The following is a 139,711-nucleotide window of genomic DNA, read 5'->3' as shown; positions in this document are numbered from 1 at the left end:
ACGCAGGCTTCTCTTCGGGTTTCCGTTCTAATTAACAATTGCTGACAGAGTCCAACTGACTCCATCACCTTCGCTTGGCAGGAGCCTTTAATAAACCTGGGAAGCTGCCAATTTCAGGCCTATTAAACTGACAACATTTGAGTGCTGAGCTACAGGTTATTGCCGGTGCCAGAACTCCCATCCTGTTATCTAGGACTCCAGCAACTCTATCCCGTTGTTAAGTCTCTTCCCTTTGGTCTTTGGGTATCTAGATATATTTTTTGATCTGTCAGCACCAAGTAAATGGGACCACGATGAAAACCCTTTGGACAGGCATCTGCAGTGCAACAACAGGAACCTTAAAGGCTGCCCTGAGAGACAACAAACAAAAAATTGCGGTGAAGCCAAGTAGCTGCAGAGGCTACCACCGGTCTAGTGTCTCGGATTACAAGGTTAACAGTTTCCTTTCTCCTTCCTTCCCCAGTGTCTGCTGCAGACAGAACATCTGGCTCTGATCAAATTGGCTCACTCCTGCACGCTGCATAACTTTCAAGCTAGGCTTCTCATCCATGCCTCAGCCGGTCACGGCCAAGCTCCGTCGGATGGCAGCGATCCAAATGGGAAGTAAAAACTTGCACACTGCAGCAGCAGGCTCTCCCCTCCTTGGCGTAAGTTTTCTAGAGCAGAGGAGAATTAGAGGCACTGATCAGCCCAAGGGTGATAATAAGGTCCCAATTCGCAGAGGTACCCACCACTCACATATCCCACCAGTTTGGCTACGATGCAGAAGACAGCACAGTCCCCAGGAGCACACCTAGGCCTTTCTTTACAGCGGTGCATTGCAGGCAGTGTGGTGGACAGTGGGCATTGCTAATGAAAGCCAGTTACCTCTCCACCACCAGCTGGCGGAGAGGAGGGAGAAATCAATGCTGAGCTGCCCACTGCTGGGCTTAAGGACTGTTGTTTCAGCAAACACATGGTGGGATGTAAGAGTGGTTTCATTTAAGGAGAGGCAGGAGCCCCCCAGACCATACTGAGCGCAAGGAAAATGCAACAGTGGCGCAAGAGGACAGGAAGCAGCAGGCCACACACTGGCCTATATGGTGCTCATGTAGCCCTAGCAGGAGGGAGGACGAGTTGATATCATAGGGTCACGAAGCACTCTCAGAGGGGGTGGCTTGTTCAGAGCATCAGGCTGGACATACCTAGAGAACCCAACCCCCACAAGTTCACATGCCGACATGGCCAATTCAGCCCCTCATCTTTCTGGAGAAAGAAACTGAACCCTATTGGCTTTACAGCATCGAGACTTTTTTGGACCCTGCCTGGTAGAAGTCCTGTCTCCTGTGTATGGACGTTAAGAGTCCAGTTACCATCAGAAGACCCTGTGAAGAAGGGGGACCACTTGCTGGGTGCCACAGCTGCTGACTTTTGCTGGTCAAGTTGTACCCATTTTTTTTTAAATGTTGGTCACCCAGCTACAGGAGAGCTGACTGCATTGACAGCTCATCTCCATTCTGCGCCGTACAACAAGAGAACATTAATTACAGAAACTCTCCTGGCCTGGACTAGGCGTATGCCAGGAAAAACCCAGATTGACTTTGAGATCCCAGACTTGACTTAGCAAAGGGCTGGTGGAGAAGCCATATTGATTGTCGCTTGAGAACTGAGCAGACAGAATACCGACGTCAATGAGAGGCACTAGACTCGGGATCTCATGACACAGGAGCCTGTCGGCGGGTTTTTAGAGCAGTTTGATTCTGGAGAAACTCACTGCAAGTATCCCATGGAAGAGCTAGGAAAAGAAGGGGTTTGTCCCTAAATCACTGCTCAAGATGCCCTTTCTTCCTGACGAAGTGGGCATTCACCCATGAAAGCTTATGCTCCAATACATCTGTTAGTCTTAAAGGTGCCACAGGACCCTCTGTTGCTTTTTACAGATCCAGACTAACACGGCTACCCCTCTGATTCATGATGGAAGGCCCTCTAATTGGGACGTAAGGCCCAGGCTCTTGCTCTCCACAAGACATCCAGTGGCCATGCCACAACGCACAAAGGCCAGGAGCCACATGGCACTGGGAGGGCAAAAGGAGAGACAACACTAGGTTTGCTGAACAGTTCGGCAAATAATTCCAGAACAAACCAACCCACCCGTAGCCTACCTCCACGATGCCAGTCACGAACCACACCGGGTGCCCAGTTAAAGCGACATTGGCGCGTAGGACTTTCTCCGCTCCACAGCCCGGCTACCCTTCCTTTCCTCCCCGCATGCCTGGCGAGGAGCCATTCTCACCAAGCACCAGCTGCCTGTGTTACCTCCTTATTTTAGACCTTTAGCAGAGAGTCGCTCGCTACACATTGACCCCAACCGGTTTAAGGACAGCCTGACCCCACGTTCAGCGTATCCTAGGCTCAGCTCAGGAGGAAAGACAGACACGGACGTTACAAAAAAAGCCGCAAAGCAATTCCGAAGTGCTAATCTAGGGCTCCCTCTCGGGGCCAGGACATGGCTTGGGCTCAAATGCCACAATCAACATGTAAACAGAGACGACAACCCTTTGAAATGTGCCTTTAGATCAGGCCGGACTTCACGTCTATGACAAGTCCCCGGGACGGTCTGTAAATCCCGCTGCTGTCACTGTGCTGGTTTGCTCGCCCCTCGCAGGGAAAGGAGCCCCAGCAAGCCAGAGGCACTGCGGTGAAGGGAAGCTCGCAGCAGGCGGAGAAGCCGGAGTTAGAGACGCCCCCATCCATTACCCCGCAGGGCAGGCCCGGGGTAAAAGCCACGCCGCAGGTACGCGACGGTGTTTGCACGGCGGTAAAGCCAGCGGTTGTGTTTGCAAACACCCCGCCCGGCTCGAGCCCCGCCGGCCCGGCAGAGCGGGGGTGGGAGGAAACCGCTACTGGGGGGGGGGGGGATCCACCCGCGCAAGACAAAGCAACTCCCCTCAGCTCTGCTGTCACCCGCGCCCCGGCCGGAGCCCCCGGAGCCCCGTCCCGCGCGGCAGCGAGCCCGCGTCGCGAACCGGACACGCCGGGGGAAGCGGCTGCTATCCCGACAGCCCAGCCCGCCTCCGCCCGCCGCTCCGCGGCCGCTCCGCTGCAGGGGAGCGGGGCCAGCAGCCCCCCGAGCCGAGCCCCGCATCCCGCATCCCCGCGCGCGGCAGCATCGGCACCTGGCTCCGCTCGGCTCGGCTCCGGGAGCCCCTCGGCGCTGCTGCGGGACCGCTGGGGCCGGGCGGCACGATCGCTCCCGGCCGGCGGCTGCTGCCCTTCTACCCGCCCACCCGCGGCAGCCCCACTTCAGCTCGCAGGGGCCCCCTGCCCGCCGCTGGCAGAGATTTCAGGGGGAGGGGGCGGTCCCATGCGACGCTGGGAGTTGTAGTCCACGCGCGGCCAACAGCCCGCGGCAGACCGCAGCGCTGCTGGGAGAAGGAAACTACAGCTCCCATGATGCGCTGCGCACGGAGCCGCGGCTCCTGCCGGGGCTGGCGGGACTTGTAGTCACCTGGCCCTCCTGGGGCTTTCTTCCTCGGGAAGAGCCGGGCCAGGGGAAACTACCGTTCCCAGCATGCAGCGCGCCCGCCTAGACTAAAAGCCACAGCTACTGCGGGCTGTGATCAGAAATGGGGAAGGAGGAAATCAGGGATGTTGTGAAGGCCAAACAAGACTATAACAGGAGTCAAAAAGGAACTAGATAAATTCATGGAAGACAGGTCCATCAATGGCTATTAGCCAGGATGGGCAGGGGTGCTGTCCCTAGTCTCTGTTTGCCAGAAGCTGGGAATGGGCGACAGGGAAAGGATCACTTGATGATTACCTGTTCTGTTCATTCCCTCTGGGACACCTGGCAATGGCCACTGTCAGAAGACAGGATACTGGGCTAGATGGACCCTTGGTCTGACCCAATATGGCCGTTCTTATGTTTTGGAAACAGGTCAGCTATTCCCAGGGTCTGACACCGACACAGCCCGCACAGTCCGAGAGCGACCAGGGACATGGCTTGTGACAGGCTGTCCCACCCCCACATGCACAGTGCAGCCTAGACTCACTCCCCACTACAGTTCCATGGCCCAGACCCACAAAGGTACATGGGTGCCCAGCCCTAGTCTCAGGTTGAAATGCATAAATTCTGGTTTTGTCTCCATTGCAAATCAATCCACCAAACTCCTACTGAACCCCGTAGGCACCTAAGTTTCTAGGCATCTGGATACCTATCTCCACCTAAGCCCCCAAACAATGCAGTAGAGTGGGGAAGCAGATGTTCATCTTCCTAGGTCACAAGCAGGGCTGGGCCTGGGAGGCATGCTCAGAGGCTGCCTACCAGGTCAGATCCCATTCACAATCTGGCAGGCAGAGGCCATAGCAGCACCCACCCACCTTCTAACTCAGGGATGTGGGAGGCCCATGTTCAACTCCCCATCTGCAAGAGGGAGAGAAAGGAATTGAACAGGGTGGAGGGTGCGCTAACCACAGAGCTATGGGGTATTATGATTTTTGGGGGGGGTGTTAGGGTGACCAGACAGCAAGTGTGAAAAATCGGGACAGGGAGTGGGGGATAATAGGCGTCTGCATAAGACAAAGCCCCAAACATCAGGACTGTACCTATGAAATCAGGACATCTGGTCACCCTAGGGTGGGGTACTCCCTCAATCTCTCCTGTTGATGCTGTTCCACTGCGGACAAATAATGAAAGGGGGATTGAACCTTGGATCTCCTAAATGGTTGTCCTAACCACTGGGTTACAGTCCTTCCCACTTGCTTGTTTTTTCTGTCTCTCTGGCCTAATGACTAGTTAATTAGTTAATCCACAGTGGAACAGCTTCAACAGGAGAGACTGAGGGACCCTCCTATCAGAATATCCATAGGTCAGTGGTTAAAGCACATGCCTGAGAGATATGAGATCCCTGTTCCCATCTTTCTTGACTCTTCCCATGGGCTAGCTTAGGCCTAGCGTGCTGGCTCGTTTGCATTCAAGGCACCTATCTCTCCCCATTCATTGTATAGGGAGCCTGGGAACCTAACTCACGCTTTGTGCATCAGTGTTGTTCCTCAAGTATCAGGGGGTAGCCGTGTTAGTCTGTATCCACAAGAACAACAAGGAGTCCGGTGGCCCCTTAAAGACTAACAGATTTATTTGGGCATAAGCTTTCGTGGGTAAAAAATCTCACTTCTTCAGATGCATGGAGTGAAAATTACAGATGCAGACTTTATATAATGACACGTGAAGAGAAGGGAGTTACCTCACAAATGGAGAACCAGTGTTGACAAGGCCAATTAGATCAGGGTGGATGTAGTCCACTCCCAATAATAGATGAGGAGGTGTCAATTCCAGGAGAGGAAAAGCTGCTTCTGTAATGAGCCAGCCACTCCCAATTCCTATTCAAGCCCAAATGAATGGTGTTAAATTTGCAAATGAATTTTAGTTCTGCTGTTTCTCTTTGAAGTCTGTTTCTGACGTTTTTTTGTTCAAGAATAGTGACTTTTAAATCTGTTCTAGAATGTCCAGGGAGATTGAAGTGTTCTCCTACTGGCTTTTGTATGTTACCATTCCTGATGTCCGATTTGTGTCCATTTATTCTTTTACGTAGGGACTGTCCGGTTTGGCCAATGTACATGGCAGAGGGGCATTGCTGGCACATGATGGCATATATCACATTAGTAGACGTGCAAGTGAATGAGCCCTTGATGGTGTGGCTTATGTGGTTGGGTCCTCTGATGGTGTCACTAGAGTAGATATGGGCTTATGCCACGAAAGCTTATGCCCAAATAAATCTGTTAGTCTTTAAGGTGCCCCTGGACTCCTTGTAGTGTTGTTCCTGTGATTCATTAGGCACTACGATGATGCTCTTGGCAACGCTAAGTCCCTTTGCAGATCCGGGCCCATGTGTTTATCTGTCCTGCCGTACTCTCTCTTCTTGCTTTAAATTAACTGCTCATTTGAAAGTTACACTGCTTTGAGCCTTAGGGCTTGGCTACACTCAGGACTTCACAGCGCTGCCTCTCCGAGGGGAGTAGCTTGCAGCGCTGCGAGCGAGCGTGCAGCGCTGCAGGCACTGATTACACTGGCGCTTTACAGCGCTGCACTCGCTGCGCTCAGGGGGGTGTTTTTTCACACCCTTGAGCGCAGCAAGTTGCAGCGCTGTACCGCGCCAGTGTAGCCAAAGCCTTAGAGAGTTTCCTTAAATACACAGTTCAGCTCATAAACCCGTTATCCCACTTCTCTGAACTTGCTTAACTTCTTGGAATTCAAAATATCATACAATAAACCCACTTTTGTGTATTCTGAATTTTTCTCATGTTAAAAACAATTGCAGATATTCCATAGCATCTTTAGCTAAGGGTCTCAAATCTAACTTGCAAACATTAATTCTCCCAAACACCCCATGAGGTAGGTATTATTCTCTTCCTTTTAGATGGGTACCAAAGAGGCTAGAGAACTTCCCCAAAGTCATCCAATGAATCACTGGAAGTGCTTCACTGGAAACTGGGGTTTAGGAATCCCCTGCTTATTTTACCATTATACAACTCTGATATCTGTGAGCCTGGGGGATCAGTTTAATTACTTAACTCTACCAATTACTTTGAAAGGGACATTGCATTTTAATTGCATTGTAATTAGAGTTGAGAAGCAGCACTATCTAGTAGCAAGGAATCAGGACACTTGGGTTCTGTTCCCTGCTGTGTGACCTTAGACAAGTCATTTCCCCTCCACCCTTTCTCTAATTAGAATTAATATCTTTGAGGCAGAGACCCTCTGCGACTATACACATGTATTGCACCTCGCTCCATGGGGGCTCAACTAATAATCAGGGATTAATTTTCTTAATCAGGACAATAAGACATTCTGATAAAGAGGCAGGTGATTCTCTTCTCTTCACCAAGGCACCCTTTTTGAGATGGCTTCTTTCTCCCGCTCTCTGAACTGAAAACATGTCTATGAAGATTTATTGCGTCTGACGAAGTGGGTATTCACCCACGAAAGCTTATGCTCCAATACGTCTGTTAGTCTATAAGGCCTTGGCTACACTTGCAGATGTGCAGCGCTGTGAGTTAAACCTGTCTTCGTACAGCTGAGTAGGGAAAGCGCTGCAGTCTGTCCACACTGCCAACTGACAGCGCACTGTTGTGGCCACATTTGCGGCACTTGCAGCGGCATTGGGAGCGGTGCATTATGGGCAGCTATCCCACAGAGCACCTCTTCCCATTCTGGCACCGTGGGTTGTGGGAAGGGGGCGTGGGTGCGGGGCATTCTGGGTCCTGTCCCAACGCCCCATGATGCATCGCTTCGCATCCCAGAAATCCTTTTGTTTCCGTCCACCTTTGGCGCCATCTTTCAACGGTTTCTGTGCAGCGTGATCTGTCTGCGGGAAATGGAGTCTGAACTGCTGAGGCGTATGCTGACGAGTCTCACCAGCACGTCACGTTTGGTTGTCGAACTATTCCTTAAGATCCAAAGTGACAGTGAGAGTGAGGGTGAGGAGTCCGACGATGCTATCGAGCCGCGTAATGCGTACGACACGAAATTGCTTGTGGCATTCACGGACATGCTCAGCACCGTGGAACGCCGCTTTTGGGCTCGGGAAACAAGCACCGAGTGGTGGGATCACATCGTCATGGAAGTCTGGGATGACGAGCAGTGGCTGCAGAACTTTCAGATGAGGAAAGCCACTTTCATGGGACTGTGTGAGGAGCTCGCCCCCACCCCGCGGCGCAAGGACACGAGATTGAGAGCTGCCCTGCCAGTGGAGAAGAGGGTGGCTATTGCAATCTGGAAGCTGGCAACTCCAGACAGCTACCGGTCGGTCGCAAACCAGTTTGGAGTGGGAAAGTCGACCGTTGGAATCGTGTTGATGCAAGTTTGCAGGGCCATTAATCGCATCCTACTCAGAAGAACCGTGACTCTGGGTAACGTGCAGGACTTAGTGGATGGCTTTGCACAAATGGGGTTCCCTAACTGTAGAGGGGCGATAGATGGGACGCACATTCCTATTCTGGCACCACCCCACCTAGGATCCGAGTACGTTAATCGGAAGGGGTATTTCTCTATGGTTCTCCAGGCGCTTGTGGATCACCGTGGGCGTTTCATTGACATTAACACAGGCTGGCCCGGAAAGGTGCATGACGCACGCATCTTTCGGAACACTTGGCTGTTCAGGAAGATGCAGGCCGGGACTTTTTTCCCAGAGCGGAAGATCACGGTAGGGGAAGTTGAAATGCCCATTGTGATCCTTGGAGATCCCGCTTACCTGTTAATGCTGTGGCTCATGAAACCCTACACAGGGAGCCTTGACAGCAGCAAGGAACGATTCAACTACAGGCTGAGCCGGTGCCGAATGACTGTGGAGTGTGCCTTGGGCCGTTTAAAGGGCCGCTGGCGATCTCTGTATGGGAAGCTGGACTTGGCCAAAAACAGCATCCCCGCGGTTATATCCGCGTGCTGTGCCCTCCATAATATTTGTGAAGGGAAGGGTGAAAGCGTCACTCAGGCATGGACCTCCGAGGTTCAACACCTGGAGGCTGAATTTGCACAGCCAGAGAGCAGGGCTGTTACAGGGGCCCAGCGCGGGGCTGCAAGGATTAGGGATGCCTTGAGGGAGCAATTTGAGTCTGAAAACCAGCAGTGATATCTGGTGCCCTGCACGGGAGTGAAGTGCAGTAGTTCCAATCTTTAGGAATCAGTGTTTGCTAAGCAGACAAGCAGACTTGCAGTGCCTGTTTATTTCCTGGGCTAAGGAGTCTTTTACTTTATGCAATAATAAAGAATGTTTTCAAAGCCAAAAAATCCATTTATTGAAAAGAAACAAGGGGGTGGAGTGGGGAACGGTACAATCACAGATTCGCGTCTGTCCTGTCTGGTGTGCTGTGCAGTGAGTGCTGCACTTCAGGATAGCTATACTGCATGGTGATGGGGGTTGAGTGCAGAGGGTAAGGGTCGTGGTTTTCAGGGCTGGGTGGTGAAGATACTGGTGTTGGAGGCAGCGGGTGGCGTGAACAACACAGAAGTTGGGGAAAGTGGGTTGGAGGTGACAGTGGGGCACAACGGAAAGAGTTTTGGGACAAGGGCTGTAGGGGGGGGTGGCATTTGCGGTACTGCTCCTCTTTCTGCATGGCTACCAGCTCCTGGATAGCGTCTGCTTGGCGCTCCAGGATGCTTATGAGCCTATCAGTGCTTTGCTGCCGGTGCGCGGTGCTTTGCCGCCGGTGTGCTGCATTTTCCTGGCGGATCCTGCTTTCTCTCTCCCTCCAGTTCTGTGCTTTCTCATTCTCTTTAATAGATTGCCGCATCACTTCTTGCAGCATGTCTTCTTTGCTTTTTCACGGTCTCTTCCTGAGTCTTTGCAGTCTCTGAGCAGGCGATAAGAGGGATGGCTGAGGTCTCAAGGTTGATGCAGCTGTATAGGCAAAATGCAACATTTAACAGAGGCAGCATTGTTTATACCAGACAGAGTAATGATTCCCCCCGCACTTAAGGAGTAGAAAACACACAGGGTCTACACAATAGCATAATTTTCCGGTCCAAAACAGAGCACACATATCCCACGGGAGCCTCAAAATGGTGAGTAAGGGGAACTGATTGTTTCAGGGCTGCACTGTCCTCTGGGTTTCTGTGCCTTGGGGAGAGCCAACAGCTTCAGGGGGCACCTACACTGAACACTGTCCCAACATTTTCCACAGGAGTTCGTCCTGGATGATATCTCGCTGCTGAGGGTGACCTGGGAAGCAAGGGAGGGTCTTCTACTGCAATGCGGCTTCCGCCCTGGCCCATATTCAGCTTGCCTGTGTGCAGCAATGGTCCCCCCGCCCCTCGCGGCACAGTGGCGCGGACATGTTAGCCTGGCTGGGACAAGGACCACGGTGGCTCTCCCGATAAACCTGCGCAAGCGCATTGCACACGTTCTGGATGAGACATTCGAGGAGATTACCGAGGTCGATTACCGTGATGTGATAAACCACATCAATGCACTATTCCGCATCTAGGCATGCATGCCTAACTCTCCTCTCCCAAAGAGCCCGCACCGAAAAAATTCCTTCCCGAAAAAAAAAAAACGCTTACCGGGAACCTGCTCTTCTGTTTGTCCTCCACCAAGTACCGGCCGCTGCGACTGGCTACCTTCCTCCTGGCTTGAGAAGAGCTCCTGGCTGCATGGCTCCAGGGATTCCGGGGTGTCTCCATCCGGCCCACCACCATCACTCCCGTTTTCCTCCTCCTCCTCCTCCCCCCCCACATACTGGCTCTGAAGTGTCCATGGTGGTGCTCGGAGTGGAGGTGGGGTTACCCCCAATATCGCATCCAGTTCTTTGTAGAATCAGCAGGTCGTGGGGGGAGCACCCGAGCGGTCGTTTGCGTCGCGGGCTTTGCGGTAGGCACTCCGCAGCTCCTTCACTTTAATCCTGCACTGCAGGGGGTCCCGGTCATGGCCCCTTTCCATCATGTCCTTTGATACCTTCCCAAAGGTATCGTAATTCCTATGGCTGGAGTGCAGCTGGGACTGGACAGCTTCCTCCCCCCAAACACTGATGAGGTCCAGCACCTCGCCATTGCTCCATGCTGGGGCTCGCTTGGTGCGTGGAGGCATGGTCACCTGGAAAGATTCGCCGATAGCACTCCACGCCACGCCGGGCTGAGCAAACAGGAAGGGGATTTTTAAAATTCCCAGGGAATGTAAAGGGTGGGTCACATGGTTGGTTACCTGAGGCCAGGGCAGTAGAGTTTGAACTGATGACCAGAGTGGCTAGAACAGGCATTGTGGGATACTGCCGAATAATTCTGGAGGCCATTCACAGCGCATTTAGCGGCCACACTGGCACCGCAGCGCTGCAGCGGCAGCGCTGCCCTAACTATTCCTCTCGGGGAGGTGGAGTACATGCAGCGCTGCAACCATGGAGAAACAGCGCTGCAAATGCCTTGCCAGTGTGGACAGGGAGCGAGTTACAGCGCTGGGGGCGGCTTTACAGCGCTGCAACTCGCAAGTGTAGCCAAGGCCTAAGGTGCCACAGGACTCTTTGTTGCTTTTTAAAGATGTATTGTGGATGTCCCGGGCTGCATCCTCTTGGCCCTGCAAGCTTGCTGCTGCCAACCGGATGGCTCTGATGGTTCCTCCTCCTTACCGGCTGTACAGGCCCCCAGCTGGACCAGGTCACAGAGCTGGACCCAGCCTGAAGGTGGCACACACTGAGCCAGAACCAGTGAGCAGGATTCTCTCTGCCCCATGTGAACGGGAAATGGGCCAAAGCCTGCGGGCTGGGGGCGCAATGCACCCTGGGAAGTGTCGTTTAGCCCTGCGTGGCGCGTGCCAACTCTGGAACCCGGGGCGGAGGCAATTAGCCGCGGCGCCTCCTTTAGGCTTGGCCAGGCTAACGAACTACAACTCCCAGCATGCACCAAGGGGCGCGGCCGGCGGGGAAGGGGCAGCTCTGGGAAGCCCCGTCCTGCAGCAGCGGGTAAGTCCAGCCCAGCCTGCAGACAGCGAGCGGCCCTCGCCCTGACCCCGGGCATGTCGGTGCAGCCCGCTCCCTTCCCCCGCTGCCCTGCGGAGGCGCCGCCGGGGCTCGTGGCCGGGAGCAGAGCAATGTTCCCTTCGGCGCTGGGGCAGGGCCGGCTCCTCCCCGGGCCCTCGTTACACCCGGCCGCGGGCCGAATTCACACCCCGCGCTGGAGCCCAGCTCCGCGGGAAGCGAAGTGGCGTTTGCGCCTCTCCTTAGCTGGGGGTGGAACCGCCCCGGGGATGGGACCACGCGCCCAGGGTGGCAGCTGGGGCGCGTGAGAGCAGCTTGGCTGCACCCCTATGCCGGGGGCGGGGTATTGCATAGAGCCAGCTGGGCCGGCCAGGGGGCTCACAGCTGACCTTGGCTCCTTTCAAGGAGCCAGAGGGGCATTGGTGAATCTGGCTCGGAAAGACTAGCTTTAAAGCAACCTGGGCAGGCGCCATGGGGCGGGCCTCTGATCCCCACGAGCAGGCAGGTGCACCCAGAGAGGTGACCCCCTTGAACTGATAGGTTGCTGGCATCCCATGCACGCAAGTGTACAGCAGGTGTTCCTTACACACAGCCTCATGCTGGTGTGTGTGTGTGTGTGTGGAGGGGGAGCAGGAGCTGCTGCTTCCTGCACACATGCAGGCCCATAGGTGCCGCTCCCGTGCACATACATGCTGACATATGACAGATGTTCCTGTCATGTGTGCATAGGGACGTAGAGGCAGCATTCTCAGCACCCCTTACATTGCAGGGCAGGTAACTATGATATGCACAAACACACCCTCCCTTCCATTTCCTGGGAGCAGTAACCTATCGACATTCATCATGTGGTGTTTAGTTAGACTCTGGACACACTTTGCAGCAAGAGTGTCTATTGAGTGGGTTTTTCCCACTGATCATAGAATATCAGGGTTGGAAGGGACCTCAGGAGGTCATCTAGTCCAACCCCCTACTCAAAGCAGGACCAATCCCCAACTAAATCACCCCAGCCAGGGCTTTGTCAAGCCTGACCTTAAAAACCTTTAAGGATGGAGATTCCACCACCTCCCTAGGGAACCCATTCCAGTGCTTCACCACCCTCCTAGTGAAATAGTGTTTCCTAATACCCAACCTAGACCTCCCCCACGGCAACTTGAGACCATTACTCCTCGTTCTGTCATCTGCCACCACTGAGAACAGTCTAGATCCATCCTCTTTGGAACCCCCCTTTCAGGTAGTTGAAAGCAGCTATCAAATCCCCCCTCATTCTTCTCTTCTGCAGACTAAACAATTCCAGTTCCCTCAGCCTCTCCTCATAAGTCATGTGCTCCAGCCCCCTAATTGTTTTTGTTGCCCTCCGCTGGATTCTTTCCAATTTTTCTACATCCTTCTTGTAGTGTGGGGCCAAAACTGGACACAGTACTCCAGATGAGGCCTCACCAATGCCAAATAGAGGGGAATGATCACGTCCCACAATCTGCTGGCAATGCCCCTACTTATACAGCCCAAAATGCCGTTAGCTTCTTGGCAACAAGGACACATTGTTGACTCATATCCAGCTTCTCGTCCACTGTAACTCCTAGGTCCTTTTCTGCAGAACTGCTGCCTAGCCAGTCGGTCCCTAGATTCTCAGGGCTTATTTTGCGATACGTTAAATCCCATTTATTAGGAATGAAAACCCTGTTTGAGGAGCATTTCCAAGCACTTTCCCTTAAATTACAGCAAAACCAAGCCTCCTCCGAAGCCCTGTGCCCTGCAGAGGAATTCGCAGCAGCGATGGGTGGGTCTCTAGGGTCTACCAGCCCTGCTGTCCCCTGCGAGCTATTTTCAGCACGATCTTTCTGTGGCTGTTCTTGTTCAGATCCATTCTGAAATGCAGCGCAGGGTTTGTACCCTGGAAGCAGAAGCCCTGCTCCAAGGGCACCGCTGAAGGCTATTGGAAAGTCCACAGAAATGAGATCAAATGGTTCTGCTTTATCCCCGGGTTTGCTGACGTGCTTGTGGACTCCCGGTAGATCCGAGGACAGACTCACTGGTGGGAATGTGAACTTGGCCTTTGTTCTCTCACCAGCTTCTGGGCAGGGGAGGGTTCCTTTGGGGCATTTCTTTCTGATTGCTAATGGAACGGCTGGAGAAAACTGCATATGGAATCCCAAGCTGACCCCTCCCTCTCCCCAGCTGTTCAGGGCTGGATGTTGTTTATACCCCTCTGTACACCTAGTCAATGGGAACCTTTCCATTGATGTCGAGGGCCCATCAGTTCACCCTCTGTGTTTATGGCGGATGGCACCTGCCTGACGTTGAGGGACTGTTAGTGATACGCTTCTCCTATTGGTTACAATTTTGGAACGTCTCATTCACGCCAGCATCTCACAAGACAGGTCAGTGGTCAGCCAGGGGACATGACAGGAGGTGGAGCCAGGAGAGGCGTGAAATGATAGTAAGTGCCTGCAGGAGAGAGGCAGGGTTTGAAGCAGGCGCTTGTAGCTGGGTGGGAGTAGGGTCTAGTGGGCGGAGAGGAGCATTGAGGAGTCCATGGTTCTGCTCTCAGCTCTGATGCTCCCTCTCTGTGTGTCCTTTGGTGGTCACGCCCCCTCTCTCCGTTTCTCGGTCTGTCAGACGGGGGTGTTGTGGGGCTGAGCACGTTGAGACCCGCTATGGAAACGGAGAATATTAACATTTACCGGGGGGCGTGGCTGTGAAAAAGCAACTTCTGACGGCGGGGGGGCCCAAGACCAGAGACAATGGAGTAGGGGAGTGGCCCCCAACTTTTGAGGGTTGCGCCCCCCCTTACCCCGTCCATGTTTCCTCCCTCCCCTGGATCCGGGGCTGGGAGCAGGGCGTGGCTTGGTGGGGGGGGGGCATGGACAGGGATACGGGCGCCAAGGCCTGGGCCGCAGCTGGGGATGGCTCTGGGGCAGGGAGCAGGGCCAGAGCCACAGCCAGGGGCCAAGGGTGGGGGCGGGAGCGGAGCCACAGCTGGGCCCCCGTCCGGGTGCAGAGCCACGCCGAGGCCAGGCATGGGGCCAGGAGCCCTGGCTTGGGCGGGGCTGGGTGGCGCTCCCTCCTTGCCCCCTGTAGGATCTGGCCTGGGCTCACTGTGCCCCCCTGAACATTCCTCCGCACCCCCATGGGGGGTGCACCCCACAGTTTGGGGACCTCTGCTCTAGAGGAAGCTGCTGCCATCATGTCTGGCTGAGGAGGCGGCTACAGAATGAGTCTTCTGGCTGCCTTGTTCTTGCTCATCTAATGGTGCCTTCATCAGTGCCACTGCCTGCTCTGGTGGGACCGTGAGTGGGAGGAAGCTGTCCCTCCAGATGAGCGAATAAGGGACAGAGACGGTGCCTGGAGACCTGAGCATGAGTTGCTGAGCTTCTCGGGTGGTCTGAAATGTGCTGCTTTCACCCTTGATCTGCCAGCCAATGTGCGTTGGATTTCTCCCAGGCACGTTTCTTCATAGGTTGTTGATTTGCGAGGTATTGCAGTGCCGCGTGCTGGCCAAAACCATCTAGAGGTACACTGGAGGAAGGGGAGGCACTTACGCTTCACTGGTGGTGCACTTGCATGGATTTTGTGCATCGCTCTGTGAGATCCAGTGCTTTGGAGCATTGGGCCAGCATCCGAGGTGCTATCTTATTTATATAGCACCAGTTGGGTCTGGACTTTCTTGGATTACTTTGTTGGGGCAGGTGAAATATTCTGGACTTTGTCCCCTTATAATTCAATGGTTTTCTTCTCTCTTTTAGTCCGTATTTCTTTGCTTCGATTCAGGGAAAGTTGGCAGTGACTATTGCAATGTACTCATATGTGCACGTAGTGTTTGGAGCGCCTCTAGTGGTATTTCTGATTATAATACTTCTTAGAACAAGTAATTTCCCGTTGGGCTAGATGACCCAGATTTTTCACAGGAGGTTTGAGTGTTTCTGTGTCTAGAAAGTGGAGACACAATAAAGCCTGGTGGTTTCTTTGGAGAGGATACATTTGAGGTGTCTATCCTCTTCTGTAGATAAGCTTGTTTCTGGAGGGGATGGTACGATGAGGTTGCTTACAATGGTATGTGGCCTGTCTGTGACTGCTAGTAGCAAATATCTCTAAGGGCTGGTGATGGGGCACTAGACGGGGAGGGCTCTGAGTTGCTACAGATAATTCTTTCCCAGGTGTCTGTCTGGAGGGTCTCACCCACATACTCAGGCTCCAACTGATCACCATATTTGGGGTGAGGAAGGAATTTTCCCCCAGGTCAGATTGGCAGAGACCCTGAAGGTTTTTCACCTTCCTCTGCAGAGTGGGTCACGGGTCACTTGCTGGTTTGAACTAGAGTAAATGGCGGCTTCTCTGTAACTTGAAGTCTTTAAATCAAGATTTGAGGACATCAATAACTCAGCCAGAGGTTAGGGATCTATTACAGGAGTGGGTGGATGAGGCTCTGTGGCCTGCATTGTGCAGGAGGTCAGACTAGATGATCACGACGGCCCCTTCTGGCTATACAGTCTATGAGTCTGTGTAGAAACAAATTAAATCTTGTGCTTGCACAATACACTACAGACACAATGTGCAGTACAAGCATTTCCAAGATAGTATAAGATTAAATTTGATTTCTGAGCCTTCTGAATTCTGCAAACCACCTGGGTTTTCCAAGAAACTCCTTGGCTTTGGAGAGAAATCCTTTTGGACATACACCTAGGGAACTGAGCAGAGTCAACAGATCCTCAGTATGCTTTGTGAATGCCAAACACCAATTGAAAGTTCCTGATCTGTCTCGTATCATGATCTGTATTTGCTAAATATTTACTAGCTAAGAACCTGTCCTCAGAGTTACGAACACCTCTGGAATGGAGGCTGTTCAGAACTCTGAAATGTTCGTAACAAAACATTATGGTTGTTCTTTCAAAAGTTTGCAACTGAACATTGACTTCATACAACTTTGAAACTTTGCTATCTTAACTATCTTAATTTAAATGCAACAAGCACAGAAACAGTTTCCTTTCTTTGTCAAATCTTTTTTTTTTTAAACTTTCCCTTGATTTATTTAGTAGTTTACATTTAACACAGTACAGTACTATATTTGCCTTTTTGTTTTTGTCTCTGCTGCCTGATTGCATTTTCTGGTTCCAAATGAGGCGTGTGGTTGAGTGGTCAGTTCATAACTCTGAGGTTCTACTGTATTACTGTTGCATAATGGGGCATAATCTGCAAATTAGGTGCCAGTTGCAATTATCAAGGCTTTTGTCTTTTATTGGACCAACTTCTGTTGGTGGAAGGTATACATTTTCGAGCTACACAGAGCTCTTCTTCAGGTCGGTGTAGCTCAAAAGCTTGCTCCTTCCACCTTACAGAAGTTGGTCCAAAAAAAGATGTTACCTCACCTACCTCGTCTGACTCAAATCCTCACAGCTACAACAGCACTGTAAGCAAGTCCTATGTCTGCATTTTAGTGGCTAGTGTCTTTGTTGTGCCGTTCGCCGCCGCAGCTCTAATTGAAGAGGTATGATCACGCTGACACTATTTGACCCTGGTCTCCAGCACCTAGATTGTATGGCAGATGGGACTCTGTAAATACGTAGCTAGGTGTCTGTAGCTGACACTGGTCTAACTACATCGCTCAGGGGTATGAAAAAATCCACATCCCAGAGTGACGCAGTTATACCGACCTAGTGTAGACAGCGCTCCGTCGATGGGACGCTTCTCCTGTCGCCACAGCTGCCGCCTCTCGGGGAGGTGGAGCACCTTCGCCCATGGGAGATGCTCTCCCCTCAACATAGGTAGTGTCTTCACTAAGTGCTATGGCGCATCTGCCCTGCTGCAGCTTTTTAACCGTCCTTGGTTATTGCAAGAGAGTCAGATGCCATTTGGTTCCCCAAAAAGGAATCGGCCAAAACTCCTCCCCCACTTTCTGCCATCTATGCTTTGACCAAGGGAACGTGCGCTTATGTACATATTGCAGAGCTTGTTCCTGGCGAGTAAGCCACAGGATAGGTGTGGCATTGGTCACCAGGAAGAAGCAAAACCACTTTTGACCAGCAGCGATTAGGAGCTTTCCATTGGTGTCTGGCATTCATAGGGGCTCTGTAGGAAAGAGGGTTTTTCCTGGAAGCTGCAAGGATAAGACATTATCTGTCCTGCCTTGAGATGGCATTTGCAGGCCAGGCGGATGGACAGATTTCCTAGTTTCACTGCAGCATCTTAGGGTCTCAATAGCCTGTAACACGGGGATAGTAGAAATGCAGGCTGTGCACTGGATGGAATTCTGTGCTGGAGCTTGTGGTTGCCCTTCTCTTCAATCGCAAAGTGGGGTTCGGGGTCACATGCCCACACTTACCCATGCTACATTTTGTGTCAGCCACTGGGGACTAAATATCCCAGGATGCAATTCTACACCTCGTAGCTGGCCCATGGAGACTGCCCGTCCCAGCCTGGAACCAAGCAGCTGGAGCCTGCACATCCCAATAGGCAACGTCCCATCTCGTCCCAAGTGTGACCCATATTCTTGATGAGAGCTGGGGCGGTCTGCTTCATCAGCGGAGTCCCTGGCAAGCTGCCAGTGTGGCCCTGGGCTGGGCAAAAGCTGGGTCCCCCTGTTGTGAGGCTGCAGTCGTCAGGGCCCACTGTGCTAGGTGTGGTACAAACACAGAGAAGCAGTGTGTGCCCCGAAGAGCTCACAGTCTAGACAGACAAGATAAAGAACGGAAAAAAGCCGCTTGCAACACTTTCAGTGCCAGTGGTTTGGGTGATACCCGGTGGAGCAGGCTGCAGCCCTTTAAGGCAGCTCCTCCCAGCTGGCCCCATTAAGTTGCCCTCAGCAGGTTCCCCCACGCTGGCAACAAAGTCTTTCAAACCCGAACAGAACTTGGACCAAAAACCCCTCCTGACAGGAGTCTTTTCCTCTCAAGCATCTCTGCTGGGGCACAGCCTTCATCCCTGGCATGGAGGCCAGGTCACCCCTCGGTCCTTTCCCCTGGGTTGGAGAGGTCAGCAAACCTTGCCCTGCTAACATCTTCCCCATTGCAAGGGAAGAGGCAGCTTATGTACTGAGCACTTTCCCCAAGCTCATCTTGATTGGCTTAGATGGAAGGGAGCCCTGCCCCACCCTACACTCCAAGACTCCTGATTCCAGGCCCTTAAAGAAACAGCAGCCTGGCATTTCCCAGGGATCACTTCCTTTCTCCCAGCACCTGCCTCTGCCATTCCCTAGAAACTTGTCTGTTCCTAAACCCCTGGAATAGGGTAGCGTGGCCTCCCAGATTTCCCCCTCTCGCCTTAAAGGGCCAGTACACCCCATTACACCTGATTTGCACACAGATTCTTATAAATATTCCAGGTTTTTTTAACCGACGTGGCTATACTGTCACTGGCCCAGGTGTGGACACCATTATAATAGCACAAAGGTGCCTTATACCAGCATATCTCATTCCCCTTCCCAAACGGGAATAGCTCTGCTGCCATAAGTGCACGTCCTGGTCTGACTGCGTCCATACTAGGGGTTGCACAGGTTTAACTCTTCCGGCATAGTCAACTTATGTGAGCGTTCAAGCAGGTCTTCGCATGTGACTGCTCAGGGCAAAAGCAGAGCTCATCAAGCAGGTGGGAGCTGCAGTGAGACCAGACTGCAGCGTTTGATTCCTGACGTTAGGTGCCATTGCATGCTCCCTGGGAGTTTTCACTTGCCCCCAGTGGAAGGAGGCACATTAGAGAGCATAGTTAAGGTTGGCGCTTAAAGCCGGGCTTGTTCTGTATGAAGAACACAGCGTCTCCTTCCCGAATGTACAGCAAATTTCTAGAATTTACAAGCAAATCCATTGATAGAGCTAAAATAATTACAGCTTGGAATTGGCAGTTTTCCCCTCCTGCCTGCAGTTTGCTCCTGTTCTCGTCAGCGGGTGAGTTTTCCTGCCTGCCCCAAAGTGATCCTCAGGGTGCGTCTACACTGCATTGTAAACCCAGGTCTGTAGGATCCAGGCTTGTGGACTTGGCGTTGCCAACCCCGCACTTGAGCATCCACACTGCATTGTAAACCTGGGTTTACAGTTCCCAGCCGTGCTAACACGTCCATACAGCGCTACGCAGACCTGACTCGGGTCTGCGGCGTGAGCTGCATCCACATGGCAGCATGAAAGGGCTTGGAGAACTTGGGCTCTGACCCCCCTCCTTAGAAGGTCCTAGGACCTGGGTCCTGTGTGCTTGCTGAGCCGAGTCAGACCGATCGGTGTGTGGACAGGAGGGGAGGCTGGGCTCACATTGGATCTGAGCCTGAGTTGCAGTTTGAACAGACACTTGCAGCCTCAGAACAGGTTTTACCCAGTGTCTTTGGCTGTGCTCGCAGCTAAGCTGCGTCCCGCACCGGTTCAGCTGTATCCGCCGCCAACGATGGGTCACTTTTGCAGCCTAGATAAGAGCATCCATTGTCCAGGCCACTGCGTCCGTTCAGAGAGGAGCTGGTGGATGAGAACTGGGCTGGAGACACAGCTACAGGGCCAGTTTATTTCACAAACCACCATCGGTTGCAAACAGCTTTGGGTCTCTCCTGACCTGGCTTTGAACAGCGCCCAGACATGAAAGACTGGGTTCCCATCACCTGAGCCGTGCCATCCCCGTCTATTTCATCGACTAGCATATTTATTAAATATGGAAAGTGTAGGGGACAATTTCCTGGTGCAAGTGCTGGAGGAACCAACTAGGGGCAGAGCTCTTCTTGACGTGCTTCTCACAAACAGGGAAGAATTAGTAGGGGAAGCAAAAGTAGATGGGAATCTGGGAGGCAGTGGCCATGAGATGGTTCAGGATCCTGACACAAGGAAGAAAGAAGAGCAGCAGAATACGGACCCTGGACTTCAGAAAAGCAGACTTTGACTCCCTCAGGGAACTGATGGGCAGGATCCCCTGGGAGAATAACATGAAGGGCAAAGGGGTCCAGGAGAGCTGGCTGTATTTTAAAGAATCCTTATTGAGGTTGGAGGAACAAACCATCCCGACGTGTAGAAAGAATAGTAAATATGGCAGGCGACCAGCTTGGCTTAACAGTGAAATCCTTGCTGATCTTAAACGCAAAAAAGAAGTTTACAAGAAGTGGAAGATTGGACAAATGACCAGGGAGGAGTATAAAAATATTGCTCAGGCATGCAGGAATGAAATCAGGAAGGCCAAATCACACTTGGAGTTGCAACTAGCAAGGGATGTTAAGAGTAACAAGAAGGGTTTCTTCAGGTATGTTAGCAACAAGAAGAAGGTCAGGGAAAGTGTGGGCCCCTTACTGAATGGGGGAGGCAACCTAGTGACAGAGGATGTGGAAAAAGCTAACGTACTCAATGCTTTTTTTTGCCTCTGTCTTCACGAACAAGGTCAGCTCCCAGATTACTGCACTGGGCAGCACAGTATGGGGAGGAGGTGACCAGCCCTCTGGGGAGAAAGAGGTGGTTCGGGACTATTTAGAAAAGCTGGACAAGCACAAGTCCATGGGGCCAGATGCGCTGCATCTGAGGGTGCTAAAGGAGTTGGCGGATGTGATTGCAGAGCCATTGGCCATTATCTTGAAAACTCATGGCAATCGGGGGAGGTCCCGGATGACTGGAAAAAGGCTAATGTAGCGCCCATCTTTAAAAAAGGGAAGAAGGAGGATCCGGGGAACTACAGGCCAGTCAGCCTCACTTCAGTCCCTGGAAAAATCATGGAGCAGGTCCTCAAGGAATCAATTTTGAAGCACTTAGAGGAGAGGAAAGTGATCAGGAACAGTCAGCATGGATTCACCAAGGACAAGTCATGCCTGACTAACCTAATTGCCTTCTATGAGGAGATAACTGGCTCTGTGGATGAGGGGAAAGCAGTGGACATGTTATTCCTTGATTTTAGCAAAGCTTTTGATACGGTCTCCCACAGTATTCTTGCCAGCAAGTTAAAGAAGTATGGGCTGGATGAATGGACTATAAGGTGGATAGAAAGCTGGCTAGATCGTTGGGCTCAACGGGTAGTGATCAATGGCTCCATGTCTAGTTGGCAGCCGGTATCAAGCGGAGTGCCCCAAGGGTCGGTCCTGGGGCCGGTTTTGTTCAATATCTTCATTAATGATGTGGAGGATGGCGTGAATTGCACCCTCAGCAAGTTTGCAGATAACCCTAAACTGGGAGGAATGGTAGATACGCTGGAGGGTAGGGATAGGATACAGAGGGACCCAGACAAATTAGAGGATTGGGCCAAAATAAATCTGATGAGGTTCAACAAGGACAAGTGCAGAGTCCTGCACTTAGGACGGAAGAATCCCATGCACTGCTATAGACTAGGGACCGAATGGCTAGGCAGCAGTTCTGCAGAAAAGGACCTAGGGGTCACAGTGGACGAGAAGCTGGATATGAGTCTACAGTGTGCTCTTGTTGCCAAGAAGGCTAACGGCATTTTGGGCTGTATAAGTAGGAGCATTGCCAGCAGATTGAGGGATGTGATCATTCCCCTCTATTCGGCATTGGTGAGGCCTCATCTGGAGTACTGTGTCCAGTTTTGGGCCCCACACTACAAGAAGGATGTGGAAAAATTGGAAAGAGTCCAGCGGAGGGCAACAAAAATGATTAGGGGGCTGGAGCACATGACTTATGAGGAGAGGCTGAGGGAACTGGGATTGTTTAGTCTGCAGAAGAGAAGAATGAGGGGGGATTTGATAGCTGCTTTCAACTACCTGAAAGGGGGTGCCAAAGAGGATGGATCTAGACTGTTCTCAGTGGTGGCAGATGACAGAACAAGGAGCAATGGTCTCAAGTTGCAGTGGGGGAGGTTTAGGTTGGATATTAGGAAAAACTTTTTCACTAGGAGGGTGGTGAAGCACTTGCATGGGTTACCTAGGGAAGTGGTGGAATCTCCTTCCTTAGAGGTTTTTAAGGTCAGGCTTGACAAAGGCCTGGCTGGGATGATTTAGTTGGGGTTGGTCCTGCTTTGAGCAGGGGGTGGGACTAGATGACCTCCTGAGGTCCCTTCCAACCCTGAGATTCTGTGATTCTATGATTTAAAGCTCCTGCCCTAGTTTCCGCTCAGATCGTAACCCTCCTGAGCCCCCAGCGGAGCCAGTCACGAAGTGTCCAGCTGGGGGCACCATTCTGTGAGACCAGTTGTGTGTAGAACGGCCTCCCCTGTGCAGCCCTGTTGCATCAAGGCTGCTGCACCAGCCGGGGACTTTGACGTCTCCTCCTCGGATAAGGTTTATCTGGCTAACGCTGTTGGGAACTGAACCTAGCCCTGTGTGGCTGCAACTCGCCAGCCTCACGCAGCCCTCACTCACCAGCCGCACAGCACAGAGGGGTCCCCGATCACAGCCAGGCCCTGAGCCTGTTACACAAGGGCCCCATCCTGGGGGTGCCGGTGCCTCGTGAGGGGTGGGTCGGTGATGGGCAAGTGCTGCAGCCTTTGCGTCCCTTGTACAGAGCCAGCGGCGGGTGCCAGGCAGAGACGTCCAGTGCACCTGGATGGCGCCGAGAGGGGTGGAGTGGACCGTCATCGTCCTGACCTGCCAGCACAAGGACAGCGTGTGTGCCTTCCAGAAAGGCAAGTGGGGCAGAGGCCCGGTGCTGACACGGACGCATCCCGGCTGGGGATGGTTCCCAGCCCTCCGAGCTGTTTGCCAATCTGGGGATGGACTTGGGCTTTGTGCGGGACAAAGCGCTGGCCAACGCCACGCGTAGCCTGGGCCGATTCTCTGCAAGCTTCCCCCTCCCGCAGCTCACTGATCCCACACACAGTTCTGCTGGTGCCCTCAGTCCCCACCTGCAGCCACGTGTATCCCAGCCTTGGGCTCCCGCCCGCCATGGCTGTGTCAGTGTCCCTCCATCCGAGCTGCAGCCCCTGCTATCCCAGCCCCGGGACCCCACACACAGCCCTGATGCACAGAATTCCTGCCCCCCATGCTGTTCTACTCCCGGTATCCCCGCATGCGGCTCTGCCAGGGGAATCCCCCTGCTGGTCCAACCCCGGGAACCCCGCTCGCTCAGCGCTGCCAGTGCAGTCCCGGGCTGCCCTCGAGCCGTGCCAGAGCCTAGCGCGCTCTCAGAGACGCACTGGCTCTCACCCTGCCGAGGTGGCGTGTCATTGGCACCTAACCAAATGCTCGGGCTGGCACCGCTGCTTTAACCCCCGTTCCCATGCCACCGGGGCAGGGCATGGGGGGGCAGAGCCATACCGAGGAGCTGGCATCCCTGGCGATGGGCTCAGGACAAGAGGTGGCAGTGTGTGCTGTGGCCACAAGGCAGGGATGGCCATGCGGGTGAGGTACAGGACTCTGGCTCTGGTTATCAGCACAGGAGAAGGCCGCAGGTCAATGGGCCCATGTGCTGCTCAGACGTCACATTCTCCGTGCCTGGTGGCTCAGCCTTGGGGGGGCCCGTGGCTTTGCCTGGCCCTCCATGGGAGATCCGGCTGCAATGGGTGGGACCTAGGCTGGACTGAGTAGCCTTGTGGCTATTGCCAGGTAGGGACCCATGTCCAGAGCTGTCTGGGCTGGGGGCCTGGTCCCAGTCTGCCCTCGGAGGATTTGAATCCCTGGCTGTCCGGGCCCTGGAGGAGTCCAGGCCCCACTGTGGCTGGGTGACAGGCGAAGGGAGACACGGTCCTCGGTGCCCTGCAGTCCTGCAGCACAGGGAGCGACCCCCCACCCAGGGAGGGGCTGTTCGTCTCGGGAGGGCCCTGCTTCACCCTCAGGGCCGGCGCTTCCATTTAGGCGACCTAGGCGGTCGCCTAGGGCATCAGGATTTGGGGGGGTGAATTCGGCGGCGGGGGGTCCTTCCGTGCTCCGGGTCTTCGGCGGCAATTCTGTGGCGGGTCCTTCACTCGCTCCGGGACCCGCCGCCGAAGTGCCCCGAAGACCGGGAGCGCGGAAGGACCCCCCCGCCGCAGAATTGCCGCCGACAACCGGGAGCACAGAAGGACCCCCGCCTAGGGCGCCAAAAACCCTGGCGCCGCTCCTGTTCACCCTCCACACACTGTGGCCCAGGGATGTAGGGGGCAAGGATGAGCCTCTGCAGCTGGAGATCCCCCCCACCAGCAGACAGCAGGGTTCAGCCACGATCTGACCCATAGAGAGGGGTCCTGCAGCGCCCCCCGTCCCCAGGCCTGGTCACTCAGTGCCCCTCTGCTCCCCTCTCCCCCCCCCCCCGAGCCTGGTCACTCAGCGCCCCCCTGCTCCCCCCCACCTCCCCCGGATCCTGGTCACTCAGCATGCCCCTGTTCCCCCTCCCCTCCCCGCCCCGAGCCTGGTCACTCAGTGCCCCCCTGCTCCCCCCCACCTCCCCCAGATCCTGGTCACTCAGCATGCCCCTGTTCCCCCTCCCCGCCCCGAGCCTGGTCACTCAGTGCCCCCCTGCTCCCCCCACCCGAGCCTGGTCACTCAGTGCCCCCCTGTTCCCCCCCCTCTGAGCCTGGTCACTCAGCGCTCCCCTGCTCCCCCCCCCACCTCCCCCCGAGCCTGGTCACTCAGCACGCCCCTGTTCCCTCCCCATCCTGGTCACCCAGCGCACCCCTGCTTCCCCCCCCCCATCCTGGTCACTCAGCACATCCCTGCTCCCCCCTGGTCACTCAGCGCCACCAAATGCCTCTGCTCTCATTTGCTAGAGCTTGAGATCCGATGGCGGCGGGGTGCGCTGGGCCCACACCCCCTCCTGCTGACTGTCGAGGACCCCGCAGCATGCGTGGGCAGCGGTGGCGCCACCCTCAACGCCCTGCTGGTGGCAGCCGAGCACCTGAGCGCCAGGGCAGGCTGCACGGTGAGTGGCGTGGCACGACGGGCTCCGGGCCGCATCCCGGTGGCACCTGTACTGAGTAGCTGCTGGGTGTGCACCCAGATGAGCTGGCTGGGCAGCTCCAATGCCCCCGTCTCCCTGTCCAAGGCTCTGCTGGCATTGCCCACCCTGGAGGTGCCTCCCTTCCACCCTGCTTGCCCCCAGCCCATGGAGCTGGGAACCCCAAGTCACCCCCTCCCCCGTGCCTGATTCAGCTAGCACAGGCTGGCCGCCCCATGGGCTTGGTACCTCAACACCATCCAGCACCCGTGGGGACCCCCAGGTACAGGGAGCTGTAGCAAAGCAGAGCTATAATACCCTTCACTAATGCACTATAGCTACCCAGGTGGGCTACAGTGACCCCAGCTCCCTGGCTACCCGCTCTTGGGGGCCATATCTGGGGAGCAGGGGCGGCTCCGGACCACGATCCAGAGGAGCCTTGCTCCAGACAAGAGCCCAGGCCAGCCTGCAGCATGTAACTGCTGTGGGGAAGGGCCTGCAGCCGTGTGCCCAGATGGCGATGGCAGGAGGCACTGAGGCCTGGCTGGTAGGGTGCCCTCAGCTCTGTGGCCCCATAAAGCTGGCACAGGCTGTTCTGAGTTATAGCGTTTGCTGGAGAAGGGGACGCTGGTCAGAACTGCCCTTCCTTGGGGCTGGTTCCCCAGCTCGGCTAATGGGTTCTGTCTGCGCTCCTCCAGGTGGTCACCGCTGATGTCCTGCGTGAGGCCCGGATCCTCATCCTGCACATGGTGAGAGCCCGGCGGGGCAGGGCACAGGCCTGCTCTGCAGTGGTGGGCAGCGTTCACCCTGCCCCTCCTCCGGGGCTGCCAGCCTGGGGGCATCATGAACCCCAGCCTGGCTGCCGGTGGCGAGTCCCCACCTGGGGGGGTGGGACGTTGGGCTGTCCCATCCAGCTGCCACCTCCCTCATCCAAAGCTCCTACCTCCAGGGCGCATGTCACGTTACCTCCCACCATCAGCCTCTCTGGCAGCAAACCCAGCCCACCTGGCACTGAGAGGGGAGTAACACCCTGGCTCTGCCCCCCGAACCTCGGAGCACGTTGGTACCAGGGGCCGTGCAAACCATTGCTAAATGCCACTGCATGTGCACGGGCCACTGCAGGTAACGTTAGTCCCAGGTAGGTCTGGGGGGGGGGGTGAACCCCAAAGAGGCTGGGACCAGAGCGGCTGCACCCCTCATTGATAAAATCAAAGCTTCCTGGTGCATAATCAGCTGAACACGAGCTCCCAGTGCGACGCTGTGGCCAAAAGGGCTAACGCGATGCTGGGAATCTCGAGGAGGAGCAGAGCGGTTATTTCACCTCTGTATTCGGCACTGGTGCGACCGCGCCTGGGATCCTGTGTCCAGCTCTGGTGTCCGCAATTCAAGAAGGATGGTGATCAATTGGAGAGGGTCAGAGAAGCGCCACGAGAACGTCTAAAAGTTAGAAAATCTTCCGTATAGTGCCACACCCCAGGAGCTCAGTCTGTTTAGCTTAAGGAAGAGAAGGTTAAGGGGTGACTTGATCACAGTCTGTAATACCTGCATGGGGAACAAAGATTTAATACTGGGTCTTCAGTCTAGCAGGGAAAGGTCTAACATGATCCAAGGGCTGGAAGCTGAAGCTAGACGAATTCCGACTGGGAAGAAGGTGTATATTTTTGACAGTGATGGTAATTCTCCATTGTAGCAATTTACCGAGGGGCGTGGTGGATTCTCCGTCACTGACGAGTTTTAGCTCAAGCTCGGCTGTTTTTCTCAAGGCCCTGCTCTAGGGATTGTCGGGGGGCAGGTGTCTGGCCTGGGCTAGCAGGAGGTCAGACTAGCTGATCACAATGGTCCCTGCTGGCCTTGCAATCTGTGACTCTATCTGAGGAGCTCCTCCCCTGGCACTCCAAGGCACTGCAGTGGGAGAGCGGGTACCCAATCGGTGCCACGGCTCTGCTTCCCTGTGGCAGCTGCAGAGGTCCCAGTGCTGCCATCCCCTGCCTTCCACGGGATGTGGGTGGAGCCATGGGACCCCTGTGCAGACGGGTCACACAATCCACGTGGACCCACTGGCTGCTGGATGACATCCCCCTAAGTTGCGAGGGCCCCAGCTTTATTCCACTCCCACACATTCCACCCCTGGGTCTCCCCTGCCCTCTCAGTGCAGCAGGGCAATAATCTCCTCCTAGGGCTGGCGTCTGCTGTCCTTTACATGGCACCTCTCAAAGCCACCACGCGTTTCAGTGCTGCCCCGATCCCCTGGACTGTCCTATCCGCAGCCTGGCTGCAGACGCAGCTGCCCATGCCTGTCTGACCAGCCCCCGCCCCAGCACTCAGTCCAGGAAGGGGCTCACCTGCTCATGGGGTTCCAGGCAAAGCACCCAGGGGGCATCTGATGGGGGGTGACATTGCTGGGAGCCAAAAGTCCCAGAGGCCACGGCTCCTGGGTCAGAGCGGGGCTTGGGGCCAAGTCTTTTCTCCACAAGGCCTCTCGCAGGACGGAGCCTGTCACCCTCTCTGCCCTGTCTCCCGCTGACCAGTGCTCCGGCTCTTTCTCCTATCAGGGCCGCGACTTCCCCTTCGATGACTGCAGCCGGGCCTTCGCCTGCCTCCCCGTGGAGGACCCCGACGCCCCGGCCGAAGCGCTGACCTGCAACCTGGACAGCCTGCTGGGGACCATGACGCAGCAGGTCAGTGCCAGGCGGGGGCGGGAGGAAGCGCCAGCCGGGCTCCTTTAGGAGGGCAAGACTGGGCCCCATTCAGCCCAAGACCATCTCATCCTGGTCCCAGCCTGCACTGCTTTCCCTCCATCCCCATCCCCACGGCCAGGTCACATAGCACATGGGGGCCTGGGGTCTCCTAGAGAGGGGCCCCTGAGCCCCTTGCCCAGGGGCAACGATGAGATCCAGCCGGGCAAAGTGTGGGCACTCCCTGCTGGTGAGGTGAGGAAGGCCAGACAGTAAATGGCTGCCCAGCTCCCTTCCGCCTGGCCCTGCGGCGTTCTGGGGTGGGGAGGGCACGTACTCCGTCCCTGTGCTGATCTCCTGGCGCTGTGCGGCCCAGGCTCGGGTCCCAGGGGACCGTCCTCACCTCTTGTGTGTCCCTCTGTAGCTGTGCAGGGGCTCCCCGCCGGGAGTGTGGGTCTGCAGCACCGACATGCTCCTCACCGTTCCCTTGGCAGCAGGTACGGGCTCGCCCTGCGCCGGGGAGGGGATCCGAATCAGAGCGGGGCACAACCCAATAGCCAAACCCAGCCTGGGCAGGGTGCGAGGGAGGGCTCCGTGGGGCGCCAAGGTGGGGTAAATCCTGCCTCTGGCACCCCACAGGGACCCTGGTGGTGGAACCAGTGAGCCAGGGGAGGCTTTGGGGGGCAGTGTAGAGGGGGGTCAGAGAATTCAGTGCTCCATGGGTCCGTCACGTCTCCCTGCTGGGGGCCTCAGCAGTCCCCGGAGGGCTTGCGTTGGGTGGCAGGAGCCGCCGAGAGAAGAGGCTTGGCCGACGGCTGTCCTGCTCTGCGCTGCCCCATGGAGCACGGGGCAGAACCCCTCGGGAGGCTGTGTCTGATGGGCAGCTCTGCCCCTCAGGCCTGTGGCTAAGGGTAGAAGGCAGCTTGAAGCCCTTGTTCCTATGAGCTCTGGGCGTGCCCTGGTGCCGCTCAGCCCCTGGCTGTGCGTGAGGTAGGACCCAGTGCTCTGATCCCCGCGGCCAGGGCTCTCCGCCTTGCAGGGGCAGGTGCTGTCGGCCTGGGGACTGGCCGGAGTGATGGCCCATGTCTGCACACCACGGAGGGCCAGCCAGTCTCCCAGGCGGTGCCCAGGTGAGCGCTGAGCACCTTGTGGGTGCGTCAGGGCAGCCTGATGCGATGGGACCATCGCAGGCAAAGCAGGGTTGTGACGGCCGCCGTGCTCCTGCTGGGGCCCAGCTCCAGTCCTCCCCCTGCCTCTGTCCCAGCAGGCCTGACCCTGGCGCTTCCCACCCACTGACCCACAGCAGGGGCTCTTGGTGGGTGTCTGGCACTGGGAAGGGTGCAACAAGTGCCCCTGAAGCCTGTGTTGTGGGGTCTGGGCTGCAGTCAGCTCCCCCCGGCCGGCAAAGTGTCTTTGGGGCGGGAACTGGAGTCCCCCATCCATCGCTGCAGTGGCCTGGGGCAGGGGTGTTGGTGTTAACAAAGGGGATCCCCCATATGGGGAAGGGCAAGTGACTCTGCCCCCTGGGAGGCTGGGGCTCTCAGCTCAGTGTGGTCTGCGTCCCCAGTGCACCCCCAGGCTGGGCTTGTCCTGCATCCCCTTCTCGTCCAGCAAACTGCCCAGGCTCAGGCCTGCCACGGCTGAGCACCCAGTGCCCATGCAAGCCGGGGGAGCTAGAAGTGCCCAGTGCCTCCAGGGTTGGCCAGGAAGCCCTGGGCAGGGGTGGGCGTTTCTGAGCTGGGTGCCCGGCGGCCCAGCTGCACATGCCTGGGGTGCAGTGGGGCACATGCACTGTGGAGCATCCACTGTGCCCACAGCTAAACAAACGGCGCTCGAACCCTCCAGCTAACACGGGAGCCTTGCTTCGGTGCCGCTCCCTTAGCGACGAGCCCCCAGTCCAGCCCCGCGGTGGGTGGGAGGTGTCCGGGCAAGGCGTGCACTGGTGTCTGCTCCTCTCTCTCAGAGATCCACTGGGAAGGGTTCCAAGGTGCCAAAGTGATCTCCGTGCCGGGGAGCGTCTCGTACGCCAGAAACCACGGCGTCTACCTCGCCGACCAGCAGGTACACCGAGCCCAACACTTAAAGGGGCGCCGGGCCCCAGACAATGCGCTGGCCGAGCTCCCGCTCACCTCTCTTAAAGGGGCGCCGAGCCCAGGCGGTGCTGACCCCTCTCTTAAAGGGGCGCTGAGCCCGGGGCAGCGAACTAGCCAAATTCTGTTTGTCAATGTTCACCTGGAGATCTCTTGCTCTGTGATTCCTCCTGCGCAGCGCCAGGAGCGTCCGGGTCGAGGGGCCCAGGACAGAGGGCCAGCCTGCCCGTTCCCAGGCCACAAGCAGTGGGGAGAGAGCTGTGATCTGCCTTGCCCTTTGGGAGACTAGGCTGTCGGACAGCACGTGCCAAGGGGTGGCACAGCCTGGGAGGCAGTGCCCACTGAAACATTCTGCCCTGAGTTGCAGGAGGGCCCCTCGAGAAGCCCCATAGTCTCCGTGGCAGCTGGCTCCCTGGCTCTGCACTGTGGTGGTGTCAGGGCCCTGCGTCTAATGCCTTCCCCTGGGGCTGTCCTCCAGCATCCCCCCCACTGGGCCCTGGGCCTCTCCCCCGGGGCTGTCCTCCAGCGTCCCCCCTCTGGGCCCTGGGCCTCTCCCCCGGGGCTGTCCTCCAGCGTCCCCCCTCTGGGCCTGTGTCCCTTGGGCCGGGGGGCCACACTCAGGGTCTGAGGCAGGAGGGGGGCTGGCCTGCCCCAGGACTTTCCCGTGGGGTTATCACTAATGTGGGTACCCTGAGCCTTTCTGAATGGGGCTCTACAGCCGCCGGGAGAGGTGCAGGCACTGGTGAGCCCATGGCTGGGTCCCTGGCTCTGCCCTTCAGCCTGGCCCAGATTGCATCCCCTGTTGCTCGCTAGCGGCCTGTGAGCTGAGCCAGCCACTGCCTGGCCCCCTCCAGCTCTGCCAACCCCACTGCGGCTTCCCATGCAGCCCTTGGGGAACAGCCTCCCGCGCAGGCTTCTCTGCGGCTCCCCGAGGGCGCCCGGCCCAGCATCGCACTCGGGCGCAGGCCTCTGGAACGCGCTCAGCAGTGAGTTCAGGATGTGCCTCGAAGCCTGGGAGGGCCGTGCCGGAGGGGGTGTACCACTGAGCCAGGGGGAAGGCTCCATTCTCCATTGCCGATTCCCCTGGCTCCTGCACATGGGATCTGCTGCGAGGTTCGAGCCGGAGCCCTGGAGCGCTGGGGAGCAGCAGTCGTGGGCACAGAGCCGGGGGCAGAGTGAATGGGCTCCCAGGCACATGGGTGCTGCGGGGAGAGGCAGGGCCAGCCAGATCTCCACTTTGATGCCTCAGCACCACATCCGAGGTGGCACCTTATCCCCAAGCTGGCATATGTGAGGAGTTACCAGGATGCAGGATGGCAGCAGCACTCCAAGAAGGGAAGGACACAGAGCTCCAAGTGAACCAGCTACCCCACAGGGAACTAAGGCAGCTGGGTCCTACCCACGGGGTGCTTTGGGGACTGGCATGCTAGGCCCGCCCATCCCCTTAACAGCCCTGCTGTGTGTGGGGCCCATCTCTGACACACGGTACCCTGCCCCAGAGCTCGGGCTGCTCCCAGTATCAGGAGAGGCTGGGAGGCAGCTGGCCAAGCCTCTAGACTGGTGGCCTCCAAGGTGCAGGATCCATTAACCAGCCCTGGCCAGTCCCTGGCTGCTTTGCTGAATTGTACAAGGCACCTGGGAGCTGCTGCCCGGAGTTAACGGGGCCTTTCCTCTTGCAGGGGTTCGTGCGTGACATCATCTACCAAGGCCCGGAGGCCCGGATCCAGGAGTGCGCTGGGCCGGACGGGAAAGTGCCGCTGGTACGTCTCCTCGTTGGTTAATGAGGAGCTCGCGCCAGGGCTGCAGACTGGGAGGAAGGGCTGTGTAACTCGGCCAGGTGAAGGGGTGTAGCTGGGGTGGAGGTGCTGCATGAAGCAGGAAGTCTCTGGGTTAACAAGCATCGGCAGATCCTGGCTGCCATAGATGCTGCTAGGGGTAATGATTGCACTCGTCCCTAGAGACCTCAACCAAGAACAGGTCCTCGTACAAACACACAGCGAGAGACGGTCCCTGCCCCGAAGCCCTTCCCACCTAACTCGACAAGGCGGACGTGGGGCGAACAGGCCCAGAGAGGGGCGGGGACTTGCCCAGGAGGTCAGTGGCAGAGCGAGGACTAGGACCCAGAGCAGGGCTTGATTCAGTATGTTCCACTGCCGGCCTCCGCAGACAGTGGCTGGTGAGGAGGAAGGAGAACAGCATCTAGCTCCTTTCAGCCGTAGCCCTCACAGCGCAGAGCAATACCATTGTCCTCCTTTTACAGATGGGGAAACTGAGGCATGAGGCAGAGTGAAGTGATTTGCCCCACAGTCAGTAGCAGCTCTGGGACTAGAACCCAGGTCCTTCCAGTCCAGTGCTCTATTCACTAGGCCTGACTGTCCTCCCAGCTAGGGTACCTGCTATAGCAGGCAGGTAAAACCTGGGCAACTCCTAGTTCCCAGGGATCCGATGCGATGTAGGGCTAGTGGGAAAGGCCTGCAATAGGGCGCCAGGGGGCAGTTCCTGTTTACTAATGTGTTGGGACACTGAGTACGAAGGCCAGTCAGAGGAGACGGCTCTGAGCCAGGACTCCTGGGTTCTACTCCAGCCTCTGTCACTGACTGGCTGGATGCCTTTGGATGAGTCACTCCCCTCCTTGCACTGCACTGGAATGGCGCCATCCTCCTGGGGTGGACAGGAGAGGTTAACACGCTGACACATGCGTGTGGACTGCTATCAACACGAGTTGTGGTGTCACGAGAGAGAGAGATGCCAAGCGGGACACACAGCTGCAGAGAGGGGCAGTGGCTTGCCCCTGGAGAGCTGGCACTCAGGCCTGTCGAGAAGTAACGGCCCAGCTGGAGCAGGAGGAATGGCTGGGGAGCTCTGCTGCTGGGTGTATTGGGGAAGTGGTTGGGTTCAGCGCTGCCCTGCTGGCTTTGTTAGGGTCAGACCAGCTGTGAATCTGGCCCTGCCTCGCAGACCTGGGCCTTAGCCACAGGGGTCAGATCCAGCTCTGACCATCCCTAGAGTCTGCTTTGGTCCTGCCCAGCGGAAATGCAGGGCTGTCTCTGGGCGAGCTAATCCTGCTCCTGCTGGGGGGACAGGACAGAGAACCCGATGTTACAGTCTAGGGTACCATGGGGTGCCTGCTGCCTGACCTGACCGAGCCATGCCCAGGGTAGGGTGACCAGACAGCAAGAGTGAAAAATCGGGAGAGGGGTGGGGGGGGGGGGGGGAATAGGCGCCTATATAAGACAAAGCCCCGAATATCGGGACTGTCCCTATAAAATCAGGACATCTGGTCACTCCCGCAGGGAGACATAGCACCAGCCCTTTTAGAGACAGTCTGCAGCCCAGACAGGGGAGCGGCTGCTCCTGGCCTGGGGCAGGATCTACCTCACAGCCTCCTCCCGAGCTGAAGACACCGCGGGCTTGTGCTTCCAAAACTGTCCCATGAGCCAAAGGGGAGTCGCCATCAGCAGGGTCGGATTAAGGCAGGGACTTTAGGGGCTGCATCGGCTCAAGGGGGGTCCCGCAAAACTAAAGCACAGGCAGCGATCTCTGGGGTGCGCAGGCTGCCTGCCCTGGCCCGACGCCGCTTCCAGAATGAGCTGGCTGCTCACATCTCTGTGACCACTGGCGGGGGGAGGCAGCTCCATGCACTGCCCCTGCTCCCACCACTGTCCCCGCAGCTCCCATTGGCCAGGAACCAGGGGTGGCGCTGGCAGCCGCGGGCAGCGCACAGAGACACGCTGTCCCCCTCCCTGCAGGGGCGCGCAGAGACGTGCCAGCAGCCAGCCGCTTCCGGGAGCGGCGTGGGGCCAGGGCAGGCAGGCAGTCTGCCTGAGCCCTGCTGCACCACCGGCTGGGAGCCACCTATGGTAAGCGCCTCCCGGCCAGAGCTTGCACCCCACACCCCCTCCTGCACCCAAACTCCCTCCCAGACCACTCTCACTCTCCTGTACCCCAACACTCTGCACCAGCCCGGAGCTCCTCCTGCACCCAAGCTCCTTCCCAGACCATGCACCCCCTCCTGCACCACAATCCCCTGCCCCAGATCAGAATCCCCCTCCTGCACCAAATTCCCTCCCAGGAAAAAGACTTGTATACAGAGGCCTCACAAAATTTAATAGCCCTGGCCCACAGGAGAGTTAATCCGGCCCTGGCCACCAGCCACCACCAGCAGAAGGGGTTAGCATCGGTAACTCTAGGGGGTGACATAATCACACACCAGCGCGCAGGCCTGAGTCTGCCCACCAGGGCCGGCTCCAGGCACCAGGCAACCAAGCACATGCTTGGGGCGGCACCTGGTAAGGGGCGGCCAATCTTGGGGTGGCGGGGGGCAGCGCGGCGCGGCATTCCGCGGGGTGGCGGGGGCGCCGCGGCGCTCGGCGGGGGGGGGGCGGGCTCCGGTGGTGCGGCGCTCGGCGGGGGGGCGCGGCGCGGCGCTCGGGGGGACGGGCTCCGGCGGTGCGGGGGGCGGGGCGCGGCACTGGGGGGGGTTTTCCGGCGGCGCGGCGTGGCGCTCGGCGGAGGGGGGCGGGCTCCGGCGGCATGGCACTCGGCGGGGGGGGCGGCGCAGGGCGCGGCGCTCGGGGGGGGGTTCCGGCGGCGCGGCGCTCGGCGGGGGGGGCTCGAGGGGCGGCGCTTTTTTTTGCTGCTTGGGGCAGCAAAAAAGTTAGAGCCGGCCCTGCTGCCCACTAGAGGCAGCAGTGAGCAGCAGGAATGCTCTACATGGCCCCCAGGCGTGAATTGCAGTGACACCCCACCCAGCCGGCTCTGTGGTTTCAGGTGTGCGGGGTCGTCTTCTTCTCCTCGGAGACCGCAGAGCAGCTCCTGGCCACGCATGTCATCCCTCCTCTGGATGCCTGCACCTACCTGGGCCTGGATTCGGGGGCCCAGACCATCCAGGTGATGCTCTCAGCCGTTCGCCAGCAGCGGTGCTGAAGGGAGCCCCTCATTGTGCCATCTGGTGCCAGCCACAAGGAGAGCCACCTTCACCTCTCCATAGCTGTCTAAAGCACTGCCAGGGCAATCAGCCCTTCCTTCCCCCCTCCCCCCAGCAGATGGGTCTGTTGGCACAGGGGCAGTGGGAGACCCTGGAACCAAGGGTTAAATCAGCCCACGCTGGCGTCAGGTGACCAGCAGGGGGCACTCTGTGCACATGCAGGATCATGGCTGATCATACCTTCCCAACTCCCCGTGGTGGAAACTTCTCTGCACCCCACTCCCCAGCTGAGCAGCAGGGTGTCCCCTGGACAGGGCTCTAACTGTCATCTGCAGTGCAGGGAGCCGGGTCTCCGGGAGTGCTGCGGGGGCAACACACAGCTCTGGGGCCCATTTTATCACTGCCCCCCAGAGCTCAAGGGAACCCCACGTCCTGTTCTCCAGACCCCATGCAGCAGCGCGAGCTCCCCCTGCCACCTCCTCCCCATGGGGCTGCCCCTGGGACAGCCCCTTACCCCTGCCCTCCATCCCGCCATGCCTGGGGCTGAGGACGGAAGTCATCCTACTCGCACTTTGCCCAGGGAGGGGCAGGGCAGAGAGATGCCTGCTGTCTGTGGCAGCCATCTTGCTCCAGTCACACAGCTCCCGAACCAGCCGGTGCCGGCTTCTCTTGCCATTCCAAGGGCCAGGTGCTGCTCCGTCCCAAACCCTGCTCATTGGCACAGCCTCAGGGTCTGTCCTCCCTTGGAATCCCCAACCCCAAGAGCCCCCCCCCCCCCCCGGCAGTGCTGTCACCGCTGTATCCAGTGTGAAGCCCACCCAGTGTAGACACACTGCAGTCACAGTCTCCAGCCTGTGGGTCAGAGCTGGAGGGCACAGCTCGGCAGGGCTGGGGGGATGCACAGACCGGTTCTCTGCCTCCCTCCAGCTGTCCCTGTTCTTCGATATCGTGCTCTGCATGGCCGACGGGGTGACTGAGGAGGACTTTGTGACCGGCAGGACCCGGGAGGTGGGCAGCGGCCATGCCAAGGGGGCGGCGGCCCTGAGGAGCGCCCGCTCCGTGCTGTGGAAGGTCCTCCATGCCATCCCTCTCAGCATGGGTGAGTGCGACTGCCCCTGAGCGCTGCCCCAGCCCCTCATGCCCACCCACTCTGGCTAGAGTTCTCTGGGGCCTTGGTAGCCACCCCGTGTCCCAGCAGATGTTCCTTGGCTGGTATCTTGCCGAGGAATTGGGGATAGTCTCTAAAGACACCAGCGGCCTGTTTCCTCCCCCACCGTTCCTCCGAGGACTGTTACAACTCAGAAGCCGGGCAGGTTTAGTCCTGGTCGGCGTGTGGAGGGGAGGCCTCAAAGGAGCCACCACAGTGGAGCTGGCAACTGTGCTCATTAGAAACAGGACATGGCTGGTCCCAAAGACTCTACGGTTGCTGGGGAGACGCGGGCCGTCAAGGGGTGCTTTGTTAGTGTATTGAGGATTTTGGCACGTTTCCGTCAGTCCCAGCATCGGGCTAGGGGGCGCTGTGCCCTGAGTGCATGTCCCGGCAGCGTGTCGCTGGGGTCGCCGGCCGCCCTCTGTAAGGAAAAGCAGGGCCCCAGTCTGCCAGGAGTCATTAAAAGAGCCTCAGCAGGGTAAGCAAGAACTGGCTGCTTGGCTTGTATAACTTCAGAGCCTCATCATCTAACCCGCTGGGGGGCTTCCGCTGGGGGCGCGAGGGGCTGCGCACGTCCCTGCCGTGCCCCGGCTGGCTGCCGCGCGGAGGTGTTTGGACTGCGCTCGGCATCTCCCCCCGACCTCCTCTCTCAGCTCGTGCGTGACGCCGAGTTTGCTCCTCGGGATCTCGTTGGTGGGCGTCAGCTGCCAATCACAGCCAGGTGCCAGGGCCGACCCCTTCGGTCTCCCACTGGGCGAGGCCCTCCCTGCGCTCTGGCCTGGGTTCAGTCCAGCACCCACCCTGCTGGGTGGTGCCCGGATCATGGCGCCCAGAGGGGAGGGGATGGCCCTCTGCCGGAGACAGAATGCTCCTACCCCCACCCTGATGGACCCCTGGCGCCAGCCAGGCCCCCATCCCTCGCAGCCTGGCTGTCACCCCAGAGATCTGCTGGCAGTGCATTAACGGTGTTGCCTCTCTCCTGTTTCCTGGCAGCGTGTATACCTGACGGTTGCTATGACTACATGACTATGGCCGCTAGCGACCACATCCACAACCTGACGCTTCGCACCACCTCCGCCAACGCCCTTCCCTTCCGCAAAGTAGCGCATTCCCACATAGCTGTAGGTGCCTCCCGTCCCAGCCCCCAACGTGCCCCTCCCCCTGGCATCTCCTTTCCTGCCCCCACTGCCCTGGGGCACCAGTGGCATCTGGGCCTGCTCTGAGACAGCATAGTGGGAAAGACACCAGCACCGTCTACACTACTACCCCATCCCTGTGGGAGAGGCAGTGTGGCCTGCGGGTCGGGAGACCTGGGCTGTGTTCCCAGCCTGGTCTTGGACCTGCTGGGTAACCTTGGGCAAGTCATTGCTCTTCGCTGGGCCTCAGTTCCCCCCCCCCCCCCCCCCCCCGTGTCTGTGTTGGCTGCTGTCAGCTGTTTGGCGCAGGGCTGGGAGCCTAGGACAACGGGGCCTCTGGTGCTCCCCTAACCCTCCATCAGTGCCACCTCCGTGCGGGACCTTCAGAGAGTGCTCAGTACTCCTCCCCAGCTCCCTTTCTGCCCTTCCCCCTCTGCCCCGCCGGGCTCCTCTCCCCCACTGCTGAGCGCTGGTTCCTTCTGTTCCCGCAGCAGCCCCAGCTCCTGGAGGACGGCTGCTCCGTCACCAACAGCCTGCTGGAAGGAGCCGTGCGGGTGGAGCCCGGAAGCGTTCTCCAGCACTGCCACCTGCAGGTAAAGCTCCCTCCCCATCCCGCTCACTCGGCTGGGTCCCTGGGGGTCATGCGCTTCCCAGGCACGGGGCTGGATCACCCTATGGCTTTGGACTCTTGCTCTAACCCAGCCTGGGGCCTGGCTGCTGGGGCCCCCTCTCTCTGCATGTTCAGGCCCAGGTAGATCCTGTGTCTCTTCCCCCAGGCTCTTTGGCACACCCGTCCCAGCTCCAGTCTCTGCTCCTCCCGATTCGTGACCTTGTGTCCAGGAGCTCTAGGGAGTGAATGCAGGACTCCCACAATATCCCCTATTGCTAGATTTTACCAGTGACCATCTCTGCCCCCCCACCCCCCCGGCCTTGCCACTATTCAAAGCACGGCTGTATATGGTACATGGAATTGAAAGTCTTTCTGAGCCTTCAGCTCCCTCTGGGGGTCCCCAGTGCTGAAGGGCGACCAGAGACCACCATGACGGGCTGGTTGTGACTAGATTAGAGGGAGGGGCTTCCCAGAGCTCTGATGGGGGTGGGGATCTCCGGCACCGCCCCGCGTTTCTGGAGCGGCCCATTTTGTCGCCCTCCCAGGGACCCTTGCAGATAGGCTCCGGCTGCCTCCTCACGGGGCTGGACGTCTCCTCCTCGCCTGCCCTGCAGCGCTGCCGGCTGCGCGACGTGGTCCTGCAGGGGCACGCCATCCAGCTGCGGGACGTGCTGCGCCAGGTGTTCACCCTGACCGGGCGCCACGACGACTGGCAGGTGCTGTCTGAGACCGGGCTGGGGGGAGAACCCGGGGATAGAGCTCCGAGGGTCATGTGACCTCCTAGGTGACCAGTCACACCTACGGGCTGCCCGCCGTCTGTGTTTCCCCCGCTGCGGGGCCCTGATGGGGCTGCCTGGGGGGAGGAACGTTCCCCTATGGGGGTGCAGAGGGGACCATCTGCCAAGGAAACTGGGCACAGGGGGCCACCTGTGGGGACTGAGTGCTCTGGGGGAGGAGCGAAGGCCAGGGACGCTGCCCTGCCTCCCTGAGAGCCAGGGCTGGGTTAACATAGGACCTGCCACCAGGAGAGGGCAGAGATCACCCCACAGCGGTGGTGCGAGTCCTGTCTCCTTCTAGCCCCACTTCTCACTGTCTCCTCTCTCCCCCCTCACAGAGCCCTGCCGGGGAGGCCGGCACCTACCTGAACATGCCCTGGGCTGAGTTCTTCCACAGGACGGGGATACGGTATGTGCCAAACAAGCTGGGCAGAGAAGGGTCCCGGATAGGGCACAGAGTCAGCCAAGAGCAACTGCTTTCCTCCCCTGCATTGCGCCTGGACTCTGCTGGGCTGAGACCTGGGAAACTCGCTCTGTAATGCTGCCTGGAAATGTCTCGGTGCAAATGGAAAGGGGCAGAGAGGAGCTGCCTGATGCCCTGGCCTCCAGAGTGCTGTGCCAACTCCTGGGGGCCCAGTGGGTTAGAGCGAGGCCTACAAGAAGCCAGCACCCTAAAGCAACCTGTGCTGCAAGAGGCTGGGACGAGATCACTGGGAGCTTCCCCGCATAACCAGCACGTGTATCTGCAGCGCCTCCTGCTGGGAGAGGCTGGCAGGGCAGTAGCTGTGCGCCCCTCACTGTCCTTCTAGGGGTGCACATGGTGCCTTCTGGTGGGAGAGGCTGGCAGGGCAGTAGCTGTGCGCCCCTCACTGTCCTTCTAGGGGTGCACATGGTGCCTTCTGGTGGGAGAGGCTGGCAGGGCAGTAGCTGTGCGCCCCTCACTGTCCTTCTAGGGGTGCACATGGTGCCTTCTGGTGGGAGAGGCTGGCAGGGCAGTAGCTGTGAGCCCCTCACAGCTTGTCTCCTTAGCGCTTTTCCCTCCAGCTGGCCGAGGAAGAAACTACAGTGGTTCTGCTGACTCCTGCTTTCAGTCTGGGTGGAGGAGGCTCCATCCCAGCTGTGCAGAATGGGGGCAGGGCGGTGCAGCGGCTATCCTCCGAAACTTGCGGCCAGTTAGCCTGGGCACGGGGCTGTCCAGCTGGTGAGGAGGCAGCAGAGAGCTGGCAGGAGCTTCAGCTCCATGCTCCCTTCTCCCCGTGCCTTAGGGAGGTGCAGGCCTCTCAGGATCTGCTTTCCCTGGGGCAGAAATGAGGCTCTCTTTGTAGGTGGGGAGGCCAGAGGTGCAGGTGCCCACTGCCTAGGCCTCCTGCCCCCATTGCACGTGGCCGCGTGGTGCCCGCTCTCTGAGGCTGCTTCTCACTCCGGCAGGGAGGGGGATATCTGGGGCTCCGAGGTCCCCCGGAGGAGCCGCTGCCTGCTGAACGCCCGCCTCTTCCCCGTTCTGCACGCTGCCGAGCCCCTGGGGGTCCAGGATGTGCTGTGGTTCCTGGGCTCCCAGGAGGGCGAGGGGCTGGGGCGGTGGCGAGCCTCGTGGCGCATGTCCTGGGAGCAGCTGCTGATGTGCCTAGACCAGGAGGCGGAGCTGGCGTCCCGCCGGGCGCTCTTCTTCCGCCAGGCCCAGGGCAAGCTACGCAGGGTGCTGCTGGAGCACAGGGACTGCAGCCTCCTGCCACTGATCCGCACCGCCGTCAGCGAGGGCTACCAGGAGGCCGTGCTGAGCACTCTGGACCAGGGTGAGAGCTGGGCGGGGCGGCTGCCTGTGACCTTCGGGTCAGCCACACATGCTGCTTGGGGGCGTCCGGATGCAGACTCCAGCCCCCGTGCAGGCCACGAGTGCGGGTGGGGCCCTTGAACACGCCCAGTCCCTCTCCCTTGCTAAGCAGGCTGTGCAGTCCGTACAGCGGCCAGGGGACTATCACTGGGATGTCAGCCCAGAGGCCCGCCGGATTCCATCTTTGCGGATCACATTGTGCGTCTCGGAGTCCCTCTTGCTGTCTTTGCTGTTGGCTACAGGGCGTTCTTCGGCCCCTGTGTAACGCCGGGTCCCAAACAACTGTACGGACTATGCCACAGTCCTCCCCCGCCCCACCATGCACTCACCTCTGGAGAGGAACGTGGCCGCTTTGAACATCCCTCAGGCACGTGGCTTACGGAGGCTGCCGGAGGGCAGTTTCCTCCCGTTCTCGCTAGCGAAGCCATGTGGAAGCCAAAGCCTGAGCACACTTTCCGTTGTGGCAGACAGCAGGTTTCCAGCTACCCTGAGCGGGTGGAGCATGCTGGGTAACAACATGCAAATAAGTAGCGCCAAGCAACTCTCTTCTGCTCCTGGAATTGCCAGGCCTTGCAGGCTTTGGAAAGTGGAGCTGGGCTTGCCCCGGCTAGGTGGGCTACCAGAGCCTAGGTTCATTCTCAGTGTGCTGCAGGAAGGTGCCGGCTTGAGCGCCTCTATCTCCAGAACAGGCACTGCACTGGCATTGGCAGTGCCAGCTTCTGTCGGCTGCCCCAGCTCAGTGCCCCACCCCCGGTTAGCACGAGGGAGGAGTTCACTCCAGGCCTCATTCAGCCTTTGGATCCACCCAAGATAGTCAACGAGGGAGTTGATGATGGGTCATGGGCTGTGGGCACTGGGCTGAGACCCAGCAAACCCATTCCACTCAGGGACCACAGGGGCATGCTCTGGTTCAGGACAACTGTAGATAAGTGGCTGGAGGGGCTTAGGGGGCAGAGGAAGAAGGTAACCGTCATGCTAGATGAGGAGGGATGAAATCCTGCCGTGGACAGCGGCCCTCTAAGGCTCCAGCCTGCTGGGCCGTGACTGGCTGCCGCTCGGATGGCTTCCCTTTGCTTCCCAGTGGCATCTGTTGCTGCTGACCCTGGGGTGGCAGCCCGGGCTCTCGCCTGCATCGCCGATGTGCTGGGCTGCATGGCCAAAGGGGACGGGGGCTTACGGAGCGGGCCGGCCGCCAACCGGGAGTGGGCCCCGGCCTTCCAGCAGCTGGAGAGAGGCGACATTGCTGAGGGAGTGAAGGCGCTCGCCATAGAGAGGAGGAAATGGCTGGGCAGGTATGGCTGGACGCACTGGACTGCTGGGCCCTTGGTGCCCGGGGGCCAGCCGGGGTGGCAAAGATGTTGTGTTGGGGGCCGTGGCGCTGGGCTCGCCCCCCTCAATGGACCGGGGTTCCCCACAGGATCTGCAGGGATGTCATTTCCATTTTGCCGCATTTCCAGCTCTGTCTCATGGCCTTTCTGCAGTGAGCAGTGGGGTTTGCTGTGAGGTCCCAGGGCTGTCAGCCATCCACTGACAGACTGGCCTGATTTTCCACCCCCCCTCTAGGTGGTGGACTGATTGCCCCTCCCCACCAGCAGCTTGGGTCCCAGGTAGGGTGACCAGACGGCAAATGTTAAAAATCGGGACGGGGTGGGGGGTAATAGGAGCCTATATAAGAAAAAGACCCCAAAATCGGGAGTGTCCCTATAAAATCGGGACATCTGGTCACCCTAGTCCCAGGTCCTGCTGGAAACCCATAAACTCTCCAGCTGATGCTAAGGACGCTGCTGGGCCCGAGCCCCGTGTCTCTGCAGGGGGCTTTGCGCTGGGCTGGCTGATCCCAGCATCTCCGTCTCTGCAGCCCTGGACTGTGGCTGGGAGATTGGCTAAGGACCCGGCCACACACCAGGTGGTCAGTAACCATGACAACCTGTGCCAAAGGCCGACATGGGCACCACTGCCGTCCTGTGGCCAGTCGAGCGTGTTTCTGCTCAGTGTTGCCAGAGCTGCTAACTGGCCGTGCCGCTGGCATCCCAGGAGAAAGACCGCTCCGATGGTGCCCTCTGCCAGCTGGTGAGCGGTGCCTGTCTCCCCCTGCCGTTTCAGGCCGGCGCTGCTGGTGAGGGCCGCCCGGCACTACGAGGGGGCCGAGCAGATCCTGATCCGCCAGGCTGTGATGTCGGCGTGCCGGTTCATCGGCGTCGGGCGGGAGGAGCCCCCTCCTGTCGGTCACTGGGTGCTGGTGGAGTGCCCTGCCCGGATAGACGTCTCTGGTGAGCACCTCTGGGTGGGAGCAGCTTCCACAGGCCCCAGTTCAAAGGGCTTTCTCTTCTGGCCTGGCCATCACTGGGGCTGGCCCTAGGCTCTGTCCCAGTGCTGGGGTGGATGAGGCAGTGCAGGGCCGGGGCCGCGGGGAGCTCTGGTGCGAAGGGAGCAGCGCCCAGGGGGTGGACAGCACTGGCTGTAAAGGGGCACAGTTTGGCAGCATGGAGAGGACAGGAGATGAGGGCTGGTCTGTGGGCGGGCGTCCTGCATGAGGCTCCATTGAGTGCGCACCCCTCTGCCTTGCAGGTGGCTGGAGCGACACTCCTCCAATCACTTACGAGCACGGGGGAGCCGTGGTGGACATTGCCATCCTGGTGGACGGGCGCCGACCAATCGGGGCCCGGGCCCGGCGCATCGCCGAGCCGGAGCTCCGGCTGGCCAGTGCTAGCGGTGCGCTGGAGGGCGAGGTGGTGCTGGAGCTGGTGTGCCAGGACCTGGAGGACCTGCAGGATTACTGCCAGCCCCACGCGCCAGGTAAGACCCACCCCGCTGCTCAGGATCAGGGCTCACCAGCTGCTCCGCAGCCCAGGAGAGGGGCTGGGGGTCACTTGCAGTGCCCCATGGGTGGCAGAGAGCGGGGTCGCTGGTGCTTATGAATTCTCCAGGCTTATTCTCGGATTGGCCCCTGGGGGGCGCCGAGTAGTGACCTGTGCTGCATCCCTGTCACTGCACCCCCCCAGCACCGAGACGGGCCATCCCCCCAGCTGGCTCGCATGCCTGCATCCACTGCAGGTCTCCGAAGCAGTGTCCGTTCCCTATCAGGCCGGCAGGAACGACATCCACCTGGCTGGGCAGGGGTGAATCCGTGCAGAGTGAAACGCAGGAGGCGGAGTGTCCCGGGGGATCAGGAATGGGCCAGAGAGCTGTCTGGGGAACCACTTCCCGAGCCCCGCCACCGAGCCCTCCCCAGCGGGTGACCGTAGTGCGGCCAGTAGAGGAGTTGGGGGCTCATTCCTAGCAGACAGCAGCCTGCAGCACAAACCCACCGCCAGGGCGGCTGGCCAAGGACAGCCCAGTGAGTTTGGTGCTGGTCGGGGACTGGGCTTAGTCCCTGTTTTGCTAGACTTCCTGTGGGACCAGGGGCAAGTCCCCTAGCCTGTCTGGGCCTCGACTCCCCCCTGTGCAAAGGGTGACAGCCCTGCCCTGCCCCCCGGGGGTGGGGCGGTGATAAGAGAGGCCCAGGCTGGAGGCCTGCGTAGCGGGGGATGGAGACGCTCGTCCTGTTGCTGCTTGTTCTGGACAGTGAGGCCGTTGGCACCTTTCCCCTGCCAGCAGCCCCCCCACAATGAGCCAGCCCCGGGGGGACCCTTGGCTCAGTGAGTCCCCCCTCCCCCTCCTCCAGCACCTGCTGTTCCGTGCCGCGGGGAGAGCAGGCCTCCGAGCCTGGACAGCTGGGGCTGCGGCTCTGCCCTCGCCCTGCTGGCCTGGGTGGGGTCGCTATGAGCACCCGCCTGTCAGGAGCTTGGGCTAATGGCTGATCCAACAGCCGTGACCCGGCCGGGGCACCATGTTAGTCTGCTGGCAGTGAAGGGGTTAAACCAGCAGGGCTTGGTGGCTTGGTGGCCAGGGCATGGCTGCGCTGACCAGCCTTTCAGGGCTTCCCCTCTCCTTTCCAGGCGCCTTGCTGAAAGCAGCTTTCATCTGCACCCAGATTGTCACCCTCGCTTCCCAGAAGCCCTTGCAGGCCCAGCTGCTGGAGTGCTCTGGCGGAGGGTTTGAAGTGCACAGCTGGTCCAGCCTGCCCCACGGATCCGGCCTGGGTATGTTCGTGGCCCCTGTTTGCACAGGGCACGGTCTGGGCAGCGAGCGTAGGTAACCCTAGCCCAGGAGAGCTCTGGGCCTTGGCTTCAGCTCCGTAGGAGGCTACAGGAAAGTCGTTCTCAGCCATAAGCAGCCAGGCCCTCCCTGGTCACGTTCTCGGGCCTGGCGGGTCTCTCCTAACAGAGTGAGGGACATTGAACAGCAGCGTGGCTGGGGCTGGGGCTCCCCCAGCCGGGCCCTCAGGCACTCAGGAGAAACTCGCTCTCCCACAGCACTGCAAGGTCTGCACTGAGAACAGGCTGGCTCCCGGCCTCCTGCTTGGGCACAGCCCGCTGGACGCCCTGCGGGAGGGGCCAGGGGCTCTGCCGCTGGGGAGGGATCCAAGCTTCTTTCTGTGGCTTCCTTGCTGGGCTCTGCAGGCCAGTCCCCTCCGGCCGGGCAATGCAGAGCATGGGGATTGCAGGGGCACCCAGCACAGAGAGCTGCTTACGTCCTCTTGCGTCTCTGCAGCTGCTCTGGGAGGTGGGGAGGTAACACAGCTATGGCCCCCACGGCCTTGCCCTGCCCTGCGGGGTGCTGGGTCGTTTCATGGGCCATGGCTGAGACGTGGTCCCCATGCACCCTCTGCCTCACCTCCCTGACCCATCTTTGGCTCCTCCAGGCACCAGCAGCATCCTGGCTGGGGCGGTGATGGCGGCGCTGTACCGGGCAGCTGGGAAATCCGCCAACGCAGAGTCCCTCATCCACGCCGTGCTGCACCTGGAGCAGGTGCTCACCACAGGTAACGGCACAGAGACCAGTGGCGGGGGGCCTGCCATGGTCTGGCCCGGCCGCCTGAATGGACCCCCTGACCAGGTGTGCGGCATGAGTCTGTGGCAGCTGGGGTACACCATCCCAGGCTGCCTCTGCGCTACACAGTCCTGGCCCCTGTCAGACTCACTGCCTCTCTGCCATTCCCGCTGCCCTGCCTAGGGGCCCGGCCTCACCACACAGCTGGAGGTTTGAACTGCCCCGACAGCCCCATGGCCTCGGCTGCTCGGGCCCATTATTCTGCCCTGCTGGTTCAGGCTGTCTCTGCAACAGGCAGTGTTAACCCTCGTGGTGCACGCTGCCTGCCCCCCTGCTAGCCCCCACAGGGGCTGTTTGATCAGTTCCCTGTCCCCAACCAAGCAGCCCACCTTCCTCTCCCCCACAGCCGGCCCCTCAGCACCATGCTGCCAGGGCCTCCCCCAATATCCTGACTGTTGGACTCCTGGGGGACTTCTGCACCTGCACATTCAAAATTCTGCACCCAATATTTTAAAATTCTGAAAATGTTATTTGTCAAAATAACACAATATAATCACGCTAGTTTCAATTTATTTCAAAATACCTGTCAGCAAGTCTGTCGGTAACAATCCAGACAACAAAAAAGATTCAGGAAATGTTTTTTGACAAATAGATTCCTCACTAGGCTTATTAATTCAGAACTTCGAGTAATAATTCATTTAAACTGCAATACAGAAACGTATTTCGTGCTCTGTTCAAAAGCAGCGCAAGGGCTCGTGGGAGTCAGGGGTAGCAGAGGAGCTGAGGGAGAGGGAAGGAGCCTGGGAGTGAACCTGGAGGGTTGCTGGGTGTGGGTGGGAGAAGTATGGAATAGATTTGTGGGGGAGGGATTGTTTGGGAGTTGGAGAGCCTCCCTCATGCAGACCCTGGCTGACCTGTAGCCTCTCCCATTCAGTCAGGCACATCTGCCCCTGTCCCCAAGTGTCCCTGCACCCCACACTCCTCCCCGTCCCCATGTGGCCCTGCACCCCCTCCCATTCAGCCACTGGCTCAATGCTGCCACCCCACTAGCTCCTGTGCCGCCGCCTCAGTCTGTCCTCCTCACTAGCTCTCCTGAACTCGTGTGACACCCCCCCCCCAGCAGCCCCATGTGCCCCGCTCTGTCCAGTCCCCCATAGCCCACATCTCCTCACCCGGCCACGCCTCTGCCCCCTCCCCCTCCATGGCTGGCTGCTCCAACCCTTGAGCCTGCTGCCCTCTCTTCAGGTGCCACATCAGCCCCTGTGGGGCTGAAGGTGTAATTGCAGCTTCCCTTCACCTCCCCGTCAGAATCAATTATTCTGCGGAGGAAAGAAAAATCTGTGGGGGGCATTAATTCTGCGTTTGCACAACGGTGCAAAATTCCCCTCAGTGCAGGGCTGGGACTGAAAACACTAGCGTCCTTGTGGCCTGCTGCTGTGTAACGGGCCCTGTTGCTGGCAGGAGGAGGATGGCAGGACCAGGTTGGCGGGCTTGTGCCAGGCATCAAGATCGGGAGGTCGAAGGCCCTGCTGCCCCTGAAGGTGGAGGTGGAGCAGATCCCCGTGCCGGAGGGCTTTCCCCAGACCCTGAACCAGCACCTGCTCCTGATTTACACAGGGAAGACTCGGCTGGCCCGCAACCTGCTCCAGGTAAAGCATGTGCCCCTCCATGCCTCAGGGGGCGCTCCCCACCCAGCCCCCAGCAAGGCCACAGCAGGCGTGGGCAGATCTAGCAGCCCCCTCCAACACCAGTTCAGCCATAGCTCTCCCAGTGCTCTACAGAGCAGGGTCACTCCCCTCCCTGGTCCACAGCTGAGGGCCAGAGCTGGGAAACGACCTGCCCCTGTCCCATGCAGCTGAGCTGAGCCTAGTACCCTGCTCCCAGCCCCCTGCTTAGTTCATTGGCCCCAGCTTTATTGGAGACATTACTCTAGGACCCAGGTGCCCAGCCATGGACCCAGCCCCTGCTGCGCTAGGTGCTGTACAGACACAGGACAGCCAGACGGCCCCATGCCGCACAGTTGTTGTGGCTCATTGCAGGGGATTGGCTGCGTCCCTCCCTTGGCTCTGTCCCCGCTGCAGTGAAAGTGAATGCTGGCTCCCAGGAGCAGCTGTCCAATGCTCAGTGGGAAGGTGGCTGGTCAGACATGCCCAGTACAAGGGGACAGTGCCCAGGGCTGGGCGGGGATACTGAGTCACACTGGGATTTTCTTTATTTGTAACTCATAGAAACAACCTGGGCGCCGCATTCCCATGCTCTGGAGACCAGCTCACAGCGCCCGCAGGACGGGGGTTTCCCCTAAACTGCTCCGCATAGAGGCCAGGCTGCAAATCATTCTCACACACCACCTCAGGATCCCGTTCAGCAATTGGGCTCCCCATGGGGCCCCCTGCCCCACACTCTCTGCTAGCGGGGCGCAGCTCCAGCAGCCGGGGAGCTGTAGGCAGGGGAACAGCAGAATCTGGGCCCAGTGCCAGCCTGCAGGACTCTCTGCCCAGCCCACAGGACAGCCAGGTGCACATCAGCAGGAACAGAGCGCAGGGCTGTCGGACAGCAGCTCCCACCTCTAGCGGCAGAGGCCTGCCCGACGATTGGTTACAGTGCTTGGAACGTAGCTGCTGGAAGCGAGAGTTCGGGGTCACCCAGCAGGGGCCTAAAGTACCCAGGCGCCCTGCCTCCCCCGCTCGAGTCACGACGGGTGGCTCTGAGGCAGAGGGAGTCCATGCAGCGTAGTGGAGATGGGCCTTAACCTGAGCTCCTGCCTGTGCTGGGGGAGGGAGGAGGTATTAAAGCTCTCAGAGGAGCATGGGGTTGGCCTTGCCTTGCCCTCCGCAGTAGGGGGTGAGGCTTGATGCCACCCCAGGCCTGGCTGCGTCCCCAGAGAACGTCTGAGCCAGGGGCCCTGCAGAGCCGACTGTGGCACCTCTGCCCATTTCCCTTCAGTTACACGTGCTGCTGCTCCCTGTTCAGTCCTGAGCTGGTTCAGGTGCTGGGGCCGGGTCACAGCTGGATCCAGGGCCAATAGCCCAGCTTCAGGGGTTAAGTCCCGGCTCCAGTTCCTGCCTCCCAGCTCCGAGGAGCCGCCCTCTGGCCATCGCACAACCCCTCCCCCCTTAGGATCCCTGGCCCAGCAAGCTGCCGGGAGCTGCACTGAACAGGTGTGAAACAGGCACGCTCCTGCTTTCCTTGTGCACCCCAAGTGCCGGGGTGTGTGTGTCAGCAGCAGGGCAGGGCCCCTCGGGCTGGGAAGGCCAGGTGAAGGTGATGCAGTTCATGGCTGGCCTCCCCTTGCAGGACGTGCTCAGGAACTGGTATGCCAGGCTGCCAGCTATCGTGCAGAACGCAGACGCCCTGGTGAGCAACGCGGAGCAGTGTGCCCGGGCCTTTCGGCAAGGTAAAGCAGCTGCACACTCAGCTCCAGGGCCTAGGAGCCTTTTCCTGAGCCTGCCCTGAGTGCGTGGCCCCACGGCCTGGAGAGGGGGTGCCACTGCTCTTGTGGCTAAGGGCTTACATGCTAGGCCATCCCAGCAGTGCTGCTGGGGCTAGCAGACAGGAAAGGCACCACGGCTCCTGGGCTGTATAGATCCCTTGGCTGGCCCAGGCCTAGCCGCGATGGGACTTGTCCCCTAGGAGCCCAGCTCCAGCTTAAGCACGGTGGCTGGCCTGCATTGCCTGCTGGGACATTGAAGAGGAAGGCAGCTGCCGTCTGCTCCATTTCATGCCAATTCCATGGACGCCTCCTGCCAAGGCAGCCCTGCTCCAATGCCTTTAGCGCAGTTCCCACTTGTGCTTAGGAAACCGAACAACAGCTCTGTCAAGGTGGGCTGGGAGCCACAGTGCTGGCTAGGATGTGATCAGGGTGCCACAGGGCCATGCCTTCATAGGGAGCCCCAGAACCCCACAGGTGCACCCAAGAGCTGGCTCCAGGGCTGCTCCTGCTGGGGCATTGTGCTTACAGCCTGGTTAAACTACGGTTTTGGTCAGTCATTTCCAGCCGCTGCATGTCGATGCAGCCCCTAACACCGCATCAGCAGAGCAAATTGCTTTCCCAGTCTGTTCCCCCCACCATGTAGCAGACTGTACAGGCCAGCGCCCCCCCAAGGTCGCACAAAGGCGAGCCCTGCTCTTGCTGGGGTGCAACTGCAGCTGGGTTGAAACGTTGGGAAAAAGAGCAGAAACCCTGGCGGCTTGTTACTGGGGAGTCAGCGGCAGGAGCTTGTGTAACCCCCCCAGAGCTCAGGAGCAGCACATGGGTCAGTAGGAACCTGGGGGCGAGTGACCGTACCTCTGGGCTCTTTACATCGAGGCTGGACGCCTTGCTATAAAGCAAGCTCGAGATCTAGGCTTGATGCAGCATTTCCTTGATGAGCTGCTGGTCTGATCGAATGGCCCCTTCTGCCCGTAATCCATGAATAGCCACCAAGCGCCAGTCCCCCGACGGCTGCAGAGTCTTCATCGCTGGCGCTGCTGGAGGAGGCAGAACTCAGCAGCCTTTCCAAGTCAATGGAGATTCTACAGCTCAGCAGCTGCCTCGTCTCACTGCAGCCTGAGCCAAGGGGCAGGTTGGAGAAAGAGGGAGCTGCACCGTATTTGCAGTGTCCCTTTTCTGAATACATCTGTGCTAAGAACAGGGGAAGAGCCAGACTCCACGCCCCTTTCCCCAGTGGAGCGTTACAGAGATGCAGACTTGGCTAGCAAGGGGGGCCATGGCGTTCACCACCAAGCGGGTGCAATGCTGGGGTATCAGGCCGGCCAAGTGGATCATTTAGTTCTGATACCACTGGCAGGGCCGACCCTGCCCACGGCCCCTGCGAGATCAGGGGTGGGGAACCCTTAGGGAACAGCTGTAGCTCTCCTGGGCATAGACCAATTCTTGGCATTCTCTTTGTCTGCTCTAGGTAACCTGCCTCTCCTTGGAGAGTGCCTGACCCGCTACTGGCAGCAGAAGAAGTGCATGGCCCCGGGTTGTGAGCCTCTGGCTGTCAGACGCATGATGGATGCTCTCCAGCCGTATGTCTATGGGCAGAGCTTGGCTGGAGCTGGAGGCGGCGGGTTCCTCTACATCTTAACCAAAGAGCCCAGCCAGAAAGACTTTATACAGCAAATTCTAGCAAACACAGAGGTGAGCCCTGCGCGTTCACTCCCACCCATCTCAGGAGTGATCGGCAGCGGATGGCTCTGCAGGGCCTTGCGTGTCCCAGGCACTGCGAGAGGGGTGCAGACTACAGCAGCCTGTGCCACGTGGCATGTCGGCCAGGCAGTGGGGAAGGGGTTAGAACTAAGCAAACAACCCCCCAGTGCTACACCCACAGCTATTACCACGTAGCAGCAAGGCCCCCACTGATGCTTTACTAACCATAACCTTTTATTGTAGGGCCTGGGGAATTTCAGCATCCACACTGTTGAAGTGGACACAGCTGGCTTCTCTCTGCAGCTAGTGGGGAGCGACCCTAAAGCAAGAGGCGACACAGGGAATGAGAGGGCCCAACCGGTCACGTGAAGGCCAACGGGCCCTGGTCTTTGTGCACTGCCAGTGAATGTTCAGACAGCCGCAGAGCAGCCAACCTCCCACGCTGGCGTGATTTTCCACTCACAGGAGCGGCAGGTGAATCTGTCCTGGTTTGGTTTCAATTCAGAGTGACTTCTGGTTTCAGCAGCAGCAGCTGCACAGGTTGCATGAGCATCGCTGTAGAATACGTGCCTCTACCATTGGGCTGATGGAGCTGGGAAGCCCTCGGCCCTCCAGCAGAACCAGGCCAGGTTCACAGGCAGCCAGAGGGAAGAAAGGCCCCTCGCTGTTTGACAGCATCACTGTGCTGGATAAATAGGCTTGGCAGAATTTGTATTTTTTATCATTTCGACTATTGACGTTTATTTTTAAGCATTTTTTCTGTTCATCAATTAAAATGTTCATAAGTGTGGGAAATTCTGGAGGGGTCAGCCGTGTTATTTAATGACAGACACTGAGTCTGAAAGTTAAAGCTGTAACCATTAAAATACAAATTGTGAACATCACGTCAAACTCTGCAAGTAACCTTACATCACACCTCCAAGGCTTCAAGCAGCAGTTTGTCTTACTTTGCCTTTCTCAGGGGTGGGCAAACGTTTTGACCCAAGGGCCACATCTGGGAACAGAAATTGTATGGCAGGTCATGAATGCTCTCAAAATTGGGATTGGGGTGCAGGAGGGGGTCAGGGCTCTGGTTGGGGGTGCAGGATCTGGGGTGGGGCCAGAAATGAGTTCAGGGTTTAGGAGGGTGCACTGGGCTGGGACCAAGGGGTTTGGAGGGTGGGAAGGGGATCAGGGCTAGGGCAGGGGTTTGGGGCATGGGGGGGTGAGGGCTCCAGCTGGGGATGAGAGGTTTGGGGTGCTGGACGGTGCTCTGGACTGGGATCAAGGGGTTTGGAGGGTGGGAGGGGTATCAAGGCTGGGGCACGGGGGGAGGCTCAGGGGTGCAGGCTCCGGGCGGTGCTTACGTCAAGCAGCTCCCAGAAGCAGCGGCATGTCCCTCTCTGGCTCCTATGCGAAGGCATGGTCAGATGGCTCTACATACTGCCCCATCCGCAGGCACCGCCCCTGCAGCTCCCATTGGCCGTTGTTCCTGGCCAATGGGAGCTGCAGGGGTGGCAAAGCCTCCTGGCTGCTTCTGGGATCTGCATGGAGCAGCCCCTGACCCTGCTCCCTGGCTGGAGCTCCGGAGCAGGGCAAGTCCCAGATCCCTCTCCCCAGCGGGAGCTTGAGGGCCAGATTAAAACAGCTGGTGGGCTGGATCTAGCCCACCGGCCGTAGTCTGCCCACCCCTGGCCTATCCGTACATTTCAATCATTGACTGAAATTGTTTTTCATCTATTTATATGTACAATGAAATCAATGTTTCAACGTTTGCTGATAAACTAATCCTAAGCCTCTGTACAGCGGAGATGACCACCGCAGTTGCTCGGGTTGTGTACCTGTATTTTTATATGGACTTTCTGCAGATGGCATCAGTAATTGGGGCCATGGGAATGGTGACTAAGGCTTGATTTGCAGGTATCTCCTGCACTGAGCCTTCTCCTGAGAACAGGTTAGTGTAGCCGCTTTTCCTATTGCCAGTAGGATCAGACCACAAAGCCCGTTGGATGACTCATGCCCGGTCGAGCAGGACAGTGAATGGTCCCGCATGCTTCGAGACGTGTTCATAGGCGTGCAGGAGCCAAGCCCAGCCTCCACATTCTAGCTGAACATTCCCTGGGGCAGCCCAAATCACTGCCGATTCGGTGCGTGTGGGGATCCTCTGCGACCGGCCAGTGCTGCCTGGGAGGGTGGGCCTGGCCTCCAGCAGCAGTCAAGTCCCTGAACACTACAGAAAGCTTTGAGTTTGTGGTGAGTCATTGCTCCCCCCCCACCCTTTCTCTGACTACCAAGAGCTGAGAGTTTCCTCCGTGGGAGTCCACTGTTCCCATACATGAAAGGCCCCCCCCCCCAGTAGTGTGCTGTCACTCTTCCCTCCCCGCAGAGCCCTGGGCTGGAGGCAGCTCAGCCCACCCAGCTGGAGCCCAAGGCTTTGCAGAGAGGCAGAGCGCGTCTGCACCCGGGGAGGGCTGAGAGCATCTCCCAGCCTAGCTGCACGGTAGGGAGACGAGGCTAGCATGGTACTAGGCTAAGCAGTGCAAATTCAGCATCACTTAGACTAGCCCAGTGCCACCTCTGTGCTCTCAGGGCACCAGGCAGATGGACAAGCGTTCACCACACTGTAGGTAGGGAAGGAGCCTGCAGCAGGTTCCGGCCTTAGCTCCCATTGGCCGTGCGCTCGCCCAGCCCGGAACACACGTCACCGGAGGAACGTTACTCCCCACTCCTCCATCTTTATTCACCGCCTCGCCGCACAGTGTAAACAGGTACAAGAGGAGCCAGAGCCCTGATTCCGGAAGGGACTTGACCATCAGCAGCCCCAGTGTGAAGTTCAGACAATCCCCACTTAGGCCCCAGCCTGAAGAACTAGCCCAGGAGACAGCTCCAGGAGACAGGGCAGGGCCTGCCCCTGGAACTCCAGCAGCTGAGCTGTGAACTATTACCACTGCAGGGGGAAGAACGCCAGGATTACACCCCTGGTGGGCCAGGGCAACCATGGACTCGGAGCCAATGGTTTGTGGAGGGCTGCACAAGGTCACCGGTGCTTGAGTCACCGCATGGGGCAGCACCTGGAACTGCAGCCACGTACTCCACAGAACCTGTCATGAGACAGGAAGGCAAGCAGAGGAAGGCATGAGCAAGCTCTAACCCTCTGTCAGAACAGCCTGATCCTTTAGTGTTAGTGTCATGGGGGAGGACACCTCAGTGAGGAGCCCTGCTGGAGCGCCACTGCTCGAAAACATGGGCGATTGCACAACCGCCGTATCTCTGCTCCCTGAAGGGCAATGGGCTGCACTGGGCCTTCTCGAGTCCAGGTCTCCCATACCAGGAAAGCCGTGTGTGGGGCACTGGGGAGCAGCACTAGAGTCATCACCGCGTTGGTGGCTGACAGAGCCAGCCGGCCACCCCTGGGCCTGTCACAGTCCTGCTGCAGCAAGTGCTGGAAGCACGAGGACGGGCCCCAGGGGTTGCTACGTTCACACTATGAAGCGCATCCAAGGACGGCCAGGCGCTGCAGATAGTGTGACAGCTACAGGCGCAGCCTCTTAATGTCCTCGCTGCGGAAGTCGATTCGGAGGGCCAGCACCTGACGGACCTCTGCTGGGGTGAGGCGCCAGGTCAGGGGGCCTGAGTTGGGGCCCCAATAATCCAGGATCTCTGTCACCTGGAGAAAGAAAGAAAGTCAGGCTGTGGGAAACGACAACACATGAATATGCCATTCTACTCCCCAGCTCCAACTACATGGAAGATCAGACACTCCAGAGCATGGGGTGGGAGCGATGGGTGGGCAGAAGGTCTAAGTTCCTGCAACTACCCCCCTCCCCCCCCCAGCAGCAAGTGCTGCAGGAACAGCAGGCATGGGGGGGAGGGGGGCGCGTTGGGGGCTGCAAAACCGGGCTGAGCCTAGGAGACCTCTGTGGAGGCTGGCTTGGGAAGAAGCTGCTGCTGATCATTCTACCACCCCCAGCACTGAGAGTCAGAGGAGAGCTCACCCTTTCCAGATTGAGGATGGTCGCCATCTGGGAAAGACGAGCAAACTTGTCCCGGATGGTCCATGTGGTCACGGTGGTGAGATAGGCTATCAGCGATCTCAGCTCCTTATCGAACTGCAGGCCGCCAAGCTGAGCGCACCAAGCAAACCGTGTTATTCTTCCACATTCCACGGGCACATGGCTTTGCATCTCACAGATGTCATGACGGGTGAGGAGAGGGAAGAATTCCATGGAACATGGTGCTCTGGGGCTGGAAAGTAGGCAGTGGCTTATAGCCGGACACTTCAGGGGCCAAGGCCTGTTTCGCTGCAAGGTCTCCCTAGCCCCACTGCCAAAGCTTCCCCTGACAGTTCGGTCCAATTGGGACTCTTTTGAGCTGGCTAAGTCTAGACACAAGCACTGGGGTCACTGAGTGGGGAGGAAAACCGAAGCTTTAGCTTCGAAGGCTGGAATTGCAGGGTAGCAGGAAGCTCAGTGGCACTGCTGGCGGGGGAACGGCTGTACGGCGAGTTCTAGCCCAGCCTCCCCACCCCTCTTAGGGTAGGAGAGGGGCGAAGGCAGGACTCTCCCGGGCCTGCCGTGAATCCGGCGGCTGCTGCACAAGGAAGGGAGGACACAGCCGTCTGCTTACCCTGCTGAAGGTAGATTTGAGAACCACCTTCTCGAGCTCAATGGCAATGAGACTGGTGGTCAGGCTGCTGAGGCTGTCGTAGATCACGGGCGAGAGCCCAGCCTGGGGACAGAAAACCACGTCATTGTCCTGCAGCCACTGGGCAGAAGTCAACCGAAACCAGCGCCAGTGAAAGGCCTGGAGTCAGTGAGAACAGCCACATGTACGGTGCTAATGGGCGTGCTTAAAGAGCAGAGCCAAACCCGCCAAACCAAACCACAACAGCTCAGTGGTCAGGCCTGGGGCGCCGGGACTTGGGAACACCCGCAGATGTGAGGCTCACTGACCTCTCGGAGAGGGCTCAGCGCTGGAGAATCAACGCGAAGGGGGTTCTTTGGGTTCTTTTAAACAGCAGGAGCAATGAGGGGAGGACTGTGTCCATCACCCGCCCGAGCAGGGAGTCAGTCAGGCCATGCCGCTGGGCACGACTGGCCCAAAGCCTCAGTTAGGTTATTGGTGCTCAGGACAACTCACCTTGAACTCTGCCATTTGCTGTTCCAGGTTGATGATGAACTGCTGCACCCATGGGTCGTTGGCTTCATAATCATTGAACTCTTCCTAGCATTGGAGCAGAACGCAGGGCTAATTACTGATCCCCAGCACCCCTGGCTTGCGAAGAGCCGCACTCTGGCAGGACTGGGAGAACCTGCTGGAGCTACAGCAGTCCTAATGGGTCTGACGTCCCTGCTGCACTGCATCAAGTCCTCCACAGTTTCTCTGCTTAGCTTTATCTGGCCTGCAAGATTTAGCAGGCCCCACGATGCCCAAGTTATTTGCACTAAAGGAAGAGTCTTTTTGTGCTCATCTGTCCCCCCGCTTGGGAGAGGCCAGGAGAAAGGACAAGGGCATGCCTGACCTGGGCCCAGCACTCGCAGATGGCTAGGTAGATAGTAGCTGTGCACGCTCAAAATGATCTAAGGCCGTGCTTCAGGGATAAACGGATTGCCTGGGATTCCCCCCTCCCTCCACATAGAATCACAGAATCGTAGGACTGGAAGGCACCTCCAGAGGTTGTCTAGCCCAGCCCTGCACTAACGGCAGGACTAACTCTTATCTAAACCATCCGACAGGTGTGTGTCTAACCCACCTCTTAAAAACTTCCAATGATGGAGATTCCACAACCTCCCTGGACAATTTATTCCAGTGCTTAACCACCCTGACAATTAGGAAGTTTTTCCGAATGTCCAGCCTAAACCTCCCTTGCTGCAATTTAAGCCCATTGCTTCTTGTCCTATCCTCAGAGGTTAAAGAGAACAATTCTTCTCCCTCCTCCTTGTAACAACCTTTTATGTACTTGAAAACTGTTATGTCCCCTCTCAGTCTTCTCTTCTCCCGACTAAACAAACCCAATTCTTTCAATCTTTCTTCACAGGTCATGTTTTCTAGACCTTTAATGATTTTTGTTGTTCTTCTCTGGACTTTCTCTAATTTGTCCACATCTTTCCTGAAATGTGGCACTCAGAACTGGACACAATACTCCAGGTGAGGCCTAATCAGCGTGGAGTAGAGCGGAAGAATTGCTTCTCGTGTCTTGTTTACAACACTCCTGCTAATACATCCCAGAAGGATGTTTGCTTTTTTTGCAACAGTGTTACACTGTTGACTCATATTTAGCTTGTGATCCACAATGATCCCCAGATCCCTTTCCGCTGTACTCCTTCCTAGGCAGTCTTTTCCCATTCTGTATGTGTGCAACTGATTGTTCCTTCCTAAGTGGAGGACTTTGCATTTGTCCTTATTGAATTTCATCCTATTTAATTCAGATCATTTCTCCAGATGATCTTGAATTTCAATCCTATCCTCTAAAGCACTTGCAACCCCTCCCAGCTTGGTATTGTCCACAAACTTTATAAGTGTTCTCTCTATGCCATAATCTGCATGTACTCCAATGCACAACTTGACCAGGTGTGTTACCAGCAAGGCATTTCTGCCTTGCTCTGAAGTATCAGATACAAGGCAAGGATGCAGGACTACCTGGACCAATGGTCTAATCCAGTACAGCTACTTAAAGCAACAACCCACAGAGTTAGCCCCTCAGGCACCAGTGTAGAGCATCCTAAGGGACGTTCCAGGGGTGGGGAGCAGATATTCCTTCACGCCAAAATTTATCCGTCCCACACAAACCAGCTAGTATGATGCTTTTCAGAACTATGTCACTGGCATGAGAAGTCTTGAGTTGTGACACTGGGATAGGAAAGGTCCCTGACAGTGCAGCATTCTGCACCCCTCACCACGTTTTCCTGGGGTCCCATATTCTAGGTTTCAGTCCCACGGGAGGTCCTTGGACAGCCAAGGAGTTCATTGCCTGGCCATGCTGAGGTAACAGCAGGGAAGATCTTTGGGAAGTGAGCCAGGCCTGTCCCTCTGACCCCTCCCCGCCGTTACAGGTGCAGAGCCCTACGGAGCTGGACGCTTGGGGAGCAGAGAAAGGTGAGGCTTACCTCCTCGATATTATGGGAGACCGAAAGGAAGAGGTTGATCCAGGGTTTCACCTGTGGTTTGACAGCTGTGCTGTTCAGCTCACTGAGTCCTTCCTGGGGAGGAGAGGAAGAGGACCCGGCAAATGACTGAGCACGCCTTGTTTCCAACGAACATGCACCTGCTCTTCTCACCCTCCCCGGAGTCTGCCCCGTGAGCCAGGGGAGTATGACCTCCAGGAGGGGAACGAAGCCTGGAGAGAGACTTGTGTAGGATCAGGTAGCAAGTCGAGATGGGACTGGAACCCAGGAGTCTGGATGCCAAGCGCCGTGCGCAGGAGCCAGGTGAGGTTCTAGCCCCAAGGTGAGAGGGGGAAGGCCACTGACTGACGCGGCCTTCTGCTTGCTCAGGGCCAGATAGGGCAAGGAGGCAGCCACGGCCAGATTCCAAAGCCCCCGAACAGGAAAAGCTCCGAGAAGAGCTAGCTGTCGTCGCAGTGACTCTGCTTTCCCGGGGAGCAGTAGTTCCACGTCACACCCGCAGCAGCTTGGGAGTGGTGGCCGTTGGTGGCCTAGGTAAGTCCTAGGTAGCTGCAAAGCTAGAGCGCTCGTGAAGGGTCTCCCTGCCTGGCTCAGGGGACACGAGGGGTCGCTCTGCAAGAAGCGTCTCACCAGGCAGTTGGGGGAAGTTTTTAATTACAACTGGCATCTCGGAGTCTGCTGCCGGCAGCTGCCCTTTTCCACTGAAAGGGGATATCTGTGACTCAGGCCGCATGGGAGCTCAATTGCTTCCCACCCAGCTTTCACAAGACTGGGTTAGCAGCAGACGAAAGACGACTTTCCTGCGTGGTTTCAGCATTAGCCATGGGCCTAGGAGCCCGCCTGCAGGAGAGGTTCAACGCGAGCTGGGGATGGTGCATGGCAAAGCAAGAGAAAACGCGTTTGCTCTCCCCGCTCCTCTCACAAGGCGAAAGATGGCCTCAGGGTTTGCTCAAACCAAGTTCTCTGCTGCTTGGCTTCCATACCCCAAACATTAAGCCTCCCTCGTCCTCTCTTTGGCAAACTCGCGGGAGGACATGAGATTGTAGCCTTAGCAGCAGCTACCCACTGAGAGAAGGGGAAGCTGGATATTTCGATAGGGGAAGAGAGATGCTGGTTCTTGGATTACACCTGTGGGATGGCAAGAGCTCCTCAGATGCCATCCTTAGACATACCCGCTGAAGGTCTTGCCAAGGTTCCCCCCAAAGAGGGAGAAGGGAAGATCTGAGAACTCACGGTTCTAATGTTAAAATACTGCACCTTTACCTGGCAAGAGCACCGTCACTCAGCACAAAGCAGCAAGGGGAACCACATTCCTTCTGCTCCGCAGCTCGCCTTTAGAGCTTATCCCTCCCCAGCCAGGAGGCATCACTGTTACTCAGCGTACGATCAATGCTTCCCCCCCCTCCACACCATCTGGGTTGGACTCAGAGCCAGAGCTAGCACAGGCCCTGGGCTGCTGAGCTCCCATTTGTGGGTGGGTCTCAGAGCCAGCCGAGTGGCTGCGTCAGCCGGAGCGCACCACACGCAGCTCACCTGCAGCAGATCTCTGAACTTGTTCGACACGGCAGCCATGTCGGCGAGGCAGCTGTCGATCTTGGCTTCGGCTTGTTCGCCCCCAAAGCCTTGGCTGAGCAGCTTGGCACAGTCGCTCTGTGGGAAAGACACCCCCATACGCAGACTGTAAGTGCTATGGGACACTTGGAGCGCTCTGCACTGGCCTAGCAGACTGTCAGCTCTTTGGGGCAGGGATCAGCTTTTACTCTGTGTTTGTACAGCACACAGCACAACGGGACCCTGCTACGGTCATACAAAGAACACCCCCTCCCCCCCCCCCGATGCTTGCGGAGAACACTTGGTGCCATAACGTAACTAATGCGGCTGTATTACAAAGGACCGGCCAAGAGGCCAGAGAGGCATTGAGTGATTCGAGGAGAGAGGCTGAAGGGGATTGGACATGTTGTACGGGTGTCAAAAGCCATGTTCCCAGACAAGCCCTTGACTGGACTTGGTGGAAAATGGGAAAGGGGAGGACAACAGATGTCACAAGAAAACCATTGAGAACGATGCCGCTGCTGTGGAAACAGACTACAATGGAGCAGGAAACGTGGCACTAGACAGACAGAGTTGGAACCACCTGGCTCCCTCTAATCCAAGACCTAGGGAAATGATCTCCATGTCACAGATGGAGAAACAAGGGCTGGAGGGTCTTTTAGCATTTTCACCAGGTCTAACCGAACGCTGACAAGCTAGCCCTTGGCCTGGCCAGAGGAGAGATTTCAGTCCATTCAACCGTGGTTTCGGAAAAGGACAAGTCCCAGCGTGAAAGTCTCTTTTACAGGGATGAACGTAAACAGCCCAACACTACCAGAAATGGGATGAGCACTAATATTTATTTATTTTGCAGTTGCACCCTGGAACCCATCATGGAGCAGCACCTCACTGTGCTAGGAGCTGTACAGACGTAACAAAGACAGTCCCTGCCCCAAATGGCGTAACAGATGGAGAATTTCGGTCTTCCCCAGCTGGCAGAGTCTCAGCACCCAATCTGCAGCACCAGCCTCTGGATTTGGGCAGGCACAAGTCTGCATGTGCTTTGTTTGCACTGGCAAATCCAGTTACTCAATTGTGTCTGCAAATCAGGTTCTTCGACCACCTTCTTCCCCCCGTCCACCCCCCAGCTTCTACTTCCCCACTCTACACCCTCAATCGCTGCCCTTTTCCACGCACCCCAATAATAAAAATACGGATTAGTATTAACACCTACTGAAAATAAACCCCTGCTAATTTAAGAACCATTAAGATACCTGCTCAACTCTAACCAACCACAAGTTTTTCGTAACTTGTCCCCCTTCCCACGGCCCCACCCACAGTCTTTCTGGCATCAGCTGGTTGGATCACATCTATTTAGACTATAAGCTCTGCAAGGCATGGGCTAGGTCTTCTACATGCTTCGGACAGCAGTCACTCTGGTTTGACACTAGGTATTAATTTAGCAGCTGAGCTGAATCCCCTTTAAAAAAAAAAAAATCAGGTTTTCATGACTGGTGGTTTTTTATTTTTTCCAAGAGTCTGTGTGTGTATGGACAGTATTTTCTTCTGGTTAGTCCACTGGGCTACCACATATAGGTAGTCAGGACAAAATGAGTTTGGAGATAAGTCATTATTAAAAATAACGAGGTAAACTGAACAGAGTTCAAAGGTGATCAGCAGAAATGGTATTGGAGATTTGGGGCTTGTCTACATGTACAGAGCTACAGCGGAAGACAAGGGAAGCGTCTCCCATCAATGTAGTTCAGGGCTTCTCAAACTGTGGGTTGGGACCCCAAAGTAGGTCGTGACCCCATTTTAATGGGGTTGCCAGGGCTGGCTTAGACTTGCTGGGGCACAGTGCTAAAGCCAAAGCCCGAGCCCTTGGCGGCGAGGCTCAGGTTACAGGCCCCCTGCCTGGGGCTGAAGTCTTTGAGCTTCGGCTGTGCCCCCTCTCCCCTGCCAGGGATGGTGGGACTCAGGCTTTGGCCCCCCCTCCTGGGGTCGTGTAGTAATTTTTGTTGTGAGAAGGGGGTCGCGGTGCAATGAAGGTTGAGACCCCCTGGTGTAGTTAAGCCATCTCCCTGAGAGACGGGAGCAGCTCTCAGACACAGCACTGTCTACACAAGAGGTTAGATCGATATAATTATGTCATTCAGGAGTGTGGCGTTCACATCCCTGAGCGACACAGCTGGGTCTGTAGTGTAGACCTGGCCTTGGAAAATGAGAGCGATAAAGAAAGGTTAAAACCAGGTCAGTCAAAAGGAAAGAGGTTCAGACATAAAAGCTGTATGCGAATGAGCATATTCTCATTAGATACAGGTCGAACGTGTAGTAATGGCTCCACAACAGGAAGATTTAGGTATAAAACGAGAACAGGGAACAAATCGCCGTCCCTGTGAACAATGAAGGCTTCAGCCTCACAGAAAATTTGGAAATTCATTAGGGATAATTACATCTATTCTGCCAGGAGGTAGGTGGATGGACTCAAGTAATTGATAGTGGTCCCATCCAGCCCATTTTTTTCTACCAATCTATTTGAACTAGCAGGACAGGTCACCTGAGGTTAAATAAGATCCCTAAAAGTCGAGTAAGGCCAAGACCACAGGAGGCTACGAGCATTCATTCCACAACAGAAACCCCTAAAATGTACCCAGCTGGTCGTCGGGAGTTGATTATAAGGCTGGTTATAGGAAGCCAATAAAGATGCCAGACATTACCTCCAAAGTCTTCTTCAGGGTCATGATGTTTTCGCTGCAGACCTCCACATTGTTTAAGGTTACCTGGAACAAAGAGGAAGGAGCATAATGGAACTGCACAGTAAGTCAACTGCAAATAGGTAAGTGTAGCAGACACAATACGTTTCCAGTGATGTCCGATCTACCCTCCCCCCACTACTGTTTTATATATAAAAGTGTTTGAGTGACAGCTCTCTGCCTCATTCCTGCAGGAAGTCCCACCCTTGTGTTTTGCACTGCTTTTGCGGCAGCATCACAGAGAACACTCTGGGTTGGGAACGCCCAGAGCCAGCTGCTTACCCACAAGTAAAAGTCCAGGAAAGCGGTGGTGAAAAGCAAGTCACTGATGGGCAGGCAGGAGAGCGCAGAAATTCTCCTGCCCTGTGACAATCCTCATTAAAACATCAGCAGTGGTGACATTTTGCTCTTCACCTGTTGAAGTAAATGTCAGTGCGATGCTGAGATTTCCTGGAGACAGGAAAACGAGCCAGGCTGACAGGTGAATGAAGGACTCCGGCAGGAGCGCTGACATTTTAAGTACTTTGCTTCAGGAAATCCAAAGCCCTGTCACCAAGAGCGTAATGAAATAAAGCGATCGGCCCTGCACCCTCCCTTCACTCACGCCTTTGATTTCTCTCCTCCAAGCACAATGAACCACCTGCATAGCCTCCTCATTGCTATGCATTCATAGTGCTGCCGGGGGCAGACAGGGCACACAGGTCCGTGCCAGCCATCACCACTGCTGCCAGTCAAGGGACTTCACTTGAGGTCTGCTTGGCATCAAGGATGTCCCATCAGTGGGAAACCCTTTCAGTGCTGGATCAGGAAACCAGTCAAACAGTGCAGTCTCCCATATGCATGTGTAGGGCATGCGGGGGGGTGCATAGGTGTCCTGAGATCTAGCCAGTGCTTCTCCAGAGGGAGGGAAGCAGCAGAGAGCCGCGGAGGCGACAGAGGTGGGCTCACATTTCTTGCTCTGTAAAGTGGACTTCCAGGCTCTGACCCCTGAAACACGGCCGACTGTAGCACTACGTGAAGAGAAGACAACGGCGCGGCTCTCACACTCCAAGCGCAGTGGCCGCCTGTGATGAAAACCCTTTCGTCGTATCAGCAGAGCTCATTCATCCCATGCAATTCTTCTGTGCAAGAGTTCCCCCCGGGGGAAGTGGCCCCCTCCCAATGCCTCTCTGCGGGGCATCGATGCTAAGCTCAGCACAGAGCAGACCCACTTTCCAAGGGGAACACGCAGCTTGTGGGATGACTGGAGGATCTTGCCTGGCTAAGTATCCAGGGAGGAATGGTTTGGGAGATGCAGCATCAACCTTCTACCAGGAGTCAGAGGTCACCCTGCCCCCATCCTGGCTCTCAGGCCATGGTCATATCACTCAAGCCCAGGAGACAGACTTTCCTGTTCCTGGAACACTAGATATTCAAGCATCTCCCTTTCCTCACATTCTCCAGGCCCTCTGCCCTCGCCGCCTGCCCTCCCCTCCATCCAAGCCTGCCCGTAACCCACCAGAAAGGACTGCTTGGCCTCATCGGTGCTTTCGATGCCTTTGGTGTCGAACTTGCCCTGCTGCAGGCTGCTGTGCATGATGTTCACCGCACTGGTCACCCCCCTCTGGATGTCTTGGAACGTGGTGGCCGGGAAGCCCAGCTTCAGCTTGGTGCACAGAACCTCCCTGGGGGTGGACAGAGCAAGCCCATCAGGCGGACAGAGAAGCATCAGGCCAGGCCCAGTTGCACAAGCCCAGCCCTCTGGCCACGACTCACCCTGGGAACAACATATGAGAATTAACATGGCCCAGTTCTGCTGGGAAATTGTATAGTCTGCTCCTTGACCACGCTTTGGTTCGCTATAAAATGCACTCAACAGACCAATATCAGGACAGGTTAACTGCTAAAAGTCAATGATACTTTAGTACCGGAAAAAAGGTTCAATACGCTACCAATTTCTGGGAAGCCGACTCGTGCAGCGTTGTGGAATTCACTTACACAGAAGGCTTGCTTCCAAAGTTGCACAGTTCAGCTAGGAGTATTTCTAGGATGATTTTACAAGTTACAAAACTCTTTATATGTCACTAAAATCCAGCCCACCAGTTCCTCCCAGTTCCTTAACTTGTAGTTCTGTTCCTTCCTTAGCTTTGTTGTGGATACCAGCATTCCAGGTACTGGTCCAAGAAGGTACCTCCCTAGCTTGTACTGGGCAGAACATTAATGTATTTTGCCTTTGACAACTTTCTTATTTTCTAAAGCCAAAGTGGACTTCAGCGTTGCAAAAGCATTATGGGATACATAGCAGAAGTGAACAGGATTACCGAACACAGACGAAGTCAGGCCATGTAACCACAAGAAAGAGATATATAATGTTATATTGATATTGTGTGCTCAATGCTTATTACCATACCAGGTGTGAATAAAGTGATAGACACAGATATAGAACAATTAGCCTAGCAAATATTGGTCAACAGTTCCCTTCTGCTCTAGTCAGGAGCCGGGATCTAGGCATGGCAAACAGAACCCTGCCAAATCGCTCTGCTCCTCACAAAGTCCACTGCCCAGCATCCAGGGATCCAGCCAAAATGCCTCCTTCCCAAGCTCTCACCCAAATGGGCTGGTTGCAGTAGCTTGTTGAGAGCAGTCACTTCTGTGTTCGCTCTGGCTACTGCCATCTTGGGATGCAAAACAGGCACAGGTTGATTTCTGTACCCACATGCCCCTTGTTCAAAAGCATCAGGCAGCCACTCAAGTCACTGCATTAAAGTGGCCCCAGGGAACCTCACCTGCCATGTGGAGCTCTAAGGTGAATGCCTGCGAGTGGCCCAGCACAGACTGTACAGTCGTGCAGGTAAACAGGTATAAGTACTACACAGATTTCCTCTCAGCCCTTTGGAGGACTTTTGGTCTGAGGCTTTTGCACCCATTCGCCCCACCAAGGCTACCAGGCCCTGGCCAGATCCAAGGGGCCTGTTTTCACATGGCATATCCCAGAGAAGGGATATGCTTGAAGCCAGAAGCATGGGGAATACAGAGGTTCTACATGCAGGAAACACCATCCTATTACAAACGCTGTGTTTGCTAAGTACGCAACAAAACTAGATCCGAATAAGGGGGGAAACCAGTTATGGCCATTTCTGATCAATAGTGTATATTTTCTCTCATCCCCCCCATCCTTCTATGTGCCCTTTGGGGGACTCGGAGACAGCACTCAGCCCCAGAGACGCCTGCAGGCAGCCTGCCCCATTACCTGAAGTCGGACTCCAGCTCGGTGGTGGAGTGATTGATCATGGCACAGAGACAATCTATGCTGGAGCTGGACAGGGCACGCCCGATGCACTTCTTCACTATGTAGAAGACGTCATCCACCATGCTGGAGGTCAGCTGACCCTTCTCACACATGTCCATAGCAACGGCCTGAAGGGAAAGAAAACTCACAGCAATGAGTGCAGCGGGTAAAGGACCAGCAGGTCCGGAAGTGACTGAGATAGGCTCGCTGAGCGGCTCAGGTTCACCTTTAGCTGCACGGCTCAAAGAAACATCCAGCCCCAAGCACACTCCCCCTTCCTGCAGGCTGCCACCCACCCTCCTGGGGCAACGAGCCCTCCCAGCCCCACTCGAGCAGCACATCTCCAAGCCTAAGCAGCAGAGTGTCTGTGGGTACAGCCCCATTTGTTAGTTCTCAATATTCAATGGTGGAACAGGGAAGATCATCAGGACGCCCCTTCTTCCACCCCCACCCCACGGGCTCAGAGAGCTCCACTCCCCAGGCAGCACACTGCCTCCCTACAGCACACCCAGCCAGGGACCTCGGGCCCTGATGTCAATCATCCACACAGCAACACAATACGCTGCTGATAAAACTCAGAGCCAGGCTGGGGGTCTATTAATACAATCTGTCTCATAGGGATCAAACCCAACCTGCTTACATCATCCCCCTCCAGATACATGCTTGTCACCATGTGACGGAAGAGTCTCTTGCACTGCACGGGCCAAGAAAGGAGCTTGGGGTACCTGAAACTCATTGTTATGTCACGTTAGCAAGCATCGTAACGTCCATTCCTGGCTAAGGGTCCTTTGGCGCGGCACGCTCCATGGCGGCGCGTGGGAAGGCAGCCTGAGGAGCAGCGCCGTACACGGCTAGAATGGCTTTCAACACAAGGATCCAGCACGTCACAAGCTCTGCACACAGGAGTCACTTCATCCACCCCCGTGCTGCCTGGAGCTGTTCAACAGCGCACAGCGAGCGCTTAGGACAGGAAGCTAAGGATCCGAGCGTGGCTGACACTGCAGGATATCCAGGTCAGTAGAGTCATCCCCCAAGTTAGAACTTGGCCAGGACAACAAGGTTAACACTCCTACACTAGCAAGAGGTGCCAGGGGATTAACAGCCCCAGGCGGGCAGGACCCTGGTTCTACACCCCATCAGCCCAGCAACGCCTTAAGCCACCCTTGGACTCCTACTGCCTCCAAGGAAAGACTGCCCCCAACAGCACCTCCAGCAGTGCTCTGGGGTTTCCTTCGGCGGCTGTGGCCAGGTGCAACTCTGCGAAGCCTACCGAGTCTGACCAGCCCATGTGCGTGGGGGTGTCCGGTTGCAAGCCTCAGCTAGACAGACCGCCCTTAGGGGACATTGGGCTGGGAAGCACAGAAAGGAGTTTTTCAATTAATTCTGTACATTGTTCATGTGAAATTGTTCCCAGTGAGCGCCCCAGAGGTCGTTTGCTGAAAGGGGGCAGGGGAACGAATGGAATCCCCGTACACGACTTGTGGCAGGGAGCTCAGCAGGACCGTGGAGCAGCATGAACCACAGGCTTCCACCTCCTTAATCCCCTGTGGATTTCAAGGCCCGGTCCCCACCCCAGGCTGCAGTACCGCAGGCCCTACCTTGTTGACAGTCTCCCGCATGAAGTACTCCTCCATGGTGATGTAATAGCCAATCAGCTCTTGCATGGTGCGGCTCAACAGGCAGTTGTTCAGGAGCTTGTCCAAAGACTTTTGATGCGCTACAGAGTGCAAGGCAGAATCACCACCAGTGCCTGAGCATCCGAGAGCACTTCCCATGGCCACCTCAGCTCCTTAGAGGGGCAGCAGCTACCTGCCTGGATGGCACCCGAGAGGCCCACACTGTACAAACCCTGCTGCCGTGAACGAAGCGTGTGTCGGAACTGTGCAGCAAAGAGCAGCTGACAGCCCTGCCAAGCGGCCTCTGGATGGATCCTGTACCAGCACCCGGCAAGGCCCCTTGGCATGCCAACTGCAGTCGCACTGCCCGAGCGGAGAGAAGCTGGGCCAGCTGCAGAAGCAGCATATTTAGTTACTGGGCAAAGGACAACCATGGATCTCATCCGTCGGCTGCTCCTCCTGAGGGAGAGATGAGCTCCAACGGGAGGCCCACCCCAACCGCAGCGGGGAAGATGACAGCTATGGCTGTGGGGCCTCGAAAGCGCAAGGTGTCAATGACGGCTCCTCAGGACTCCAGCAGTGACACTAAGCACCCAGTGGGATAGGAGCAGAAATCAAAGCTAGCCATGACCTTGATTAAGACACCAGACGAGCCTGTCATTTAAATTCCTCACCCCTTCCCAGGCTCCTGCTCCCTTCCCCAGCTCTCCAGCCCATGTGTATCGACGTTCGCTCTGCTCAGAGAGAGATTTCTTTACCTTAAGGATTCTACACTGAAAAGGGGGCTGTTTGCTTTAGTGCCATGGCTCCCAAACTGGGGTTTGCGGCGAGTGAGTGGGTCACGTGCTGCTGGCTCACCTCCGTTTCCAGCTACTACGCAACAGACAGACATGCGAGCGGGAGCTGGCCCATGCAGCCATGAAAGAAAGCGGTGGCGTCCAGGAGACGCTCTCCCCTCTTTCAGCTGCCGTCCATGCTACAAAAATATTTAAGAACCTGGTTTTAGAGAACTAAGGTAGTGCATGCAAAGCATGCCAGGCACCTGCCAGCGAGGGAGAGAGATAGAAGACAAGCCCCCACCAAAGGAGGTCCAGGGCAACACCAGGATGTGATGTCACCTCCAAATTTCAACAACGGCACTATCCGCCTGCATTGGGTGGGCGGGGGAGAGAGTCCATCCTTTGCATTTGTTAAGTCCGACATGCAACCCCGCTAGCGGTGGGAAAGGAGACCAAGTAGCAGAAGGTCAAAGCTCAACTCCAAACCAGCTAGCAGAAGAGGAGGGCCAGGTTGCCTGTGCACACCACTCTTCCGGTCTCCCAACAGTGAAGGAGGAGGACACGCTCCAAGAGATGTGCTACTGAGGGGTCAGACTGTGCAGGAGGTTGGATGCATGGAACGCTGTTGTGAAAATGGGGGTCCCCATGCCGCACAGTCCAGCCCTCCAGAGCGCTATCCCAGAAGCTGCCTTCAATGAGCCGCTGCACAGCGGTGCCTGCTCTCACCCAACCAGCTCCCCACTGAGGAGCTGTAAAGACGGAGCCAGAGAAGCACTGGCATTCGAGGGATTACCTTGCTTTACCTCCTCCGAGGCCATGGAGTCTCCCACCTCAAAGTCCGAGACGATCCGTCTCTTGATAAATCTGAGGTACAGCTCGCTGCGGGCGTTCATCAAGGTGACCTCGGTTAAAATGGGGTCCAGTTCCCTGCAAGGGGCACAGTGAGAAACAATGTAGCAAGCCCAGGAAAGGAAGGGCACTGGTTTCCTAAACCAAAGGCAGCACACGCTATAGAAGTATGAATGCTCATCCCGAGGGAGCCGGGAGAGCCAACGCGCTGCAAGATGGCTGTCTGCAGGAGGCTCAGAACAGCCCGCCATTCCCTTTACTTTCAAATGCATCGCTGAGCTCAGGACTGCGGAGACCTGCTTCTGGCCACTTTATTATGGGTAGTAACACACAGGACCTGCCAGACTGGAGCAGGCCAGGAGTCCAGCCAGTCCAGAGCGCCACCTGAGAGTGGCCAGCACCAGACAGTTCAGAGAAAGGTGCAAGACACCTACAGTGGCCGTGCCCAAGGAGGAAGTTTCTCCTATCCCCAAGCAGTTAGAGACTTCTTGTGTCCCGAAGCAAAAGGGATTATGATCGGTATTAAATTCAGGGTCACAAGACAGTCACTGTCCCAAGCAGTTTACAGTGTAAAATAACCACCCTGACGTATAATGCACAAAAGGAGCAAAGGATGGATTTATCAAAAAGCTCTGCAAAAAAAATTAAAGAACAGCGTTCTTTATGTTGGTGGCTGCGACTAACATTGATAGGCTGGGACAGAAGCCATACTAGACCCAGCTAGCAGTAGGTGTGATCTCTGCCCGGCCAGGGCTGGAATCTCCTGGACACTGCTCCCTCCATGTATGCTCTGGTATACAAACATTCCTTACAAACCCTTGGCAAGCGCTAGTCTGCACCTGCAAATAACAAGGGGTTTGTCTGGATTCAGCAGGTGAGGAAACACACAATGGTACTTGCATGCAAAGAGCAGCACATTGAGTGTGCAAAGAAAAGGTAGCTTCTTGTGTAATTTAAAAGGAAATTGATACTCCTTGAGCCTTTCATCACTAATCCAAAATCTCCGTGCAAACATTACGTTAGCCTTGTCTACGCTGGCAGCAGCACGTAGGGGATGTGTAGCTACATGCTGCAGTGAAAAGCAGGCTGCAGCCATGCTGGTGTGTACTACACATGGCAGTGAAAGGCGCTGGCACGGGGAGCTGCCGGAGTCTTTCCCTGCTGCCCCCTCTGCCAGAGCCTTTCACTGCAGCAGGGATGCTACACTGCTAAAAATCGCAGGGTAGCCATGGGAGGCACTGCTTGGGCATTTGGAGAGCTGTCTAGGGTCCGTGCCCTAAGGGTCTGGCATGTCTTCACTCTCCTAAGCCGTGCCTCACTATCTGCACTGCTATTTTGACCCATGCTGGAGGGAGGTGCAGTATATGTTCTCTATACACCACCGTAAATGTAGACAGTGCCTTACACAAAGCCTCACCACCAACCTGATGGGCGGGAAATATTATCATCCCATTTTACAGATGGGAAAGCTAAAGCCCAGAGAAAATAAGAACATGATGGCCATGCTGGGTCAGACCAGTGGTCCATCTAGCCCAGTATCCTGTCTTCTGACAGTAGCCAATGCCAGATGCTTCAAAGGGAATGGGCAGAATATGGCAATTATCAAGTGATCCATCTTTTGTTGTCTAGTCCCAGCATCTGGCAGTCAGAGGTTTAGGGACACCCAGAGCACGGGGTTGTGTCCCAGACCATCTTGGCTAATAGCCATTGCTGGACCTTATCCCAATGATGAACTTGTCTAATTCTTTTTTGAACCCAGGTATAGTTTTGGCCTTCAACATCCCCTGGCAACGAGTTCCACAGCGACTTGCCGAAGAAGGTTATACACAGCGAGTGTAATAAATCCTCATATACAACCACAAAAAGAAATTGTTTGAAAAACAAAAATGTTTGTATTTTTTTTTACATGCATTTCTAGCCTTCCCCAGGGACTGCACCTTGACATGGTGGGAAGGCTTGTGTTTTCCAGTGCTCCTGAGAACTCTGCCGGTGGGAGCCTAAACTCCTGAGGGCCACCCAAGGGGAGGGACTGGACAAACAGCTGCTCCTCCAGGTTGGGAGCTGAGCCTCAGGCCAATCTAGCCTCGCTGAGACATACGCCAACAAACTATCCTCATAAAGAAGTTAAGTTATAGAAACACACCAAGGTTGGTGTGTTGTTCAGAGATGGCAGAGCTTGGTGTGTGCTCTAAGTGACGTCCGACTGCATGGGAAGGATTCAGCTGTATTTACAGGGCATGCACCAGCGTGGTATCTGGGTACACTGCCAATGGCTTTAATCTGGGGCAACTGACAAGTTTAAGACCACAATGAGCGGGGAAACGAAGTATTTCAGTTCATTAGAGAGAAACTGATGCAATAGAATCTCGCTGTGCAGAGCCCAGAGTTCTGCTTCCAGCTCTGCCACGGACGTGCTGTGTGGGAAGTCACAGCACCCCATGGTGGCTCACTAACCCCAGCTGTAAGAGTCACCAGAGAGGGCCGGCAGAGCGGCAGATCGGGCATCAGCCTCCTGTGCTGTCCTATCCCGAGGCCTTCAGGGAAGTCAAGGTCTGATACTTCAGGTAATGAACAAGCAGAACAAAGAAGCATGGACCCTAAAAGGGCAATAAGGACACACACCAAAGGGGATTTTATGCTTTGGTGGTTGATGGAACGTGCTAGCTACCTGTGAAGCAGCATTAATGCCAGATGAACAATGGGGAGGAAGAGAGCAGCTAGTGTTTTATTTTCTGTACCTTGGTTCAATCTTTTCTGTAGCTGAACTTCTCACCATGCTGTTTTGAACGTGCTGGAACTGCAATTGTGAGAAGAGGAGAGCCATCACCATCTCCGCCCGCCATCGCCCTTAACCCCACGCTAGGTTCCCCATAAGGCCTATCCTGCTGAGGGGCAGCTGGCACAGGGAGGTCCCCGGGAAAACCAACCCACCTGCATGCCCCGTTCCCCAGCAACTGAACTCACTGTGGGGCTCAGTGGGGACTTAGGCCAGGCAGAGCCAGTGCAGATGGCCTCTAAAGGTGTGTGCCTATGAGCGCTAGCAGCAGGGCTGTAGCTGGCAGGAGGATCACTGAAAGAGTCAGAGACACAGTCTAGCTCAGAACGCCCACCGGATTTCTCCTGCTCACCCAGTCAAACCCCAAAGGATCATCTTCACTTCCCCACTCATGTCCCATGGCCGCTGCCCTTCAGGGCAAAGAGCGGATGCCCACTTCCTGACTCTGTCATCCATCAGGGCAGTGATGGAGTAAAGCCAGGTCCCTTCCACCCATTCACAAGTGGGGTTGCCAACTCTGACTGAAGCTCTTCCGGGAGATTTTTTTCCCCCCAACATGACATAACGTCATGTTCTTAAAATATCCCATTGAAATCTCCTGGATTGCTTTCAACAGTCACTGGGAGATCGATGCCAATTCTGGGAGACTCAATCCTGCACCCTCCTCACAAGGCTGAGCGTGCCGCCTCAAACCTGCTGGCCTGGAAAGTGAGGTACCAAGCCCAGGCTTCCCACGTGGCCATGCAGAGCCCAGCAACGAGGCCCGTGGAGCACACTCCATTTGCAAAGGATTACGGGATCTAGAGAATCACTGGGGATGAGGCTCAGAGCTGGCTCTAGGCCGCAGCCCAGTCAGTCTGCACTGCACATCACTCTCACCTGCCTGTGATAGTCCCTCTGCGTCATGAACTTGTCCACCACCTTCTCCACCTGCCGGTCGCACTCCACCTGCAAGTGCTTGATCAGGGTGTACAGCTTCCCTGGCCCATAGTACGTCTCCACTATGGGCTGGTGGGTCTCCACGATGCGAGCGATTCCTGCCAAAAGACAGCAGTGGCAATTTTCCGTGGCTTTAATGGTGGTAGGAAGCCCCAGGCAGGGCAATTGCCCAATCCTGACTAAGACCTGGGCTGTGGCATCCTGATCTAGGGCGTAGGAAGGGGCACACAGCACCTCCCCAAGTGCAGCTCAGAATCCAGGCTGGTGGGATCCTCACATCACCCCCCCTACATCCTGGGGTGCCCTTCTCCCTCCCCAATGTTCAACCCTCCACCTTCTTTCCCTTTGCAATCTAGGTCTGCCCTACGAGCTAGGGGTACGATTCCCCTGCTTGGATATACACATGACGGTAGCTCAGTGAGAGCCAGTAGGAGTATAAACAGCACTGTCACAGCTGGGCATCAGCAGCAGAGGGTACATACCTGGCATGGCTCAGCCGTGCCGCCGCTGTCCAGGCTACGGTGCTATTTCTACTCGCGCTAGCTCTCACCGAGCCACTGCAATACGTGCGCCTGGGGGCTGCAGCGGATACCTTGCAGCCACTCGCAGGCAGCGCTTCCCGGGAGGCAAGCCACCCCCGCCCCAGAGACTGACAGGCCAGCCCCTCAACCATGCTGCCAGCCTCAATGCACTCCCAGCTTCCTCCTCCAGCCCCAGCAGCAGGGCACGTCGCGCTTGCTGCCAGCCAATGCAGCCAGGATGCAAGTGGGCCACCAAGCGCACTCGCCAGGTATAAAGCTTTGCCTGCAGCTCCCTAATCACCAGCTAAGCCAACTGGAGGAGAGACCTCTTCCCACAGCCAGCACCAAAGCAGATCCTGAATGCCAAAGACGGAGTCCAATCACCTACACACCTGTAATGCTACAAGAGAACAGTTCTAGCTCTGGGAAACTCATCTCAAGGCAAACTCTGCTCTTCTTCCCCAGACAGACCCTCTGATAGCCAGCCCTGCGTTCTCCTGCATCTCGCCCCACTGCCAGGCAAGCCTAGAAGATACACGCTGGGCTGTCAGCAGCAGCAAAGACTGCAAACACAGGAGAGTGGCTTGGCAGTAGCGCAGTGTGGGATGACTCTAGTCCTTGCCTCGATGGGATGCCCACAGCACAGCACACATCCCACTCCCTTGCCTTCCACTCTCAAGGAGGGCAAGAGCTGCCTTAGCCCAACCCAAGAGATCAGCCCAGGGAGGGACAGCAGCTCTTTGGCCTTACGGGCTGGATTTGTTCATCTGGCCAGGTGAGGCAGGGGAGCTGTGCGTCTGGAAAACTCTTCAGCGACTAACCAATTTGTTCAGGGGAGCAGGAAGAGAAAAGGGCAGCTTCCACGCCCCGTTCGCCAAGCCCCTTCACATCCAGCTGGCTATCTAAGGCAGAGATCTACAACTCTTCCAGTCCGGCTCTGGTTCAGTCCCTTAGGCTGAGAGAGACTGTGAAGGATAAATTCCAGGAGAAGCCGGGCCTGGGGGGAGGAAGCCAGCTGGTCCTTTGCAAGTCCCTCTCCTGCCAGCCAAAACTGAACAAAGAGCGAGCTCCAGACCCAATGCCCCCTGCTGGCCAGAAACAGACGGCACTCCAACCTAGCTGGGTCACTGGGCTGACAACCCTTGTACTTTATTCCAGCACCACCAAGAGGAAAACGGCACTGTTCTGCCTCCTGCAGCCAGAAACGAGAGCTTTGACATTGTCTGGGCACCTTCCATCGGGGAAGATTTCCAGCCGACAAACAGTGCAGGGAGGAATTACCTTCAAAGAGGAGCGTCAGTGTATCTGCAAAGATGACTGCAGCCCTACGGTCACTCATGTCCGTCTCCATCACCAGTAACAGGTTCTCCTTGGCTTTGTTAGCGACCTAAACTCCAGGGGAAGGAGTGGGTCAATATGGTTCTGGCAGAGCCCCCCCACAAGGGAGACTTTTGCCCTCCTGCCCCATGGAGCCCTTCCCTCTACCCACATCTGCTGCTGCCACCAGCAGGACAGGACACATGGACCTTACAGAGCAGGTGTCAATGCTTTGGGTCAGATGGCAGAGGGGACCCCAGGGCTAAGGCAGTCTACATCTCTAGCAGAGACAGGTGTATTTGGCTGTGCCATGCAAACAGGAACCACTGTTAAAACAGCAGACAAATCCTAGCTTCTCACCTCTAGAAAACTCAGCTACAGGCAGCCTAGCAAATACCCCCAACGCCATTCACTAGGGCTCTTACGCCCCGTGCAGAGAGCTGCAGGACATGAAATGAATGTTGTACAGCCTGGCTTCCTTCAGCACCTGGGTACCTGACTGTAATTCCCCTTTACACCACTGGGGGGCACCCCAAGTGCTTTCTGTGAAGAGAAAGTAGCAGCAAGGCCCTTCCTGTCTCTCGCCCCCAAGACTAGAAGGTCAAAAAGAAGGGCCATGGGAATCTCTAATGCACCTAACTCAGTGGTTCCCAAACTTTAACAACCTGTGAACCCCTTTCACCAAAATGTCAAGTCTCATGAACCCTCTCCTAAAAAAGAATATTTCCAGGGATTTTCTCCTTTACCTGAGTATAAATTATAAAAGCAGTGATCTTGGAAATATAAAATTTGTTTTTATGACATGCTTATTACACACTGTTTATTATTAATTATTTATCATTACAGTATTTTTATTACATTATGAAAATGGCAACACTCTTCCAAGATCTCACTTTCGTAGCTTGTATCACTTTGAATAAGCCTGTTCTAAGACAAGGCTCCTATGTTTCATCAAGGAGTATCAGATGTGAAACAGCATGAAGGTATCTAAGAAGCCAATTCAAAGAGTTCCTCTTATACAAGCATTCAGGTCTTGAGCAGTCCAGGCAAACAACGCACGTTACAACAAAGCTTAAACTTGTTCTTCATAATAATTTTAAAAACAATACTAGCTGCCTATTTAATTTTAAAAACAGCAAAAAATATCCACCTCCCTTTCCATTTCTTATAAGGAGTCTTGAAGTTTAAATCTCCTCAGTGTGATAGACACGCTTGCTTTGATCTGCTTAGCTCTTGGAAGATCAGGGGCCCGTGCTGCTGGTCCCGTGCTGCCAAGGTCCCTAAGGACAGCTCTGTCCGCCATTAGGGAATTTTTCCCCAAGAACCCCCTGTAACATTTCGCGAACCCCAGTTTGGGAACCACTGACCTAACTGTACCTCTGACCTTGTTCTATGCCAGGGGTTCTCAAACTGGGGGTCGGGACCCCTGAGGGGGTCGCAAGGTTATTACTTGGGGGGTCACGAGCTGTCAGCCTCCACCCCAAACCTGCTTTGCCTCCAGCATTTATAATGGTGTTAAACATATAAAAAAGTGTTTTTAATTTATAAGGGGGGGTCGCACTCAGAGGCCTGCTATGTGAAAGGGGTCACCAGGACAAAAGTTTGAGAACTACTGTTCTATGCACTGTGGCCTCCTTCCAGACACTCTTCACCCTTCCCTCCCCATTCTGCCCCATCCCAGTTCTCCCTCTCCTTCCAATTCTCCCCACAGGCCTTCCCAGGTCTTCCCCTGTTGGGGCTCTTTCCACTTCCTCACGGTTTCCATAATCGCCCACCACCCATCCAGTCTGGTTCCTTTTCCCTAGAACCACCACAGGCAACAGCACTAGGCACAGCCCCACGCACCAGCACCTAGAACCGGGGAGCAGGAGATGGAGGCCCCTCATGCTAAGTTCTCATTTTCTGGGAGAAATCTGCCTAACCACGAGGGCTCATTTAATCAGATCGCGGCATATAATGGCACCGGAGAAACTAACTGACGGGCAGTGCAGTAGGGCTGGGTGCAGAGGGGCCACGCTGGCCATAGGCTGAGCGCAAGCAGCACGGTGCTGTCTCTAAGTGAGATAAGGAGGGGGAAAGAAAGGCCACAGAGTGAGGGCCTGGGATCTGTGACTGGTCACCCAAAAGCCCTACCTGGTAGCAGGGCCGGCTCCAGGGTTTTGGCCGCCCCAAGCAGCCAAAAATAAAAAAAAAAAAAGCCGCGATAGCGATCGCAGGAGGTCCTTTGCTCCAAGCCGGAGTGAGGGACTGTCCGCCGAATTGCCGCCGAAGAGCTCGATGTGCCACCCCTCTCCGGAGTGGCCGCCCCAAGCACCTGCTTGGCAAGCTGGTGCCTGGAGCCGGCCCTGCCTGGTAGCACAAAGAGCAGGGAAAGTGCTGACCAGGCCCAATCTTGTCTCAGAGATTCAACCATTATTAGATGCACAGGAGCCAAGATCTCAATCCTCAACACCCATGTTGGCAGAGGCCCGATTTTACTCTCCTCTGAGGTGCTCTGGCCAGCCCAGGGGCCACGGCGGGTCCTGCAGTGCCCATTACCTGTTTGCAGAGATACTCTGAGAACTTGCTCAGCCCCTCCTCGTGTAAGCCCAACAGGGGGAAGATCTTGAAGAAACGTTCCACCTGAGGCAGGTCTCCCTGCTTCGTAGCCACGTCAAATTTCTCAGTCACTATGATCTTCAGGCGCTGCTCTGCCTCCTGCAGGAGCTTCAGGTTGGCATCAATTATGCTGCCTGTTCAGAGGGCACAGCACTGCATTAGCACCAGGTTCAGGACCATGCCCATGTAGCTACAGCTCCAAGCTGGCAGTCAGGAGCCATCAAAGCCTGAAAGGAGACAGGTCCCTGGCTCATATTCATTTCTTCCCCCAAACCACCCAGGACCTTTAACCTAGAGGTAAAAAGGAGGGCGAGAAGGGTATGTGTATACACAGACTCTTCCAGCTCTGGGGGCTCACACTGAGATCATCAAATCCCTATGCCCTAAGGCCTGGAGAGAAAACCTAATTAGGATTAAAACACGTTAGCAACTCTGATGAACATCATTAATCCCTCCCTCTCTTGCTATTGGCCCACACCCCCGTATCCGCTGTGCATGGCCAATCAGATGCTCCATTGATATCCCAATGAAATACCATGACATGCCTAATCCTGGGTCAGCAGAGGTGCTGTTAACTGGAACAGCCACTACATGGTCCATTGCTGGCCATGTTTATCCTGGTTCTTTAGGAAGTTCCCCCCCCCCCCCAATGAGCACCCCACATGTTTAGCAAGAGGGCAGAATGCCACCAATGCCCAGGCATAGCAGATGGGAGCAGAGGACGGTGGAGAGGGTTAGGACCAGCTAATTACAGAGAAATGGAATGGTGTCTGCCAATCAGAGCTCTGGCAGGATGCGGTACAGAAAGGGCTTTACAAATTCACTCTCCAGCCAGGAAGAAATTTCTCTCGGTGAGACTGGATGGGGCAGAGCACTAACGCATCAACTGCTGCACAACTGAAACTTCCATTTAAAAAACAAAAGGCGACCCGAGGATTTACAAGCCATTCGGATCATCCGCGGCACACCCGGAAAGCTTTCATTGCCAAGGGCTGCCTGAGACTGCAGCATCCCCACAGCTCAGAGCATCCCCAGCTAGCAGCAGCAGGAGATTGGCAAGACTCGGCTAGATTTTGCTGCTGCTATTCACCACCTTGTGGGCAGCCGGGAAACTGAAAAGAATCAGTCTTATTCTGCTGCCGCTTGGGGAAAAACTCTGAGCTGCAGCCCAGGCAGATACTGGAGCTAGTCACAAGGACCCCAGAAATGCAAGATAGGGGAGCAGAAGAGACATGGCCCTCTTCAAAAGCAGCACATAGGAAAGTCTGAATAATAGAGGGCAGGGAGAGGAGAAAGAGCGTCCCCCCCCTTCCAGAAGCCAGAGGGCGGTGGGCACGTGTAGTCACCCTGAGCTTGGCACTACCACCTGCTGCATCTGTGGTGCAACAGCACAGAATGCTGTCCTGGAGAGAGACAGCCAATGAGAGGGCAGCTTGAGCCGGGGAGGGGGCTTGGAATCTGCCCAACGGGGCAGTTGGAAAAAGCGGTTAGATAAGGAGGGAAGGAGAAGAAGCTAGATGCTGGGCAAGCAGATGAACTGGCGCTGGGGTAGGACGTGAGGGGGCAAAAGAAAGGAACAGGAGAATAAAAACAGGGGACTGGGAAGTGAGAAGGAGAAAAGAAAGAAAAATAGGAAAGATTTCAGGATTAAAAGAAGCAGGAAAAAAACCAGATCTGGGAAAAACCTGAAAGGAAATATAATTGGTGAAAAAGGGAACTGATCAAATTTATTAGGTGTATGTTGTCCGGTCAAGCCAAGCCACATTTTGCAGTCCTCAACAATGTGTGTCATGGTTTGTGGCTGCCCACACTGACATAGTGGACTGTCTCTAAAATGCCACTGAAATTCAGCTGCAGCACAAATTCCATGTCTGGTACGTTGTCTTCATGGTAAATCAAACCTGGGTTGACATTGAGTGGGTTCTGAGACAAGATAATTGATCAAAAAGCTGTATTAGATGAAAACAGATCCTGAAAACAGTAAGTGAGAAGCCCACCCACAAGGGCCCTAAAGGACATGAACAGAGAGAGGGACTGTTTGAACATCTGTTGAAGGATACAGTTCAAAGGGGCCTAATGGACAAGTGAGGGCCCACAAGGTAAAGAAACTCAATTTGTGCATAAACTCAGTGGAAAGAGGTACACCCTCAAGAACATTGAATCTACAGAGCACTAAAAGTCGAAGAGAAGCAAAGAACAGGACAGCAAGAGTGGAGCTGAACTTACAGCCAAGGAGAAGAAAAGTTGATTCTTCCCTGAAGTGACACAGTCTATTGTTGAGTGATTCTTTTGTTCTTGTTAATAACAATGCATTTAATATTAACTGCAGAGTAAGGAAGAGTAGCATATACAAGCTCACAAAGGTTAACATGCTGATAACCTATAAGTTATTACTATATGTAGTAAGTACTTGGGACAATTTTGGGGGTTTTCCTTTATTAAGTTCTAAAAATTTTAAATGATCCCTTTTGTCTTGGTTTGCATCTGCCTTGCCTCACAGTTAGCATAGCCTAGCCGGGTCACCGCACACGATTCAACTTTATCAGACACCTACAAGCCAGTGATTTAATATAAGAAATTAAACTATAGAGCAGAATTCAGGGACAAGCTCCGAACAGGTATTCCAGCAGCCCCAGGGCATCACACCATGATGCTGCACCGGGCCCCCACTGATGAGCATCCTTCCTCCCCTCTTTTCTCTCATGCACCACTGATTAGTGCCTTTAGCCCGCTGGCTAGTAAGTGGCTGCCAAGCTCTTCAAGCCCCAAGTCAGTAACTCTACATGTGTGGCAGTTCGCATAGATTTAGGGCCAGAAGGGGCCATTATGATCATCTAGTCTGACTTCAGTGGCCTTTTCAGTAACTAGCCGCCTCAGCACGTCAGCTTTCCCCCCGGTAATATTTTAACCTAACTATATCTTAGAAGTATTCAGACATTTCCATGTAAACAGCTACCTGCAGGAGCTGCCAACTAATTCCATAATCACTCTCTTTGTTAACACACCCGTTGGCTTCAGTTTCTTTAGCGCTGGACAAAGTTAGAGCCTCAGAAAGCAAGAGTGCTCAGGTTATTTTACTAAACAGCTACACCTGGACAGCACCTACCTTCCTGGCCCTGCCGGCTCAGCTCAATGACCGATTTGTCCAGAGACAAGTAGCGGTGGATATGAGCAGCTGCTTGTTCATAATCTTCATTTCTCAATGCTGTTTGAACCCCATCCATGCAGAACTTCAAGTCCAAGATGTCATCAGCTCTCTGGATGGCCTGATAGAGGCGGTTCTGCAAGACAAACAGCAGTTAAGACTCCCCCTCCGTGGCTGGGCCAGAGAAACAGAACTCGAGAGAGGAGAGAGTACAGCAGGAGGGGAAGGAGAGATGGCTGCCAGAGATGGAGGGGCTACTTCGCTATAAGGTCAGCAACTAGCTGGATGAGAAGCTTGAGCTGCTTGGAGAGTTGTGATGGATGACCTTAAAGGAAGAAGGGCCCCAAGTCTGTCCACCCAAAATCTGGATTGTACTCAAGAGCCACCCCTAATTTGCACAGAACAGAGCAGATTACAGCTCACATACCTTTAGCCGAGAGGCTGGTCTGCACAGATTACAGGTGTCAGCATGCAATCTTTAAATCTACCTCTGTACAAAGAATATGGCAGGTCCAGACTACAGCATGGACCTCTGAGGTCCATGTCTACCTCCATTGTCTCAACCTATTACACCAGGAGTGAGAAAGGGAGGAACAATATCTGACCAGCTCTGATAAACAGTTTTCCTATTATATTATTTGTACATTGGTACTGCCTAGGAGCCCAAAGGAGGTACCAGGACCCTACAATGCTAGGTGCAGTACAAACCCAGAACAAATCAGGGCTCAGCTTCAGATCCTCTCTTCCCACATGCAGGTGAAGAGCTCACGCTCTGTCACGGAGTGTGGGGGACACAAGGCCCTGCACCCCCGGCTTCCTGCGATTCACCATGACTCTCAGCCAGCCAGTAAAGCAGCAGGTTTATTTAGATGACAGGAACACAGTCCAAGACAGGTCTTGCAGGCACAGACAACAGGATCCCCCCCAATTAGGTCCATCTTGGGGTCCCAGGGGCACCACAGCCCCATTGGGGGGTCAGAGCCCCGTCTGGTCTCCCCTCCATTACACCAGCCAGCTCCTGAAACTCCAACTCCCTCCAGCGTCTCTCACCCAGCCACCCCCCGGCTCCTTCTCCAGCCTTTGTCCAGTTTCCCGGGCAAAGGTGTCACCTCGCCTCCAACCCCCTTCCTGGGTTCTCACGTTACATGCTTAGGTATCTTCCTTCAAGGCCAGTCTCCCATCCCCCAATGCAGACCGTCCCAGCCAAACCCCCCTGCCTTCCCAGGCCAACACTCCCCACTCAGCATTCAAAGACCACATTAAGAACAGTCCCAGTTCGTCACATGCTCCGCTATCTGTTAAATGCAGTACTTGCTCATCTGCTCACCCACACACAGCAGAAAGAGAGCTCAGCACAGAGCTCCCACATTGTCTCGTTACCTTGGCAAGATCAAGCTGCCGAACTTTACTGCTGACGTTCTCAGCCAGGTTACAAGTGAAGGTGATCATCCCAGATAACTGTCTGGCATCCCCCTCAATCAGCTGCAGGTTAGGACTGGAAACAGATGCAGGGAACATTGGTCATACATATGAAAAGCGGATATGAAGTAGCAGTACATTCTGCAATGTATTTCCCCACACAGGCACTTGCATCTGCCAGCACCACGGGGTCTCATGAACTGCTGCGTACTTTCACTGAGGCAAGAGGCCAAATCCAAGAGTGAGATGTAGAAGACAGCAGCACATCCAGGCCTGACCAATGGCCATCTCCTTTGCAGTAAAAGGGTGTGTGGAGTCGAATTGATGTGCTGGCCTTGTGTTTTGTGGAACTGCCATCTCGTATTCTAGAATCCAAGCTTTTATTAAATATATTTGAGAATCTAGCTCTTATGGTCATAAAAATAACTTACAAAATGAACTAGAGGTAAGTAGATGCAGTGAAGTCTGCACATGTCTACAGACAGCCTGAAACAATAGAGCTGAAGAGGCATGCTATTTCCATTCAGATAAATTGATTGTTAACTCTTAAGCCTACTGTTAACAATTTGAATGTAATCTTTGTTTACCATTTCACTACTGATCAAAGCATGAGTGGGATGATTATGAAGAACTTCACAATCTACTGTGAATGGCAGCTCATTTTGTGGTCACATCACAAGAGAGTACCACTATTTTTTCTCACCCCAAACTAATGCTGTATAATTCTTTTTCGTGTACCTTTCATTTCAAAGTGCTTTCCAGACAGAAATTGCTTCCCCACACTAAAAAACAACAGAGAGTCCTGTGGCACCTTTAAGACTAACAGATGTATTGGAGCATAAGCTTTCATGGGTGAATACCCACTTCGTCAGACGCATGTAATGGAAATTTCCAGAGGCAGGTATAAATATGCAGGCAAGAATCAGTCTGGAGATAACGAGGTTAGTTCAATCAGGGAGGGTGAGGTCCTCTGCTAGCAGCTGAGGTGTGAACACCAAGGGAGGAGAAACCCCTCTGATACTTCCCCACACTGACATGCAGCTTCATCTATGGTAGAACGAAGCAGCTGCTGAACAGTGTAAGGTAACACTACAAGGAAGAATTTGATATCCAGTTGAAACTACAGCTGGATTACTTTCTTTTTCTTTTTAAATCAAAGCATCAGATCACATGGTACTAGCTTCACTCAAGCAGGATTAAACTGGTGAACTACTAACCCCAGGCGATGAAGAGCGACCATCTTGCTCTCTACGGTACTCTGTTGTTCCAGGAGTGCCTCCAGCTCTTCCTCCACCCCTTTCTGAAAAAGAAAGCAGCCCCATGTCACTTCATGCCCCTTTCAGACCGATCATCAACGCCACTAGCTAAGAACCAAACTCTCAAACCAGGAGCATGAGCCGAGCAGGGCACTAAAGCTTCTGAGAGTTCAACTCACAGTGCAATCCTTCAAAAGCCCAGCAATCCATCCTAATCTGACTACGCTTACACCCCAGTCTCTTTTCAAAGGCCAGTTCTGGGGCAGGCGGGGAGGTCTCTATCACACAACTTTTAAAAAAAGATCACCTCTGCCCAAGGTACAGGTGACCAAGCTGCCTACATGAGTGAATCAGAGTTCAGCAATGTGCTCCCGGGCTTAGAAGATGCGGTTGCTGCAGAGGCAATAGAATCAGCCTGTCAGGGCTGTAACAGGTGGTCAAAGAAGCATTTAACATTGTCTGTAGCAATCTTTCCTGGCCATCTAATGAAGTTCTGGCAAAGAGTCATCCAGTCTTTCTGGTCAGAGGCTACATCACCTACATCGGGGGCAGAGGGAGTGGGAGTACTTGAATAACATGACGACAGCGGCACTAAAGTAACCTAAATAGAAACGGCTATATGTTAATTTTGGAAAGTCGCCTCCCCCCACTCAGATAAGCCAGAGATATTGATGTTCTCCCTCCAAACGAGATGCAGGTGATTCCCTGCAGCGCTTTAGCAATGCGTCTCAGCAGATCTCAAAGCACCGTCAGAGGAGGTCAGTGACAGTGCGAGGCAGCCAGGACACCGCTCTGCACTTCTCGCGAGCGTTTCAAAGAACACCTCGCGGTTCTCCCGCAAAGGAAAAGGAATCAGATCGGGTCCTTTTCTCCTGTCCCAGGGACCCGACTCCCGGAGGGGGGCGTGGGGCAGACCCAGGACCCGGCGCTGGGCGGAGCTGCCCCACCTCCTCCCCGCACAGGCGGCTGTAGGCGGCCTCCAGCTCTGGCAGGTCGGTGAGCGAGCGGATCCGCTCCATAGACAGTGACGAGGCGCCGCCGCCGCCTCCTTCCCCCACTGGCAGCCTCAGGCCCGAGCCAGCCGCCGCCATCTTTGGTTCCGGGTGACACCGTCACTTCCGGAAGAGCCGCCGAGGCCCCGGCGGTGCGGTCTGCGCGGCGGTTAGGGCTGTCCCAATTGGTGCCTGAGTGGCGCATGCTCGCGAGGCCTCTCGGTTTGGGTTGGCGACGCGGAGCGAAGGTCTCCGGGGAGCCGAAAGCGGCGGGATAGGAGCCCGGCTGGAATTGCTTCGTCCTTGTGTTGGGTTCGTTCAGGCGTTGAGCGGACAGCCTCGCGTCGCGCGCGCCGGGCCCTCGGAAGCCCCTGGGGGCGGGCCACGGCAGGGCGCGCGCTGGATCGATGGCGGAGCGGGTTGGCAGGCTGGCGGCCTAGGGGGAGCGAGCGAATCCGCCGCCATCCCGCGCGGTGAGAGCCACCGCAGCCTGCGCCGTAGCGCCGGGTAGGGGAGCGCGACGTGCCGTGACTGTGGGGCGGGGTATCGGCCGCGCTGTGCTCCCCGAGCGCGCACAGTAACCGTCCTGGTTCTGCGGCCCCTCCCGCTCCGGGCGGGGGTGGGGAGCGCGCGGGGAGCCCTCGCGGGAGGGGAGGTCGTGCAGATGGAGGTGAGCGTAGGCTGTACCGGCGGGAGCCGCACGTGGGATGGGGAGGGGGCAAGTGGGGGGAGTGCGCGGGGAACAATGGGGAAGAGGGGAGCCGAGCATTGAACACCGGTGGGGAAAGGAAGCAAGACGGGGCTGGGGTGGGGAAGCGGGGAGCCTTAAATATATGGAGATATAGATCTATCTCATAGAGTTGGAAGGGACCCCGAAAGGTCATGGAGTCCAGCCCCCTGCCTTCACTAGCAGGCCAAGTACTGATTTTTGCCCCAGATCCGTAAGTGGCCCCCTCAAGGATTGAACTCAAAACTCTGGGTTTAGCAGGCCAATGCACAAACCACTGCGCTATCCCTCCCCCCTTCCTTCCTTCCCTCCCTCCCTCCCTCTTTGAATGGCCTTTGGGTGCTTTGATTGCACGTGTCTGCCTGGTGCTGTTCCTGTGTGTGCTGCCTCACAGTGAAGAGGTGACCAATCTTGCCTGACTTTTGTGTTCCCCGGGAGAAGCCAGGCCTCCTCCATAAACAGGGTGACTCCGTGGAGGTGCCCGAAGACAAATAATTCTGTGGGAGGATGCCCTTGTTCCTCCAGGGCTTTATTAAAGGGGCCCAGTAGCTTGAAAATCGAGTCCACTTTTAAGAATAGCTGCAGGTGCTGAGTCACTGCTGTGTTTTGTGGTTTTATTATCGCTGGGAACTATTTTTTTTTGTTCTAAACGTTTTTCTTTCCTCTGTTGCTGTGTGAAAGACCCACACACAGTGGAATCTTGGTCTCCCCTGGGGAAGTGGAACTGACCGCACAAAGGGTGCTGAAATGCACAACTGGAAAGTAATTTTTAAAAATCTCTGTGTTTTCAGTTGTAATGTCTTAGGTGCTGCTTGTAACCATCATAGGTTACAGACTTCCAGACAAGATTGTAATCATAGAATCATAGAATATTAGGATTGGACGAGACCTCAGGAGGTCATCTAGTCCCACCCCCTGCTCAAAGTAGAACCAACACCAACTAAATCATCCCAGCCAGGGATTTGTCAAGCCGGGCCTTAAAAACCTCTAAGGAAGGAGATTCCACCATCTCCCTAGGTAACCCATTCCAATAGTCACTCGGTCCCTAGTCTGTAGCAGTGCATGGGATTCTTCCTTCTTAAGTGCAGGACTCTGCACTTGTCCTTGTTGAACTTCATCCGATTTCTTTTGGCCCAATCCTCCAATTTGTCTAGGTCACTCTGGACCCTGTCCCTACCCTCCAGCGTATATACTTCTCCCCCCAGTTTAGTGTCATCTGCGAACTTGCTGAGAGTGCAATTAATCCCATCCAGATCATTGATAAAGATGTTGAACAAAACCCGCCCCAGGACTGAGCCCTGGGGCACTCTGCTTGATACCGGCTGCCAACTAGACATCGAGCCGTTGATCACTACCCGTTGAGCCTGACAATCTAGCCAGCTTTCTATCCACCTTATAGTCCATTCATCCAATCCATACTTTAACTTGCTGGCAAGAATACTGTGGGAGACAGTATCAAAAGCTTTGCTCAAGTCAAGATATATCACATCCACCACTTTCCCCATATCCACAGAGCCATCCACAATCTTTATGTTGTCCCTTTAATTTAGGTGGAAGCTGCTGCCCCTTTTCCCGTATCTACCGGTAGAAATAAGAATTTCAGGCTGGGTTTCTACAGTACAGGGCAGCCAGGGTAAACTGCTCTAAGCCACAATTTTCACTGGTACAGCTTACCCCAGTTTCAAGCAAAGGGTGAACTCCACTGATGAAAATAGTAGCTTTGCTTGCCTATGCTAGGAGTTTGTGTTGTATTGCCAGCTGGCCACTGATGGCTGTGATCTGTAACCAGTGTCTCATTTAAAATGATGCCATCGAGGTTGATGAGCCTAACATTAAACCTAACCTATTTTTAATTTTTTTTTAAACGAAGCCCGGATTTAGTCTTTCCTTCCTGTCAGCACTTCCAAACAAGAGCTGCAGTATTCTCGTCCATTACCTATAAACCCAGGGACCTAGAGAATGGAGCACTGAACTGAAAGTCAAGAGACCTGGGTTCTTTCCCTATCTCTGCCACTTGTAGAGGTGATCTTGGACAAGTCACTTCACCTCTCCGCGTCTTAGTTTCTCCATGTGTAACATGAGAATAACACTTGCTTCCTCTGTAAAGTGCTTGGCTTGCTACTGATGTGGCATTATTAGTGGTATTATTAAATCCCCAGAAGCAGGAATGGAGTAAAAATACACAGGGAACCAGGACTGAAGTCAGTTTTGACAGCTTGTCCTTGCAAGAGCGTAGCCAAGGGCCTGTGCAATTTCTGCTTGTCACTCAAGTCAGGTGCCTGCAGAACCAAACAAAGCTAGTATGTCAGTTTTTATGCAGCTCCGAGTCTGTCCTAAACTTAGATTGTAAATTACATTAAAAAATCACTTTAGGCTAATAATTTCTGCAACAAATTACCAGGTTTATCCTTCGTTCCTTCTAAATGAGTGTGACATGGATGGAAACGTCAGAGTCAGCCTAAAGGACCAAAAAAAAAAAAAAAGCTGACCTGCTATCTTTGTTTAAAAAGGAACTAAATGTCTTTTAAAATGAAATCCCTAAATAACTAGAGTAGGAAGCGAGGGCTCTCAGTGAATAGCTGACTTGATCTAGTGGACTGAGCCATGGAATGGAGAACCAGGAACACCCAAGTTCTAATCTTGGCTCTGACTTGGAAGTCTGTGGCTTTGAGCAAGTTTTCCTATTGTTAAAATAGGGATAATCTCATGAGTACAGAGAAGGCTGGGGGGGAGTCCTGATTCATCAGTGTTTGTAAGGTCCGTGAATGTTGGCCAGTTAGAATAAGATGATACATGTAATCTCAAAATTGTGTCTGGGGCACAGAAACACAGGCTGTTAATGCTGTTCCTTTGGGCTGACACAACGTACTTTTTAAATGTAGATCCTGTTTTGCATAAGGCATATTCTTAATTTTTGTTGCTGTTTTGTTCACAGCCGACTAAATAAGTGAGACGCATGAGTGAAGTGGATCTATCGCCACCATGTTCCTTTACAATTTAACGTTGCAGCGAGCCACTGGCATCAGCTATGCCATCCATGGCAATTTCTCAGGTAATCTCTGCTCTCCTGACTAGGACACTTTCAGGCTGAAGCAAAGCAAGATCTTTTCAGTTATAAGCTACTTAGCTACAGCATTAGCTTTTCATCGAGATTCTGCTCCTATTGGTGCTGCTACCTGGGGTGACTAAGAAGCTGCAATTTGAAGGAAAGATCTGGTCTTGAGAAAGAACTTGGATCCAGGAACTTATAAGTTCTCACTGAGTTTGTGGGGCCTTAGTTAAATCATTTAAAAAAATAACCCCAACTATATATACAATATGATGGGGGCTAATTTAGCTACAACGAATCAGGAAAAAGATCTTGGAGTCATCGTGGATAGTTCTCTGAAGACGTCCACGCAGTGTGCAGAGGCAGTCAAAAAAGCAAACAGGATGTTAGGAATCATTAAAAAGGGGATAGAGAATAAGATGGCGAATATATTATTGCCCTTATATAAATCGATGGTACGCCCACATCTTGAATACTGCGTACAGTTGTGGTCTCCTCATCTGGCACTAGAAAAGCTTCAGAGAAGGGCAACTAAAATGATTAGGGGGTTGGAACGGGTCCTATATGAGGAGAGAGTAAAGAGGCTAGGACTTTTCAGCTTGGAAAAGAGGAGACTAAGGGGAGATATGATAGAGGTATATAAAATCATGAGTGATGTGGAGAAAGTAGATAAGGAAAAGTTATTTACTTATTCCCATAATACAAGAACTAGGGGCCACCAAATGAAATTAATGGGCAGGAGGTTTAAAACAAATACAAGGAAGTTCTTCACACAGCGCACAGTCAACTTGTGGAACTCCTTGCCTGAGGAGGTTGTGAAGGCTAGGACTATAACAGGGTTTAAAAGAGAACTGTATAAATTCATGGAGGTTAAGTCCATTAATGTCTATTAGCCAGGATGGGTAAGGAATGGTGTCCCTAGCCTCTGTTTGTCAGAGGGTGAAGATGGATGGCAGGAGAGAGATCACTTGATCATTGCCTGTTAGGTTCACACCCTCTGGGGCACCTGGCATTGGCCACTGTCGGTAGACAGGATACTGGGCTAGATGGACCCAGTACGGCCGTTCTTATGTTCTCTGTGCCTCAGTTTTCTGATCTATAAATTGGATACTTGGAATACTCTGGAGGTTGTGAGACTTGCTTTGGTGATTAATGTTTGAAAGGCACTTTGAATTTCCTGGTTTTTACATCTCCTAACTTATAGTTGGTGATAAGTTTCTCCTGACTTTGGCTTCTTAGGAACCAAACAACAGGAAATTGTTGTTTCCCGGGGGAAGATCCTGGAGTTGCTCCGCCCTGATCCCAACACAGGGAAAGTACACACCTTGCTGACAGTGGAAGTGTTTGGAGTCATTCGTTCCCTCATGGCCTTCAGACTGACAGGTGGAACCAAAGATTATATCGTGGTGGGTAGTGATTCGGGTCGCATTGTTATCCTGGAGTACCAGCCTTCCAAGAACATGTTTGAGAAGATTCACCAGGAAACCTTTGGCAAGAGTGGCTGTCGCAGAATCGTTCCTGGCCAGTTCTTGGCTGTGGACCCAAAGGGCCGTGCTGTCATGATCAGTAAGTCAGTGGGGATCTGTACTGGCTCCTTAGTTGTAGCATTTAAAGAAATGAGTGGGGGAAGCTGATTCTCCTTGGAATTGTTGCTTTGCCTTTTCCTTACTTCAAGGATGACAGTTTTTGCAGCCTGCTTCTCAGCTGTAGTCTCAAGTGCTTTTCATGCAGGCATTTCATTAAATTCCAGCCTTTGGAATGAAACGTCCAGATGTTTGGAATTGTTCCTACCTATTGTCATGATTGCACAAATGAGTACCAAAAATTGGGCCAAAACAGTGTTGGAAAGAAACCTGCTCAGGTAGTGGTAAGCAAAGAACCCATTTGAGGATGATGATTGGAAAAAGGGAAGTTGGGATGCAGACAGCCCAGTCATGGTGCAGACAGCGTCCTCTGCCTGAAATGATGATATGAATTCATGTCTCTTCTCTGAGATTGACTATGGAGACAACTGTGCATTTCTGATCAGGCCCTACAGGTATAAACTCTTAGATTATTCCAACCTTCAGGGTTTGCATTACCAAGCAGCTTAACAACTCTATTCTAGTGAACATAATGACACGACTGGCTTGGACGGAAGCTGCTTGCTTCCTTTTAACCTGGAGGTAGCATAGTGCAATTCACCTGTTATTCAGGATGACAGCTGAGAGCAGGACTTGCTCAGTAAATGACTGTGTGCACTGTGTATCAGCAAAGCAACGCATACCTCAATTACAGTGCAATTTGAGAGGGTTTCCATGGGACTGTTTCCCTTTCGTTGCATAGCTGCTACTCTTTCCTCATCTGTTAGCTACTGTGGCTGCATGTTTTGCCAAGGCGTTGGGCTCCTCAGGCAGGTGCTGCTGCAGATTTTCTGCCTGCGAACTGAACATACCTTGAGTTGTGGCTTGCGTGAGTGGAGCTTAAAAAGGTCATCTGCACGGTTAACCTGTGCCCGAGTCACTGATTCATTTGGAAAGATTTTAAATACTGCAGTTAGGAAGTTGACATAAACTTAAGTATGATAGGGAAATTATGGGACAAGCTGTTACGTTTCTGTTTCCCTGCAAGGCTGTCAGTTGGCAGTTTTTGTGCAAAGGCTGGTGCCGGTGCAGTTGTCTTCAGCTTTGCGTCCCCAATCTAGGTATTTTATGCACTGTTGTTCCCTGCAGGTGCCATTGAGAAACAGAAGCTGGTATACATCCTGAACAGAGATGCAGCTGCCCGGCTCACCATTTCTTCCCCGCTGGAAGCCCACAAGGCCAACACCTTGGTCTACCATGTGGTGGGAGTAGATGTGGGGTTTGAAAACCCAATGTTTGCTTGTCTGGAAATGGACTATGAGGTAACCAGGGACGAGGTCCTTGTCTCTTACCCTACTCCCTCTGCTCAGCTAGCTCAGTCTCCTTCCTCTCTGTCCCTTCACCTAGTGTGTCCACTTATGCCAAGCCTTCTGTGCCGCGCTAGCTGTCTGGGACAACCTCCCTGGGTCTCTGCTCATTGACTGTCAATCTCATTTCCAATCTTAGCTGAAATCCTCTTAATTGCTTGGTCCTTCTGTTACTAAACTGTGAACTACAGCCCTCCCTGCTCAATGCTCTTCTTGTATTTTCGTCTCACTCTGGCCTTTGCACTTCATTCCAGTGCTACTGTTCATGTTTAGAACTGCCTCCCTCTGCTGCAGCAGTACCCCACCCCCCCTTCACTCTCATTTCTCCTCCAAATACACTTCCCCTCTCAAGCTTTCAGTTCGTGATCCGCCAGAATTACCGCCCCAGGTATAGAGGCATTGTCTGTAAACTCATTGAATTGGGAGTCGTCTCTCCTTAAGTTGTTACAGCACTGAGCATATTTCTGGTGTTCAGGAAATTAATAATGGTGGTGCATTTTGAGAGAGAATGTGCATGAATGATTTTATGCAAAATAAAATTGCGTGTCATAGTGTAACAACTATGCATTGTGGTTTAAAATGTGCCCTAGAATCTCTTCCGTCCCGCCATGGGGCTGGTGATACCATAGCTGGCAGCTAGGGGAACATTGAAAATCAATGTAAGGTGTTTCTCAGCATATCTAGCTGCAAAGACAGCTGTTTTTACAGTTACGTGTTGCAACTGACTAATGCTGCCTATGTGTCTGCCTCTGACAATAATTCTACCCAGTTACTTCCCATTTGCTGCCTGTGGTCTTGATCCTTTGATGTCAAGTATCAGGGGGTAACCGTGTTAGTCTGTATCTACAAAAACAACAAGGAGTCTGGTGGCACCTTAAAGACTAACAGATTTATTTGGGCATAAGCTTTCGTGATGCATCCGAAGAAGTGAGGTTTTTACTCATGAAAGCTTATGCCCAAATGAATCTATTAGTCTTTAAGGTGCCACCAGACTCCTTGTTTTTGATCCTTTGAGGTGCTGTGCCTTCAGCTTCCATTGACTTCAGTGGCAGTGGTGGATGCTGAACACTTTTCAAGATCAAGTCCTGTGTTGTCTTTGAATTGCTGTTGTGGTTGTTAATAAGTATAACACCATTCCAGAGACTTCATAAGATTTCTTTTCCTTTAAATGTACAGATAATGTTACTGGCTGTAGACAAAATATTTGTGTGCTATTTTTCCAGGAAGCTGACAACGATCCAACAGGAGAAGCAGCAGCTAACACCCAACAGACCCTGACATTTTATGAGTTAGACCTGGGTTTGAACCACGTAGTTAGGAAATACAGTGAACCTTTGGAGGAGCATGGCAACTTCCTTATAACAGGTACTACCTTCCCCATTGCCAAGTCACTGCCCATTCTCCCAGCAAAAAGACGGGGGAACATATTGCACATTTGAAAGAGAAGCATTGGGGAGGGGTAGGGGGCTGTCATAACCTGAGCTGCTTTCCTGCTCTTAGTTGGGCCTGGAAGTCAGGTGAAAACTAAAAATTCTCATGTGATACATGGAATTTTGAAGAGTTTGATTTTCTTGCAGCCTGAAGTGATGAGTTTTTCATGTCTCTTCTCTGAGATGTATCCTGGAGATAGCATTTCACTCTGATTGGGCTCTGAGATGGAAGTATTTGAAGGCTTCCATTGGAAAAGGGTGTGGTTTAAAAAAAAAAAGAAGAAGCTGGAGAATGAGTTTGCCAGCTGACAAAATAAACAAATGGAAATACAAACGGAGTGGTAGCTCCATGTGATCACAACTTGATTTCAAGAGCAGTTATGGGCTAACCTTAAGATTTGATTTTGGGGGTGGGACTTTGGCCTGCTCTGCTTATTGCAGAAGTTAGTTTGGAGTTTTAGAATCCAGATTCATTTGAAGAGCGTGATTTATGGTACAGGTACCCAAAGGGTGTCCCAAAGGCTTAATGCTGACTGGGCTACTCTGCAGTTCACTGTATCTTATATGTGCCCTGTGGATACTGTAGGCTAGTGGGCTCCAGGGCTCTGAACATTCAGTTTGTGGTTTTCATTGCTGGTAATTTCAGTTTCTGAGAGGGAAGTACCGGGAGATCATGTGGGAACCTGCTTCTTGTGATTTGCAATAGCAGATAAATGCATGTCAGATACATGGGGTGACTGGCACGTTGCCAGTATGGTGCCTGAGCATCTCAAAGGTTTGGGTTCATTTATGGGACTGGGTGAGAGGTGTAAAAACGAAATATTAGGCAGTTGTTTCTGACCCCCAAAGTTTCATTCTCCATCCCAAACTCTGCCTTATGCAGATACAGAAGCCTATGCTTGCAACCCGGTGTCTTCTCCACCATAAACTGAAGCAGGTGTAGATACATCTGAGAATATGGAGTGAAGATTATCCAGATTTCTTTTGAGCAACAGGGCTTTTTCTCTTCTCTTAATGAAGTTTCCATCTCATCCCTTAGTTCCTGGTGGCTCCGATGGTCCCAGCGGGGTGCTGATCTGTTCTGAAAACTACATCACCTACAAAAACTTCGGTGACCAGCCTGATATCAGATGTCCTATTCCCAGGAGAAGGGTGAGAATTTCATCTCTTATGCCCTGCTTTAGAGGCCTTTTCTTTAAACGTTCCACATGGACACTTAATAGCAGCTTATTTGCAGGGAGGCTTTTGAGGAAGGCGGTGCGTAGTGATTGAAAGGCTGTGGAGGGAAAGCCTGCCTTGCCAGCCAGTCATGTCATCTGTACGGGAAGGTTTTGGAGTTTGCCTGTAGTCTGACGTGATGGGTTGAGTTCATCTTGTCTCTGAGGTTTACCCTTGAGATAGTCCTTTCTCTCTTACCAGGCTCTGAGATGGCAGCACTGGTAGTATGAACCATGATTTATATGGCATGGTTGGAAATATTCACCCTTGTACATGAAGATGAATTCCACAGCTGCTCTGTTTCCTTTTAGAGGAGTGCATAAAAATAGCCATACTGGGTCAGACCAAAGGTCCATCTAGCCCAGTGTCCTGTCTTCTGACAGTGGCCAGTGCCAGGTGCTTGAGAGGGAATGAACAGAACAGGGCAATTATAAAGTGATCCATCCCTTGTTATCCAGTCCCAGATTCTCACAGTTGGAGGTTTTGGGACATCCAGAGAATGGGGTTCCATCCCTCACCATCTCGGCTAATAGCCATTGATGGACCTATCCTCCATGAACTTACTAATTCTTTTTTTGAACCCAGTTATTCTTTTGGCCTTCACAATATCCCTGGCAACGAGATCCACAGTTTAACTGTGCGTTGTATGAAGAAGTACTTCCTTTTGTTTGTTTTAAACCAGGGGTTCTCAAACTGGGGGTTGGGACCCCTCAGGGGGTCGTGAGGTTATTACCTGGGGGGTCGCGTGCTGTCAGCCTCCACCCCAAACCCCGCTTGTTCTCCAGCATTTATAATGGTGTTAAATATATAAAAAAGTGTTTTTAATTTATTAGGGGGGGTTGCACTCAGAGGCTTGCTATGTGAAAGGGGTCACCAGGACAAAAGTTTGAGAACCACTGTTTTAAACAAAGTAGGCTGTAGCTAGCTGCCACTGTGTCGCATTAGGCAAATATGACCAAAGCCACACGCACACAGCAGATGCCACAGGTCAGTTTTATATGGCTAGTGACCCTTGTGTACCACAATTGGTTTTGCAATGTGTGAGATTGTCCATCTGTGGAAAAAAGGGGTAGGAGGGAGAATACCTCACAGTTTTGGCTCTTCTGAAAAACGTCTGTCAGGAAGAATCAGCTTTCCTGAGAGCATTACGGATGAGTCAGGAGAACATTGGGAAGGGGTATGCTATGCACAAAACCCTTTCCACATGCTATAGTCCCTCAAGCTTTCCCTTTTGCTAGGACCATTGATCAAGGGGAGTATATCCTGCCTTGCAGGGGAACGGCTTTGCTGAAAGGTGATCTTTCCACCTCCAACATTTATAAACCTCTGATTTATCTTCCCTGTGACAGAATGACTTGGATGACCCAGAGAGGGGTATGATTTTTGTCTGCTCTGCTACACACAAGACCAAATCCATGTTCTTCTTCCTGGCCCAGACGGAGCAGGGAGATATCTTCAAAATCACCCTAGAGACGGATGAAGACATGGTAGGTAGATTGAGGAGGAAGCTACTTTTACTTCTTGAAATAGGTCCTTGAGAAGCTTTCCCATCATGCTGCATTTTCCCACTGTGATGATACTTAGTTTAAAGCATTTTCCCCTAATTCAAATGATTTTTAAGTTAGTCTCTAGCTGTGTGTAGAGACGAATGACTCTGCATCTACCCTATTAGCTGACAGCTGCCATAACTTGCTAGTCACCACTCGCACAACACACAGACAGAAGGTGACAAGCCTTAGGTTGCTAAGTCACATGGGCACTTTTAAAAATGTTACCCATGGTCCCTGCTCCAAATCGCTTATTCCAAAACATGGCCCAGGAGATTCTACCACACAGTTCCCTAGGACAACAGATTCCAGAGTGCAATGTCCGCCTCGATCTGAGCAGCCATACTTGGCTGCACCTGTGGATTGAATATGGGGGTGCCTGCAATCTGTTCAGTTTTATGCAAACAAGGTGCAGCCAGTTGGGCAGAGTTTGGCCATCCCATGTCACACAGCTTTTTCAGCTGGGATAACAAACTCTCCTTCTGAAACTAATAGGAAAAAATGGGAATTGCTTTGTGCTGCCAGTCACTGCTCCCCTGGCCATCCCGCCGCATCTCCCAACAGGAGATCGGTGCTGCAGTGATCCCATTTGTGGTCTCGGGGGGAAAAAACGTCTGAAATGCCACTAACCCCCATTGCCTTTAACATGACAAACCCTTCCCAAAAGTGTCATGATAGAAGACTGTGTTGGTTCAGCAGTTTAAGACTGGCCTCAGGCCTTTCATAGGAACCATCACGGCAACTTCAGGTCTGTCCAAACTGTAAGTAGCCATTCTAAGAGACATCTCCCCAATCCTCTTGAGTGAATGACGTGGATGCCAGGTGGGGGTTATCTCTTTCTCGGTAGGACTGCTGAACTTTTTCATGTCTCTTGTAAGCCTTGAACTCAGATTCCCATGCAAAATAGCCTCAAGAGTAAAGCAGAAAGCCTGGGTTGTGTTTACACTCAGAATGCCATCCAGTCTGAACTTGGGGAATGAAGGCAGCTGCCCCAAACTATCGATAAGGCGAGTGCTCTTGGCTGTGCTCAGTCACTGCTCATTTCCTTCCTCTGAAGGTAACTCCAAGGCAGTCTTGTAATAAACTACATTCCCAAATGCATCAGTTCCTGTATCTCTGAATGGGAAAGTGGGCTGCGCTCTTGTGTGTGAGGGAACATAGCCCATCTCCAGAGAGGGACTGAACTGAGCTGTCTCACTCACTGTTACTCCTTCCTCTCCGGTGCTTTCAGGTGACAGAGATCCGACTGAAGTATTTTGATACTGTTCCTGGGGCTGCTGCCATGTGTGTGCTGAAAACAGGCTTCCTCTTTGTGGCATCTGAGTTTGGAAACCAGTGAGTAAATCATTTCATTTCCTTCGTGTGCCCTGCTGAATGTTACTGGTACTCTCATTAGCATGACAGAGTGCTGTGGCCGTTGGTAGACTGTGTAAAAAGACAGGGGCTCTCCCTTAACGAGTTGATGGTCTAACTTGTCCAAGTGCATTGACCACAGTTTTTAAGCCCATTCATGTATCCTGGAGAACCTCCTCGGTATTGATCGGCTTTGTGGAAGTGCTCTTAGATTGTCAGATCTTTGGGGCAGTGTGGTGGTGCTACCCTGGGATACCCAGGAGTGTGAGGCCTCTCTCTACCACCTGTCTTTAGCACCAGGGAGCCTTGTCTGTGCCTGCCAGGGGTCAGCTCCCTGACTCCACCTTCCACAGGCAACATAATCACTCTCCTCTCAGCCTGCACAGACTCCACTGTCTCTCGGCAGATTAGCAATAGGCAAACTCCAACCCCGAGCCCTCTGCGCGTCTCCCTAGAGTGTCCAGCCACTGGACACTCATGCAATTACCAGATCCACTGTTCCCAAAGGAACAGTACACCCCAACTTCACTTTAGACTGCTCTGCATAATTCACAGCACTTAGATTTTGTTATAGCGAAAAGAAGGATAAGTTTATTTAAGAAAGAACAGAGGTTAAGGGGGTAGAAGTATTGGAAACAATTGGTTACACATCAAATAAAATCAACACGTATTCTGGAACCTAGAGTTAGTTAATAAGGTACTTTCCTGTCTAATAAAGTTTAGCTCACCCCATGTCTTTGTCACAGCGCTTCATAGCCCTGGTTGGCTATGATCCTCCATTCATAAGACATGCACGTTGGTGAAGGATCCAAGGCATACCTTAGTACCCCCAGTTAGACCCCTAAAATCCATTGTCTTCACTCATAGACAGGAGACACACACACACACACACACACCCTCATATTGTTCTTGTTTTCCTGCAGCTTTTCCTCTCTTGAGATTTTGCAATCTTGATTAGCCTGGAGGCTCAGTATGCAAATAGATTTACATTGTGAGGCATACAATACACAGCGCCAGACAGAGAGAGAAGTATCTCTTTCCTCTTGCTTGAAAGGAACCTCTTTATCCTAACTCTCAGATCTTAAGAACACAATTTCCAGCATCTATACAAAACTCCTTAAATATTATCCCTGCAGGCATTTCACAGTGATGATGACTACTGAGCGATTGGCTTTTGGTAGACACCGTACGTGCCACCCTTTGGTGAATTAATTTGCACATACCAGACCGGGGGGGTGGGGGTCCTGTACCCCCTATGCATCCCCTCTATACCCTCAGCCAGTTGACACCAAGAGATCACAGGCAGGGACTGTCTGTAGAGCACCCAGCACCATGGGTTCCTGGACCAAGAGGGGATTTTGAAGGATGGATGTTGGTGCATAGGAAGTGAGAAGCTGTTCCACATGTATTGCCAAGATCAAATGCCTGGGCAGATAGTGAAGGGAATTGGAAGCTTGTTTAAGCAGGTGACTGATCAGTTTAGATTTGGCTGCTACCATCAGACACGTGTCCATCAATTAACTATTTTTGTCATTGCTCATGGTAGTGAATTTTTACCTTAACTCTCTTTCATTTGTGTTTAGGTTTGTCAACTTTCTAATCGCACAAAACTGAACACCCTTTCCCCGCCCCTTCTCCGAGGCCCAGTCCCCGCTCGCCCCACCCCCCTTCCCTCTGTCGCTCGCTCTCCCCCAGCCTCACTCATTTTCACTGGGCTGGAGCAGAGGGTTGGGGTGTGGTCTCTGGGGTGGGCCCAGGGATGAGGGGTTTGGAATGCAGGAGGGGGCTCTGAGCTGGGGGGTGGAGCCGATGGGTTCGAAGTGTGGGAGGGGGCTCCAGGCTGAGGCAGGGGGTTCAGGTGTGGGAGGGAGTGTGGGCTCTGGACTGGGGGTGTGGGTTCCAAGGTGGGGCTAGTAATGATGGGTTCAAGGTGTGGGAGGAGGCTCTGGGCTGGGGCAGGGAGTTGGGGTGTGGAGGGGTGTGGTGTGCGGGCTCCGGGAGGGAGTTTGGGGCAGGAGGGGGCTGGGAGTGCAGGCTCTGGGATGGGGCAGGGGGTTGGGATGCAGGAGGGGGTGCAGGCAGCCGGCTCCAGACGGCGCTTACCTTGGGGGGCTCCCTGGAAGCAGCGACATCTCCCTCGGCTCCTAGGCATGGGGGCGGCCAGGCAGCTCTGCGCAGTGCGCGCACTGCCCCTGCAGCTCCCATTGACCGCGGTTCCCATCCAATGGGAGCTGCAGAACCAGCACTCAGGGCGGGGCCAGCACGCGGAGCCCCTTGGCCGTCCCTCTGACTCAGAGCCACTTCCGGCAGCCACACTGAGCCAGGTATGGAGCCTGCCAGCCCCGCCAACCGGACTTTTAATGGCCCGGTCAGTGGTGCTTACCGGAGTCGCCAGGGTCCCTTTTCGTCCGGGCTTTCCATCGAAAATCAGACACCCGGCAATCCTATTTGTTAGACCCATGTACTCCTGTCAAAGGACCAAACCATGTGAGCTTGGAACTAGTCTCTAGTATCTTTGCGGCCCACTCTCAGAAGCAAATGCAACCTTTTACCGTGACTGGTTTTCTTTTTCAATAACGACACTAGTTATTCTTGCATAGTAGAAGTGCTGTCAAGCAATTTTGTTTCATGTTTTGATCAGCCTTTACAGATGTTATAACATGTAGGGGCATGTTCTTTGATGTCTTGAGTATTTAGGTTTTGTTTCAAAGTTTCGTTTGCTGTAACCTCTCTTGGTCCAGAGTTTTACAAGTGATCCTAAGTTGCACACACAAAATTCTGTGTGTTTCCACACAGTTACCAGAGTTGTATATGCAAATTTGGGGTTCGCATGCATGTAGTTTAGTACCTGAGTTTCCAAACATGTCTTGCAAGTTTATGGTCAGCTCCTGTAGAGCCAGCCAGCAGGTGGAGCTCTAGCCAACTAACAAAAGTCTAGCCATTAGCTCTGATGAACAGAGCAAACCAGAGTAAAAAGAACACAAGAAACAATTCAATCTTTCTTTATGGATCTGTTTTCCTTTTGTGTGTAAAACTTGCTTATTTTAATATTCTAGCTTATAAGACAGGGTAGCAGGTGATTTTTGAACACCTAGAAAATAGCACTTGTTCCTCCCTAAAACATTCAGACTCAGGTGTTAGCCCGCGGTCTTGGTCTTCAAAGATTTCATCATTTAGCTCTTCCTGCTTTGAGACAGGAAAATCTAGGAGCCAGGAGTGGGGTGAGCACTGAGCTGTCCAGAGTCTTCTGCCAAAAACAATGATAAAGAAGGAAGTCAGAACCGGGCAAGAGCTTTGAAAATAGCCCCGAACTCTTTGCCCCTCCTTCCTCTCCCCAAGAAAACAATCTCTCCAGGTGAGAGTTGAAATAGCTAAGTGTTCTGTGGAAACAGTACTAGTTGTCACTCACCCTTCACCCACACTGAATGCATGGCTGAACTGTAGCTGTAGTCTGCTCTGACTATGCTGTTGTTCTTGCTTTGTGTCTGAAGTTACCTGTACCAGATAGCCCATCTGGGAGACGATGACGAGGAGCCCGAGTTCTCCTCCGCCATGCCCCTGGAGGAAGGAGACACTTTCTTTTTCCAGCCACGACCACTCAAGAACCTGGTGTTGGTGGATGAGCTGGACAGTCTGTCTCCTATCTTGTTTTGTCAGGTATGTCATCATCTGTGAACACATGGTCCTCCCCTTTCCCACCAACCTGCCCTCTGGAGATGTAGGGCCATTACAATTGTGTAATCACAGAAGCAGATCAGTGTATCATCCATTGTGCTGCTAAGTCAGCAGCACAAAGGTCTTTGAGGTGCCTTATGGAAGTGGAAACTCTTTTCAGGGAATCCGCTTAAAATGGAGAAAGAAAAGCACAAGTAATGATCTCATTTCAGTCTTGCTCTGGTTATTTGCCTGGGTTTTGCCGGAGTGTGACAGTGCTACAAGCACTGACAGAAAGGTGGGTTTGCTAAATCCTGAACCCTGGGGAAAAAATGACAAGGTGTAAAGCTAAACCTCAGGATACGGATGTTTGCTGAAAGGGTTATTACCATTCATCAGCTCCATCAGGGGTACATATATACACCTCTACCCTGATAGAACACGAGTTCGGATAGAACGCGGTAAAGCAGCGCTTCGGGGGGGGGCGGGGCTGCGCACTCCGTCGGATCAAAGCAAGTTCGATATAACGCGGTTTCACCTATAACGCGGTAAGATTTTTTGGCTCCCAAGGACAGTGTTATATCGGGGTAGAGGTGTACCTGGTGTTTGGAAATGGAGTGCAATGCACCAGCCCAGTGCTCGCCCTCTAGCATGACTGTTAGACAAGGCCTTGTGTATTCTGCAGCAAACTTGACCTAAATTTTGTGGTTCTCCAGTGCAGCAGACGGGATGTTCTGTGGCAGCGTCAGTTACGTTAAACTACTGAAACTTTGTTCAGAAAGCAGATTACAGGGCAAACGTTTGGGGGTTTTAGTTCGTCTCCTTGTACATGTTGTGTGACCCACTGTTCCTCTGTGCAGATAGCGGATCTGGCGAATGAAGATACACCCCAGTTATATGTGGCCTGTGGACGGGGACCTCGGTCATCTCTGAGGGTCCTAAGGCACGGACTTGAGGTAAGATCCCCACAGGCAGCTCCAGAAATCCACAACAGGCATGTGGAGTTGCCCTTCTTGAATTTATGGCGGGGTGCTCATGATGGCGCTGTAATTAAACAATCTGTCCTTGGTGCAACTCTTGAAGGGCTTTGTTCTTTTTCCCTTTTCTGCCAAAGTCCCTGTGTAAATGTAATTTCTTCTTCAGACTCTACAATCAGTCCCTGTTGTCCAGACATGAGGGTTGTGGTGCTGGAGTGTACAGGAGTGATACCCATAGATTTTTCCATTGACCTACTACCCTGTAATTCCTGAATGTGATCATTTTAGGCATGTGAACAAATGGAATTAAGAGAGACAAGCTAGGTGGGGGACCAACTTCTGCTGGTGAGAGAGATAAGCTTTCGAGCTTTGCAGCGTTCTTTAGGTCTGAGAGAGGTGCTCAGAGTGCCACAGCTATATACAAAGTGGGACAGACTGTTAAGCATAAGGGGTTAACGCTTTTTGCAGGCAACTATTTAAAATGAAGTAGGCAATTAACATCTCTGCAGACATAGGACAAAGGAGAGTAAGTGGGTTACAGAGTGTTGTAAGGCGCAACATGCCTTAACTCCCACCTCGTGTGTAGCTGTGACGCTCTGAGCACCTTTCTCAGAGTTGAAGAAGAGCTCTGTGTAGCTCGAAAGCCTCTCTCACCAACACACCCACCTTGTGTCTCCCGTATCTTGGGACCAACACAGCTACCCTAGCATGCAAACAATGTATGGAATTGATATTCTTCCCCAGAGATTCTCTGGGTCCTTCTCTGATCCCTAACTCCCCATCTGGTGGAACCCAGGTCACAGCCACTGTCCTTTTGGCCAAGAATGGATGGACAAAGCTGCTCAGCCTGAGGTATCACTTCATGAGATGACATGAGTCACTTTTCTGTCTGTGTCTGGTGTGCTGAATACTTTACCTCAACAACATTTCTAGTCCAGGGAGTGAGACTGGGAACTGAGAACTGCCCCAGCTGCCCTGTGTAGCTGTGCAGACCATTAACTGCTAGTCACTGTAATGCCTCAGTGTTTGACTGGGGTAAACATCTGTTCATCTGAACCTGTTTTCAAAGGAACCCTGCTCTTATTTCCTATTAGGTGTCTGAAATGGCCGTCTCAGAGCTGCCTGGTAACCCCAATGCTGTTTGGACTGTGAGGAGACACATTGAAGGTACATCATCCTTCCCTCAAGCACAGACTAAAACGATCTGTATTGTCCAAGGGCACGGAAAGGGTGCTAAGTAATGCTGCAGTGTGCTCTCCATAACAGCTAGCTGTTCTGATCCAGCTGCCCTGTCTGCACGGTGCAAGGTGTGTGCAAAGACCCAGACATGCTCCGTGTCTAGAAACTACCTTTGCTTCCCCAAAATCGTTACTCTTCCCATTTCATTGGAAAGGAAGCATCCAATATGTGTGGTAGGCAGCAGCATCCATCTCCAGCGTGCTGCTCCTGGTATGCATTCCCAGTAGGAAGCAGCTGGACTCAGTGCCAGGTGCAAATGAAGCCAATCTGAGTTCCAGGGGTTCTGGCTTTAATTAGTGTCAATGGCAGCACACCTGCCTCGTGGTGGCGAGAGGGGTGTGGTGCACAGTTGTGTTTTACACACACTCAGTGGTAACTGCAGTAGGTTTGTCTCTGTAGGCCAGTAGGAGGCATATCTAGAAAAAGGCAGATAAGAATACACCTGCCTAAGGCTTTGATTTGTAGAACTTGTGCACCTGCTAATCTGCAAAAGGTGGATAATGCTCTGGGGTAGGCAGCATTTCCCAGCCAGACACCCAGCAGTGTGTGCAGGGTGACCAGTGCCAAGGGAGGGCTATATGCAAACAGCAGCACAAAGCATAGTGTATCATTCAGCTGAAACAATGGACTCATTAAAACAGAGGAATACAACCCCCTCTTTGGGGTGAGATTAGAGCTCTTCAGAAATATCTAGGTTGCTAGCACTACCCCCTTGAAGGCCTGAAGTGAAGCTATTGCAAGTGCTGATAGACTCCCTTCTAGGTTATTTGTAGAGGATTTCACTAGCGCTGCTTACATGAGTTCTGTGTTGCAGTGCATCGCAGAGCCAGCATGCTGGAATGGAGGCTTCACTCTGCTGCTGTGACACAGCCTCTCATGTAAGCAGCCTTAGTGAGTGGCATGTCTCTTGCATTGGGCTCAGCGTTCTTTAGGAACTTCTGCCCTTGCTATGGAATTCACTTCTTGTTGGAATTGGTTCCAGTTTATTTCCCCGACTTTTCAGGACTTTGGAATACAGCTTAAGTTGAGCAACATGAAAAGAACTAAACAGGAAATGCCTGCAAGCTCCCCAGTGATAATCAGGTCAAGGATAGAGCATTTCAGGTCTCCAGAGTGCTGTTGATACCGGTCTTGCTCATCCTCAGAAATTGGAAGCCAAGAAAGATTCCAGTTTGGCTACCACAAACCCAAGCTACTGGATGCTCTAGCAAATGAGGTGTCTCTAGAATGCACGAACAGTCCACAGAGTAATGGATATCTGTTGCCTCATCCTACCACATTGACTGCTCTTTAATGCATCTTCCATGTCTGGGGCATCCAGAGGATCACATTAGCTACTTGTCAGGAGACTATGGGTCATGGCTACGTTTACATACAATGGACCAGAATACCACCCACCCCACCCCGCTCTTACTCCAGAACTGTAGCCCAGAGATACTGCAGGTTCCACTTTACAATCATTCCTCTTGATCCATGCAAACAAGGCTGGACTCTGTGGGCTCCATGAGCAGCATTTCTCTTTTAAAGATGAGGGCAGCCACATTTGGGCACAATTGTTCGTTCAACAGTCTATAAAACTGATCCCCAAATTGTAGCAATTTGTCTTTTCAGCTAGTTTTACTGGGTTTAACCAAAGAGAACGCAGCACCCTTTAAAATGTGCATCTCCTCTTGAAACTGTACAGAAGTGTCGCTGTCTGAGGGCTTTCGGTTTGTCTGTAATGCCTGTTATCTGGCTCTGACCAGGTACCAAATTGAATCTCTCTGCCACAACATGCACATGCTGGGAGGTTTCTGCAAGCACATACTGGTTTGCAGCCTTCAAGGCAAATACTAACCCTGGCTGGTACGTGGTGATACACACTACCAATACCAAGCCTCTTTTTCTCTTCCACAGGTGGCTGGTGGTGGAGGTGCTGATCACCACAGGTGTGTACCTACTGCTAGGGGCTACTGTGCTGTCTCGCAGGTTACCCAGAGAGAAATGCAGTCTTGAGGCTACTTTTATGCTGAGCTTTACAGTAAATGAATTCCAGAAGTATTTGTGCAGTTGGAAATCTTTATATTTGTACTGTCTGCCCCAAACCTTCATTGTACGGCTGGGGATCAGAAAGCAGCTCTTTGAATCCCCGACCCCTCCCATGATCCTTTGGGAACAATAGTGACTGTAACTTTAAAATCTTTGTCAGCTTTCACTAAATCTAAACCAGGATCTTGCTAGCTAAGCATTCCTATAATTGCATTAGGTGGGCTTTCCCCTTGCATTTGCTTCCAAACTGACCATGCAAAACCCCAAGAGGAGGCCAGTGAAAGATGAGCACGTTGAGTGTGTATATTTAGAGACTGCTTTGACACAGGAGTTGCCATGTAAATAAGGGAGTGTATCTATGTATTTGAATGGCGAGGTAGACCTGAGGCAAACTGGACACTCCTTTTTAACTTAATCAATATGAAGGTCCAGGGATTCAGAGAACAAGGTAGCCTATAATTCCTACCACAGAAATATCCCTGAGCTCTAACCTGTGAGTGGGGCTTCCCAGGGAAATGTGGTGTGTTGGGACTTGATCCCAGAGTCTTCATGAAATTGCATGTTCTCTGGGGCTTCCTTTTTACTACGGTTCCATCTGCACCTCCTAAAAATTGGCGTACTGCTGTGCTGTGTTGTTGTGCTCATCCATTCACACGCTCACTGATCTTCCCACTTCCTTCTAGCATTTATACTGAGCTTTGTGGCAGTGTATAGACGTTAGATCAAAGGCACAGATTGGTTTGGTAGGAAGGAATTTTAATAGACAAACTCAAATAGAATGTTTTATTAATAACGTATAAGATTGTAGTATAAAGTACTGTGCCTAAAGTCTGCCATTTTTTATAAGTCAGATTCATGAAGCTACAGAAAATATGCTGTGTGGAAACTGGAGATGGAATCCAGCTGTGACTCTTCTGAAATATCAAAATATTTTTCTCTGTTTACTAGTCCTCTTCCTTGAAAGGAGGCAACTGACATAATTATAGCAGTAGTAAGCATCTCTGACCTTTTATGTATGCATGCAGAATAATACATCTCCAGTTAGAACTCCAGCCAGTAGGATTTTCTCTACACTGGATTGTACTGTGTTAAATAGAAATTTTTCTTATGGGGAAAAAAACAGTCCTCTATTCTAATACTGTATTTTTCAGTGTGCCTCAGAAACCTAGTTCCAGTTAACTTCTGTACAGTCTAAAGCAAAATTGATGAGCAGGAATCCTGATGAATGCATTTTATTCATTTATTTCATGCTGCTAAATCATGCCCTTTATTTCAAAGGTTCCAATGGAGGGACAATAAACAGCCATACAAAAGTTCAGGCAAAAACATTTTGGCTGTAATGGAACATGAATTCATTGAACACTCCAGTATAATGTGAGATTCTAGTAACTTCATCAAATTATAGAGTAAATCAGTACACAGAAAAATCTATAAGTAAGTAATAATGATCAAACAGGAATTTGATTTCGAGCAGGACTCTCTTTCAGCTGTTGCTTTCAAATGGGAGCAGAGTTCTTTCTGTCTTGCTCCTAATCACACGGCTGCTGGGAGATAGTCATATGTCTCACTGGTAGCCCCCTTGCAAAAGGCAACAGCCCTGGAGATGGCTAAAAAGTGACAGGGATTTTCAAAATTTGCTCTTGAAAATGCATGTTTCAGTTTATCCTTTGACAGTGTTTGTATAGATCAGTAACTATTCAGCAGTCTGAATGATGGCTGGCTACTGGAACTTCCTTTGAAGGAAGTTGGTCTAGGTTTCCAGTGATTAAGAATGAATAAGGCTTTCAGGTGATGGTGTCCACTCTAGTGGAAGTAACCAGCGTATACTAACGAGGGTTCTGAAAAACCAGTAACATCTACTTTTAAAGATCACAAGACAAACACAATAACAGTGCTATTATTAGACCATTGCATACCTGAAAAGGATTTTAATCTTTTAATTGCTATTCACTGTCAAAGAATTCCATCCTTAGGGTCTGACCTGCGATGTGATCTATCCCAGTGGGGACTTACACACACACACACACGGAGTCTCCCTGAAGGCAGTGGAGATCTGCAGGGGTCTACCTCCATGAGTCACATTGCAGGATCAGAGCCAGAGTCACCTAATAGACTAGTAATTGATGTTAGTAATCTTGCAGCCCAAGATGGGATGGCTTTAGTTCTATTAAGACCTTCAGTATGGTGATGACAAAGCTGTGGTCTCTGTGCCGGGTATTGGTCAGTAAAATGTGCATATTTTAAGCTGTATGTAAGAGACTTTTCTCCCCCAAGTGCGATACAACAGGTTTTGCAACACCTGTCTGTCCGAACAGATGGGGGAGAGGAGTGACCACTTGCTGAACCATTTCAACTAACCAGTTGGGCCTTCAAAAATAACATGTGGCCTAGCTGTAGATTGACAGCATGTTCGGGACTGGCCCCTGTAAGCCACTGCCCAGCATTTGCTGTCATCCTGAATTAAATCTAAGAATGGCAGAGTGTCCTGTATTTTATTGCATGTTTAAGAATTGACCTGCTACTTATCCATCTCCTGTTCACATGCTAATCATGGGAAATACTGATCAGTGGATAAAGATCAGAACAGAGAGAAAACTCTTGGCCCTCTCGAAGTGTTCTTGTGTCATACTGTGATAAATAGGTCTGTAAACACTTCGCAGTGTGCTGAGCGAAACGGATTGTTCGTATGTAAGAAATGGCACTTTCTGCCAGCAGTGTCAGCACTCTAGAGGAGTTGAGTTGTTTATCTGGGACAGTCTGGTTTCTACATCAAAGCTCCTGGCTCCATTTCCCAGTGGGATTGATGAGTTTTATATTTATCCAGCTGTATTTCATTGTAGGAAGATTTCTTGTTTTATTTAATACATTTGTTTAAAAACTTCCTGTTAGTTTCCTACCATGACAAGTGCTGGGAAAGCATGGGACTGGAGAAGATGTGAGCTTCCTCTTCTCCCCATCCAAACCTCCTGCCTACACTCCCTTGCTTTTTCTTCTGAGTCCTACTAGCAGAAGCTGGGAATGGTGTAGCTCCTCCACCTCCAAAGCACTGTGCCTGCAGCTGCACCCAGTGGGAGAGGCTGGCAATGAAGGCTAAATGCAACATTCCTTCCGTGTTCTAGTGAGAGCAGAGGCAGGTGTTTATCGAGAGCCCCTAACAGCCACCACTCATTCACCCATAGAGCCCATAAAGATGGCTACATAAATGTAAGGTTGTTTAGCAACTCCTGGACAAGGCTGGAGCTAAGGGTAGTGATAAGGGCCTCCAAGACAATGCTCTTCTGACATTGTCTATATTCTAACTTCCTTTTGCATTAATACTAAATAACTCCATCCGCCCAAGTTCATTAGAAGCCCTTATTGATGTGAGTAATCCTAGTGAAGTCAACAGAATTGCTTGGGTGCGTAAAGGTCTCTAGGATGGGGCCACTGAAGCTGAGTCTTTCCAGTGCCTTCAGTGGGAGTTGCATTGGGCCCTTAAATTTCCAGAGTTGAGTGGAGCAAGCATAGACTTCAAGGTTTCTGCCTCTCTTCTTATCAGTTAAAGGGCAGCTGTAGGTGGTACGGTCTTCTAGAACCCAGCATATCACAAGTTGACTTTGTGTTCTGAGCCATCACCTGAATCACTGGCTAGATCTTGAACCTTAGAGGGTCTGAGGTACAGTGCTGGCTAATTCTCTTCTGTGGTGTTTCCTGAAACGAACTTCTGCGTAGTGCTGCTAGTGGATGAAGGAACTACTGTTGGAATATTTTTGAGGAATAACTGTTAGTCATTTGACAGTCTCCTCCCTTTTGTTTAGAGACCTTGTATCTAATCAGCAGCCCTTTTCCCTCTCTGTCTTCCTGACCAGATGAATTTGATGCCTATATTATCGTGTCCTTCGTAAATGCCACGCTGGTGCTGTCTATCGGAGAGACTGTCGAGGAAGTGACTGACTCTGGATTCCTGGGTACCACCCCCACTTTGTCCTGTTCCTTGTTGGGGGATGATGCTTTGGTACAGGTAAGGTTACCCTCAGACATCCTGTCCGCCTGGATCTGCCATTCTCTGCTTGGTGCAGGGCCATGGCTGCTTCGCTGCTCCTGATGTCCATGCTGAAAAGGCTCTTCCAGAAGTTCCACAAGCTTGGCCAGTGTGGACTTCTGGGAACATGACCCTGTTCCCAGGCTTCTCTCCTTGTTCGCCTTATCAGTAAGGTTGGACCTACTGGAATCTGTTGTCCCAAGTTCCTCCAGAGCTGGTTAAAACTCAGGGGTGACAGGCTCCCAGTCCTGTGCCCACAGAGGTTTTCAGAGGGTCCCTGCCATGAGCCCACTGGAGAGTAGTCTCCAGCTTGTAGGTTGCTTTGTTGTACAAGTCTATGTATTGTATAGTCAATAGGTCGAGAATTGCCTAGAATGACCTCTGGTACTGGTCACTGTCTGGAGCCACTGGAGCTCCTGCGTCAGAAAAACAAGGGAGCTGGGTCCCGTAATGGGTGGATAAGTTGTATTTTATTTCTGTTTTATTTTTCTGCTTTAGGTTTATCCAGATGGCATACGGCACATCCGAGCAGACAAAAGGGTTAATGAATGGAAGACACCAGGAAAGAAAACCATCGTAAAGTGTGCTGTGAACCAGAGACAAGTGGTGATAGCACTGACTGGAGGAGAATTAGTCTACTTTGAGATGGACCCAGTACGTGGATTTAAAACTGCAGAGAGCTTTGACGTAGGGACCAGAGGCTGGGTTACAGCCTCAGTGAGGATTGAACCTCTGACGTGTCCTCAGAGTAGGATTCAGTAGGGAAGTGGCCTTTTAGAATGGGGCCTGGGCGGGACCCCATAAAGCCCGTAGAATGTCATTGGATGAGATAATACAAATGGACAAATCTTCAAAGGCTTGTTTTGGATGGAGCAACGCAACCCCCCAAGTCCGGAGCTCAGGCTGGAAATTATGTGCTTTCTCTTAGTTCTGTCGTGTGTTCTGGTGCTTCCAATGTTATGTGAACTAAATTTGAAATCCAGAGCCTTGGCTTGAGCAATGGTTGAAGGTTGAGGTGGGTGGTTGTGTCTGACCCAGTTTTCCCATTGCCTAGTTGAAAATCCCTTTGTGCCTTTCTTCTCAGTCAGGACAGCTGAATGAATACACGGAGAGGAAGGAGATGTCGGCCGATGTGGTGTGCATGAGCTTGGCCAACGTTCCTCCCGGGGAGCAGCGTTCCCGCTTCCTTGCCGTCGGGTTGGTGGACAACACTGTCAGAATTATTTCCCTTGACCCTTCGGTGAGCACATCCTGAGATCTGCTTTTTTCATTGTGCTTGTTCTTTGCTCCTTGCAACTGGTCTGAAGTCTTCAGACACTTTGGCTTTAGAGCTTTTGTAGAGTCTTAAGTCCAGAAAGGACCATTGTGATCATCTAGTCTGGCCTCATGTAGTACACAGGCCAGAGAACTTTCCCAAAATAATTCCTAGAGCAGATGTTTTAGAAGAACATCCAGCTTTGTTTGCTTCCTGTGCTGCCATGTCCTTATTACATGAATGCTTCAGTTGGGATTGTGTCGTGTTATCGAACCAATACCAGGATACCTTCCATATAGTCATCCGTTGCAGACAGTACAATAGTGTTGCCATATTTTCTTCTGCCTCAGATTGGGATGTACCAATGGCCCTAGATTTATCCAGGCATTCTGTGAAATTAAGATTAGGGTGTGTCTGCACAGCAGCTGGGTGGTGTAATCCCCCTGCACAGGTAGACGTGCACACGCTTGCTCCGCTTGAGTTAGCGCCTAAAAATAACAGTATGGCCATGGCAGCTCGGGCTAGCCACCTGAGGACAATCCCACCAGGCTCTCTGGGTACATATTTGGACAGCTAGCCCGAGCCACCGCCCGTGCCGCTGCAGCCACACTGCTGTATTTTGACGCTAGCTTGAGCCGAGCTAACACGTGTCTGTTAACCGATGCTGGGACGTACACCTCCCAGCTGTACTGCTGTCGCCCACTCTAGCTCTGAGAGTAAAACTTGTGGTGTGCCTTTAGGGAAGACTCCTTACTCTGTTTACTTTGGGCCTGATTCTCAAGCCACTCCACCCAGAGAGCTGCTGTTGAATCTAGTGGGAGCAGCTACAGAATGGAACTCAGGATTGGATGTTTGGGGAGTTTGCTTCTGCTTTGGGGTTCTTTGGGAAAGTTGCCCATCAGTGGTACGGCACCTACACGCTGCAGACATAGAAGTCTGTAAAATTAAAGCTTGTCATTCTTTGCTACTGCACCCTTGTAATTAGAACAGTCTGTTTCTTCAGCTAAACATAGTGCAGCCTGTGAACGCTCTTCCTGTGAGTTCCAGAATTTCCTTTACAAGGAAAGTTTGATGGTTCAATCCAAACCAGTTTTTAGCCAGTGGTGGGGAATGAGTAAAATTGAGTGTGTTTTGTCCCCCTGCTGAATCAGGACTGAGTGCAGTCTTTGATTTTGAACCCTTGGCAGACTCCCCCATCACAGCTACCCCTCGATGTCCACAATCAGTAGGGTCTAAAGCAGGGGTGGCCAACCTGTGGCTCCGGAGCCACATGCGGCTCTTCAGAAGTTAATATGCGGTTCCTTGTATAGACACCGACTCCAGGGCTGGAGCTACCGCCAACTTTCCAATGCGCGGGGGGGGCTCATTGCTCAACCCCTGGCTCTGCCACAGGCCCTGCCCCCACTCCACCCCTTCCCACCCCCTCCTCTGAGCCTACCCATGCCCTCCCCCCTTCCCCCCCCCAAGCCTCCTGCACGCCACAAAACAGCTGATCGGGAGGTGTGGGGAGGGAGGAGGAGGGGGAGGCGCTGATGGGTGGGGCTGCCAGTGGGTGGGAGGCGCTGGGAGCGGGGGTGGAGCTGATGGGGGGCTGCTGACGTATTACTGTGGCTCTTTGGCAATGTACATTGGTAAATTCTGGCTCCTTTTCAGGCTTAGGTTGGCCACCCCTGGTCTAAAGGCATAGGAGGCTACACCCTGCCTCCATCATAAACTCTCTCCGTTTCCAATAGGCACAGACTTTGGTTTCTCAAGCATGGTTGCTGATGGTCCCCTTGCAGACTTCTACTCATCCATTTACCTGAGGCAAAGAGAGCCTTTTTTTAATGGATAGTTAAAATAGGCTTGGTTTTGCGTCACCTTTTCATGGTAAATATTAGGGCTGTCAATCGCAGTTAACTCATGAGATTAACTCAAAAAGTTTAATAGCGATTAATCGCAGTTTTAATTGCACTGCTAAACAGTAGAATACCCACTGAAATTTATTAAATGTTGTTGGGTGTTTTTTTATATTTTCAAATATATTGATTTCAATTACAACACAGAATACAAAGTGTATTTTATATTGTTATTTTTTATTACGAATATTTGCACTGTGAAAGTGAAAAACAAAAGAAATAGTATTTTTCAGTTCATCTCATACAAATACAGTAGTCCGATCTCTTTATCATGAAAGTGCAACTTACCAATGTAGAATTTTTTTTGTTACATAACTGCACTCAAAAACAAAACAATGTAAAACTTTAGAGCCTACAAGTCCACTCAGTCCTACTTCTTGTTCAGCCAATCGCTCAGACAAACAAGTTTGTTTACATTTGCAGTAGATAATGCTGCCTGCTTCTTATTTACAATGTCACCTGAACGTGAGAACAGGCGTTCACGTGGCACTTTTGAAGCAGGCATTACAAGGTATTTACATGCCAGATATGCTAAAGATTCGTATGCCCCTTCATGCTTCAACCATCATTCCAGAGGACATGCTTCCACGCTGATGATGCTCGTTGAAAAAAATCAAGCATTAATGAAATTTGTGAATGAACTCCTTGGGGGAGAATTGTATGTCTCCAGTTCTGTTACCCACATTCTGCCATATATTTAATTTTATGACTGTCTCAGATGATGGCCCAGCACATGTTCTTTTCAAGAACACTTTTACTGCAGATTTGACAAAACGCAAAGAAGGTACCAATGTGAGATTTTTCACGATAGCTACAACACTCAACTCAAGGTTTAAGAATCTTAAGTGCCTTCCAAAATCTGAGAGGGACGAGGTGTTGAGAATGCTTTCAGATGTCTTAAAAGAGCAACACTCCAATGCAGAAACTACAGAACCCGAACCACCACCACCACCAAAAAAAAATCAACGTTCTGCTGGTGGCATCTGACTCAGATGATGAAAATGAACGTGCATTGCTCCACACTGCATTGGATCGTTGTCGAACAGAACCCATCATCAGCATGGAAGCATGTCCTTTGGCATGGTGGTTGACCCATGAAGGGACATAAGAATATTTAGTGCATCTGGCACGTAAATATCTTGCGACACGAGCTACAACAATGCCATGTGAACGCCTGTCCTCACTTTCAGGTGACATTGTAAACAAGAAGGGGGCAGCATTATCTCCTGTAAATGTAAACAAACTCGTCTGTCTTAGCGATTGGCTGAACAAGAAGCAGGACTGAGTGGACTTGTAGGCGCTAAAGTTTTACATTGTTTTGTTTTTGAGTGCAGCTATTTTTGTACATAATTCTACGTGTGTAAGTTCAACTTTAATGACAGAGATTTCACTACAGTACCTGTATGAGGTAAATTGAAAAATACTATTTCTTTTGTTTTTTTACAATGCAAATATTTGTAATCAAAACTAAATATGAAGTGAGCACTGTGCACTTTGTATTCTGTGTGGTAATTTAAATCAATATATTTGAAAATGTAGACAACATCCAAAAATATTTAAATAAATGATATTCTATTATTGTTTAGCAGCGCTATTAATCGCGATACATTTTTTTTTTAATCGCTTGACAGCCCCAGTAAATATGAGACCCATAGGTTTTGTGCCTGAACTGGCTGCTAACTTTTTCTGACACTTCTGACTGCTTACATTAGGCCACCAGCCTCTCGCAAGAGTGCTCAGCAGTTAAGTTCAGGACCACTAGCCATTGTGCCAGACTGCTCAAGTGCAAATGCAACATCATTTGGGGAAAGCCAGGAGGTGAGGCAGATGGATCCAGAACTCTTGTGCACTAGGAAACCATAAATAATTCTCTTAGGGTTTCCTATGTGAATTGAACACTGTTCTTTACAAATTTTGAAAGGTGATCTTTAGGCTCCTTAGATAGAAAGCTGGATCTCTTGTGGTAATTGCATGTTCGTGTCCCTTTCTGTCTCTTACAGGATTGCTTACAGCCCTTGAGTATGCAGGCCCTCCCTGCACAGCCAGAATCACTGTGTATCGTGGAGATGGGTGGGGCAGAAAAACAGGATGAGCTGGGCGAGAGGGGCTCCATTGGCTTCCTGTACCTGAACATTGGATTACAGGTGAGGCGTACTTGCCTGGTTCCTACAAGCCCTTCCGAGAGACATTCAGCCTGAAAGACTTTATTAAATGCTCATTATATTGTCCACTGCAGCAACCTGAGACTTTCCATGTGGACATAATAATTATTACTGGAGATATCCCATTTCCTAGAACTGGAAGGGACCTTGAAAGGTCATCGAGTCCAGCCCCCTGCCTTCACTAGCAGGACCAAGTACTGATTTTGCCCCAGATCCCCAAATGGCCCCCTCAAGGATTGAACTCACAACCCTGGGTTTAGCAGGCCAATGCTCATCCCCTGTCAGGATATAACGTCTGAGTCATGCAGTTAATTCCCCTTTGTATATGGGCCTGTCTGGAATACCCCAGTTGCTCCAGCTGTTAAGCAAGTCCCCATATGTAATTAGATTTTAAGTGAATACCCCCACTGATCAAAAGAAAGCAAATTCTTTGAGACGTTGCCTCGCACTAATCATGCATTTTTATGCTTTGGCTCCCTTTTGAGAAGAGGATGATTATAAAGAAACTATTCTCTCCAAGAAATGTTCTTGGGCAGCTGTGAAGAGAGCCCCTTGAGGGCAGAGCCCAGGTGCAGCATGCATGTCACCCCAGGATCTGCTCCAGTAATCTCCCCGTTGTCCAGTCTTTTGCACGAGCAGAGCTAGGTGATGGTGTGATAGAAATGTTGTTTTGATAAGTCCTATGTGGGGTAAAAATTACCAGGCTCTTCCAAATAGTCTAGCCCAGGATCTTTACTTGGGCATCTTGTTTGTTGCCAGACTGTAAACTCTTTGATCATTAGGGAAGAGGGTTTGGGTGAGAGGAACTGGAAGGCGCTGCACTTGGAATCTGGGGTCAATGACCAGTTCTACCATAGACTTCCCTTGTGACTTCGGGAAAGTCGCTTTGTGCCTCAGTTCTTAAAAAAAGAAAGAGGGGGAAAAAAGACTAATTTGTTAAAAACTGCATCTTCTCTCATTAAGTATAATTGCCTTGGCCAGTATTGTCTCTGTGATCATGAACTAAGTGAGTTTTCTCTCTCGCCTAAATAAAAGAACGGTGTGCTGCTGCGAACTGTCCTGGATCCAGTCACTGGAGATCTTTCTGATACCAGAACCAGGTACCTTGGCTCACGCCCCGTGAAACTCTTCCGAGTCCGAATGCAAGGCCAAGAGGCGGTGAGTAAAGCAAGATGTCGCGGTGTCGTGTCAATATTGGCCACCTCGTTGGTGGGAAGGGTGGAGAACAAGCCTCTGCTGCACAACAGGACCAGCTTGCTGTACAGGAGGAAGAGCCGGGTGGCTTCATTCTGGAGCTGCTTGGGACATGGCTCGTACTTGACATAACCACCCTGGTTTGTGTCAGCCTTGCCTTGGTTCTTAAGAGATGATGCACTGCAATGCTTGTCTGACTCCTCTTCCATCTACTGCCCTCTTTGGGCTGGGACTGTGCTGACTTGCAGGCCACTCCTCTGCTGTATTTGTAAAAGCGCTAAGCAGATTCTGTTAGACACGTTCAGTGCCTCTTAGCTGACCTCTCCTGCACGGATATGAAGCCTGAAAGCTCTGCATGAGCATCCACACAGTCTCCGGCTGCCTGATGTGTAGTGGCATTTATTTTGCTTTGCCCCAAAGCAAGTTATGGTCTCCTCCCGTCTGTGTTAAGAGGGCTGGAGGTGTTTAGCCAGGGACTAGTGAGCTGCCTTCATCTGCGGCTGAAGCAAAATATTTGCTGGATTTGGAGTTGAGGATCCAGTCCTTTAGAATCGTATTTGCAGCCCTTCTGTTGTGGCACTGGGGAAAGCAGCCACCCCTGGGTTCACCCCTTTTTGGATCACACCTCATGGGTTGAGAAGTGCTGGGTTAGTGATGGCCAGTGCAGGGGACGGGGTGAGGGGGGTCTGGATTCTGCTCTAGGTTGTGGTACATTGGATAAGTCTCATCTTGCTGTACACAGTCCCTTCATCTGTAAAATGGGGCTAACGTGTATTATGGAGGATTTGAGGCTTAATTCATTAATACCTGTAAAGCTCTTTTAGATCCTTGAAAGAGAAGTGTTAAAATAGAGCAATACATTTTCTATTTAGAGGCCAAACTCTTGCATTCCCCTCTGTACTGAGATCAAGTGACACCCCCTGAGTCTAATGTACATTATTTAGTATAACTCTGTCTGGCTGCCCAGCCAAGAACATGGTCATCTCCAAATCATTTTAACTAATAATTGAGATATAAATAATCCTTTAGGTTAAAGCTGAAGAAGTTTTAAGTCTAATTTACTTTGCACTGTTTATGCCATTTGTTTGCTTTCTGCACTCCTCTTAGGTTGACTGCAAATACACTAGTTAGCTCCATTTATGTTTCTAATCAGTGTCACTTTTCATGCACTAGCACAATACTGCAATATTCAGGTTGCAACATGACAGGGAATGTTTGTTTAAAGAAACCTACTTCCTTTGAAAAACAAAGTTGTTTAAAAAGAAAAGCCATGTAAGCATTTCTGTTGATATTGGCTTTTGTAGAGAAAATTGGATTTTCCAAAACTCAGTTTGGGACCAGGTTGCCATGACACCATTCTTGTAATCAGTGATGTCTGAACCGTGAGGTTGCTCCCTTGGAAGTTGCTCCTTAGAGGGGGAGTGGTTTTGAAGTCGGTCTCTGGGCAGAGTGAAATTATGCCCACAGTGATTGATTGGATTTTCCAGTGACTAAGAGTGTAATTGCTGGAATGTGCACTCTCTGTTTAATGCTGCAGGGAATTAACTTGCCCCTCATGTCCAGATTGGTGAATTTGCTCTCTCTCTTCCTTCCCCAGGTGCTGGCCATGTCCAGTCGCTCATGGCTGAGTTATTCTTATCAGTCCCGCTTTCATCTAACCCCCCTGTCCTATGAGACTCTAGAGTTTGCATCTGGCTTCGCTTCTGAGCAGTGTCCAGAGGGCATTGTTGCTATTTCCACAAACACATTGAGGTAAGGTTGATGGAAATGCTCATGCTTCTGAACCAGGGCGCTGGTAGCTCTCAGGAGGGAGGAGAGGGCTGTAGAGTCTTTTCAGTTTGTTGGGATCTCCTGGTATGATGCCTGGATAAAGAGAGTTTTTAACATCACCTGCCTCTCCCTAAAACCACTCTTTCACTGCAGACACATTTGTTCATATTCAACATCTGGCAGTTTTGCACCAAGCTAATTTATAGTGTTTGGGAGAATTTGCAGTAAAAGTCCCACCTCATTGGGATCAAAAGATCTTTGAGCTTTGTCCCCCACTGGGAGATGGTCAGGCACCTTTGAGCACAAGCCAGTTGGATGCACAGTTGGTTCAAATATTTCACCACCCCATCATTTTTAATCTGTTTCTACCAGTGGATCTGCCGCTGTGCCTACAAAGGGCATTCTGCAGTATACTCAGCAGCCCCATTTAGGCTTTCAAGCCATGACTAGAAGCCAGTTTTGCTCCAGATGTTCTGTTTTATTAAATTGTCCAAATGTTGTTAATTCTTTTCCTACCAAGTTTAGTAATCCAGGGCGTTCCCGTGGGGCAGGGTTACTCCATGTTTGTAATAATTGGGATAGTTTTCAACTTTGGAACTAGCTTACCAATTCATATTCTTATTAATATATTTTAAAATCCATCGCAACAGTGTCTGTCAGCTGATAGCAAGATGCAGACCCCAGCACTAGGCTCATAAAATGCAACTTGTAGTTAATTTGTAAAAGGAAACATTTTTATGGTGATTGGTGCTTCTGACCTTGAGTTTTTAGGTCATTGAATAAAATGGGTGTAGTTTTAGGTGTATTTTGTTCAGTAACAGTCTGACCTTATTTAAGCTAATAGCCACACTCCCAATGGAGAAGTTTTGGGGGCAGGAGTGTGGAGGAATAGAAAAAGGAGATAACAGCTTCCTTTTGTTCTAGAAGAATCAAGTAGAGCTACCAAGTAACATTGTCTATAATCCTGTTCCTTTCTCCGTACCTACCGTATTCAGTTATGGTTTCTCTGTTCTGATTAGATTGTAAGCTCATCAGGGCAGGACATAAGAATACTTAAGCCTGAAAGCACCTTTTATGCTTTTAGTGGCACTATATTAAGGTGAGGTGGAAGATAATCCCAGATCAGTTTTATTGACAGAGCAGTACTTCTCTAGCAAGGCTGAGGTCTTGTGCATGTTTCAAAACATTGGTTCTTAGTGTCCAGCTTGGTCACCTCAAGATTTGAGAATTGTAGAAGGTTCTCAGGGTCGGTAGCTGTGTTAAACCAATAGGAACACGGACAGACTGAGCAATTGGTTTATTTGGAGATGCACAAGAATGCACAGCGGAAATGTTTATTACAGGAACTTGTCCCCTGCATACTGTGCTTGTATTTCAGCAAGTTGCAGCTGAGAGGCATTATTTGCAATGGTTCTGATTCTCATGCCTCTAAATGAGAGGCGATTACAACACCACTGAGAAATAGGATACACAGTCGTTGGGTGGGAAAGTACACAATAAACTGGGAATACGGGAATTTAAATGCATCTGGCCAAGCTGCAGGAGGAGTGACTGAAGGGCATGTTGAGTAGCTCTCTTGGATTTCATCACTGGAAAGTGCAGCGTGGGATAGCGACATTGTGAAAAGGGCCATGATGGGGACAGCTCCCCATTCTGTGGAATAGCCAGGCTGCCCTTTTTAGCAGGGCTGCCAGAGTTTGTTTAGCAGCTTTCAGAGCACTAGGTAGGACGGCTTTAATGTTTGGTTGGGGTTTTGCTCATGGTGTGGCTCATTTGTGGATTACGAAAAGGCAATGAACTCCTAAATGTGAAGGCTGGTCTACCCAGCAAGAGCTGTGCATGGGCTGGCCTCCCTGACCTAGCTTAAATCCAGCTAGCGTGGGTAACAATAGCAGTGAAGGCAGCATGGGCTTTGGAGCAGACTCACGAGCTGAATGCGTACTCAGGCTCTGTGCTAACTTTGTACTACCTGCTTTGAAGCCCATGCTGTGCTGTCTTCATTGCTGTTGTTACCTGGATTCAAGCTAGCTCAGGTAGGCTGGCCCCAGCAATGGGGCCCTGGAGAAATGAGTAAATCTATGGTGGTTTCAGCATTTGGAGTATTTCAGGTCTGGGATCAGGCATTGTAGGAGTATCGTATACGTTCCCCTTATAGCTAGGAGATGACATTTCTAATATGTGCCCAAAAAAAAGTCCAACCAGGTGGTCGAAAACATAACTACTGATCCACAACGATAGTGCAAAGCTGTTTTATAGGCCTCTGTTTAGAAAATGCAACTCCACTTCTAGCTCACCACTGTGATTTTGTTCTGAGCCATTGTTTGCCCTGGCCAACGCCAAACATTTTCTCATGGAATGTCTTTCCTCAGTCCCCCATTGCTTGGTTCCCAAAATACCTCATCCTATAGGCCACCAGAAAGGTCCATTAGTGGTCCATGAATTGCTGTACAGTTGGATTTATTTTATAACAAAAGAAAAGTAATTCAACTACAAACAGATTTTAAAATGACTCTGGCTCTTACCAGAACATAAGAACATAAGAAAGGCTGTACCGGGACAGACCAAAGGTCCATCTAGCCCAGTATCCTGTCTACCAACAGTGGCCAATGCCAGGTGCCCCAGAGGGAGTGAACCTAACAGGCAATGATCAAGTGATCTCTCTCCTGCCATCCATCTCCACCCTCTGACAGACAGAGGCTAGGGACACCATTCCTTACCCGTCCTGGCTAATAGCCATTAATGGATTTAACCACCATGAATTTATCCAGTTCTCTTTTAAACTCTGTTATAGTCCTAGCCTTCACAACCTCCTCAGGTAAGGAGTTCCACAAGTTGACTGTGCGCTGCGTGAAGAAGAACTTCCTTTTATTTGTTTTAAACCTGCTGCCCATTAATTTCATTTGATGACCCCTAGTTCTTGTATTATGGGAATAAGTAAATAACTTTTCCTTATCCACTTTCTCCACATCACTCATGATTTTATATACCTCTATCATATCCCCCCTTAGTCTCCTCTTTTCCAAGCTGAAGAGTCCTAGCCTCTTTAATCTCTCCTCATATGGGACCCGTTCCAAACCCTTAATCATTTTAGTTGCCCTTTTCTGAACCTTTTCTAGCGCCAGTATAACTTTTTTGAGATGAGGAGACCACATCTGTACGGAGTATTCGAGATGAGGACGTACCATCGATTTATATAAGGGCAATAATATATTCTCAGTCTTATTCTCTATCCCCTTTTTAATGATTTCTAACATCCTGTTTGCTTTTTTGACCGCCTCTGCACACTGCGTGGACATTTTCAGAGAACTATCCACGATGACTCCAAGATCTTTTTCCTGACTTGCTGTAGCTAAATTAGCCCCCATCATATTGTATGTATAGTTGGGGTTATTTTTTCCAATGTGCATTACTTTACATTTATCCACATTAAATTTCATTTGCCATTTTGTTGCCCAATCACTTAGTTTTGTGAGATCTTTTTGAAGTTCTTCAGGAGAGAGAAGGAATTAAGTTTTTCTCTGTATGGGGAGTTCTGTGGCTGGCCTATTGTAATTTGTCTGTATGCTGTAAAATAACAGAAAAAGGAAAGTGCTTCATGAACTGAAAAGGCTGTTCTGTAGGAAATGGAGTAAGTTGTTGGTTTGAAAATCAAAGGAATGACCATGTTTTTTGTGTTGCCTGTTCATATCTCAGCCCGGGGCGGTGGGGGGATAATTAGGAAGATAAGTGAAAATAAAGGGGAAGCTTAAATTCAGCAGTCCTGCTTTATGTGACTACAAACAGGCACTTTCTTCTTGTCTGTCCTTTTTGGCATATTAAAGCATTTGATGGTTTTTTAAAGGAAACTTTCTGAAGGGACTCATGGTTATTCTGACTCCAGATGAGCTGGCATTTGAGCAGGCGAGCTACAGAAAGACCAGTCATTCAGACACTGATATTTTTCTTGTCTTGTGACTGGCCTGATTTTCATCGGAGAAACTTTTGGGGCCAGCTGTAGCCTCTAAACCACATTTGGATTCAGATGCCGTATTCACAAGATTCCCCAATTCCATTTGTCGACCTTTTCCCCCCTCATAAAATATGATTTCTTTTGCATAACTGCACCATTTGCAAAAGGCTGTTGATCACCCACCACTCATTCTGTCATCTCTGGCATAGATATAGCATGGTCTCATATATAAAACAGGGAAGTGGGAGTCATAGGAAACTTGAATTCCATGCTCAGTTCACCCACTGATGAGCCAGTCTCATCCCTTCCCTGTAGTTCAGTTTCCAGCCTGCAGAGTGGGGTCATCAAACCGAATGCATGAGATTAGTATGATCACCTATAAGGGATTACAAAGAAAGTTCCCTTCTTCCCCCTCGCACACAACACTGCACAGTTGGCCGGGTGTCTTGGAGGCAGGAGCATTCACTTTCCTCTGAGGCATCAGATATTGGGCTCTGCCAGGAAACTACTACCCAGTCCATTGCTGATCTCTCACGTAGCTCCAATATAGAATCCACTCCAAAAAGCTACAGCGCTATTGAGAACTCCTTGGGTTTGTGCTCTGAAGAAAGGACATTGCTCTGAGGGTTGGGAAAGAGCGATTAGCGCTCTCGCATCTGGCCTGGGCTGCTGAGAGAACATTGATTCATGAGATGATAGCTGAAGACTGAGCTCCATCCTCGCTGTCTCTGGGGAGTGGCTTGTGTTGGGAGTTGCTAAATGTGGCCTTTCTCTGTCCATGTAGGATTTTGGCGTTGGAAAAGCTGGGGGCAGTCTTCAACCAGGTTGCCTTCCCGCTGCAGTACACCCCCAGGAGGTTCGTCATTCACCCTGAGAGCAGCAACCTGATCATCATCGAGACAGACCACAATGCTTACACCGAGGCCACGAAGGCCCAGAGGAAGCAGCAGATGGCTGAGGTAATCAGGACAGCTCATACATGCACATGTGTCCTGAGCACGAAGGGCGGGATGGATGGAGTGCAGTGCAGGCCTGTGGGGATGGCAGGAGAGGTTGCTCAGAGTCCTGCATTGAGAACTGCATTCCACGTACAGTTTGGGCTTGGGCTAGTCACTTCACCTCTTCCTCAGTCTCCACGTGTAAAACTGAATGCTCAGCAGGTGGCCCTGTGACATTGAATGTTTGAAAATCCACTTGAGCTCCTCTGAAAGAGCCTGTATAAGGACAAATTGTTCTTTACTGTTTGCTGCTGTTGATTTCTTAATAGCGGCCTCAGACTCCACATTGCCAAATGACTAGTGGTTGGTTTTCTAGTTCCGTCGAGGTGCTTCCACATAATCATCATTTCAGCAGATAAATCGCAGTCCAAGTGCTGCCGTTCACAGCATGCAGTACCCTGGTGCCTTGACAGACATTGCAGATCATTCCGCTGAGCAATGATCCTGCTTGTGTATCACACGTTCTCTAGAATTTGTTGTTGTTATTGCTGAGGTTACTTGGAGTTGAATAGATTGTTTTCCTCAAAGATTTCTCTGTGGCATCAGCTGGTGTTTTGGAGGCTGTCTCCCCAAAGCAATGGCCCCATGGGCAGAGAGGAATCAACGGTGCCATGCTTTTGAGCTCCATAGCAACAGGCTGTATTGTAGCAAGGCGAGCGACATCATGGCCTTGTAGGTTTCTTGTAGGTGTTGAGCTCTTGGCTCTCTGACTTTGTAAAACAGAGGCTTTAACATTCACTTGGCTTTCATATTAGTAGCACTTTGCCTTGGGGATCTCTCTCCATTGAAGCTCATCTTCTAAATCACCACCACGCCAAGCAGCTTGGGTATCAGCCTGTCTTGAAACGAATCCCCTCTTGTGCTGAGTTCTTTCTCTTCCTGCTGTAATGTGTGCTGCAGGAAATGGTGGAGGCTGCAGGTGAGGATGAGAGGGAACTGGCTGCAGAGATGGCAGCCGCCTTTCTGAATGAGAACCTTCCCGAGTCCATCTTCGGTGCTCCCAAGGCAGGCAATGGCCAGTGGGCCTCTGTTGTCCGAGTGATGAACCCCATCCAGGGCAATACTTTAGATCTGGTCCAACTAGAGCAGAACGAAGCTGCCTTCAGGTAAGGAGCAGTGCCAGACACAGTTTCTGGCTGTCTTGTGCTTAATACATTGCTGCTTATTTTGCCCAGACGTCGATTGAGTTGAAAGGCCACATTGTTGGGAGGCTGGTACTAAACCCCAGTAGACACCTCCCTGCACGCCGAAGCTCTTATCTTCCCATCGCCCAGCCCAGTCATGCAAGGTGGGCATAGGCACTAGCTCTTAATGCCAACATGTTCACTGGACCTTTAAACAAGCAGTTGAAGGATAGTATTCTAAAAAGGCCCTATGGGGTGCAGATGATAGGAGCAGTTGTCCTTGTGTTCCCCTCCCTTCTTTCCCCCTCCCTTCCTTAGCATCCTCTCTGCATAGATTAAACTGCCAAGCAATGTTGTGGGTGCATTTAAAAGGGCAGTTACTGTGTATAAGAGAGAAATCAGGTGGGACTGCAGCAAGGAAGATGAGTCCAGCCAACTGACACGCAGACTGTCCATTTTGCTTTGTGTAATCAGTCCTCGAGACGCCTGACCCTTGTGCTGATGGGCTAAGCATCAGTCGGGGGAGGAGAAAGATGAAAGGAGGGAGAAGAAGTTGCTTATAAATGTCCAAAACGTAAATTCCCTCTCAAAAGAAAAAGCAGCAGCCCAGATTCCCACTTCCTGCCTGGGCACTGACTATTCCGTACCTATATTGCTGTCTAAAAATGACTACTTAGGATGTGTTTTGGGGGGGAAAGCTGAGTGGAGGGGATAGATGAATGAAATCAGCAATGTGAAGTCAGGCTTCCAAAGCTCTCACCCAGCTTTACCATCCATGTGTGACATGCAGAGCCTATCCCGAGGCAGCTCTGGCTTTGGTTTCTGTACTTTGCTCACACTAACCTCTGGGCGCCTGTCTGTGTTGTCCCCAGTGTGGCAGTGTGCCGATTCGCCAACGCCAGTGACGACTGGCATGTGCTGGTGGGAGTGGCCAAGGACCTGATTCTGAACCCCCGGTCGGTGGCTGGTGGGTTTATCTACACATACAAGCTGGTGAATAATGGCGAGAAGCTGGAGTTCCTACACAAGGTGAGCGTGCCCTGCATGGAGTGGGCTGACCTCTCTTGTGCTAACGTTGGGGGAGGTACAGACCAAGAGAAGAGGAAGGGAGCCAGGCAAATCCACATTGAAGCTCACTGAGTGCATGAGAGGCCCAGACAATCTTCAGATGGGTTTGGAAAACTGACCACACTAAACTACACTTTGAGTCCCCTTGAGATAATCTTGTTCCAAAGCATATACCAGATAGACTGTGTCAGCTGCCAGCCCCACATTCCTTCGTGTGGCTGCTGCCAGTATAGGTAAATGGGCAAGCCCTGAGCTGTGCCAGGCAGGAGATAGTCAATGCAGATGCAGGAACTTTGCACAGCTGGCAGTAGCTGCAAATCTCACTACTAATTTTCCAGGGCACCTCACTGGCACTAGTTGGGCTCTGGCAAAGTGACTAGAGATTTGGGGAGACTGTAGACTAACCATAATTTTTCTCCTGCTCTGGAAACTTTGAAGGAGGGAGAAGTCTGTCTGCTTTCCAGGAGGAACTGGCAGGAAAATTCTGCATCCAGAGTTACTGTCTGTCTAGCTGCTTGTTTGGTCCCAACCCCATAGTATCAGCCCCTCACAAACATGAGCATGTTTATTCTCGCAACCCCCGTGGGCGATAGGGAAGGATTATCCCCTGTTACCGGTGGGGAGCTGAGACCCAGAGAAATTGACTTGCCCAAGGTCACCTGGGAAGTCAGTGATAGAGCTGGAAATTGACCCTGGGTCTCCTGAGGCCAGGCCAGTGCCATGTCTGCATTGCCATGCGCCGGATTGACAGGTAAGGACTCTATTCCCACTCCCAGAGAACAGTTAGTGAGGTTAGAGGGGGGAAATGCTACCATTTTAAAATGCAATATTTCCACGCTTGAGCTTTCATGGTGGCTATTTCTTTACAAAGCTGACCTGCACTCAGGTCACTTGTCTTGATGATGAAGGTTCCCTGATACCCAGGTTTAGTAGTATGGCCCTGTGCACCTTCCTTTGGTTACATGCATAAGTGATTTGACTGCTCATAGTAGCATAGATCACTTGATAGACCTCCAGGGTTTCAGCAGCACCAAGTATAGTTGAGAAATGGGGATGTGCTAAAGAATGTAGTGGCTTTCTTCTTTCTTCCCACATTTCCAAGTTCATCAAGAGGGTTCTGTCCTGGGCGAGGGCCGCTATGATGCGTTTTAACGCCCACCATGTAGCTTACAGAGCTAGCTGGGTGGACTGGCTCTTGTTAGCCAGTGTGACCAAACCTGGAAAAATGTGCTGATGACTGTCCGCACCAAAAACGCCAGTGGAATTAATTTTTTCCATTGTGATCGCTGACGGGTCCTTTTGGATTAACAAGAACATGGCATTATCCTTAGGAAAATTTGCCTGCCTTAGAGCTGCCAAGGACATCTTGAGCTCTTTCAGATTTAACGTCTTCTCCACTGGCTGATCCAGAACTCCTACTGCAAGCACTGAATCAGATCGAGATTTCTGAGACTGAAGGATTGCTGATTGTAATCTGAACTGGATTTAGCAAAAAGTAAAATCTTGTTCATGCCGGGGAAACACTAAAGCCCCTGATTGGGGTGACAGTGCCTTTTCTGCCTTGCTGCATATTCTGCTCAATTGCTCGTAGAATGATCTCCACACTCCACTCCAACTCTCATTTAAGTGCTATGTCTGATATTCAGTGGCGTGGGAGTATCCTATCCAGGATTGCATAAGCACCAATAAAACATGGTGTTCCAGCATATAGTGTACGGCTGGCACGGGGGTTAGGAATTCTGCAGGACACATCAAGGACTCTGATTAACCTTGGCATTGAGAACTCCATTGCCAGTATCAAGGCTTTAAAGCTTCAACAGAACCACTGGATAAAGTCCATTCTCCAGCTCTGCTTTATTTTTCAGTCAAGGTGCAAGTACAGTCAGTTGTCTTGGGGGGGTTTTGTCTGTCTCACTGGACTTCCTAATGTGCGTTCCTTTCACCTCCCTGCGTAGACCCCTGTGGAGGACGTGCCTGCAGCCATTGCCCCATTCCAAGGCCGAGTCTTAATTGGAGTTGGAAAACTTTTACGTGTCTACGACCTGGGCAAGAAGAAGCTGCTTCGGAAGTGTGAGAACAAGGTATTGGCTTTGGTTCTTGATGGGTGCCATTTCTTGGGGTGAGGGGTACGAGTAAAGAGTAACGCTTGGGGTTTAGGTGTGGTACGTTCAGTGTGTGTGTGTGTGTGTGTGTGTGTCCTATATAAACTCCACACCAGAGGGCCCCATCCAAAATTCTGGGTGCCCTGTACATACACCCCAAAACAGAATAACATAGGAAATACCAAGTAAAAATCAACCACAGCAGCAACTGCTTCTCTCCCATGCCACGTCTATCATTTGATCACCAGTCATGTGAGCAATACACTTTAAAACTCTGCCACGCTTCGCTTCTAGACAGAAATGTCAGTGGGTTTTTCACACACTTGTTCTAATGAAATGCACAGTCCCTCCAGTACTGCTGTATGATGTGTGGGTCACCTCTCCTCTAAATACAAATTGAGGGTCTGGTAACATTTCCCATTTGACTATATGGGAGACACTTTCACCCCTTACACTAGGGGACAGTAGATTCTTCCAACAGCCCAGCAGAGCATAGGCAGAAACAACGGAGTGATGAGGCTCTGGAGTGCCATTTGATTTGGACACACTGGAGAGCTAAAGTGGGCAGCTGTTAAACTCGTCACTCTTTTACGGCCACAGAAGGTGCTGTGTGCCAGGACAGAAGTCAAAGGCTGTGTCTACACTGCACACTAAGCCTGGGTCTGTGGGACCTGGGCTTGTGGACTCGGTGTTTCCAAGTCTGCGCTTGAGCATCCACACTGCATTGTAAACCTGGGTTTACAATTGCTGGGCCTGGGTGTCTCAGCCATGCTGATGGGTCCGTATTGCACTACGCAGATCTTCTGACTCAGGCCTGCAGCTTGAGCTGCATCCACACTGCAAAATGAGAGGCCTTGGACCCGAGTCTCAGTGGGACTTGGGCTCTGAGCCACCCCCGTAGTAGTGTCCTAGGACCTGGGTCCTGAGTGCTTGCTGACCCGAGTCAGACTGACTTGTGTGTGGACCTTAGAAAGAGTTGGGCTCAGACCTGAGTCAGAGCCCAGCCTTAGTGTGCAGTGTACACATACCTAGAGAGGCTCATTAGGTTCCATTAGGACTGCCAAGGAAACTGCATTCCTTTAAGCTCTAGGCATATGGTGGGGGGTGTTTTGCTCTGCATGGCTGATACATTATACAGCACGAAAGCAGTTAAAGAAACTGCAAAGCACTTTTTCTAGTGCTTTAGCTGGCTGCTTCTGTTCCCATTTCCTTCCCCTGCAAGCTGCAGGTCTTAGGCCAACCTCTGGTTGTCCACTGCACATAGACACACCAGAAATCCACAGGGTAAAAAGGGAACATGGAGAGGACAGATTTTGCCTAGGTTTTGGCTCCCATCACAACTTGCAAAGTTTTCTTCTCGGATGCTTTGTGATCGGAGCTGTGAAGGGGCATTGCCTGGCCTGGAGGTCAGGGGGCATAGTCCGCACATCTGTAGATGTAGAGCTGGCATCTGTGCTCCTACACACACCCCGGTCAGGCTACTTCTGCTCCAGACAGGGTTATTTATGGGGTCAAGAACTGTGCACAGTGGCCACTGTAGTTCAGGTATGCACTAACACCACTTCCACTGTCCGTGTTCTGGAGCCATGGTGGGTCAGAATTGCAGCTGTGGTGTCGGAGCCAGGGTGTAAAATTGGGGACTAGTCGATGGAGCAAGGAAGAAAAGGCATTTAAAATGAATTGAGTTGGGTGGATTTTCTGAGTTGGAATGAAGCCCATTTGAGTTCTTTATCAGGGCAACTTACTGTTGTAATTCCCTTTCTAAAAGCACATTGCCAACTACATCTCCGGCATCCAAACCATCGGGCACAGAGTGATCGTGTCGGACGTCCAGGAGAGCTTCATTTGGGTGCGCTACAAGAGGAATGAGAACCAGCTGATCATCTTTGCCGATGACACCTACCCCCGGTGGGTCACCACCGCCACCCTCCTTGACTATGACACTGTGGCCGGAGCAGACAAGTTTGGCAACATCTGTGTGGTGAGTACGCGTGTCTGAACCATCAGGACACCCCAGAGACCGCAAGTATTCACTGGGAACAGCCACGTGTGTCTACAGAAATGAGAAAATGTATGTATGTTAGAGCCAACGCCCTATCGCTAGCCTTCACTTGTTACAAGTGCCCCGTGGGACACTTATTCGTCAGTGAGATGGCTGGCTGTTGTAGTTTCTCAGCATATTATTCAAAGCAAACAAGTTAAAGCATTGGCATCAGAAACCACCATACTCAAAAGTTCACTGAACTTACTTAAAAATAAAAACTTTCAGGGCAGATGTGCTCTTGACCTTTGGTAGCCACTGAGCATTCCCTGATGCTTTTGTCAAGAGCAAGGGTGTTTACCCTTTGTATTGGCCAAATCCCAGCTCTGGTGTTTAGCTCTGCCTCCAGAAATTCCCTGCGCAGTTTGGGTTGGTTACAGAATTCCATGCTGCTTCCTGACCTGTTCTTCCCCCCACTGGGGGCTGAATTTCAGTGGCACGTGGACTGTGTCTCCTGGTGGTAGTCCGATCAGTTTCTAAAGTGCACAAGGTGCGGGTTTCAAAGCCTGAGTTCTAGACGTGTCTAATGTTACTCAGCTAGCATTTGGCTGAGGCACAAGCCCGTCCTTGTCTGTCGTGCCCCAGCCTCCGTCAGGCTGGTCTGGCACAACTTAGCTTCACCTCTGTGAACACACTCTGTGAATGCCGGTGCTAAGGCAGCCAGAGACCTGTGCCATGTGACCAGTTCCGCCCTGGTGACTTAGCTCTTAATTATCATGAGTTTTACCTTATTTCCCCATATGTTCAGAGGAAAGGTTCAGAGAAGGGCAACTAAAATGATTAGGGGTTTGGAACGGGTCCCATATGAGGAGAGATTAAAGAGGCTAGGACTTTTCAGCTTGGAAAAGAGGAGACTAAGGGGGGATATGATAGAGGTATATAAAATCATGAGTGATGTGGAGAAAGTAAATAAGGAAAAGTTATTTACTTATTCCGATAATACAAGAACTAGGGGCCACGAAATGAAATTAATGGGCAGCAGGTTTAAAACAAATAAAAGGAAGTTCTTCTTCACACAGCGCACAGTCAACTTGTGGAACTCCTTGCCTGGGGGTATGTCTACACTACGAAATTAGGTTGAATTTATAGAAGCCGGTTTTATAGATATCGGTTTTATACAGTCGATTGTGTGTGTCCCCACATAAAATGCTCTTAAGTGCATTAAGTCAGCGGACCGCGTCCACAGTACCAAGGCTAGCGTCGACTTCCAGAGCGTTGCACTGTGGGTAGCTTTCCCACAGTCTCCGCCGCCCATTGGAATTCTGGGTTGAGATCCCAATGCCTGATGATGCAAAAACAGTGTCGCGGGGGGTTCTGGGTACATGTCATCAGGCCCCTCCCCCTCCGTCAGAGCAACGGCAGACAATCGATTCGCGCCTTTTTACCTGGGTTACCTGTGCAGACAACATACCACGGCAAGCATGGAGCCCACTCAGCTCAGCTCACCGTCACCATATGTCATCTGGGTGCCGGCAGACGTGGTACTGCATTGCTACACAGCAGCAGCTAATTGCCTTTTGGCAATAGACGGTGCAGTATGACTGGTAGCCGTCATCGTCATATTCCTCAGTGAGTTCAATCAGAGGCACCCGGGAAACTTCTTCAGCAGATTCCTCTAAGAAATACTGAACCAAACTTTCCACTCTGGGCATCTGATTCTTCATTTTGTCTCATGGAGACCCAGCAGTCCTATTGAACCGTCTTGACGATGATTGCTAGCAGTCGTAATACAGCATTTTCTGCCAAGCACCCAGAAGATGCCGATGGCTATCAGTCATGCTGCACCGTCTGCTGCCAGCTTAAGATGTAAAAATAGATGGACAAGATTTGTTCTGTATTCATTTGCTTCCCCCTCCTTCTGTGAAATCAACGGCCTGCTAAACCCAGGGTTTTGAGTTCAATCTTTGGGGGGGCCATTCTGTGTGACAGTTGTTTGTGTTTCTCCCTGATGCACAGCCACCTTTGTTGATTTTAATTCCCTGTACCTGTACGCCATGTCATCACTCGCCCCACCCTCCCGCCCTCCGTCAGACACTAGTTTCGCGCCTTTTTTCAGCCCAGACGCCATAGCACTGGGATCATGGAGCCCGCTCATATCACCGCGGCAATTATGAGCACTATAAACACCACACGCATTGTCCTGGAGTATATGCAGAGCCAGAACATGCCAAAGCAAAACCAGGACCAGGCGAGGAGGCGATTGCAGCGCGGCGATGAGAGTGATGAGGAAATTGACATGGACATAGACCTCTCATAAAGTACGGGCCCCAGCAATGTGCAAATCATGGTGTTACTGGGGCAGGTTCATGCCGTGGAATGCCGATTCTGGGCCCAGGAAACAAGCACAGACTGGTGGGACCGCATCGTGTTGCAGGTGTGGGACGATTCCCAGTGGCTGCGAAACTTTCGCATGCGTAAGGGCACTTTCATGGAACTTTGTGACTTGCTTTCCCCTGCCCTGAAGCGCCAGAATACCAGGATGGGAGCAGCCATCACAGTTGAGAAGCGAGTGGCGATAGCCCTGTGGAAGCTTGCAAGGCCAGACAGCTACCGGTCAGTCGGGAATCAATTTGGAGTGGGCAAATCTACTGTGGGGGCTGCTGTGATCCAAGTTGCCAGGGCAATCAAAGACCTGCTGATATCAAGGGTAGTGACTCTGGGAAACGTGCAGGTCATAGTGGATGGCTTTGCTGCAATGGGATTCCCAAACTGTGGTGGGGCGATAGACGAAACCCATATCCCTATCTTGTCACCGGAGCACCAAGCCACCGAGTACATAAACCGCAAGGGGTACTTTTCAATGCTGCTGCAAGCCCTGGTGGATCACAAGGGACGTTTCACCAACATCAACGTGGGATGGCCGGGAAAGGTACATGATGCTCGCGTCTTCAGGCACTCTGGTCTGTTTCGAAAGCTGGAGGAAGGGACTTTCTTCCCGGACCAGAAAATAACCATTGGGGATGTTGAAATGCCTATCGTTATCCTTGGGGACCCAGCCTACCCCTTAATGCCATGGCTCATGAAGCCGTACACAGGCAGCCTGGACAGTAGTCAGGACCTGTTCAACTATAGGCTGAGCAAGTGCCGAATGGTGGTGGAATGTGCATTTGGACGTTTAAAAGCGCGCTGGCGCAGCTTACTGACTCAGATAGACCTCAGCGAAACCAATATCCCCATTGTTATTGCTGCGCGCTCCACAATATCTGTGAGAGTAAGGGGGAGACATTTATGGCGGGGTGGGAGGTTGAGGCAAATCGCCTGGCCGCTGATTACGCGCAGCCAGACACCAGGGCGGTTAGAAGAGTACAGCAGGGAGCGGTGCGCATCAGAGAAGCTTTGAAAACTAGTTTTGTGACTGGCCAGGCTACGGTGTGAAACTTCTGTTTGTTTCTCCTTGATGAACCCTCCGCACCCCCCCCCCCCCCCGTTCACTCTACTTCCCTGTAAACTAACCACCCCACCCTCCCCTCCCCCCTTCGAGCACCGCTTGCAAAGGCAATAAAGTCATTGTTACTTCACATTCATGCATTTTTTATTAATTCATCACACAACTAGGGGGATAATTGCCATGGTAGCCCGGGATGGGTGGGGGAGGAGGGAAGGAAAAGGACACACTGCAGTTTAAAACTTTAACACTTATTGAAGGCCAGCCTTCCGATGCTCGGGCAATCATCTGGGGTGGAGTGATTGGGTGGCCGGAGGCCCCCCCACCGTGTTCTTGGGTGTCTGGGTGAGGAGGCAATGGGACTTGGGGAGGAGGGCTGTTGGTTACACAGGGGCTGTAGCGGCGGTCTCTGCTCCTGCTCCCTTTCCTGCAGCTCAACCATACGCTGGAGCATATCAGTTTGATGCTCCAGCAGCCGGAGCATCGACTCTTGCCTTCTGTCAGCAAGCTGACGCCACCTATCCTCTTCAGCCCGCCACTTGCTCTCTTCATCCCGCGATTCAGCCCGCCACCTCTCCTCTCGTTCATATTGTGCTTTTTTGCACTCTGACATTGACTGCCTCCACGCATTCTGCTGTGCTCTGTCAGCGGGGGAGGACATCTGGAGCTCCGAGAACATATCATCCCGAGTCCGCCGTTTTCTCCTTCTAATCTTCACTAGCCTCTGTGAAGGAGAAACACTTGCAGCTGGTGGAGGAGAAGGGAGAGGTGGTTAAAAAAGACACATTTTAGAGAACAATGGGTACACTCTTTCACGTTAAATTTTGCTGTTCACATTACACAGCACATGTGCTTTCGTTACAAGGTCGCATTTTTCCTCATATATTGAGGGCCTGCCGGTTTGGTGTGAGAGATCACTCACGCAGTGCCAGGCAACAGATTTCGGCTTGCAGGCAGCCATGGTAAGCCACAGTCTTTTGGCTTTTTTAACCTTCTTAACGTGGGAATGGTTTCAAACAGTAGCGCCCTCATTTCCCATACCAAGCAACCATTGGGTTGGCCATTTAAAATGGGTTTGCAATGTAAAAGGAGGGGCTGCGATTTCCGGGTTAACATGCAGCACAAACCCAACCCCCCCCCCAAACACACACACACACACCCCCAATTCTCTGGGACGATCACTTCACCCCTCCCCCCCACCGCGTGGCTAACAGCGGGGAACATTTCTGTTCAGCCGAGCAGGAACGGGCACCTCTGAATGTCCCCTTAATAAAATCACCCCATTTCAACCAGGTAACGAAGAGAGATAAAGAATGGATGTTGTCTGCATGCCAGCAAACACCGGGACCATACGCTGCCATGCTTTGTTATGCAATGATTCCAGACTACGTGCTACTGGCCTGGTGTGGTAAAGTCTCCTACCATGGCGGACGGGATAAGGCAGCCCTTCCCAGAAACCTTTTGCAAAGGCTTTGGGAGTACATGAAGGAGAGCTTTCTGGAGATGTCCCTGGAGGATTTCCGCTCCATCCCCATACACGTTAACAGACTTTTCCAGTAGCTGTACTGGCCACGATTGCCAGGGCAAATTAATCATTCAACACGCTTTTAAACCATGTGTAATATTTACAAAGGTACACTCACCAGAGGTCCCTTGTGTGCCCTCAGGGTCTGGGAGCACGCCTTGGGTGAGTTCAGGGGTTACTGGTTCCAGGTCCAGGGTGATAAACATATCCTGGCTGTTGGGGAAACCGGTTTCTCCGCTTCCTTGCTGTGAGCTATCTTCATTGTCTTCATCATCATCTTCCTCGTATCCCGAACCCGCTTCCCTGTTGCGTGTTTCTCCATTGATGGAGTCAAAGCACACGGTTGGGGTAGTGGTGGCTGCACCCCCTAGCATGGCATGCAGCTCCGCGTAGAAGCGGCATGTTTGTGGCTCTGCCCCGGACCTGCCGTTTGCCTTTCTGGCTTTGTGGTAGGCTTGCCTTAGCTCCTTAATTTTCACGCGGCACTGCTGTGCGTCCCTGTTATGGCCTCTGTCCTTCATGGCCTTTGAGACCTTTTCTAATATTTTGCCATTTCGTTTACTGCTACGGAGTTCAGCTAGCACTGATTCATCTCCCCATATGGTGAGCAGATCCCATACCTCCCGTTCGGTCCATGATGGAGCTCTTTTGCGATCCTGGGACTCCATCACGGTTACCTGTGCTGATGAGCTCTGCGTGGTCACCTGTGCTCTCCACGCTGGGCAAACAGGAAATGAAATTCAAAAGTTCGCGGGGCTTTTCCTGTCTATCTGGTCAGTGCATCTGAGTTGAGAGTGCTGTCCAGAGCGGTCACAATGAAGCACTGTGGGATAGCTCCCGGAGGCCAATAACGTCGAATTCCATCCACATTACCCTAAATCCGACCCACAAAGGCCGATTTTAGCGCTAATCCCCTCGTCGGAGGCGGAGTAAAGAAACCGGTTTAAAGGGCCCTTTAAGTCGAAAAAAAGAGCTTCGTCATGTGGACGTGTCCAGGCTTAATTCGATTTAACGCTGCTGAAGTCGACCTAAACTCGTAGTGTAGACCAGGCCTGAGGAAGTTGTGAAGGCTAGGTCTATAACAGGGTTTAAAAGAGAACTAGCTAAATTCATGGAGGTTAAGTCCATTAATGGCTATTAGCCAGGATGGGTAAGGAATGGTGTCCCTAGCCTCTGTTTGTCAGAGGGTGGAGATGGATGGCAGAAGAGAGATCACTTGATCATTACCTGTCAGGTTCACTCCCTCTGGGGCACCTGGCATTGGCCACTGTCGGCAGACAGGATACTGGGCTAGATGGACCTTTGGTCTGACCCAGTGTGGCCGTTCTTATGTTGTGGGTGCTGTATCCCGTGTTCTTACTCTCTGCACTGATGCATACATTTTCCCCTTTATATCCTGACACTGGCCACTTTCTGGACTTGACAGTATAAAATGATGCACGCTGTTATTTAGTCTTTAATTACACTGGTGCCAAGAGATGCATTTAGTTTAGGGTGAGGATAAACCTCCAGGATGGCCTCTTTGGCGAAGGAGCTGCATTATTAGTCACCTTTCTATCTTCCTGTTCCTGTCCAGCCCGTTAACACTGGGCTGGTCTACTCTAGGAAGTTAGGCTGGCTTAACTACGTCACTCAGGGCTGTGAAAAATGTCTTGCCCTGTGCGACGTAACAAAGCCAACCTAAACCCCAGTGTCGACACCGCCAGGTCAACAGAAGTATTCGTCCCTCACCCTGGCTACTGCCTCTGAGAGGTGGATTCACTGCAGTGGTGGAAAACCCTCTTCTGTCGCTGTAATAAGTGCCCATGCTACAGGGCCACAGCTGCAGCAGCGTTTCTGGTGCAGCCAGACCCACTGCTGTGAATGACAAGAGATGGGTCATTCCAGGGGCCTAAGGATTTCCCCAAACACTCACGCATCCAGCCTTCCTAGTGCCCCACACGCATGCCAGCGAGGGTCTGTGTTGCATTCCCACCAGACCAGAGCACTTGATGTAATGCAAACTCAATGCCCCAGTGCTGGCAGTGTCCTTCTCTTGTCCGTGCGGTGCTGGCAACAGACCAGCACGCTGACTGTGTCCTGCTTTGTCAATACAGGTGAGGCTGCCTCCCAACACAAACGATGAGGTAGACGAGGATCCGACAGGCAACAAGGCTTTGTGGGACAGAGGGCTTCTCAATGGAGCGTCGCAGAAGGTAACCTTTGGGGGGGAGGCAATCAGCTCCTCTGTGGAGCTGTGCAGAGTGAATGCGAGTGCATCTTTGGGGATCCATCCTGGGGGGAGATGAATCCTGCCGGGTAAGGGTCTGTAACCAGAATGGCCACAACCAAGCACCTTCCAGTTCTGAGAGCGCTGGCGAACACCTACAGAGAAGTGAGTCTCTGGGAGGGGGGCAAGGGCCCTCAGGTTACATTTCTCCTTCACTCCCCTGCCCTCTTATCAGCCACATCCATGTGTGTGAAGAGCTCTAAGCCATTGGGTAAAGTGCTGGATTTTGCCGCATGCTCTCCGGTGGAAGAGCTTGTTCCGTTCCCCACTCCTGCTCCTGCCGGTAGAGCCATGCAAATCCGCGGGTATCCGCTTGATATGTGTGGACCATTGACGCGGATACAAATTTTGGATCTGCACAGAGCTCTGCCGGTAAGAGCGGGCAGGCAGCTGTGAGGAACTGCGGCACGGATCCTCCACCTGCCCTGGGCAGAGAGCCTGGGGGTAGGGACAGGGGCCGGGGGCTGCTCGGTCCCCATGCCCAGGGCAGGTGGAGGGTCCGCCACTGCTCCACACAGCTGCCCGCCCAGCTCTTACTGTGGCCAGGCTGCGGCTCTGAGCTGCCCCCCTCCCCAGCCAGAGCTGGGTCGGGGAGAGCCGTGCTGGCAGCTGTGGGGAGCCTGGGTCCCTCCAGCTGCCCTGGGTGTGGGGCTGGGACACTGGGAGAGGGGCTGCTCGGGCCCCCCGCCCAGGGCAGGTGGAAGGTCTGCCGCGGCTCCCCACAGCTGCCAGCACGTCTCTCCCCGACCAGGCTCCAGAGTGAGGACGGGGGTGCCGCCTCGGAGTCTCAGTCCAGCCCCTGGTGTAGAGCCCTGCAGATCCGCGGGGTTTGCGGCTCAGATGCGGATACACATTTGTGTATCCACGCAGGGCGCTACCTGCCGGCCCCTTTTATGAGTACGTCTGTTGTGGATGAACTCCAAAGGAAAATACTGACCCGTGACTTGTTTGCAGGCTGAGGTGATTATGAATTACCACGTGGGAGAGACGGTGCTGTCGTTACAGAAGACCACGCTGATTCCTGGAGGGTCTGAGTCTCTCGTGTACACCACCTTGTCAGGGGGCATTGGTATCCTGGTCCCCTTCACGTCCCACGAGGTAAGAGCCATCCTGCTGCAGAAGCACTGCGTGACTGCCCAGCCACACCCAGCTCCTGTGTCAGCCTCCTCTATTGGCTTGTGTGTGTTGGTCGTAGACTGTAGGTGATTGCAGTATGTGAAAGTCAAGTGTGCAACAAAGCTCCTGCGAAAGGGAGCTGGTGAGATCAGGGCATATGGAAGGAGGGTGGGAAGAGACAGAGCCCACTAACTGGTCTTCCCTGTGACTGCTTCCTTAGGAATGAATCACAGGTGCTTTGCTGTCTGGGATGGATTTAAATAGTGGTGCACATGTTAAAGGGTTAGCTAAAGTGTGGCCCACTGAGTTATATGGCTTGGGACAACCTGAAGCCCTATATGGTAATAGGAACGTGCAGCTTGTAGCAGCTAGCTCCAGTGCTTGATGCTCCATCTTGATTCAAGCAGAGGCTGCTGGAGCATTGCATGCTGGGAGCTGTACTACTTTGGCCACACTTCCATCCTACACGTGAGAGCAGCTGCCACTTGTTTGGATTTACGCAAGTTTGGGGAGCCCGTTGTGTTTGTGGCAGGCTGGCAGCATGGCCCTGGGTGGGCCGGTTTTGGATGCTCCTGTCCCAGTGAAAAAGAAAATCAGTGCCTGGAAGTGGTGGGGGGGGCCTTTGTGGCCAGGAATTAACTGCGCTGTGCAGGGCACAGGCTGCTAATGGAGTGTGACCATGTCCTGATGTTACTCCAGCGTCACATGGGTGGGAGGAGCAAATTGTTCTACCTCTCAACTACTTCTGTCCCTTCAGGATCATGACTTCTTCCAGCACGTGGAGATGCATCTGAGGTCGGAGCATCCCCCACTCTGTGGACGGGACCACTTGAGCTTCCGCTCCTACTACTTCCCAGTTAAGGTAGGTCAGGAGTCTAGATCCGCCCTGGCAGCGGTAGCCAAGGTTGGTAGGTCTGACACCGGACACGTTAACTGTTCCAATATATCATGTGAGCGTGTCATGGAATAACAGGCCCACAACTCCCTCCAGGGAGCTTGTGACAGCATAAACTACGAGAGTGAAGCTGATGTCAGCAGAGCCACTGTTGAATGGCATAATACAGAATACTCCCAGTTATACGAGTAGTGGGGGGACATGGATTTTATTCAACTAATGGAGAGTTCAGATAATCAAGAGGGCAGGCAGCATTCACCAGTGGGGTGGCCTGCCCGTGGCTGGGGGCTCCTCATAGTCCGGTCCCAGGGTCTCGCTTCGCCTCATTCACTCCCTCCCAAGACTGCGGGGCTGCAGAGGGTTCCCTGCACTGGCGCAGGGCCGGGGACACCCCATCCCTGCAGGCTCAAGGTGTGGACGGGGAGGCTGCGGTCCTGGCAGAGCAGAGACACCCCCCACACACCCTCCCCCAGCCAGGACTGCAGCCTTCCCTGCACCTTGTGCCTGTAGGGATCACGTGTCCCCAGTCCTACAGCAGCACAGCGAGCCTGCTGTCATGGCCCCGCTCACTCACTCCCATGACAGCGGGGCTGCAAAGGGCTCCCTGCGCGGCCGTAGGAGCCATTCAGCAGCAGCGGGGCATCCCCCATAGCCAGGGGCTCGTCCTTCTCGTAGTTCTGGCCGTGAGTCTGTGCTCCGTTAGCCGAACCAAACCCTGGTCCCCCGGCATGAGCCATGTATCTCCTGCTGTGGGACAAAGAAGGGATTTGGGTAATGCAGAGGTTTGGATAACAGGGTTTCAGAGAAATGGGACTGTCCTGTAATACCTGGCTTCTGTCTAGTACTTTTCATCCTCCGCTTTGCAGAGGAGATCAGTATCATTACAGCTGGGGAAGCTGAGGCACCGAGTGGTGCAGTGATTTGCCCAAGGTCACCCAGCAGGCCAGTGGTGGAGTCGGGAACAGAACCCAGGTTTCCTGAGTTCCAGCCCAATGCTCTCTCCACTAGGTGACACTGCTGTCTCCCCAGAGCCTCATATTAACAATCAGGAAGATCTAAAACTAGGCCGTGGCGCAGAGTGTTGGATCTGCACCCTGCACAGGCGCCTGCCTGTTGCACCCTCCCCCGGTCCTGCTTTGTCCACCACCCTTTGGTGCCTGCATGGCTTTGCCTTGCTGTTCTGGCCGTCGTGTTAGCTGTGAGCAGTCACTGTGCCACATACCCAGGTCTTCCACAAAGCATTTTTACAGCTTGCAAGATGTTTATCGCTGCAGCTCTTGTTGTATCCCTGGAGCTGTTAAGCGGGCATATAAGCAGATACATGTTCCAGCTACTGAGGAATTGCCCAGAGATAAGTCAGACCTATTATTGATGGCCTTGGGGCTGAGTCCCAAGACCTCAGAGACCTTTGAAACCTGACTGGAGACTTTCCCCTTCTCCAATTCCTCACTCAGAATCTTCTCCTTCAACCCCTTCCAGCACACACCATCTAGAGACCCCGTGCCAGCCAGGACTTGTCGGCTGAAGCGAGATCAGCCTTGTCCTTCCCTCAAGTGGTCTGGGTTTGCTTGTTGTTAATTACTTTGACTCCAGCTGCTGTTCTCCAGCAGATGAGGTTACTGAGCGTGGGCCTGTTTCCAAAGCGGGATTAAGAAACTCCTAGCAAAGAGCTATTTGCCGTGCTGCCCTTTTGTCCTTTTCATCTGTTCTAACTAAGTGGCGTTGGGGCCGAGCCCGTTTGATGCCCAGATTCTAACGTGTTCCCGTGTCCTCTCGCTAGAACGTGATTGACGGGGACCTGTGTGAACAGTTCAACTCCATGGAACCCAACAAACAGAAGAACGTCTCGGAAGAGCTGGACAGGACCCCCCCCGAGGTGTCCAAGAAGCTGGAGGATATCCGCACGCGCTACGCCTTCTAAGCAGCAGAGCCCCTCCTGGGACATGCCAAGGACGCTGCTCCCAGCCGGGTTGGAAGGAAGAATGTGTGCTTTTTTTCCCCCTTTTTTACTTCAGTTTGCTCGTCTTGCTCTGCCCCCTGGGGCTGGGTTTGTAAACTTAAAATCCAAAGTCACGAGCATTTCCCATAAACTCGGTACCAGCAGTTGGGCATTCCAACATGGCAAGGTGCTGCTGGAGGCCTGGACACCCTGTAAACCCATCTAGTGATCGTAACTGCCTGCGAGAAGAGCAGGGAAGCTCTCCAGGCCTGCCCTCCATCCCTGGGGTCAGGGGCACATGGCTGTCAGTTGTCCCTGCCTTGCTGCCCCTCTCTTTGTCTAAGACCAGAGCCCAGACCCATTTTCTGAGGCCCGTTGGGGCTAGACCCCGAATGGCCTCATGAAGCGAGCTGGGCAAGGCCGTGCTTGGCAGAGCCCTCTCCCCACTGATGGCAGCAGGGTCAGGAGCGCTCAGATGGGGGTCTGGCGCTGCCCAGCCCTTTGCTGGGCTGTGACTCTGAGATGCTGCAGGGGTAATTGAAATAGCCCTGCCCCCACATACACACACCCCGTGCTAGGGGTTGGGGTTCCAGGAGCCCCATGGCCAGTGTGTGGAAGTCCCAGCACATGAAGCTCTGCAAAGGGGACATGGTCTGAACCCCCACTGGAAAGGCTGGGGCCAGCCTGGATTCCTGCACTCTTCGTTTTTAACTGGTTTCCCTGTAAATAGAGTTTTGTACAATGTTGACTCTGGTGGGGTGCGGGCAGAGGTTGAGCTGGGGCTATATTTGGTTTGTAACAGCTTTGGCACGAGCGGTGCCCTGTCTCTGAGCTGTGATTGGGAGCAGCACAGAAAGAATAAAAACCTGGTTTTTAAATTGATTTGAGTGCTGACCACCTCTGGTCTTTACTCCCAAACAGTGTCTCCCAGCGGGGGGGCCAGGCCCCAAGGCAGGGGACAGGGTCATTGAGCATGGGGAATGCTGCATGTCCTAGATCCACCTCCCCTACACTTGAAAGCCAGCCACCCTCCCTGCTTCTCCTTTGGCCCTGATATAGCTGGCAACAGGGGCCACTTGCATCCACAGGGCTGCAGATTCAGGCAGTTGGCCACCAGCCTATGCTTCTCCTACGGTGCCGCGATCCCCAGCCTTCTGGCGAGGGGGCGTGGGAGTTACCAACAAGGAGCTGGGGCGGATGTCAGCAAAAGCTTGTGAAATAGCAGAAATGAGTAGGGGAAAGGTGAGAGAACAGACTGGAGAAATGAGACTGGCTGCCTCCCATCTGCTTGCTGATTGGCTGTGCTGGTTTGTCAGTAGAGCTAAACACCTCCCGGGCTCCTTTACGCGCTTTATTTTGTAAGCTGCCTTCCTCTGCAGCCAGCTGCCGGGTGTGGAGTTAGATGCTGCCCAGGATTTACAAATAGTTCTTGCCTGTTTTGCCAAAGCACAACTTCTGCTCCCTGGCTTCCACTCCAGCTTTGGAGGGCTAAAGCAGAGGCCAGCGGTGCAGCAGAGCCCTAGTCAGCCATCGGCATGGATCCGATTTTGTCACAGTAAAACTGGGCAGACTTCACGGAACCGTCACATTAAAAATGTACAAAATCGGG

The 139,711-nt window shown here is 52.8% G+C and overlaps 4 protein-coding genes and 2 non-coding genes across 6 annotated transcripts; 4 read left to right on the top strand and 2 right to left on the bottom strand.

Annotated features, from left to right (window-relative positions):
* Window positions 1–22,877: 22,877 nt before the first annotated feature.
* Window positions 22,878–51,174, top strand: FCSK (fucose kinase). The gene is made up of 23 exons (XM_065416581.1): window positions 22,878–22,956; window positions 25,015–25,166; window positions 25,880–25,930; window positions 27,734–27,859; window positions 28,281–28,353; window positions 29,820–29,917; window positions 31,626–31,706; window positions 34,717–34,836; window positions 35,801–35,972; window positions 37,017–37,144; window positions 37,651–37,752; window positions 38,315–38,485; window positions 38,884–38,954; window positions 39,974–40,338; window positions 41,458–41,668; window positions 42,480–42,646; window positions 42,945–43,172; window positions 44,315–44,458; window positions 45,121–45,240; window positions 46,710–46,897; window positions 48,543–48,642; window positions 50,147–50,370; window positions 50,623–51,174. Exons 1-23 carry the CDS (start codon window positions 22,878–22,880, stop codon window positions 50,746–50,748), a joined length of 3,297 nt encoding a protein of 1,098 aa, XP_065272653.1. The 3' UTR covers window positions 50,749–51,174.
* A 1,908-nt stretch (window positions 51,175–53,082) lies between these two features.
* On the bottom strand, window positions 53,083–81,068 carry COG4 (component of oligomeric golgi complex 4). The gene is made up of 17 exons (XM_065416389.1): window positions 80,954–81,068; window positions 79,535–79,709; window positions 76,369–76,562; window positions 73,795–73,900; window positions 71,933–72,090; window positions 71,016–71,074; window positions 68,222–68,355; window positions 66,632–66,750; window positions 64,995–65,161; window positions 63,264–63,429; window positions 61,730–61,792; window positions 59,016–59,132; window positions 57,465–57,557; window positions 55,498–55,581; window positions 54,985–55,086; window positions 54,354–54,482; window positions 53,083–54,025 (listed from the first exon to the last, which is right to left on the bottom strand). Exons 1-17 carry the CDS (start codon window positions 81,020–81,022, stop codon window positions 53,891–53,893), a joined length of 2,070 nt encoding a protein of 689 aa, XP_065272461.1. The 5' UTR covers window positions 81,023–81,068; the 3' UTR covers window positions 53,083–53,890.
* A 1,090-nt stretch (window positions 81,069–82,158) lies between these two features.
* On the bottom strand, window positions 82,159–83,350 carry LOC135888657 (conserved oligomeric Golgi complex subunit 4-like). The gene is made up of 2 exons (XM_065416390.1): window positions 83,196–83,350; window positions 82,159–82,292 (listed from the first exon to the last, which is right to left on the bottom strand). The coding sequence occupies exons 1-2, from the start codon at window positions 83,337–83,339 to the stop codon at window positions 82,179–82,181; spliced, it is 258 nt and encodes an 85-aa protein (XP_065272462.1). The 5' UTR covers window positions 83,340–83,350; the 3' UTR covers window positions 82,159–82,178.
* A 323-nt stretch (window positions 83,351–83,673) lies between these two features.
* Window positions 83,674–138,984, top strand: SF3B3 (splicing factor 3b subunit 3). Its single transcript, XM_065416348.1, has 26 exons — window positions 83,674–83,747; window positions 86,903–87,019; window positions 88,256–88,582; window positions 89,728–89,900; window positions 91,169–91,310; window positions 92,415–92,527; window positions 93,943–94,080; window positions 95,372–95,475; window positions 98,985–99,150; window positions 100,008–100,103; window positions 101,219–101,291; window positions 107,240–107,391; window positions 107,911–108,066; window positions 108,497–108,652; window positions 112,566–112,709; window positions 113,763–113,885; window positions 115,519–115,673; window positions 120,425–120,599; window positions 121,539–121,744; window positions 122,635–122,791; window positions 124,786–124,911; window positions 126,701–126,913; window positions 133,980–134,078; window positions 135,107–135,250; window positions 136,026–136,130; window positions 137,944–138,984. The coding sequence occupies exons 2-26, from the start codon at window positions 86,950–86,952 to the stop codon at window positions 138,082–138,084; spliced, it is 3,654 nt and encodes a 1,217-aa protein (XP_065272420.1). The 5' UTR covers window positions 83,674–83,747; window positions 86,903–86,949; the 3' UTR covers window positions 138,085–138,984.
* Window positions 88,970–89,049, top strand: LOC135889076 (small nucleolar RNA SNORD111). The gene has a single exon (XR_010561917.1). It is a non-coding gene; the product is annotated as a small nucleolar RNA SNORD111 (small nucleolar RNA).
* Window positions 91,520–91,596, top strand: LOC135889077 (small nucleolar RNA SNORD111). The gene has a single exon (XR_010561918.1). It is a non-coding gene; the product is annotated as a small nucleolar RNA SNORD111 (small nucleolar RNA).
* Window positions 138,985–139,711: the final 727 nt, after the last annotated feature.

Source organism: Emys orbicularis, chromosome 14 (genome assembly GCF_028017835.1).
Source record: "Emys orbicularis isolate rEmyOrb1 chromosome 14, rEmyOrb1.hap1, whole genome shotgun sequence".
Lineage (NCBI taxonomy): Eukaryota > Metazoa > Chordata > Testudines > Emydidae > Emys > Emys orbicularis.
Note: the sequence above shows the minus strand (reverse complement) of the source record. Positions and strands in the feature narration are given on the sequence as shown.

Excerpts from the sequence above, each read along its gene's own strand:
- FCSK (XM_065416581.1), top strand. The coding sequence starts at position 22,878 with ATGGCGCCGAGAGGGGTGGAGTGGACCGTCATCGTCCTGACCTGCCAG. Across the intron at positions 31,707-34,716 it reads CGGACGGGAAAGTGCCGCTG|GTGTGCGGGGTCGTCTTCTT; the intron begins GTACGTCTCCTC and ends CTGTGGTTTCAG. Across the intron at positions 38,955-39,973 it reads TTCCACAGGACGGGGATACG|GGAGGGGGATATCTGGGGCT; the intron begins GTATGTGCCAAA and ends TCACTCCGGCAG.
- COG4 (XM_065416389.1), bottom strand. The coding sequence starts at position 81,022 with ATGATCACCTTCACTTGTAACCTGGCTGAGAACGTCAGCAGTAAAGTT. Across the intron at positions 66,751-68,221 it reads CTCGGAGGAGGTAAAGCAAG|CGCATCAAAAGTCTTTGGAC; the intron begins GTAATCCCTCGA and ends TGCACTCTGTAG. Across the intron at positions 55,582-57,464 it reads TCTCCCATAATATCGAGGAG|GAAGAGTTCAATGATTATGA; the intron begins GTAAGCCTCACC and ends CTCCAATGCTAG.
- LOC135888657 (XM_065416390.1), bottom strand. The coding sequence starts at position 83,339 with ATGGCGGCGGCTGGCTCGGGCCTGAGGCTGCCAGTGGGGGAAGGAGGC. Across the intron at positions 82,293-83,195 it reads GCCGCCTGTGCGGGGAGGAG|AAAGGGGTGGAGGAAGAGCT; the intron begins GTGGGGCAGCTC and ends TTTCTTTTTCAG.
- SF3B3 (XM_065416348.1), top strand. The coding sequence starts at position 86,950 with ATGTTCCTTTACAATTTAACGTTGCAGCGAGCCACTGGCATCAGCTAT. Across the intron at positions 95,476-98,984 it reads GCATCTGAGTTTGGAAACCA|TTACCTGTACCAGATAGCCC; the intron begins GTGAGTAAATCA and ends TTGTGTCTGAAG. Across the intron at positions 135,251-136,025 it reads TCCCCTTCACGTCCCACGAG|GATCATGACTTCTTCCAGCA; the intron begins GTAAGAGCCATC and ends CTGTCCCTTCAG.